General features: G+C 37.8%; 1 protein-coding gene and 1 long non-coding RNA gene across 5 annotated transcripts; one reads left to right on the top strand and one right to left on the bottom strand.

Moving 5' to 3' along the window:
* The first annotated feature begins 12922 nt into the window (after positions 1-12922).
* LOC149788813 (uncharacterized) lies at positions 12923-17208 on the top strand. Its single transcript, XR_016424434.1, has 3 exons — positions 12923-13110; positions 14904-14965; positions 16313-17208. It is a non-coding gene; the product is annotated as an uncharacterized LOC149788813 (long non-coding RNA).
* An 18860-nt stretch (positions 17209-36068) lies between these two features.
* LOC149788812 (uncharacterized) lies at positions 36069-140369 on the bottom strand. 4 transcript variants are annotated; one of them, XM_089974942.1, is made up of 15 exons: positions 139902-140369; positions 136823-136989; positions 100741-101490; positions 80201-80467; positions 73873-74433; positions 71204-71307; positions 67412-67660; positions 65536-65657; positions 64472-64632; positions 59951-60078; positions 51017-51577; positions 47947-48550; positions 44011-47435; positions 43186-43282; positions 36069-41719 (listed from the first exon to the last, which is right to left on the bottom strand). In XM_089974942.1, exons 2-13 carry the CDS (start codon positions 136890-136892, stop codon positions 47365-47367), a joined length of 3648 nt encoding a protein of 1215 aa, XP_089831068.1. In that variant the 5' UTR covers positions 136893-136989; positions 139902-140369; the 3' UTR covers positions 36069-41719; positions 43186-43282; positions 44011-47364. The 4 variants fall into 4 exon arrangements, with proteins under 4 accessions (XP_089831068.1, XP_089831069.1, XP_089831071.1 ...); XM_089974943.1 differs by having other exon boundaries at positions 44011-47429; XM_089974945.1 differs by lacking the exons at positions 136823-136989; positions 139902-140369 and having other exon boundaries at positions 99969-100854.
* Positions 140370-144179: the final 3810 nt, after the last annotated feature.

Genomic DNA, 144179 nt, shown 5'->3' with positions numbered 1-144179 from the left:
GTAATATGTTTGATTCAGTGCTGGAATTGATCATTGACGTCTTTCGATTTGATAACTACCGTATGGAATAGCGACAACAATCCTGTCTGGTGTTCCATCCTCTTTATGTTTGTTTGCAAATACAATTAAATTATTCGGCTGCAATCCACCAAATGAATTTGATCTGATATTTGGCCAACTGCAATATACAGGTAATTGTGCTAGTGCGATTTCTTTCACTGGAATTGCAGTTGGAAGTTAATACTAAATTCTGGATTAGTTGATCTCATTGATATCATTGTAGTTTTTGACGGAGTTGTATTAACGACAGTCTGCTGAAGTAGATAGTTCAGAGTTGGCATTTTTATTTAAATCCTGATTTTCTAAACCAGTCACTTGCTTCTTTGTAGATTTTTATCATCTCCGTGAACTCAAAATCTGATATTTTTCCATCACTAAGACTTGCTGATAACAACGAAGATAATTTAGAATATGATAACGTCGCTGTGTGTAATTTTATTTGATAATCATACAATTTTGCATTTGTGCATTTACATATTTGCTCTGTAATGATACTAAGAATACTGGCAATTGTTGTTGGAGCTGAAACGCAAATTATTACTACTGCTGGTGATGTCATTGTTATTGTTGATAATAATACATTTGTTCCAGTAATAACAGCATACACTGAATAAACAATTATGTCAGCGATAACTACACGTCTGCGATATTTCTTTACTTTTACTATATACCCGTCAACAATATTTTTTATTTATTTTTTGCCATTCGCGTGCTTAAGTGTATCTAAAACGTTTAACGTGAATCGGAATACTCACTATATTTTAATTAGGTGGGAATGTGACTACTAATTCAAGGCACCAATAATAAATCAAGCAGATTTTTTTTTTCTTCTTCGGGTTCCACATTGAATGTTTGAACTAACATCACTATTATATATCCAGGAGATGACCCTGACGGAGTCAGTGGATAACGCCGTGAAATCGTGGTAGATATTATAAATGTTACAACACCAAGTACTGGGAGCCTGTATATACCGGTAACCTCAGCGCGATGTTTAATGGTTTTATTGAGCGGTGACGATAATGTTTGGTCAGACGCTGCTGTATATACCAGTTTGATAATCTGCTTGTGGAGAATTTTAATGAGATTAATTTGTTTTAACGATATCAGGAATTCCACTTATAACATCTTCTTGTCTTTTTCTAATATCATCGATATTACTCTGCGCGATCGTGATTAACTTTGGAAATGATTTAGAATCTTTGATACCACCTAATCGTTTATTAATCGTTTTGATGTCTGGCATAGCTGCTTTAATATCGCCGAGTTTTGTGTTAATTTCAGATAGTTTTACGTAAACAGTCAGCAGACTTCCAAAGAAATCATCTGCCATTTCATCAAGTTTTCTAAAATTTCTATGAAGATTTGCAAACGTACTTACGTGAGCTTCATGCTCAACTCGCATGGTTAATTTAGTATCTACTGTGTCTACATATTTTGTTTGTTGCAGCATTATATCACTGGTACATCGCAAACGATTAGCAACGCTTTTTCCAATTTCATTTCTAATAGGTGCGATTGATATATTTGAGTCTCTGATTCTATCACTGTCAGTAAATACTGGATTGTTATCCTCAGTACCTTACTAATTATGTCGTTCCATTGGATATTGATCCTATTAAAACACCGTGTTTATCCTGAAATATAACAACTTCATCTCGGTCAACTCCAGAGAGGTTCATAATAACAGCGAGTTCGTCATTAGTCGTGTAATTTGAAAATCAATATCATCTTTTTGTATTGTTTTTGATAGAAGATTTTCCGTAAACATCAACAATTATAATTTAAGATCTGTTTAAAACGATTAACGGCTACATGCATAATCGTTCATGATTTTATGAGGTGATAATGTTGATGAAGATATAGCATTTAATACATAAATTACTTCACGACCACATATTGGCGGATAGGTTATTGTTTGTGTTGGTAATGTTGAATACTAAATTAAAGGTTTTATTGTGTTTACGTAATTTATAAATTCTTGTGATGGAACCAACCCATACGAATCGAAATAAACAATTCCACGTGGATCAATTACGTATGCCACACAATGAGTTCCTGGAGCAGAACTATTATCGAGATTATAATTTGGTTTGACTGGTAACTGATCATCCATAAAAACACTTCTAAACGTCTTGATATTTATTTTTTAGCAGCATTAAATAAATAAAAATTTGACATTGGAACAATTACCGAAGTCTTCCTGGAAGTCTCAGACCCTTTACGCACCAATAAGGGTTCCTGGTTATCTTAGACCTTACCCCCTTTTTAAATCCCTATCTTGAAACTTTCATTAATGCCATTCCAGCGGCGATTCCAACAGCACCAAGTGCTGCTGCTTTTGCTACAGCTGGAGCTGCAGCGGATATTAGCGCTGGTATAGCCGCAAAAATGGAAATAAACCAACTGCTTTAATTGAGTCATTAATGGAACTTGGAAAAAGATGAAGTTGAACTCCGATTTTTGATTTTAAAGCCCTTTTCAAATGTTTGAGTTGAGTCTTGGTTAATGATTTGTTTGGACCACCATTACAAATTTGATCATGTTTGCCGTTATGTTTATTCCGCACTTACTTGCATGTTTTGATTGCAATTTCTTCACCTGACCGGAAATCAGAGTGGCATTGACGTGACTATATGACATTATAAATATCATGAGCGATTTAATTACATGTTTTCTACTGAAGCGTCAATAACTCTCATTCGTCCACCAACACCTTCAAGTAACACTGATTTGTCGTTGAGTATAACAGCGATTGATCTATAGCCACCAGCGGATAGTCGAGCTACAGGAGCTCGAAAATATATATCAACGACAGATTGCCTGAATAAACCTAAATGTTCCAGCAAAAAGTAATAGATCGGATATAATGTTGTGAAATCCCGCTGAGATACTTGTAAACCAGTGTCAACATTTTGATCAGTCATCATAAATGTTATCAACCGATTATAAGCACGTGCAACATCATTTTGATCAAAATTTAACAAAACTTCTTCAGATGGTTCTTAATGTCCGTTTATCCTCAAAGCAACTTCAGAAACTCCAAGTGTGTCAAATACCATTGGATTTCTTTCCTGTGAATAAATTCTAGCATTTTCGTGAAATGCGATGAATATATTTCGTGGTGCAGAAACTCCTTGATGTGATGTTATTTGCCATGTGAATAACCTAGCCGCATTACTTTGAAGGCTATATGTAGTCATTGTGAACCATGGTAACAATGATGTATCACCTGGATTCATAAAAGCAAGTAGTTTTTCATCTTCAGCAAGCGATGGAGTCATTATTGGCATCCACAATGACAGTTTTGTTAATATTACTTCACCAGCATCAACTGCATTGTGTCGTCAGATTACATCATTGTCAGTGGCTTTTCTTACAAGTAGCACAGTGTGTTTAGCTCCAAAGATAACTTTTCAGATATTTCTACAAAATCCAAAGATATGTGATATTGGAATCAAACATGAACAATATTTTGTTTTTATTGATTGCCAATTTTGGAAGACTACATCATCGACTTTATGAGAATGTGAAATTACAAGGCACAGTTTCCATGGTGTGTGGACAATATTGGCTCTATTTTTTTCATCCACGCACTCTTGGATATTCTTTAGAACTTTTAGTGACTTATTTTGATCGTCAGTCTTCTCGACACGGTGACAAAGTAGATCGATGGTTTTGTGAGCATAATTGTTATCTTTTGTCTTTCGCTAAGAAACATAGTGTACATCAATGGTCTGATGACCTACCTCAGTGGAAGTCTGGCTTGGCTTCACAACTTTGTCAACCTTGTCAAAAAAGTTTATTTGAAAAATTGTTTCTTTGTTTTATTGTTAATTGTTGATTGTTAGTTTTTTAAATGTTGTGTTTTAAAAAACTTGTGTCAGTTGTATGTTTGCAATCTTAGTCGGGGCCCCGAGTGGCCGAGTGGTCTAAAGCGCTCTCCGTTACGGATCACTATCATCTCACCTCTGTCTGCCTGGGTTCGAGTCTAGGATACAGCCAATGTGGGTATGTGAGAAAGCTTGCCAGTAGCTTCTCGTGGGTCGGTGGTTCTTCCTGGGGATTTCCCGGGTTCTTCTCCACCATTAATACTGGCCGCCATGCATGGCATATCGTGTGCTGAAACATGGCGTTAAACCCCACAACCACAGCAATCTTAATCATGATACATTCTGTTTGACTTCTCTCTATCCCTCTTCCTAAAATTAACTATCATAGCGTTCCGACCGAACACAAAATAGTAGGGATGTTTTCTATCGCGTCCGCGCTTGAAACCTATAAAGCGAAGCAGTCTCCAGTCTGACTATCCATTGTTGACTCATCATTCTGTAAAGATGTGTTCAAGACTGGCCAAACTGGACGAAGCTTACGTCAATTGTTATCGTGTTAGGCAAAGCCTAATACCAAAGCCTGAATGGATAAAAAATGTCAGAATGTTGAAAGTGATTGAAGACCTGATAGGAGAGTTATTCAGAGAGGCAATCAAGAAAGAACAAGAAGAGTGGACGGAGAAGTACAGAATTCTTTAAAGTAGAGAGAGCGGAGAAATCAGCAGCAGGAACAGAAGGAACCAGACAGGTTTTGTTTACTGCCGTGTAGATACGAAAGAGTTCTCCACTTTCCGAAGAAGCAGACACAATCCTGTGGGAAAGCCTGTCGCCAGACGGGGACGCAATTTTAGACCATACACGATTGCCATATCTCCCCGTCCACAAAATCAGCCCTTTTCAGGGCTACCCCAATTCTCTAAAAAAAAGCATAGTAGTCCATTTGCCAGAATTTGTGTGTTTGTGTTTGTACGTTTAAAACAATGTGTGTCTATAAGCACTTCATTTCTTTGTTTTATATAAAAAAATATACACTTCGTTTTTCTGTCTTGTCAAATAGTGCGCTTATTGTGTTTGTAAATAAAAAGGTCAACGTGTTCCTTTTAGATCCGCGCGTTCCATGTGGTTTTTTTGGGGTTGTTTTTAGTGATGATATGGGTCTTGTGAGTTTTGGTATCAGGGTGATGTTTTTTTTCATGTTCGCACTTTACAGATATAAAGGGAAGTGTTCATCAGTTCGCCTACCCATCGTCGACGATACAACATGAGCAACAGAATAGCGAAACTTTTGGAACTCCAGATGCACTTGGAGTATACTAGACGCTTTTGTATGAGCTGGCTATGGAGGCCTTATCTGAACATACTATATTGTTATACCTTTCACCTTGAGACTTGTATATACCTAGACAGCTGAGTCTGCCTATTTCAAATGCCTCACTGCCTCACATCATGCTAAAACCTCTGTGTGAAGTCAAGCCTGAGGTGAGGACGCTTCCAAAGCCACTGTCAGCACCACAACCACAGCCTCTGTCACCAGTACAAAGACCAATGGTTCGCCAGACTGAAAACTGAGAAGAGGAAATAACGAGACCTAATCATCCCTGCGTGTGTCATAGGAGAAGACAGACATAAGCCTTTACTATTCCACGAAGTGAAAACTGTGATGATGAGGCCACTCATCCCCCTTCTGTGTTTCCAGCTAATCAAGTCAACTGGAACAACGATTGGAGCCACCGATGTGTCTGTGGTGCCCGGCCTGGGAGATGACATCATTAACTGGGTGCATCGGTAGCCCTAAAAATAGCTCTTATCAGGGTTAACTACATCTCTAGAAGAGAGACACTATTGAAATTGTCAATTTGTGCGAATGTGGTGTAGTGTGACTATAAACACTCACTCCTTTCCTGATGTGATAGTGTGTGTATGTGTGTGTGTGTTCCTTTGTATGCGTGCGCGTACGTTGTGTGGATAGTAGATTTGGGGTTTGTATGCATGCGCGTACCTTTGTGTAGATAGTAGATTTTGAGGTTTGTATGCGTACGCGTACGTTGTGTGTATAGTAGATTTTGGGTTTGTATGCGTACGCGTACGTTGTGTGGATAGTAGATTTTGGGTTTATATACATTTTCGTTGGTTTGTGTGGATAGTAGATATTGTAGTTTTTCCTCTTTCCTTCTCCGTGGATAGTAGATAATATGTGAAGTTACTGTAAGGGATGTTTTTGTGCACGTCCTTGCTTGACAAATATAAAGTCGAGCGTTAGTCATTCGCGCCATTCAACATTGAATGAACCAAAATGGAACTATCCACATTGAAAAGATGCAGAAGCTACAAAATGTTTAATACAATTTGAGGATAATAGAGGAAATGTTAACAAACCTGGACGATGATAATTATTACAGTCCCCATCGAGGTAAGATGAAGATCAACAACTTGAGGAAGTGTAAGGAAATTTTGAGGGAGACGATAGAAAAAGAAAAGGAGGAGAAATAGGATGAAAAGGATAAAAAGAGGATGAAGAAATGGAATAACAAAGTAGAAAAGGAAAATGAAAAAGAGGAAGAGGAGAAGGAAAAGCAGGAGGAGGAAAAAGCGAAAAAAGAAGACAACAGCAATAATAAAAACTAAGATAAATGTGGAGGAAAAGAAGAAACTCGAAGAAAAAGAAGAAAAAACGCAAAGACCCTTTTGAGGGCCACTCCATCGCCTCAAAAAGATATAGTTATTCTCCTTGCCATATACATGTACATCTTTCTTTGTCTACGTCGATGGCTATGTCTGTCCAGTTCTATGTCCCGTCCTGCTAAGCTTTTTAGTTTTTTTTCCTCCTCTGTTTGTTCCGATTGGGGTCAGCCCTTTGCAATATTTGTGCCAGTGGCCAGTTCTAGAACGTCAATTCCAATTGTCGCTCAACAGTCCCATGCCCTTGTCGCTATACTGTCCGACTATTTTTTGCTGCTCAACAGTCCCACCCATGTTAAATTCCCCAAAAATTTCCACGACCTTGCTGACTGGGAATTCTATTGTCCCTAAACTATCCCTTATCACTACTGTCGGATGCCGGGTGTCACAAACCTCTTACGTATTATTTCTAACACAGTAGAAGGTGGAAATTAAACCCTTTGACGGCTCCGTTCCCTCCAGTCAGTAATGCCAACTGTCTAGGTGTATAAAAGTCTGAAGGTGAAAGATATAACAATTTAATAAATATCGACGTATTCAACTATTTCATCGACAATTTTTCAGCCGTTATTTGTTCGATCAGTACAAACAAAGATCTTTTCACAGTTGCCAATTATTATCAGGTGAAATTAAAGTCTTAAGAGTGTGTGTTTCCCTTCAGTCTTGATTCTGTTACTCTTAGGTCAGCCTCTCATTTCTCAACATTGGTACTTCCGGTACCACTACTCCGTGCTCTCCTTGCACTTCCGGAACTCTCTTCCACGCTTCCTGCAGGTACAAGGCCTCCTCCAAACTGCTTACGTCAAAATAGACTTCCCACGTATCCTCAGTGCGTCCTCCTTCTCACCAATCCTAGGTTGTCGCCTCTCGCTCCAATGAATTAGAAGGAACGTATAATCAGGTCTCCTTGCTCTAATCTCAGGAGAACTAGCCACACTCTCATATACCTTTCATCAGAATAACGGCGGATAAATCATCAGGTCAAGTCAGGAAATCACATCTAAATATTCGATACATGCTTTGAAGTCACGAAATCACATCTAAATATTCGATACACGATTTGTTCTACAATAAGTGTGCTATAGCAATAACAGTATTATCAACGACATCTGATATATGCACACGCATCCCTTATTGTCATCTTATCGCTACAGTAAAGTATCATCGTCAATAGCAACCATACGCATGTCCTATCCTACGAATTACAAATGACACACAACATATATAAATACTTATATGTGCAACAATGACTAACTCTGCATAATTTATGTGTGTGTGTGTGAGTTTATATATATATATATATATATATATATATATATATATATATATATATATATATATATATGTGTGTGTGTGTGTGTGTGTGTGTGTGTGTAAAACAATCACATACAAGTTCTAACACAATTCACTGATACATTCAGTCATACATTACTATACACATAGTAAGTTATACGATCCAACGATCTAGATACGTCAATCTTGCATGTAATAATTCAGTCATACATTGAAGATTCCATTTCTAATAAATAAAGTGTACATAATAACGTATCAATCTTACAGCACTTAGCTATGAAAGTGAGACAAATTCGGGCAAAGATAGGGTACCTGAAAAAGCCTTCGTTCACCATCGAAGCTTAGAATTTCCCTTAGTTCGTTTTCCGCCGTTTTAACGAACGCACTACTCCGACATTCGGAGCGGAGTCTAGTATCTCCCAACTTCTCTCTATGATCTACTCTTGCCGACGTCCAAACATGCACTAATCAGAAAAATGGACTTAGTCCGAACAAAGTGCTTATTGAAATTTTGGAGAAATTCTTTGCCGTGTGTCAATGCGGCATCTTGCAAAACCGATTTCAGCGTATATCCTAAACCATGTCCTCGCTGTCGAGCGACGCCTCGGTACAATGGATACATGACTTTGAACTCGTTGGAGAATCGTTTTCGATAAATGGAGTTTCACCATGACTTTCTATTTGGAGAATTGAATATTTTGTCCCAGATCTCCATTTTTCTTATCAATGTTGACGGTGTCAAAATACGACTTACTGACGGGTAAAAAATGAGGTTGTACAAATTCGCGGTGAACGTGAGTGGTGTTTCCGCAAAGTAGACTGGTCCTTGGCCGAGCCTTCCAGCTCGGTGAGTTGGTTTCCGCAACATTTCAGGTTACACTTGAGATTGTTTTTGTATCTTTTCCTGGGGCGCCCTCGTTTCTGCTTTCCCTTCTTCATCTCACCAAAGAGGATTTTTCTCAGTATTCATGTCTCCTCCATCCGAATGACGTGGCCAAACCATCTGATGTAGAATTTCAGATCTCTCCATCCAAACGATGTGGCCAATCCATCTGAGCCTGGATTTCATGTCTTCTCTATCTGAATGACGTGACGAAACCATCTGAGCCAGGCTTTCTGATCTCGTCCATCCGAATGACGTGATCAAACCATCTGAGCTAGGTTTTCTGGTCTCCTCCATCCGAATGACGAGGCCAAACCATCTAAGCTAGGCTTTCTGGTCTCCTCCATCCGAATGACGTGACCAAATCATCTGAACTAGGCTTTCTGGTCTCCTCCATCCGAATGACGTGGTCAAACCCTCTGAGCTAGGTTTTCTGGTCTACTCCATCCGAATGACGAACCCAAACCATTAAAACTAGGCTTACTGGTCTCCTCCATCTGAAAGACGTGGCCAAATCATCTGAGCCAGGCTTTCTGGTCTCCTTCGTCTGAATGACGAGGCCAAACTATCTAAGCTAGGCTTTCTGGTCTGCTCCACCCGAATGACGTGGCCAAATCATCTGAGCCAGGCTTGCTGGTCTCCTTCGTTCGAATAAGGTGGCCAAACCATCTGAGCTAGGCTTTCAGCAGCAATGCCTCAATGCTAGGAACATCAGCCCTGAGGAGGACTTCCTAAGATGAATATTGTTGTTGCTGTTGTTGTTGTTGTTGCTGTAGGGTTTAATGCTATTTTTCAGCACAAGATAGGCTATACATTGCGGCCAGTATAAATGGTGAAGGAAGAACCCGGGAAACCCCAAGAAAGAACCACCGACCCAGGAGAAGCTACTGGCAAGCTTTATCACATAACCACGTTAGCCGAATCCGAGACTAGAACTCACTCAGACAGAGGTGAGATGGCAGTGATCACTCGGCCATTCGGGGCTCTCTAAGATGGACACCATGACTTCCCATCAATGAGTATATCAGATAAAAAGATACATTCTACGTATAAGATGAAATTATTAAACGAAAGCTTGCAGAAGATTCGCATGAAAAATAAGGCGATTATTTTCGTTCTTATAAGACTAATATTAAATAAATCCAAATACGATAAGAACGTTTAAGTCTGGATGAACTATAACTTCATTTGAAACAATATTATAAAACTGTGCGAAGTTTTCTCACTCTAGTAAATTTATTTTCGTTACTAATTACAAACGGGTTATATACCCTAGAACTATCCATGTTTTTCTGGGAGGAAGATTTGAACCTGGGTTTGGATTTACAGCAAAAAAAAGATATGTTCGGGTATATGGCTTACAATCTGAAATATCGAAAAGGTAGATTTCAACTTTACTTTGTCTTTATTTTATTCGCCCATCACCGTTAATATAGATCAACTGCGTTCAGGAATTTTGTTTTTTTAATCGTTTGATTTCAGAAAAGGTACATAACTCGAAACAAGTGAAAGTTAGAATGTATGGTCATTTGTTGTGTCACCACTTCTGATAAATGCAGTCCATTCATTTTTATATCTCATGTATGAACGTTCTTTTACTGAAAAGTCAATCTTTGCAAATATGTCTTCAATTTGGATTATCTGACACATACAACTATTTCATTCGTTCTGGGTGCGAACAACTCTTCAATGAGAGGATAAAAGAATAGTCCATCAATTTGAGGCATAGTTAACATCACTATGGCCTTGATAACATAGGACTAACGAGTTTGTTTCCTGTTACAACACTGAAAAATGGCAATGTATAAATTGGTTCATAATTGTCACATTATGGATATAACAAGATAACGTGACAAAAAATTACGGTAAGCAAGACGCTAAATTATAGATAGATAAAGCATCCAGATTTTTTAAAATTAATTATCCGCTGCGCAATTTATGTTTAGTGGGAATGCCAAATAACGTTATCATAAAACTGGTATTTATTATTAGAATAATAAACATGATATAGAAACAGATATTTTGCATAATGTTCATTCACGTTACCATTCGTCTATTAATATCACATTTATGTACTTCATATGGTCGCATAAACCCATCTTATAATGTGGCTGTTAGTCACAGCCTAGTGTTATTTACAGCTGAAAATTGATCTGTATATGGCTGTTAGTCACAGCCTGGTGTTTTTTTTACAGTTGAAAAGTGATCTTTATATGGCTGTTAGTCACAGCCTAGTGCTATTTACAGTTGAACATTGATCTTTATATGGCTGTTAGTCACAGCCTAGTGTTAATTACAGTTGAAAATTGATCTTTATAGTAATCGTGGCAGTAAAATTATGTCATTGAGAGACAGAAAAATGGTTGAATAGTAAGAAAGACGAATATATGCCAGGTGCATTTTTACCAGTGGATGGAATAGACATTATGTTATTCCCATTTGGATTCAGATTGACTTTACACCAATGGATGGAATGGGCATTGTGTTACTCCCGTTTGGATTCAGGTGGACGTTACAAAAGTGGGTATATTGGACATTATGCTATTCCCATTTGGATTCAGATTGACTTTACACCAATGGATGGAATGGACATTGTGTTACTCCCGTTTGGATTCAGGTGGACGTTACAAAAGTGGATATAATGGACATTATGCTATTCCTTTTTGGATTCAGATTGACTTTATACCAGTGGATTGAATGGATATCATGCTATTCCTCTTCTGGATTCAGATTGACTTTATAATGGATGCAATGGGCACAGGTTATTCCCGTTTGGATTCAAATTAACGTTTTACTGGATGGAATGGACGTTATGTTATTCCCATTTGGGTTAAGATGGTCTACACCAATGGATGGAATGGGCATTATGTTATTCCCATTTGGATTTAGATGGACTTTATACAAGTGAATGGAATGGAAATTGTTATTCCCATTTGGATTCAGATGGACTTTATACCAGTTAATAGAATGGGCATTGTTATTCCCATTTGGATTCAGATGGACTTTATACCAGTGAATGGAATGGAAATTGTTATTCCCATTTGTATTTAGATGGACTTTATACCAGTGGATGGAATGGGCATTGTTATTCCCATTTGGATTCAGATGGACTTTATACCAGTCGAGGGCATGGGCATTATGTTATTCCCATTTGGATTTTGAAGTTTGCTGAGTTTTCATTCCACGCATTGTTCCATGTATCATAAAACATTTAAGGTCAGCACGCGGAATATATCTTTTTGAAGAATTTTAATTTCAAAGAAAGGAAACGTACTCAAATATTTTCTCATAGCAACATTGAGTACATTGAAAAACCCTAGCCAAAATTTTACATTTTAAGATTTGGAAAACACCATGCAGAAAATTCATTGATTTTAAACCAATTAGTACATTCGTATAAGTGACATTTAAAGGCAGAACATACCCAATATGATTAAAAAACAAAAAGTATCATCACACCATTTTCGGTCATTAACACGGTTCCACTATACTTTTTTGTCCCCATCCCCCCCCCCCTCTTAAGGGCTCTGTGTTTAATACAACAAATCTGATGCACATTTATGTATGTCGTAAACGCAATGCATGGGGGCATTATAACAGGACTCAGATCACAATTATTTTCTATACAGTGTTATGTATATCCATATAACCTTTATTAGCTTCATGAATATAGCATAGGGTTAGTTAATAATATTTTAGATACTAATATTCTTTATTAACTTAGATTTACCTTTTTAAGAAAAGGTCATTCTTGTAATTGTAATGAATATAATTATGCTTAAAATTCAAATGTTGAGTTGCACTCTAATTCACGTAAACATCACGTGATGTGAATGGAGTTCATGGGTTTTTAAAGGCCAGGTTGACCTAATTTATGATCAGCTAGTGTAACCTACGTGACCTTGTTTGCCAGTCAAAATCATTTTGAAATGAATATACGTATATCAATTGTATTACGACTTAGTTATCTGTATGACAGAATTATTACGTGGAATTAATAATTCCTAGCATTATTACCAGTCATGGAAAAGTCATATTGAGGGGATTTATTTCTTTAATTTAATAATCATTCGTTGGAATTAGAGTGCAATGACTTTGAAAAACATTTTGATACATAATAGCTGTCACTGAATTACTTTTTATGGTGCCCTTGTTGGGCTGGTGCCCTAAGCATGTGCTTAGTGTGCTTAATGGGTAATCCGGTCCAGCGCCGAACTCGCAAATCTGCATTTATAGTATCGGCCATTAGCCGGAGTTTGTTGGGCTGTGTGCGTGCAGAATTGACTGTCAGGCTACTCGGGTAGATAATCGAGAAGAATACACGAGGTAGTTTAGGAATCTTAAGGGATTTATCGAGATTTTGTAAGTAGCAGACTTATGTATACGATATAAAACTAAGTAAACATTTGAATAACCTATATGCGTAATGGTTTGAATAATACTTAGGTAATATATTTCACAAGCATCAGCCTAACTTCGGAAATGCTAGACCAGGAAGTTGTTCACTGCCATTGTTTTATTGACACGGTGGTAAATGTCACTTGCTAGGCAAAATACGAGGTGGTGGTGGGTATAGATAAATATGTTTGTTTAGGGTCAGATCAAAATTGGCACTAATGATTAAACCGTTGAAATTTTAACTTTTTCATAGCGAAATATATATAGATATAAAATGGTATTAGCGTATTTGCATATTTTCTCGGCTCACGTTAATTGAAGATTCTATAATATTGAAATTAATTTCCACAGTCAAAAGATGTTTATTTCACGTAAAACCTTAAAACCACGAATAATGAATCATAAACTTTGGCATGTACACGTACTTTTATTGAATGCTTGAAATAACATGGGTTTTTTGGTGGTTCTTTTTAATGCCCATGAAATAAGGAATAAAGATGTATCTAAAAATGGTACAGTCATAATCAGATTTGTTGTATCCCATTGCTCCCTCAGTCAATATATCTGTCACCCCTTGTAAAGGAAGAATTGTGTAGTAGTTTTAGCTGCACAGAAATAGAGGGGCACTCTACCATTTACCCATAGTGTCTTTTTAGTACATAGTCTCTGACTCTTTCCACGTTTCTAAAACACGTCCTTCAAACTGTCATTTTCTAATGATTCTTTTTTTCTTCTAATATTTATCTAATGTAATTTAGAGATTTGAATACTTCAATATGGTCATATTTCCAGAATGATGAAATTCAAAACTGAATGCATCCAGTCCTTTTATTACAAAACATATACCATATATGCTCGCTTATGAATGGGCTTGACTATAAGTTGACCCCTGACCCTTTCTAGGTCTACAAGAAGCCATTTTCACTTTGACCTGCTTGTAAGTCGGAATGTATTTTGCAAGTCAGATGAATGGGTGACTTGCTGTCATTGAGTTGGAGTTGCATTTCGGGTAAAATAAGCATGCCCAACTGCATGGATATATAGATAGGAAATAAAGGACAAAACAATGTAAAATAGACTTGTAATATTGATTGGTTTATGTCACAAATAAATTGAAAATTTACAGTTTGTTCTAATTAAATCCACAATGCTTGACATTTAAAATCCATTTATATGCTAATCCAATAATTCAATTATAGGTCATGTAACAGTCTAAAAATAGTACTTCAGAATGATTCGATTCACAATGTCTTTTAATATGTTAATTTCATACATCATACAACTGAAGAATGAAAGTAAGTCCACATTCTTTGGATTCCAATACCAGATTTAATCATCAGGTACAAAGTCCTAGAATTCATTCTCATTTTCTGATAAAGTTCTGAAATCTGAAATCAGACATAAAGTTTATACCGGTAGACGTAGGCACACAATAATAATATTGATATTAAAAATTAGGTATAGAAATGGATGTTTGTTCAATGGTCTTGTACGTTCCTGGTTTGCTAAGACACAGGATGATTTTTTTATCTGACAACGTAACTACTAACAAAACCTGCCTAAATTATGCAAAGTAAATGAGTCCTAACTTATCTAAATGCAAAGACGTTAAGTAAGATGAATTAATCAAGTACCTGACAAGTATTTAACTTACCCTGTTTTGTTCGAGTCTAATATCTAATAACATTTAGTTATAAAACTTTTTTAATCAGAGACAAATTGTCTAATAGTTGGTTTCCTTTGGGTTGATCTTTCAGCATTTTTGAATGGTTGTCTCATCAGAAAATGAAGAAAAGAAAATACAGTTCTTGATGTTAAGGTAATCTCACATGTCTCTAGCGTGATTTTGATATCGCGATGAATTTCAGTTAAATATAAACTGAACCTAACACTGGATTTGGGGAAATGTCATTTTCATTACTGTACTATATTGGCCGCATGTTTGCTCTTCACAGCGTTGGCACTTGGTGACATTATTGTACTCTCTTGCTTTGCGGGATGGTAAATTGTTTTAATTTTCTACTCGTTATTAGCAACAGAACAATATTCCAAGCAAGTGTCATGATTTTCTGTGCAGTCCAAATTGAGCCATGGACTTCACGGTTAAATGCGGTTAAAATCATGTATAAACAGTAACATAACAATGTTAAATCTGTATAATTCAAAATAGCTGTATTTGTTTGGGGAATATACGTTGTCAAATTCAATGAGCAGTCTCGCTATTTCGCTCTCATAAAACGTTCTGTTTTTTGTTGAGTTTTTGGTCCTTAAAATTATATTTATATATTATATGATATATAAACTTCTTACCCTGGTGGACTTTCTACAATATTAAATTTACCTTTCAATACTTACTAGCAATATAATCATCTTTCTACAATATTAAATTTACCTTTCAATACTCACTAGCAATATAATCATCTTTCTACAATATTAAATTTACCTTTCAATACTTACTAGCAATATAATCATCTTTCTACAATATTAAATTTACCTTTCAATACTTACTAGCAATATAATCATCTTTCTACAATATTAAATTTACCTTTCAATACTCACTAGCAATATAATCATCTTTCTACAATATTAAATTTACCTTTCAATACTCACTAGCGATATAATCATCTTTCTACAATATTAAATTTACCTTTCAATACTCACTAGCGATATAATCATCTTTCTACAATATTACATTTACCTTTCAATACTCACTAGCAATATAATCATCTTTCTACAATATTAAATTTACCTTTTAATACTCACTAGCAATATAATCATCTTTCTACAATATTAAATTTACCTTTCAATACTCACTAGCAATATAATCATCTTTCTATCATATTGAATTTACCTTTCAACACTCACTGGCAATATAATCATCTTTCTACAATATTAAATTTACCTTTCAACACTCACTAGCAATATAATCATCTTTCTAAAATATTAAATTTACCTTTCAATACTCACTAACAATATAATCATCTTTTCACAATATTAAATTTACCTTTCAATACTCACTAGCAATATAATCATCTTTCTACAATATTAAATTTACCTTTCAATACTCACTAGCAATATACTCATCTTTCTACAATATTAAATTTACATTTTCATACTCACTAGCAATATAATCATCTTTCTGAAAAACTTTATTTCCAAATTGCAGGTAAAGACTACTGTCAACGAAATTTGACCTTGGTACACTAGCCATTTTTGAGAATTGCTCTCGTGAAGTGGCGGCTTATACTTGTATTATCTTCGGTGGCAGAGATACGTAAATGGACGTATGTTCAAGACTCACTTACCAGACTGGGCTATAAGATGACCCCTACTCATCAGGAATCAAATTTCCAATAAGAATGGCCTACTTATAAGCTAGTATATACATTACCTTCTTCCAAATAGTGCTCCTTCCTGCAATAAAAGTTGTTCTGTCTCTGAGGAATTCAGAGCCAAAACATGATTATTCATTTGGCAAACTCTGGGCAGTCATGCAGAAAGTTACATCAATGAAAAAATGAAAAATGAAATCAATTGCAAATCAAATATGTAGAGGATGCAGTCTAGCAAATGGTAACATATTGCACCCAACCACCCACTACTGCCATCATAGAATAAAAGAAGGTGGTTTCCTATTATCTCATGTAAATTCCGAAATAAAATATATCAATGAATCAAATGTAGATGGAATGTTTTGCATGATGCAGTCGGAATGTCAGCATATGACAAATTATCGTTAAATTCACTCCATCTTGGAAGAGGGTTGGCATTTGAATTATACCTTTTTGTCACTTACAACGATATGTCAAAGGATGCAACTCATGAAATCCAATAGATGTCACTAGGACAAAGAACTAAAAGATCTGCTTGACCAGCCAAAGTGTAAATAGGGTTAACAAATCGTGGCCTTTGCTAGCAAAAATGGCTAAGCATGGAAATGTGTATAACATGCTCAGAAATTCTGTTAAACGAATATATGCCTGTTTTTACCTGCAAAATTTGTCCCTGTACTGGAAAATATGTATGTCAGCATTCGTGTATCAATAAACTAAAATGTATTTATTTCTTGAAATTCAACTGTCACAACATCCAAGTCTGTCAGAAGCCGGGCTTTTCTTGTCATGCTACTGTTGTCCCATATAAGCCGGCCTATTCTTCTCATGCTACTGTTGTCCCATATAAAGGGGGATATTATTTTCATGCTACTGTTGTCCCTGTAACAAGATAACCGGGTGGGATATTTCGGATTAACAACAGAACACGTTTTGACGACACAGATATATGGTTTAATGTGGCGATTTATATGAGTAGTGGATTATGAAGATGTGTACGTATTTATAATCCAAATATTGGATCTATTTAACAAAAAAACGCACAGTTTCAAAGATGGACAAAATATACAAATATATTCAGTTCAGTAACCCTAAAATACAGGATAAATGATTTCACAAATGATTCAATAATGGAAAGATGAATATAGTTCACTCAAATAGTAAACAATGTAAGCGTTTACACATAGCAAAAAAAAATGTATTCGCTCAGGTAGCGAAATTATGTCACTAAACAAGAACGGATATACAATCTATCCTTCCAGTCCTGAATAATACACTGGGTCTTACTAACCCAAAATTAGCATACAGCTAAAAATACATGTGTGGAGATGCACTCCGTCACCCGTGCACCATATCCGCTCCACAGCTCCTCCGAATCAATTTCACAACCAATATAGACTCCGGACCCTCGGAATACTATGATCACTTGAAACATTAGACCCTCCGGACACTTGAAATACTAGACCCTCCGGACCCCCTGGTCCTTTGACGGCTCTACAGCTGGGTCACCTTAGTCACTCTTGACATTCCGGACGCTAGACATTAGACGCTCCGGCACCTTAAACGCTCCGGACACACGGACGTTTCTACCCTCTGACAACACGGGACACCCCGGATATTCCTACCATCAAAAACTCAGCTGAAAATATACCCGATACAGTGTACTAAACTTGATACAGACATAACGTAAGGACGTTATACATGGTAAGTTATAAAGATTATATTATTATGGCAATTACAACACAGAGGTTCAATAGTAAACCTAACCCTGCTTGATAAGACAATAGTAAACAATTCTTTTAAAAAATGTAGCTTTACATTACCAATATAAATCCTGCACTACGTCGCAACAAGAATAAAAAATGCACGCATTATGGTATGTAAAGAAAACTATAACAAACATGCAAAGGTAAATATGGTACTACACTAGTTATCACTTCAAACCCAAAAATTACCTACCCCTACAGCTGGAGTTGTGCGAATCCTTTAAGCAGGCCGCTTGCTGACAAAACCATTAGTATTGTAAAGTCCTTTACATGTAGTAACGTATTTATACCTTTAGAATTTTCGTTATTCTTTATCAAAGGCACCTTGCACGTGTGGCACAGGACGAATCGTACTCACGATTTCGAAATACATAGACCATATTATAATCACCCTCGGGCATCGTTGTACATAGAAAAGAAACGAAACCCGAGTACATGTATTTAATTAACAACATTTACACCATTCCGTGACAATACCTCCCCCCTAAAAAGAAGTGGTATCACTTTTAGAACAATCACGGAATGTGAACAATGAATCATTATTAACACTTCCAATTTTCAGACCGAACGAAATGATTTGCTAATTACACCCTACTTAAAAAATCAGCTCCCACATTTTCTGACCCTCGAATTGCCTCGATTCGAAAACTGTATGGTTGCAAAGACAACGCCCAACGCATCAATCTTGCATTGGTGACCTTTGCTTTATTCAAATATAAAAGCGGCTGATGGTCCGTTTGCAAGGTAAACTCCCTCCCAAAAGATATGTATGGAATTTTCCTATTCCCCATACTAAACCTAGGCACTCCTTTTCAATCACGGAGTACTTTTCCTCTCTAGGGAGCAATTTGCATAAGCAATGGGCAATTTCATCCCCCCCCCTTGCTCCTGTAGCAAAACAGCCCCAAGACCCGTATCGGACGCATCAGTCCTCAGTACAAAATGTTTATCTATTTCCGGCAACTTTAAAATTGGTGCACTTACCAGTTTGTGTTTTAGAGTGTTAAACGCTTTTTCCTGGCATACACCCCATGAAACTTTATTCGGTTGCCCCTTCCTAGTCAAATCCGTTAATGGGCTGGCAATAGCCGAAAAGTTGGGGACGAATTTCCTGTAGAACCCGATTAGACCTAGGAAAGACCTTACTTGTTTTTTTGTCTCTGGTCTAGGGGCATCCCTGATTGCTCCTATTTTATCTGGATGAGGTTGCAACTGGCCTAGTCCACTTACCAGATGTCCCAAACATTCCAGACTGGAATACCCTATGCTACACTTAGTAGGCCTAACTGAAAGGTTTGCAATGTGAAGTCTATCGAACAGATCCCGTAATACCTTAACATGTTCATCCCATGTATGCGTGTAAACAAAGATGTCGTCTACGAAGCTGTCGACGTTTTCCGTTCCGTTTAATAATTTGCGCATGAGACGAACGCACGACGCACCGGCGTTGACTAAACCGAAAGGCATGACTTTAAATTGAAACAGTCCTTTGGGAGTCGCGAATGCCGTCAACTCGCGGACATTATCGGCGATGGGTATCTGCCAATATCCCTTGCTTAGATCTAATTTGGAAATGTATTTATGACCTGCCAATTTTGAAAATACACTTTCCATATTTGGCATTGGTTCTGCATCAAATACGGTGATCTTGTTTAATTGCCGAAAGTCGATGCAAAACCGGTTGGTCCCGTCTTTCTTTCTGACTAACACCACGGGGGACGAGTACGGGGAGTTTGAAGGTTCGATCACTCCCTGGTCTAACATTTTCATCACTTCTTCGCTGATTGTCTCCCGTGCATTAAAGGGTATCGGATATCCTTTAATCCTGATAGGCTCAGTGGTATTCAATTTGATCTCATGTCGAATTAGACCCGTACAGCCTGGTATGTCCGTGAACACATCTGGGTATTTGGACAAAACCTCCATAATCTGTGTACGTTGACCCTCCGATAACTCAGGGCATACATTTATCTGGTCAATACTTTCTTTACCAACGTCCATGGGGTATTCAAGGGGTATTTCTGTGCTGGAGACGAATTCCGCTTCGTCACCAGACCTATCCTCTATCACCGCAACGCATACTACATTCAAAATCCCTTTATCAATCGTTTGTCCAGGTCTCGCTACGTAGAGTTTAAGCATATTGGCATGAAATGTCTTGGACTTCCCCTCCATATCAATGATATAATCCATTTCGCCTTTCACCTGTCTGACTTCATATGGCCCTTTCCATTGGACTAGCAGCTTGTTGTTATTCGTTGGGAGAAGCACCAACACTTGATCGCCTACGTCAGATTTTTTACTCCCGAGTTCCTCGGTTGTAGTACTTGGCGTACCTACGACTAGATTTCGCGAGTTCGTCTTGCGCCATTTGACAAGTACTTTCTAATCTTTCGCGCAAATCAACTACGTAATGGTATGTGGTCTTAACTTCTTCGTCCGCGACCTCGTCTGTCCACAGTTCACGAAGTATGCGCATAGGACCACGAACTGTCCTACCGTACAATAGTTCAAACGGGGAGAAACCCAAGCTTTCCTGAGGAACCTCACGATATGCGAACAGAAGGGCGTTCATATATCTATCCCAATTCTTCGGTCTTTCCGCACACATTCTCCGCAACATTTGCTTCAATGTGCCGTTGAATTTCTCGACCAATCCATTGCACATAGGATGGTAAGGTGTTGTGCGTAACTGTTTAAGGGACAACAACCTACTAATTTCTGCCATAAGATCTGAGGTGAATTGCGCTCCACAATCCGTAAGAACCTCTTCGGGCACTCCGACCCTGCTGAACATGTCTACGAGCGCTTCGGCTACACGTTCGGTTTCAATTGATGGCAAAGCTATGGCTTCTGGATATCTGGTAGCGTAATCTACCAGTGTCAAGATGTATCGGTTTTTCCGATCTGTATGCGGAAATATTGGTCCTACAATGTCGATGGCTACTCGTTTGAACGGAGTATCTATCAAGGGCATCTGACCTAACGGTACTCTAGTTACCCTGCCTTTAGAGATCGTCTTCTGGCAAACGTCTTCTGGCAAACGTCGCACGAGCGACAGAACCGCGCTATGTCGCTATTGACGCCAGGCCAATAAAATTCTCTTAATACCCTATCCGTTGTTTTCTTTACGCCTAAATGACCTGCCATACTCGACTCGTGCGCGACCTTTAATACATGTGCCCTAAATTTCTGGGGAACCACTAATTGCAAGAACTTCCTATCCGATGTAGAGTATTCCCTGTACATTAAACCCTTTCGAACAAGGAATTTAGAGGAACCCCCGTTCTTACACTTTCTCACGGTACCCGTTAATGCCTTCTCAGAGGTTGCACGTAAAGACGCGTCACGTTTTTGCTCATTTTGGAATTCTTCGCGGGATATATCAGTAATGGCTTCCGGTACTTTTAACTTACGCAAAGGTTTATTTTCCTCCTTTACCTGAGCCCTAGTTTGCACTGCCTGGATGATAGGGAATCGGAAATCTGCTATGGTTGGGAGTCTAGAACCCGGTACGTTGCCAATCGTCAGTTCATAGATCGGGTTGGCTACGCATAAAGCTTCCACAGTCCCGGTCAAAAAAGGTGTATCTATCATTATCCTTGCAAATGGAACGTGGTCGATTGTCTGGTCAAGCAACATGCAAGGTGATTTAAACCCAAGCAATTGATCATCGCGGACTAAGCTCCGTTTCACGACTACAGTAGTGCATCCAGTGTCTCGTAGAACGGTGACTTCTCGTCCGTTAACAGTGCCGTTTGCGGTCGGTACTCGTGCCTCTGGAAAAATACACGTGCCGATTGATTGGATCACATCGCGACTGGTCTCTGAACGCACCACCGGTTCACGCACCGCTTTCCGCTTAACTTGCTGGGAAACATTAAGTTTTCCATTTACCGATCTTCTGCCTCTAATGGCTACCGCTACTTTCTGGACTGGTCCCTTCCGCTTAGGACAATAGTGGGAGATATGACCCACTTCCTTGCAAATGAAACATTGCATGTCACTCCGCTTCCCCTGGTTACTCCTACCAGATTTTTCAGGTTCCCTGGGTTTTTTGTCGTTGACCTGATTCCCACCTTTGACATCTCGCGTGATGACATTCTGCGAACCTCCCCGAGCTTCGGCGAACAAATCCGCCTGTGTGGCCATTTCATGTACATTTGTGAAGGACCTTTCCTTCAAGAATAAATATAACTCCTTGCCACAAGTTGGTAACAATTGGTCACGAAGCAAGAAATCGACAAGACCCTCAAATGTCTTGACGACTTTACCACATTCCACCCATCGCTGCAAATAATTGCAAGTCCTACTGACGAACTGTGTGAATGTTTCGCCTCTATCTGGTTTACTATACTTAAACTTCTTGCGAAACCCTTGCTCGGTTAGTTCATATTTCTTGAGAAGTGCCTCTTTCAACACGGGGTAATTGAGCGAATCGGCCGTGGATAAACGCGAATACACGTCTAACGCTTTACCTTTCAATAACGCGCTAAGATGGAGCGGCCAATCGTCTTTCTTCCATTTTTGTACCGTAGCATACCTCTCAAACCTATTTAGATAACTATCCATATTATCTTTATCGTCTTCAAATGGGGGCAATTTTGGACCTCTCAGTTTAACATCATGTTCCCCCTCATTTTTAGCTTGCAATAGCTCAGAATTTCTTAGATATTCCTTCTGCCGATTTATATCTTCCCCTTCTAACTTCTCCCTCTCTGCTTCCCTTTCCCATTCTATCCTTTCCCTCTCAGCCTGTTTCTCTAGTTCAATCTTACCCTTCTCTAATTCTATCATTTCCTTCTGGGTTTCCCTTTTTCCCTTTCTATTTGTTGTTCCCTTTCAAATTTTTCCCTCTCTAATTCCCTCTCCTTTAATCTTTGGTCCCTCTCCCGGGCTTGTTCTTCACGAACGAAATTTCTAAGGGACTCCCCCTCATAACCAAACGGTTTCCCCAGTTCTACCAGTTCTTTCATAGAAGTCATTTCAAAAGTTTGGTGGTGACCAACCTTAAGGTGCAGTTTTATACAAACCACGTAATTACCACAAACCGTATTTTCTTTCACGAAACGCAACACAAATATTAAATACAAAAAATAAAGTAATATTAGGTATCTACCTAACCTTGGTGCTTTGTCAAACGCATCTGAAACACACAGAAAGCATACAAATATAATAAAACAATTTCAGTGCTCTGTTATATCCGAAATGATACCACTTCTGACACCATTTGTAACAAGATAACCGGGTGGGATATTTCGGATTAACAACAGAACACGTTTTGACGACACAGATATATGGTTTAATGTGGCGATTTATATGAGTAGTGGATTATGAAGATGTGTGCGTATTTATAATCCAAATATTGGATCTATTTAACAAAAAAACGCACAGTTTCAAAGATGGACAAAATATACAAATATATTTAGTTCAGTAACCCTAAAATACAGGATAAATGATTTCACAAATGATTCAATAATGGAAAGATGAATATAGTTCACTCAAATAGTAAACAATGTAAGCGTTTACACATAGTAAAAAAAAATTGTATTCGCTCAGGTAGCGAAATTATGTCACTAAACAAGAACGGATATACAATCTATCCTTCCAGTCCTGAATAATACACTGGGTCTTACTAACCCAAAATTAGCATACAGCTAAAAATACATGTGTGGAGATGCACTCCGTCACCCGTGCACCATATCCGCTCCACAGCTCCTCCGAATCAATTTCACAACCAATATAGACTCCGGACCCTCAGAATACTATGATCACTTGAAACATTAGACCCTCCGGACACTTGAAATACTAGACCCTCCGGACCCCCTGGTCCTTTGACGGCTCTACAGCTGGGTCACCTTAGTCACTCTTGACATTCCGGACGCTAGACATTAGACGCTCCGGCACCTTAAACGCTCCGGACACACGGACGTTTCTACCCTCTGACAACACGGGACACCCCGGATATTCCTACCATCAAAAACTCAGCTGAAAATATACCCGATACAGTGTACTAAACTTGATACAGACATAACGTAAGGACGTTATACATGGTAAGTTATAAAGATTATATTATTATGGCAATTACAACACAGAGGTTCAATAGTAAACCTAACCCTGCTTGATAAGACAATAGTAAACAATTCTTTTAAAAAATGTAGCTTTACATTACCAATATAAATCCTGCACTACGTCGCAACAAGAATAAAAAATGCACGCATTATGGTATGTAAAGAAAACTATAACAAACATGCAAAGGTAAATATGGTACTACACTAGTTATCACTTCAAACCCAAAAATTACCTACCCCTACAGCTGGAGTTGTGCGAATCCTTTAAGCAGGCCGCTTGCTGACAAAACCATTAGTATTGTAAAGGTCCTTTACATGTAGTAACGTATTTATACCTTTAGAATTTTCGTTATTCTTTATCAAAGGCACCTTGCACGTGTGGCACAGGACGAATCGTACTCACGATTTCGAAATACATAGACCATATTATAATCACCCTCGGGCATCGTTGTACATAGAAAAGAAACGAAACCCGAGTACATGTATTTAATTAACAACATTTACACCATTCCGTGACAATACCTCCCCCCTAAAAAGAAGTGGTATCACTTTTAGAACAATCACGGAATGTGAACAATGAATCATTATTAACACTTCCAATTTTCAGACCGAACGAAATGATTTGCTAATTACACCCTACTTAAAAAATCAGCTTCCACATTTTCTGACCCTCGAATTGCCTCGATTCGAAAACTGTATGGTTGCAAAGACAACGCCCAACGCATCAATCTTGCATTGGTGACCTTTGCTTTATTCAAATATAAAAGCGGCTGATGGTCCGTTTGCAAGGTAAACTCCCTCCCAAAAGATATGTATGGAATTTTCCTATTCCCCATACTAAACCTAGGCACTCCTTTTCAATCACGGAGTACTTTTCCTCTCTAGGGAGCAATTTCCTACTTGCATAAGCAATGGGCAATTTCATCCCCCCCCCCCTTGCTCCTGTAGCAAAACAGCCCCAAGACCCGTATCGGACGCATCAGTCCTCAGTACAAAAGGTTTATCTATTTCCGGCAACTTTAAAATTGGTGCACTTACCAGTTTGTGTTTTAGAGTGTTAAACGCTTTTTCCTGGCATACACCCCATGAAACTTTATTCGGTTGCCCCTTCCTAGTCAAATCCGTTAATGGGCTGGCAATAGCCGAAAAGTTGGGGACGAATTTCCTGTAGAACCCGATTAGACCTAGGAAAGACCTTACTTGTTTTTTTGTCTCTGGTCTAGGGGCATCCCTGATTGCTCCTATTTTATCTGGATGAGGTTGCAACTGGCCTAGTCCACTTACCAGATGTCCCAAACATTCCAGACTGGAATACCCTATGCTACACTTAGTAGGCCTAACTGAAAGGTTTGCAATGTGAAGTCTATCGAACAGATCCCGTAATACCTTAACATGTTCATCCTATGTATGCGTGTAAACAAAGATGTCGTCTACGAAGCTGTCGACGTTTTCCGTTCCGTTTAATAATTTGCGCATGAGACGAACGCACGACGCACCGGCGTTGACTAAACCGAAAGGCATGACTTTAAATTGAAACAGTCCTTTGGGAGTCGCGAATGCCGTCAACTCGCGGACATTATCGGCGATGGGTATCTGCCAATATCCCTTGCTTAGATCTAATTTGGAAATGTATTTATGACCTGCCAATTTTGAAAATACACTTTCCATATTTGGCATTGGTTCTGCATCAAATACGGTGATCTTGTTTAATTGCCGAAAGTCGATGCAAAACCGGTTGGTCCCGTCTTTCTTTCTGACTAACACCACGGGGGACGAGTACGGGGAGTTTGAAGGTTCGATCACTCCCTGGTCTAACATTTTCATCACTTCTTCGCTGATTGTCTCCCGTGCATTAAAGGGTATCGGATATCCTTTAATCCTGATAGGCTCAGTGGTATTCAATTTGATCTCATGTCGAATTAGACCCGTACAGCCTGGTATGTCCGTGAACACATCTGGGTATTTGGACAAAACCTCCATAATCTGTGTACGTTGACCCTCCGATAACTCAGGGCATACATTTATCTGGTCAATACTTTCTTTACCAACGTCCATGGGGTATTCAAGGGGTATTTCTGTGCTGGAGACGAATTCCGCTTCGTCACCAGACCTATCCTCTATCACCGCAACGCACACTACATTCAAAATCCCTTTATCAATCGTTTGTCCAGGTCTCGCTACGTAGAGTTTAAGCATATTGGCATGAAATGTCTTGGACTTCCCCTCCATATCAATGATATAATCCATTTCGCCTTTCACCTGTCTGACTTCATATGGCCCTTTCCATTGGACTAGCAGCTTGTTGTTATTCGTTGGGAGAAGCACCAACACTTGATCGCCTACGTCAGATTTTTTACTCCCGAGTTCCTCGGTTGTAGTACTTGGCGTACCTACGACTAGATTTCGCGAGTTCGTCTTGCGCCATTTGACAAGTACTTTCTAATCTTTCGCGCAAATCAACTACGTAATGGTATGTGGTCTTAACTTCTTCGTCCGCGACCTCGTCTGTCCACAGTTCACGAAGTATGCGCATAGGACCACGAACTGTCCTACCGTACAATAGTTCAAACGGGGAGAAACCCAAGCTTTCCTGAGGAACCTCACGATATGCGAACAGAAGGGCGTTCATATATCTATCCCAATTCTTCGGTCTTTCCGCACACATTCTCCGCAACATTTGCTTCAATGTGCCGTTGAATTTCTCGACCAATCCATTGCACATAGGATGGTAAGGTGTTGTGCGTAACTGTTTAAGGGACAACAACCTACTAATTTCTGCCATAAGATCTGAGGTGAATTGCGCTCCACAATCCGTAAGAACCTCTTCGGGCACTCCGACCCTGCTGAACATGTCTACGAGCGCTTCGGCTACACGTTCGGTTTCAATTGATGGCAAAGCTATGGCTTCTGGATATCTGGTAGCGTAATCTACCAGTGTCAAGATGTATCGGTTTTTCCGATCTGTATGCGGAAATATTGGTCCTACAATGTCGATGGCTACTCGTTTGAACGGAGTATCTATCAAGGGCATCTGACCTAACGGTACTCTAGTTACCCTGCCTTTAGAGATCGTCTTCTGGCAAACGTCTTCTGGCAAACGTCGCACGAGCGACAGAACCGCGCTATGTCGCTATTGACGCCAGGCCAATAAAATTCTCTTAATACCCTATCCGTTGTTTTCTTTACGCCTAAATGACCTGCCATACTCGACTCGTGCGCGACCTTTAATACATGTGCCCTAAATTTCTGGGGAACCACTAATTGCAAGAACTTCCTATCCGATGTAGAGTATTCCCTGTACATTAAACCCTTTCGAACAAGGAATTTAGAGGAACCCCCGTTCTTACACTTTCTCACGGTACCCGTTAATGCCTTCTCAGAGGTTGCACGTAAAGACGCGTCACGTTTTTGCTCATTTTGGAATTCTTCGCGGGATATATCAGTAATGGCTTCCGGTACTTTTAACTTACGCAAAGGTTTATTTTCCTCCTTTACCTGAGCCCTAGTTTGCACTGCCTGGATGATAGGGAATCGGAAATCTGCTATGGTTGGGAGTCTAGAACCCGGTACGTTGCCAATCGTCAGTTCATAGATCGGGTTGGCTACGCATAAAGCTTCCACAGTCCCGGTCAAAAAAAGGTGTATCTATCATTATCCTTGCAAATGGAACGTGGTCGATTGTCTGGTCAAGCAACATGCAAGGTGATTTAAACCCAAGCAATTGATCATCGCGGACTAAGCTCCGTTTCACGACTACAGTAGTGCATCCAGTGTCTCGTAGAACGGTGACTTCTCGTCCGTTAACAGTTCCCTTTTTGCGGTCGGTACTCGTGCCTCTGGAAAAATACACGTGCCGATTGATTGGATCACATCGCGACTGGTCTCTGAACGCACCACCGGTTCACGCACCGCTTTCCGCTTAACTTGCTGGGAAACATTAAGTTTTCCATTTACCGATCTTCTGCCTCTAATGGCTACCGCTACTTTCTGGACTGGTCCCTTCCGCTTAGGACAATAGTGGGAGATATGACCCACTTCCTTGCAAATGAAACATTGCATGTCACTCCGCTTCCCCTGGTTACTCCTACCAGATTTTTCAGGTTCCCTGGGTTTTTTGTCGTTGACCTGATTCCCACCTTTGACATCTCGCGTGATGACATTCTGCGAACCTCCCCGAGCTTCGGCGAACAAATCCGCCTGTGTGGCCATTTCATGTACATTTGTGAAGGACCTTTCCTTCAAGAATAAATATAACTCCTTGCCACAAGTTGGTAACAATTGGTCACGAAGCAAGAAATCGACAAGACCCTCAAATGTCTTGACGACTTTACCACATTCCACCCATCGCTGCAAATAATTGCAAGTCCTACTGACGAACTGTGTGAATGTTTCGCCTCTATCTGGTTTACTATACTTAAACTTCTTGCGAAACCCTTGCTCGGTTAGTTCATATTTCTTGAGAAGTGCCTCTTTCAACACGGGGTAATTGAGCGAATCGGCCGTGGATAAACGCGAATACACGTCTAACGCTTTACCTTTCAATAACGCGCTAAGATGGAGCGGCCAATCGTCTTTCTTCCATTTTTGTACCGTAGCATACCTCTCAAACCTATTTAGATAACTATCCATATTATCTTTATCGTCTTCAAATGGGGGCAATTTTGGACCTCTCAGTTTAACATCATGTTCCCCCTCATTTTTAGCTTGCAATAGCTCAGAATTTCTTAGATATTCCTTCTGCCGATTTATATCTTCCCCTTCTAACTTCTCCCTCTCTGCTTCCCTTTCCCATTCTATCCTTTCCCTCTCAGCCTGTTTCTCTAGTTCAATCTTACCCTTCTCTAATTCTATCATTTCCTTCTGGGTTTCCCTTTTTCCCTTTCTATTTGTTGTTCCCTTTCAAATTTTTCCCTCTCTAATTCCCTCTCCTTTAATCTTTGGTCCCTCTCCCGGGCTTGTTCTTCACGAACGAAATTTCTAAGGGACTCCCCCTCATAACCAAACGGTTTCCCCAGTTCTACCAGTTCTTTCATAGAAGTCATTTCAAAAGTTTGGTGGTGACCAACCTTAAGGTGCAGTTTTATACAAACCACGTAATTACCACAAACCGTATTTTCTTTCACGAAACGCAACACAAATATTAAATACAAAAAATAAAGTAATATTAGGTATCTACCTAACCTTGGTGCTTTGTCAAACGCATCTGAAACACACAGAAAGCATACAAATATAATAAAACAATTTCAGTGCTCTGTTATATCCGAAATGATACCACTTCTGACACCATTTGTAACAAGATAACCGGGTGGGATATTTCGGATTAACAACAGAACACGTTTTGACGACACAGATATATGGTTTAATGTGGCGATTTATATGAGTAGTGGATTATGAAGATGTGTGCGTATTTATAATCCAAATATTGGATCTATTTAACAAAAAAACGCACAGTTTCAAAGATGGACAAAATATACAAATATATTTAGTTCAGTAACCCTAAAATACAGGATAAATGATTTCACAAATGATTCAATAATGGAAAGATGAATATAGTTCACTCAAATAGTAAACAATGTAAGCGTTTACACATAGTAAAAAAAAATTGTATTCGCTCAGGTAGCGAAATTATGTCACTAAACAAGAACGGATATACAATCTATCCTTCCAGTCCTGAATAATACACTGGGTCTTACTAACCCAAAATTAGCATACAGCTAAAAATACATGTGTGGAGATGCACTCCGTCACCCGTGCACCATATCCGCTCCACAGCTCCTCCGAATCAATTTCACAACCAATATAGACTCCGGACCCTCAGAATACTATGATCACTTGAAACATTAGACCCTCCGGACACTTGAAATACTAGACCCTCCGGACCCCCTGGTCCTTTGACGGCTCTACAGCTGGGTCACCTTAGTCACTCTTGACATTCCGGACGCTAGACATTAGACGCTCCGGCACCTTAAACGCTCCGGACACACGGACGTTTCTACCCTCTGACAACACGGGACACCCCGGATATTCCTACCATCAAAAACTCAGCTGAAAATATACCCGATACAGTGTACTAAACTTGATACAGACATAACGTAAGGACGTTATACATGGTAAGTTATAAAGATTATATTATTATGGCAATTACAACACAGAGGTTCAATAGTAAACCTAACCCTGCTTGATAAGACAATAGTAAACAATTCTTTTAAAAAATGTAGCTTTACATTACCAATATAAATCCTGCACTACGTCGCAACAAGAATAAAAAATGCACGCATTATGGTATGTAAAGAAAACTATAACAAACATGCAAAGGTAAATATGGTACTACACTAGTTATCACTTCAAACCCAAAAATTACCTACCCCTACAGCTGGAGTTGTGCGAATCCTTTAAGCAGGCCGCTTGCTGACAAAACCATTAGTATTGTAAAGGTCCTTTACATGTAGTAACGTATTTATACCTTTAGAATTTTCGTTATTCTTTATCAAAGGCACCTTGCACGTGTGGCACAGGACGAATCGTACTCACGATTTCGAAATACATAGACCATATTATAATCACCCTCGGGCATCGTTGTACATAGAAAAGAAACGAAACCCGAGTACATGTATTTAATTAACAACATTTACACCATTCCGTGACAATACCTCCCCCCTAAAAAGAAGTGGTATCACTTTTAGAACAATCACGGAATGTGAACAATGAATCATTATTAACACTTCCAATTTTCAGACCGAACGAAATGATTTGCTAATTACACCCTACTTAAAAAATCAGCTCCCACATTTTCTGACCCTCGAATTGCCTCGATTCGAAAACTGTATGGTTGCAAAGACAACGCCCAACGCATCAATCTTGCATTGGTGACCTTTGCTTTATTCAAATATAAAAGCGGCTGATGGTCCGTTTGCAAGGTAAACTCCCTCCCAAAAGATATGTATGGAATTTTCCTATTCCCCATACTAAACCTAGGCACTCCTTTTCAATCACGGAGTACTTTTCCTCTCTAGGGAGCAATTTCCTACTTGCATAAGCAATGGGCAATTTCATCCCCCCCCCCTTGCTCCTGTAGCAAAACAGCCCCAAGACCCGTATCGGACGCATCAGTCCTCAGTACAAAAGGTTTATCTATTTCCGGCAACTTTAAAATTGGTGCACTTACCAGTTTGTGTTTTAGAGTGTTAAACGCTTTTTCCTGGCATACACCCCATGAAACTTTATTCGGTTGCCCCTTCCTAGTCAAATCCGTTAATGGGCTGGCAATAGCCGAAAAGTTGGGGACGAATTTCCTGTAGAACCCGATTAGACCTAGGAAAGACCTTACTTGTTTTTTTGTCTCTGGTCTAGGGGCATCCCTGATTGCTCCTATTTTATCTGGATGAGGTTGCAACTGGCCTAGTCCACTTACCAGATGTCCCAAACATTCCAGACTGGAATACCCTATGCTACACTTAGTAGGCCTAACTGAAAGGTTTGCAATGTGAAGTCTATCGAACAGATCCCGTAATACCTTAACATGTTCATCCCATGTATGCGTGTAAACAAAGATGTCGTCTACGAAGCTGTCGACGTTTTCCGTTCCGTTTAATAATTTGCGCATGAGACGAACGCACGACGCACCGGCGTTGACTAAACCGAAAGGCATGACTTTAAATTGAAACAGTCCTTTGGGAGTCGCGAATGCCGTCAACTCGCGGACATTATCGGCGATGGGTATCTGCCAATATCCCTTGCTTAGATCTAATTTGGAAATGTATTTATGACCTGCCAATTTTGAAAATACACTTTCCATATTTGGCATTGGTTCTGCATCAAATACGGTGATCTTGTTTAATTGCCGAAAGTCGATGCAAAACCGGTTGGTCCCGTCTTTCTTTCTGACTAACACCACGGGGGACGAGTACGGGGAGTTTGAAGGTTCGATCACTCCCTGGTCTAACATTTTCATCACTTCTTCGCTGATTGTCTCCCGTGCATTAAAGGGTATCGGATATCCTTTAATCCTGATAGGCTCAGTGGTATTCAATTTGATCTCATGTCGAATTAGACCCGTACAGCCTGGTCTGTCCGTGAACACATCTGGGTATTTGGACAAAACCTCCATAATCTGTGTACGTTGACCCTCCGATAACTCAGGGCATCCATTTATCTGGTCAATACTTTCTTTACCAACGTCCATGGGGTATTCAAGGGGTATTTCTGTGCTGGAGACGAATTCCGCTTCGTCACCAGACCTATCCTCTATCACCGCAACGCATACTACATTCAAAATCCCTTTATCAATCGTTTGTCCAGGTCTCGCTACGTAGAGTTTAAGCATATTGGCATGAAATGTCTTGGACTTCCCCTCCATATCAATGATATAATCCATTTCGCCTTTCACCTGTCTGACTTCATATGGCCCTTTCCATTGGACTAGCAGCTTGTTGTTATTCGTTGGGAGAAGCACCAACACTTGATCGCCTACGTCAGATTTTTTACTCCCGAGTTCCTCGGTTGTAGTACTTGGCGTACCTACGACTAGATTTCGCGAGTTCGTCTTGCGCCATTTGACAAGTACTTTCTAATCTTTCGCGCAAATCAACTACGTAATGGTATGTGGTCTTAACTTCTTCGTCCGCGACCTCGTCTGTCCACAGTTCACGAAGTATGCGCATAGGACCACGAACTGTCCTACCGTACAATAGTTCAAACGGGGAGAAACCCAAGCTTTCCTGAGGAACCTCACGATATGCGAACAGAAGGGCGTTCATATATCTATCCCAATCCTTCGGTCTTTCCGCACACATTCTCCGCAACATTTGCTTCAATGTGCCGTTGAATTTCTCGACCAATCCATTGCACATAGGATGGTAAGGTGTTGTGCGTAACTGTTTAAGGGACAACAACCTACTAATTTCTGCCATAAGATCTGAGGTGAATTGCGCTCCACAATCCGTAAGAACCTCTTCGGGCACTCCGACCCTGCTGAACATGTCTACGAGCGCTTCGGCTACACGTTCGGTTTCAATTGATGGCAAAGCTATGGCTTCTGGATATCTGGTAGCGTAATCTACCAGTGTCAAGATGTATCGGTTTTTCCGATCTGTATGCGGAAATATTGGTCCTACAATGTCGATGGCTACTCGTTTGAACGGAGTATCTATCAAGGGCATCTGACCTAACGGTACTCTAGTTACCCTGCCTTTAGAGATCGTCTTCTTGCAAACGTCGCACGAGCGACAGAACCGCGCTATGTCGCTATTGACGCCAGGCCAATAAAATTCTCTTAATACCCTATCCGTTGTTTTCTTTACGCCTAAATGACCTGCCATACTCGACTCGTGCGCGACCTTTAATACATGTGCCCTAAATTTCTGGGGAACCACTAATTGCAAGAACTTCCTATCCGATGTAGAGTATTCCCTGTACATTAAACCCTTTCGAACAAGGAATTTAGAGGAACCCCCGTTCTTACACTTTCTCACGGTACCCGTTAATGCCTTCTCAGAGGTTGCACGTAAAGACGCGTCACGTTTTTGCTCATTTTGGAATTCTTCGCGGGATATATCAGTAATGGCTTCCGGTACTTTTAACTTACGCAAAGGTTTATTTTCCTCCTTTACCTGAGCCCTAGTTTGCACTGCCTGGATGATAGGGAATCGGAAATCTGCTATGGTTGGGAGTCTAGAACCCGGTACGTTGCCAATCGTCAGTTCATAGATCGGGTTGGCTACGCATAAAGCTTCCACAGTCCCGGTCAAAAAAGGTGTATCTATCATTATCCTTGCAAATGGAACGTGGTCGATTGTCTGGTCAAGCAACATGCAAGGTGATTTAAACCCAAGCAATTGATCATCGCGGACTAAGCTCCGTTTCACGACTACAGTAGTGCATCCAGTGTCTCGTAGAACGGTGACTTCTCGTCCGATTGAGGTCAGCCCTTTGCAACATTGTTACCAATCTTCAGTACCGTGATGTCACCTCACCTGTTCCATTCCTATTGCTCCTATAGAACAACCCATTTTCCAGTGTCCGTATACAGTCCCAATATTCCACGTTAAATTCCCATTGTCCGTAAACGTTCCCAGGTGGGTCTGAAAACCCTGTCTGTAAATGTTCCCACGGCCTTTCTGACTGGGATTTCCATTGTCGGTAGGGTATCCCTTATTACCACTCAGGAATGCTGGCATTGGTCATTGTACTGAAAGCTGTGGTACGAATAAACTGGGGAGTATATCTTGCAGAAATATTGGCATATTTGTACGTCAGGCTTAAAATTTCTAAATTGTCTCAGTGCAACAAATTTAGTAGTGTTTCATATTTGACACAATAGAGGATTGGGCAAAGCAAATTGACAAAAGAGCATTTAAGCTTTTGGTGTAATACATGGGAGGTAGGATTATACAGACCTGACTGTGCAGTCTTGACAACAGTTGCATACATTCTCTGATCAGAGTTTACCTCCTTAGCATTTAAGTCCTTCTGCTGATGTTAATATGTTAGAAAGACATGTTGTTCTATGAGTGACACAGTGCATAGAGAGGTAGAACAAACCTCTGCATCTGGGTGTTATAGGATGATCTTGCATCAGCTACTGATGGGTTGCATACATATGGCGTTGAGGTATAATCAGTTTACATTGAGTGTTATTGGATGATCTTGCATCAGCTACTGATTGATTGCATGCATGTGACATTGATAAATAATCAGTTTATATCGAGTTGATCTTGATAAGCCAATCCTGATGTTAATTTCAATTTCCCATTTAACATTTTTTTTAAACTCAAGGTCTACAACAATATTGATTGAACAATCACATGCATCCTTAATGTAGCAATTAATAGCAGCCTTGGTAAGAATCTGAAGAATCACCTGACTTCAGATCAACCTTTATGTTCTTGTCGTTGCACCATACTGAAATTCATGTGGATTTCATCTTGGTAGTAACTGCTTTTTAATTTTTTTTAAACATTTTAAATATTTACATTTTTTGTGTGCAAATTCTTACCAAAGGATGTGTTAGTTACCTTTACCAACTAATGTCATCGCAATTATTCATCAACATTTACATTTCCACCAAATAAGTGAGGTTATATTTTAGTGATTGTGTTTGTTCCACCATTATGTTGGGAATTTGCAAGCTTTGCTCATTATGGTTTAAAATTTTGCTTCGAGTCTTTTGCACTTTGAATGTATGTTGAGTACTCTTTAATAAATTGGTTAATTTCAGCTTTTTCAATCTTTTCCTGCATTTCATTTTATATGTGAGAAACATTATCCAGTTGTGCAATCATGTGCAAACTGACTGGGATTTCTAATCAACCTCTCAACGTCTAATCTGTATAATCAGTTCCAAGTTTCTGCTCACATTTTGATCATTAATTTCTCTGGAGGGAAAAGCACCTTTCAGAGAATAATTACTTTTTTCATCCAGTTTGCTTCGACCATCAGTACCAAGTTAAAATGCAAATATGCAAAACTTAGCGAATTCAATTTAATACATCGCATTTCCTAAAATTTTGTTTTTTATTTTATTTTTCATGATCCCACTTCTGACACCATTTGTTATGACTGTTTATCAGGGTTCTTCTAGTTATAACACATTCTGGATTCATCTGGTACTGGGGCTTGAAGCGAAAAGAGTATACATATGCAAGTGGTGTTAGTGCGGATATTTTGTATATGATAATAACGTCTAGAAAGACAGAAGAGATTACAGATAAGAAAGAAGACGTGTGCTATTTACAATATTAAAATTAAAGACTACATTACGTTTAAGCTTTTATTAGGTTCTCTTTTTGTCTTATTTACATAATCAATTACAAGCTTCATAAAACATGAGAATTGCACGTGTGCTTAAAAACATTAACAGATATTTGTATTATAAATATTATGAAGCAATTACATTTAAAATAAATATGGTAAATGGATAATAATTGTTATATTGTCAGGGTGCAATCCACTAAGAGGAGATTTGTATTGCATACTGATATGAAAACACTTGATTTTCACAACGTCCAAAAACTGGGCAAATAAAAATATGAAAACTGCTTTACTTAGAAAATACTAAAATCCTGTAAAACCAGATATTAACATACTATTTAATAAATATAATAGACATTTCTGTGATTAATTATATTTATCAATCATTTCTTAGAATAATTATATACAGGTTAGAATTTATGTGTAATGCATACATGGGCAAAAGCAAAATCTAGAATTAAATTAATTATTATAAGTATGTAAAGAACAATGCCTGATTAAAATTTGACAAAGTAGTTAAATTTCCTAACAGTGTAAATCTAAATTTTGATATAATTCAGACTTTAGATTTTATGGCCGAATTTGTTTTTTTTAAAAAAGAAACAGACTACTGATGATGTAAATGTTGTCCAGTTGTAATCTGGAGTAACTGGACCCCATTTATACTCCAACACCTCGGATGTTTACACAAGTATACTCAACATGACAACCAAGGTTCTCCAATTCAAGTTTTAAAAATGGGAATGCTACCACCTAGCACTCAGTATCAAATAATGCTAGGGGACACCGTGCCATGACAAACATAGCAAAACACGTTCCAGGAGGCAGTAATAGATGAAAATACACATTAAACGAGCAACACATCATACAGTGTCGTCATTCATTCAGAAATAACTGCATAACTGCTGATTGCAACATGGATCACAAAATTCAGCGTCATACATGAAATGAATGCCGATTGATCTTGTCCAAAGTAGTTATAATGTGCTTTTAAAGAGGGACCATCTAAAGACAGTGTACTCAGTGTCAACAAGGTGCATTGCAAGCATTTTAAACATTCATAATGAAGTATATAAATTTAATAAAATTGTGAGACTGCCAAAGTAAGGACTACTCTGGTACACAGGACAACTCTAGTACACACAACTACTTTGGTACACATGAATATGTGTACACAGGACTATACTGATACATAACACTACTCTATACACAGGACTACTCTAGTTTTCACAGCTGATGCTTGATATACACCATATGTGTTCCCTGGGTTATATGGCATACAGTACTTTTGCCCATAGGAAATTTATAAATTAAGAAGCTCTAGGGCAACATTTTCTTCAAAGTTTTCAAGTAATGGTTATTTATGCAAAATATTCCAAACAATAATACATAACAGTTATGTTATTAGGTGCCCCAGCAGTGGCACAATTTCCAAAGGGGTGCTATGGTACTGAATTCCGAACATCACTGTTTGACTTAAAACATTCATACATTAAGTTGTTTTCCTTTTCCTAAGCCATTGGTGTACTAATGTACTGTTTTGAATGATCTGGGCATACCATAATATATATCGTTGGATCTATAAGCCTTGATAAGGGAAGAATTCGTTTCTTGGTGAAAAAGGGGATCGTGTTTATAAAAGGTGTCTTTTATTAGAACAACTACAGTATACTAAGTCCCTGTATCAGGGAACAATGAGATGTGTGCACTGCAAGAACATGATTTGCACACGACTTTTAGGTCCTTTCTTCAACAATAAAATTAATTGATGTTTTTGTTGTTATTGTTCTGGGTTTAATGCCATTTCTCAGTATAGGACAGATTATACATGATGGCCAGTATAAGTGGTGGGGGAAAAACCCAGTAAGAACCACGGACACAGGTAATGCTATTGGCATGATTTCTTAAATAAATTAACTGATAGCATATCTGTCAGGAAAACCAAACTAAAACAAAATATAGCAATATCCAGTTAAGTCATGAACTTATATACCTAAGAGACATAGACCTTTTAAAATTGAACAATCAAACATCGAGGTATTTCTATGGATTTCATAAACATGCAAACAGTTATCCCAAATGACAGTGGGTGACTGCAAAGTGAAAGATTCTAGATTATTGAGATAGCGCTAATCATAATACCCATGGGACACATATTTTGTTCTCATACAGACACACGGTTCCCACACTTTTCTAAATATAAATGTACAGGTCTTTTTCAGGAAGAAATTAATTTTTTCATGGTTAACATATGACCATTACTGAACAAAATTAAAGACATTTTGGATTATAAAACATGCATTTTCCGAATCTGACGATGATTTTCTTTCAAGACTCTCGAAAACATATGTCAGAAAAGATGATCATGTACAAAAACACAAAACGAGTCACATGAACCAAATCTGACTATATTTTTATAATTGGCATTTAAAGCCATTTCAATGTATAGAAATACAAATCCTAAGTTTACTTTGCTGACCTGCATTAAGTTGCTATGTGAAAACAACACAATGAGCATAAATTATTGTTTACTTTCAAACCTTTAATTCTAATGAATTCTAGATCAATATACGTGCATGTTATACAAAGTAAACATTTCCTCTCAAAATCAACCTGTCTTCTAGCAGTTCAATAAGCCAGTCCCAAAACCTGTATTGATACATGGGCTCTTGTCGTTTCTTAATATATAATAAAAGGGATGACAAGTTCCCATTTCTCCTGCATTCTATTTAATATCTGAAACCAATGCAGCTACGTGTCACTGTGTAATAGTTTCACACTAAAGTTCAGCTCATAGATTCAACATTTGTCGAATCAGGGTTTCCTCCGAATATTCCAACCCCATTTTTCACATTTGGACATATTAGATGGAGAGTGGGTCCAGTGCAATTACATATAACAACTTTGGAATCTGCCAACACAGTAAGAAAGCTTACCAGCGGGCCTAGCAAGTTTAAACTATGTTACATTGACTTATATCTGCAAAAACATCGATAGGAAAATTGTTTATTTTCTCAAAAATGGCACGTATTATATGCGTTATGCCTTTGATCCGCTGACAGACGTGACAAAACTCGGCAAAGATGAAACCTGATCTGGTGCTTGCCATTTGTGTTGATAGTTACATGACTTCACAACTCTCAAACAACAACATCGGAATTCCAATAGTCACGTGATATCAACAACAAACTCCTTTTTAATGTTGTTGAACAAAATTTTAATTGTATTAAACGAAAGTCTGATACATTTTGTAAAAACCAGAAAGAACATCTAATTCTCAATATATTTATTTCGAAAACAACTACACGAAACTTAGCCAGTCTGAATCATCACGCAGATTAGTCTGATTCCCTGCTTCGTATGTTCCCTGCGTGAGAGAGCACGTCAACATGGTAGTCATGTGATATAACAAAACTCCGGAAGTAGGTCTCAGAATAAATATAGAGAATTTTGTACCCTTTTGTTTTTGTATTTTTATTACCGGTCTACGACTTTCATTTAATGTTTTTGTTCTACAATATTTGAAATGATGATTGTGAGATTATGTGTTTTTGCGCGACTAGCAATCAAAATCGCTAGTATCAGCTCAAATTTCACCAACGCATTAGTTTTATGGTCGTGCAGCAGATTCAAGACATAACAATGTTAATACTTGTAATTTCTGAGAAATTATATAATTTTCATATCAATTTTATGCAGGTATAACTCGATTTAACAACGTTTAAGTTTGCTAGCCCATACGCTAAGCAGCTATGCTTTAACGCCACCATGTTCTCCTCTTGTGATGCTAGACTGGTCTTCAACCCTTCTATATAAAAAAGATACGGATATCGAACTGTCTATGAAACACAAGTCTACTAGACGAATCTAATCCAAAGAGTGTTTGGATTGTATTTGTAGTAGGAGCATAAACTTTACAATTTTATATATTCATGAGTTAATAAGGAAGAAGTAGATATTGTATTATTTCATATAGTTAATGTTTATTAATGAGTGAAATAAAATCAGGTGCAATTATTGTATTATTCTCATTTTACACATATTTAGCCACTTAGGTAACCTTGAACCATGATTACCTGTTAGAGTTTTGTTCATTCAGTAATGAAGCTACCCTGATTACTGTTCGTGCTGGGCTGTTATATTGTATGACAAGTGGTAAACAACTTTCTGATTGGTTAGTTTGCTACTTGCCTGTATAAACAACATAGCATGAACAGCATATTAGTGGTGGTCAGTCCATTGGAGCTTCTGAAGGGTGCTGGTCATGGCACTGCATTAAAGTGCCTGATGATTATTTTGCTTGCAAGAAAATGTGAATTGGCCTTTGTCCCACATGATACGGGTGGATGTAACAAAGCAGGAGAAATGTACGAGTCTCCACTAATCAACCTCAATGCACAATAAACCCAATAATAATAAATACTGGACTTGTATCGTCAATTCAGTGAGTAGAAGGAAAGTGCTGTAACATCTTAACAAATATATTTATGGCAAGCATCAAAATGACCCATAAGGCAACCTCCTACTATTCTGGTCAGAACTTGATAAATGTAACTCATGATCAATTCAGTTACGACTCAATTATGTAATTGTTTCTGGCATCAAGTTGTGGAGGACAATTCCCGGGCTTTTCCAGACTTTCGTCAATATTTGCAAAAATCAAAGACTTTTCATGGTTGGAAAAATATATAATTTCTCCCAATTTTTCGGTAGCGTGAGACCCTTGTAGCATTTTCCCTATGAGCAAATCTAGAACATATTACATACAAACAACATGTCCAGCCTTCTGTTTGGATGCAGAAAGTGAATAATATTATAGAAGAAGGCTGACTGAAATGTCAAGTGTAAATGATGCCAAACCTGGCGTCAAGTTCTGGAGGAAAATTCCCGACTTTCGTCAATCTTTGTAAAATTTAAGGACTTTTCATGGTTGGGAAAAAAATATCATTTCTCCCGACTTTTTCCCAATTTCCCTGTAGCGTGTGAACCCTGCAGCATTTTTACTATGTGCAAATCCAGAAAATGTTTAATACAAACATGTCCAGCCTTCTGTTTGGATGTAGAAAGTGAATAATATTATAGAAGAAGGCTGACTGAAATCTCAAGTGTAAAAGATGCCAAAATGTTCAGTAATACTACAGAGGAAGTCCGACTAAAGTCTGAAGTGTATGTGATGTCAGACTTGTAAATACAACTAAAGACGATCTAAGCTGCATGTGTATGTGATGCCAGACTTGTCAATAAAACTATAGATGATCTAAGCTGCACGTGTATGTAATGCCAAACTTGTGAATAATAATAGTCTCGATATCATTGCAGTCTCAAATGACTGTGATGCCATAACTGCCAATAATACTATAGAAGGCTGACTGAAGTCTCAAGTGTATGTGATGACATACTTGTGAATAATAGTCTATTTATGATTGGTTCACTAGTTCTTATTTAGCAGAGTATAGATGATCCTTCTGTCATTGGTGAATGGTCTCGAATGCATTTCAGAATGATTATTGATGAATGGTCTCGAATACATTTCAGAATGATTCTTGATGAAAGAGATCCGTGTTAGGATGTCTGCCCGCTATCAATTTACAAACTTGCTCTTTCTGATGAAGAAATTCATCACCACAATGAGAGAACATCTTGCACTTGACAAAATCTGAAAAGGAGTTAATCATCATTATCTCTTTCTTTCCAAAGCTCATTTTTTTATATAAATACAGGCATGCATGGATAAACGTTATTTCTTGTTGGATATAGAATAAACAATGATGTATCTGGAACGACTACATTGATATTTTTAATCAATAAATATTATTCAAAGTCTATTCCAATTCTACTCTTTTTTATGAAATGTTGCTCACGTTGCTTAAATTGTAAGGTTGTGTAAGTAAACAAATATAATCAGGATGCAAAACAAATTTGTTTTAGTCTTTTTACTTATCTGACCTTCATTTCTACACAGTCCTTCCAAAATGTCGTTGAATTTGTGATGATCTTGAACTGTTCCACTGGATAGCTAAACATACGATACAACGAAGTGATACAGTGATGTGACCTATTGCTTTCTTCTAATGGAAATATTAAATCTGATGTATTCTCTTTTGCCAGAAAAGATATGACTGAAATCGTTTCTACACTCCAACATCTTTTAACAAAATCCATTAAAGATTTAAGTGTTCATGGTAGGTTTTTCAAGTCATTTACAAACATAAAAATGAAGCCATGCCATGTACGATGGTAAAAATGAACTATTAAGTCATGCCGTGTACAATGGTAAAAATGAACTATGAAATCAGGTAATGTTCAGTGGGAAAAATTCACTCTAAAGTCATGTCAAGTACAATGGCAAAATAAACATTTAAGCCATGCCGTGTACAATGGTAAAAATGAACACTTGAGCCATGTCATGTACAATGGCAGAAAACAACTCTTGCATCAGGTCATTTACAATGGTAAAAATGAAGTAAAGAGTCATGTCATGTACAATGGTAAAAATGAAGTAAAGAGTCATGTCATGTGTAATGGTAAAAACGAACTATCAAGTCATGCCATGTCAAATGGTAAAAATGAACTCTTAAGCCATGTCATGTACATGGTAGAAAACAATTCTTGCATCATGTCATTTACAATGGTAAAAATGAACTAAAGAGTCATGTCACATACAATGGTAAAAATGAACTAACAAGTCATGCCATGTCCAGTGGTGTAAATGAACTACTGAGCCATGTCATGTACAATGATAGAAAACAACTCTTGCATCATGTCACGTACAATGGTAAAAATGAACTCTTGAGTCATGTCATGTACAAGGGTAGAAAACAACTCTTGCGTCATGTCATTTACAATGGTAAAAATGAACTATTGTGTCATGCCATGGTAATGAAACCTCTCTTCTCATCTAAAATGTACTAAATAAATGTCTTATGCAACCACTCAAATAATCGACAGAGCAATTGTAACTAAACTAGCTGAAGAGTTCTGCCACTTACAATAATTCGGTTATGAACTCAAGAAACTTAACACATGATGAACTTAATTATAAAGTTAAATACAACTGAATGGCAGCTGAAAATTAATATTTGCCACAATTCATATAATACTTGCAACATTAATGTGTTTTACCTGGTTGGAACAAAACCCATTTTTTCCAACTACTTGTACCCGGCTTCTTGGTAGCATGGCTTTCCTCTTAATGGTCTGATATCTAATTTGAAGTCATCTGAAAACAATTAACACATTTTTTAAATCTTAGATCATGTCATGTGTGATTTCTCAGATAAAATGTAATTATTTCCCACAACAAAATATATCTCTGTATTTTGGAATACAGCCAAAAGTGTAACAAAGACTAGAAAAAGGGAAGTATAGACAAAAACAGGATAACATAGGAAAATGTATAACATAGACAAAAGTGTTCTTTGCAAAGATCTATAGAAAGTGAAGACAGAACTATTTTACACATTTTATCATGCATTTAAACAAATAGATATAGACAAAAATGGCAGTGCCTGCATGTAGAACACATGATCAAAATAATCCTGGTATGTGACCTTCACCTCCAAGATCAAAGGCTGCACGAGCATGTTGTGTGATTATGTTGCAGAATGAACTGTCTTAGGTTTATAACGATTCATCCAAATATGAAAAAAATATAAAACGATCAAGAGGTTTATGAAATAGATGCACATAAATGTTCTAATTTACCTTGATCCAAGAATGAATGTGTTATGACTATGACTTGGATCATACATCACACTGCATGGCATAAAATGAACTGCCCTTGCTTCATAATGGTTCGTGCAAAGTACAAACAAAATCCATAATGGGCTTTAGTAAAATAAAGAAAAGAATTCAGTCAAAAGCACAATACAACAAATAATATGACACCCCTTAAAATTTTAAGTAGAATAAAAAAGTTTACGACTATGGACACGCCTTCTAGGTTACCATTATCACTCTGACAGTGTGGGTACTTTGTAGGTTACCATCATCTCTCTAACAGCATGGGTCCTTTGTAGGTTACCATCATCTCTCTGACAGCATGGGTACTTTGTAGGATACCATCATCTCTCTGAAAGCAAGGGTACTTTGTAGCTTACCATCCTTTCTCTGACAGCATGGGTAGTTCGCAGGATACCATCATCTCTCTTACAGCTTGCGTACTTTGTAGCATACCATCATCTCTCTGACAACATGGGTACTTTGTATGCTACCATCATGTCTCTGAAAGCATGGGTACTTGGCAGGTAATGATAATCACTCAGGCTGCATATGTACTTTGTAGAACAGCATAGGTCCATTGTAGGATACAGACATCTCTCAGACAGTATGTGTACTATGTTGGATACAATAGTCTGACAACATGGTACTTTGTAGGATAGCAAAGGTACTTTGCAGGTTACCATCATCTCTCTGACAGCATAGGTACTTTGTAGGACACCATCATCTCTGTATGGCATCATGAGTACTTTGTAGAATACTATCATCTCACTGACAGCTTGGGTACTTTAAAGGACACCATATGTACTTTGTAGGTTACCTCTCTATGACAGCATTGGTACCTTGTAGGTTACCATCAAATCTCTGACAACATGGATACTTTTTATGTTACTACAATCTGACAGCATGGGTACTTTGTAGGATTCCATCATCTCTCTGACAGCATAATGCTTTGTAGAATACCATAAAAGGACAGCATAGGTACACTCTATGTTACCATCATCCCTCTGACAGCATGGGTACCTTGTAGGTTACTATGATCCCTCTGACAGCATAAGTACTTTATAGGGTACCATCATTTGACGGCATGGGTCACTGTAGGTCACCATAATCCCTGACAGCATGGGTACTTTGTGGGGTACCATCATCTCTCTGACAGCATAGGTAATTTGTAGAATACCATAATAGGACAGCATAAGTACATTGTAGATTACTTTCATCCCTCTAACAGCATGGGAACTTTGCAGGAAAGCATTATCTCTCTGACAGCATGAGTACTTTGTAGGTTACCACCATCCCTCTGACAGCATAGGTACTTTGTAGAATACCATAATAGGACAGCATAGGTACTTTGTCGGATAGCATCATCTCTCTGAGAGCATGGGTACTTTGCACATTACCATCATCCCTCCAAGAGCATGGGTTCTTTATATGATACCATCATCTCTCTGACAGCACTGGTACTTTGTAGGGTACATCATATATCTGACAGAATATGCGCTTTCTAGAATACCATAATAGGACAGCATAGGTACTTGGTAGGTTACCATCATCCCTCTGAGAGCATGGGTAGTTTGTAGGTTACCATCATCCCTCTGGCAGCATGGGAACTTGGTAGGTTACTATCATCCCTCTGGGAGCATGGGTAGTTTGTAGGATACCATGACCTCTCTGACAGCATGGGAGCCTTGTAGGTTACCATCATCCCTCTGACAGCATGGGTACTTTGTAGGATAGCATCATCTCTCTGACAGGATGTGTACTTTGTAGGTTACCATCATCTGTCTGATACCATGGGTACCTTGTAGGATACCATCATCCCTCAGACAGCAATGGCACTTTGTTGGATACCATCATCTCTCTGACAGCATGGATAGCTTGTAGGTTACCATCATCCCTCTGACAGCATGGGTACTTTGTAGGATACCATCATATCAGTGACAGCATTGGTACTTTGTAGAATACCATAATAGGACAGTATTAGGTACTTGGTAAGTTACCATTATCCCTCTGACAGCATGAATACTTTGTAGGTTACCATCATCCCTCTTTCAGCATGGGTACTTTGAGGATACCATCATCTCTCTGACAGGATGAGTACATTGTAGGTTACCATCATCACTCTGAGAGCATGGGTGGTTTGTAGGTTACCATCATCCCTCTGACAGCATGGGTACTTTGTAGGTTACCATCATCCCTCTGACAGCATGGGTACCGTGTAGGATATCATCATCCCTCAGACAGCAATGGCACTTTGTAGGTTACCGTCAGCTCTCTGACAGCATGGATACTTTGTAGGTTACCATCATCCCTCTGACAGCATGGATACATTGTAGGTTACCATCATCCCTCTGACAGCATGGGTACTTTGTAGGATACCATCATATCGGTGACAGCATTGATACTTTGTAGAATACCATAATAGGACAGTATTAGGTACTTGGTAGGTTACCATTATCCCTCTGACGGCATGGGTACTTTGTAGGATGCCATCATGTCTCTGACAGGATGTGTTTTGTAGGTTACCATCATCATTCTGACAGCATAGGTACTTTGTAGGGTACCATCATCTCTCTGACAGCATGGGTACTTTGTAGAATACATTAATAGGACAGCATAGGTACTTTGTAGGATACCATCATCCCTCTGACAGCATGGGTACTTTGTAGGATACCATCAGCCCTCTGGCAGCATGGGCAGCTTGTAAGTTACCATTATCCCGCTGACAGCGTGGGAACTTTGTAGGATACCATCATCACTCTGACAGCATGTTTACTTTGTAGAATACCATAATAGGACAGTATTAGGTACTTGGTAGGTTACCAGTATCCCTCTGACGGCATGGGTACTTTGTAGGATGCCATCATGTCTCTGACAGGATGTGTTTTGTAGGTTACCATCATCATTCTGACAGCATAGGTACTTTGTAGGGTACCATCATCTCTCTGACAGCATGGGTACTTTGTAGAATACATTAATAGGACAGCATAGGTACTTTGTAGGATACCATCATCCCTCTGACAGCATGGGTACTTTGTAGGATACCATCAGCCCTCTGGCAGCATGGGCAGCTTGTAAGTTACCATTATCCCGCTGACAGCGTGGGAACTTTGTAGGATACCATCATCACTCTGACAGCATGTTTACTTTGTAGAATACCATCATCTCTCTGACAGGATGTGTTCTTTGCAGGTTACCATCATCACTCTGAAAGCCTGGGTACTTTGTGGGGTACCATCATCTCTCTGACAGCATGGGTACTTTGTAGAATACCATAATAGGACAGCATAGGTACCTTGTAGGATACCATCATCCCTCTGACAGCATGGGTTCTTTGTAGGATACCATCATTTCTCTGACAGCATGGGTACCATGTAGAGTCTTTTTTCAATGGTAGTTGTATCCATGAATCTGACTGAATAATGCATCAAGTGCACATATTGTCCTTATATTCAATATTAGCTAAATCCATTTATTTGACAGAATAATACATCAGATACAAATTAAGTCTAAGGTCCATTTTCAAATCCATCTGCCGGTGTCCCTCCTTCATAAGAACACCTCGAACACTTGACTCAGTTTTTATTTCCCTTGGAGTTTCTTTACTTCTGATAGAGCTGTCTCTAAGGCTGACCTAATGCCAGTGGCTGCAGCTGAAAGAAGAATACAGTATACATGAAGTCTGAACAAATGAAAAATTGTTAAGGATATATTCATGCATTGGATGGATACAAAAATGGTGCATAATTCTTGATATGGCTGGAAAGGTTGACTGACACCTTTTATAGTCAATCAATGTTAGCATCAGAATGAATTTGCATCCATAAAATGTGTTTCATTAACTAATTTGTTTAACACAATAAAGAAACATTAACTGTCTACATCTCTAAATTTACTTTTTTCTTCAAGATATTTGAAGAAAGTGTATTTGTTCAGTTCAAAACAAAGATGTTTCTACATAATGTTGTTACACTCTTTACAAAAATAAGATCTTATCACTTATGAAATAAGTACATTACGATAAATGGTGCATGCTGCAGAACTCTTTATTCGTTATGCTTATAAATTATTAATGCTTGACAGATAAAAAGCGGTGAAACATTATTGTTATCCACATGTTTGAATAGTATGGCTCTAGAAAGAGGGAGATAATTATTTACTTACCTTCTGTTTGTTTTTTGTATTCACGGCCTTCATGTGGAGTGATGGCCTGATTCTTGCGTTTCTCTAAATCTTCCAAGTAGCCATGGTTACCAATGAGTATTTCAATGTCATGAAGGACATCATGTATCATGGACCAGTAATCCTCAAACTCTTGCTGTCCAATCTCTCCACCCACAGAATGACCACTGATGCTATTCCGGTACGAGCGAATCCTCTCCACGCTTGCACCAAGAGTTGTATCCCTTGGATTATTGTCTGGAGGGTTTCCCCAGCCGTTTGATGGAGCAGGAACTGAACTGACATTTCTTATGATTGTATATAATAAAGAGATGTCAAATTCTTCTACCAGTCCAGTGGAAAGACCCTGTGGATCTGGGAAGACAAGCTGATATTGATCTTTGTTCAGTCTCTTTAAGTTAGTTTTGTTGGCCAGGATTGCCTGGTAGATGTCTGCGTGTGGTGTCGGGACATTGGTGAGGAGGATGTTTCTCAGAGCATTAGCACAAACAGTTGTCAGTGCATTACACAGACGTGCATGGTTGATCTGCTCCTGGGTAATTGGTGCATAATCATCATCCTGACCTTGACCTTCTTGGTCCCTGACCTGTAGGAAAGAGGCAGACTTTAAAATATTATAAACTGGACAACAATCCAAGCAATAGTATTAATTATATGAGATAAATCACAGCAAAAACACTTATATTTTGTTAGTAAATGCTAGGATCCAATAGATGACTTAATAGCCCCTAGATAATGAGTTTGCAGAGAGAGATACAATACATAAAATATCTGACAGTACCTTGTCTTCTGTATCATATATTTCATCCAACGTGTCAAGTTTCTATAAATTCTTACACAAGCAGAGATTCATACATATTGGTTATTTTACTATCATTCCTATAGTCTGCAAATTTATAAAGCCTGCAAAATTACTCTGCAATATGTTATAAAAACCTATTTAGTTTAAATAAAGGAATTTGCACACTAAGGACAGCAATACTACAGTCTTTAGGATATGGTTATCAAAAGAAGTTTCACTAAGAGGTTCATAGGGGCATTTAGTTAAATACATCAATATACAACAGATTCCAGCCAGGCTTTAGCAATTGAGATACTGGTCTTTGTAGCTCAAAATGCCTGAAGAGGACAGCTATGTTAGAATCTACACCAATGGCCAGGTCTTTAAAACAATTTGAGCATGTTCAATAGGGGTGCCCTATAGCCCCATATAATTGTCTCAGATGAGCCTGCTCATTAGGGTTGATCTATAACCCTTATCATAGAAACCGATCATTGTCTCTCTAGAGTGTGTTCATTAGGGGTTTTCTATAGCCCTTTATATCATATAAACCAATCACTGTCTGTCTAGAGTGTGTACATTATTGTTGCACATTAAGAATTATATCATAGAAACCAATCACTGTCTCTCTAGAGTGTGTTCATTAGGGGTTTTCTATAGCCCTTTATATCATACAAACCAATCATTGTCTGTCTAGAGTGTGTTCATTAGGGCTGCACTATAAGAATTATATCATAGAAACCGATCATTGTCTCTCTAGATTGTGTACATTGGGGGTGATCTATAGCCCTTTATATCATAGAAACCAATCATTGTCTCTCTAGAGACTGTTTGATAGGGTTGCACTATAAGAAGTATATCATAGAAACCAATCACTTCTCTTTCTGAAAAGGAGCAATTCAATCACTGTGCTCAGAGATGGATATCTAGGATTAATACATAATCTTCATGTACTAGAGAGGTTCGAAACAATGTATATAAAATATTTACCTTGGCTTGATATGGAAGTTTGAATACTACTATCTAAATACTTGTCTTAGCATTTAATTAAGGATACTTTACTTTTCCATTAATATATTCAATAAAAACAAGAAATGTTTGTTTCGTCATAAAAATAGACTTGTAATGCTTAAATAAAATTGTTTTGGCACTCAAATAGTCATGCAAATGTTTAAACATTGTTTTGAAAACTTGACAGCCTTATTTGAAAATTACATTAACACAAATATATAAATTATATAGCAGAAGAAAAGTTAGAACCATGTAGCTGCTAAATTATTTATTAATGTTGGTGTCACATTTATTTTCTTGCCTGGGTCACATGAATACTTTCTTGGCATGAAAAGGACAATCACTTACACAACTGGCATTGCCCTTGTATCTATATCCACCCTAATGGGGACAAGGCCCTAAATCATTTCAGTGTTGTACACTGAATTTATATCTACCCTAATGGGGACAAGGACCTAATTCATTTACGTGTTGTACATTGTATATATATCCACCGTAATGGGGAGAAGGCCCTAAATCATGTCAGTGTTGTACATTGTATCTATATCCACCCTAATGGGGACAAGGCCCTAATTCATTTCAGTGTTGTAAACTGAATCTATATCCACCCTATTGGGGACAAGAAACTAATTAATTTCAGTGTTGTACACTGGACCTATATCCACCCTACTGGGGACAAGGCCTTAATTCATTTCAGTTTTGTACACTGCATCTATATCCACCCTAACGGGGACAAAGCCCTAATTCATGTAAATGTTGATAGTATATGAAAAGTATCCTCTTATGTGGCACCATAAAGAAAATTGGTTTCTTCACTTAGCATGGATTCATAATTAAGATCTATACCAAATAATGCTGTGAGGTTTATGGTTTAGGAGTTTGACATTGACCAGAAGGATACTGGTTTAATTACCATCATCTTGCCGGCCTGGCACAAGTACCAAATTACCAAGCTTTTCATGTATTTTCTGTCTATAGTACTGGAATTCTTTGTTCTTAGTGCTTAGGTCCAAGCATTTGAATTGGAAGGAATGCAGATCATAAAGGTAGGTTGACGAGTAAGGTTTTTACCACAGTATGAAGTACTTCTGGTTTATACAGATCCATAAAGGTATGTTGAAGGGTAAGTCATTTACCACAATCTGAAGTACTTCTGTTTTATACAGATCCGTAAAGGTATGTTGAAGAGTAAGGCATTTACCACAATCTGAATTACTTCTGGTTTATGCAGATCAATAAAAGACCACTGCTTGTACTCACCACATCCTCAAACCAGAAGCTCAGCAATTGGTGTGACTCAACGATGTGATTGAAATCGCATTCTACTTCTGAGTTCTCTTTGAGCTGGGATACTGGAATGAGGCCACTACCAGTGTCACCATTACATTCAGGACACTGTATACAGTACTCAAACTTCAGGTTTTGGCCCAGGTGTCCAATGATGTTGATGAGCATGGTAGTTATAAGCTCCCTCACCTCGATGCACAGTTTTGGAGATGGAGTCTTGTCTTTGATTCCCTTTTTTGCAACTCTCACAAATACAACATGCTCCTTAAAGTAAAGGGTTACTTTGTGATTCTGAACCAGCTGAAAAACACAGCATCCACAGAAGATCAGATTTTCTTTGTTCTGTGTGGCTATTGGCCAGCATGCAATGCAGGCTGCAAGAAGTCTATGGAAAATTGGAGCTGGGAGAAATTTCTCCACGAAGACATAACACAGGACCGATGAGTTGTCCATTTGAGGATTTGGTTTTGGGCAGATGATCTCTTGTGGTGTTTTCTCGCGAAGCATGCACGGCACAATGAAGTAATTCTCCTCCTAAATAACAAATGGGTTCATTTTTTAAAAGAAATGATTAATAGAGATATAATTTGTTAATTTTCCATATTCAAACATATATTAGAAAATATACAAAGATAACAAAGTAACTTTTGTTTAAATGAATTAAAAAAGTAATGTTGTTATTATATGGTCAGTGTCAGAACAGTTATAACTAGATTTGTGAGACAAACAACACTCTTAACTGCACAATGATTCTTGTCAGACATTAGTAATATGTAATTAGTGTATGAAAAGCAGGTCTGTAATATATATTCCTAAGAAAGGAGATCAACGACAGAAAAGATTAGTTGGGCTAAGAAAAGATGTCACTGAGACCTATATTTCCCAAATGCTTCAGAATGATGAAAGAAATAACATGATTGAAACCAGCATCCACAAATAACATGATTTAAACTGATGAACATAAGATACATTGCTGCTGGCGCATTGCTGGGAAAAGTCATTTTGTGTATTAAAAAAGTTATTGTGACATAATTCTATGTTTGTGGATCAAAATGATACAAGAAATACTTTGACTACTGTCAATGACCCAAATATACTGGCAGGAATAAAAATTAATTTTCTGTGATTGTGGATAAATCATGTATAAACGAAACTTTTAATTCTCCCTGAATACTGTGTCTGAAAATTAATATCTCTATCAGAATTAAAATTTGTAAAACAACTTTCATCACAGCCATGCTGGTTTTACAACTGGTAACAATATTTTCATGATATGTCTTTCATCACAGCCATACTGGTTGTACAACTGGTAACAATATTTTCATGATATGTCTTTCATCACAGCCATACTAGTTGTACAAGTGGTAACAATATTTTCATGATATGTCTTTCATCACAGCCATACTAGTTGTACAAGTGGTAACAATATTTTCATGATATGTATTTCATCACAGCCATACTGGTTGTACAACTGGTAATAATATTTTCATGATATGTCTTTCATCACAGCCATACTGGTTGTACAAGTGGTAACAATATTTGCATGATATGTCTTTCATCACAACCATACTGGTTGTACAACTGGTAATAATATGTTCATGATATGTCCTTCATCACAGCCATACTGGTTGTACAAGTGGTAACAATATTTTCATATGTCTTTCATCACAGCCATACTAGTTGTACAAGTGGTAATACTATTTTCATGATATGTCTTTCATCACAGCCATACTGGTTGTACAACTGGTAATAATATTTTCATGATATGTCTTTCATCACAGCCATACTGGTTGTACAAGTGATAACAATATTTGCATGATATGTCTTTCATCACAACCATACTGGTTGTACAACTGGTAATACTATGTTCATGATATGTCTTTCATCACAGCCATACTGGTTGTACAAGTGGTAACAATATTTTCATATGTCTTTCATCACAGCCATACTAGTTGTACAAGTGGTAATAATATTTTCATGATATGTCTTTCATCACAGCCATACTGGTTGTACAAGTGGTAACAATATTTTCATATGTCTTTCATCACAGCCATACTGGTTGTACAACTGGTAACAATATTTTCATGATATGTCTTTCATCACAGCCATACTAGTTGTACAAGTGGTAACAATATTTTCATGATATGTCTTTCATCACAGCCATACTGGTTGTACAACTGGTAACAATATTTTCATATGTCTTTCATCACAGCCATACTGGTTGTACAACTGGTAATAATATTTTCATGATATGTCTTTCATCACAGCCATACTGGTTGTACAAGTGGTAACAATATTTTCATATGTCTTTCATCACAGCCATACTAGTTGTACAAGTGGTAATAATATTTTCATGATATGCCTTTCATCACAGCCATACTGGTTGTACAAGTGGTAACAATATTTTCATACGTCTTTCATCACAGCCATACTGGTTGTACAACTGGTAATAATATTTTCATGATATGTCTTTCATCACAGCCATACTGGTTGTACAAGTGGTAACAATATTTTCATATGTCTTTCATCACAGCCATACTAGTTGTACAAGTGGTAATAATATTTTCATGATATGTCTTTCATCACAGCCATACTGGTTGTACAAGTGGTAATAATATTTTCATGATACGTCTTTCATCACAGCCATACTGGTTGTACAACTGGTAATAATATTTTCATGATATGTCTTTCATCACAGCCATACTGGTTGTACAACTGGTAATAATATTTTCATGATATGTCTTTCATCACATCCATACTAGTTGTACAAGTGGTAATAATATTTTCATGATATGTCTTTCATCACAGCCATACTGGTTGTACAACTGGTAACAATATTTTCATGATATGTCTTTCCATTTAGGAGTAGCAATAACAAGATTTGTTAAGATGGCAGCTGTGACAGTTGCAAATGTAATGGACATCAGACTGGCATCATTTTCATTTCTACTTAAATGGACATAAGATGTCTTCTGATGAAAACCCCACAGCAATAAGATTTTCTGTTCAGGCAGGAGTTTCAAGATGGCTGTTTCACATATGGATGGGTCTTGGACCAAATATATATATGTAGATATATTATAAAGTCATTTAGTGAAAACTCCATACTGATAATACATTGCATTCAAAAGGAGTAGCAAAGAAAGGATTTTGAAATTCTTGAAAATATAACACCATTATCAGGGCTGAGCAATTTTTTTTAACCACTAGTCCAAGACAAGTGGTTTCAGAAAATTCACTAGTCCCACCTTTCTCTTCACTAGTCCCACCTTACTCTTCACTAGTCCCACTTTACTTTTCACTGGTCCCAAAATGGTAATCACTTGCCGAGATTTGATGACATGTATGTACTTAATCCAAAGAAAGAAAAAAAAAATATACAACATAATTATTTCTTAAAATAATTTAATTTTTAAAAACATTGGTTGTTATACATTTGGCTTCTTTAGGTACATGTATATATGTTTTAGCTCATGGATTTGAAAATATATCCATGTATATGTCTGCCACCTTCCGAGTCATATATTCAAGACAGGGATAGCAATCAAACTCAGTATCCATCTTATACCTCCATTTTCAAACAAATTTACCTTCTCCAAATCGCCGTTATTACCTTCCTTGCGATTTTTTTTTAGCAAACTCATTTTATCTGCAGAGTAACTATCAGCTTGCTTGACAGCTACTGCTAAAGTTTATCATAACATCAATTTTCTCTTTTAAATACAAACTGAAACAGCTCATTAATTAGCGTAATTGTTTAGCTTCAAACATAATATCGCACATGGAAGTTAATCATCTGTATAATCAATTATAAATTAAAGAATCATTACTGTCATTTAATCAGTTCGTAAAGGAAACCAAAACTGATGTCGGTAAAGTACCTTTCATTAATTTAATTACACTGACTCGCTGGATTAACATCATAGTGAGCCGGTCATTATGATCTAGATTGAGTAAACTCATTGCAACAAAACCGCTTACAACACTGCTAATTGATCATACTGGCTTTCTTTTGTTTGACATGTTTTAATTTGCCGATAATTTGGTCACTTAGCGCAATATGCAGTCAAGCAGTAACAGGATGTACATGTATACACGAAGAGGGGTAGAACCAAGTATTCAGTATGCCCGGAGGGCATGACTGGCCAAATAAAGGCAGATATAGCGATTAAAGCACGAAAATAAGGACTAGCCCGACTTTTTTAAAAAGCACTTGTCCCGGACTAGGAAAATTGTACTTGCCCGACTTCAAGAATTACTAGTCCGGCACTTCGGGCTATGGGATTTGCTCAGCCCTGTGCATTTAAGTGGTTTCAAACTCTAATCAAAACTTAAGTTGCTAGAGTGTTGAAAAGCTCAGCCACTTAGATGCAAGCTTGAGGTCATTAATATGATGTATTTGTCAACTGTAATTCTAGGCCAAGGAATGGCAGGATGGATACTGATGTATTTGTCAACTGTAACTCTAGGCCAAGGAATGGCAGGATGGATACTGATGTATTTGTCAACTGTAACTCTAGGCCAAGGAATGGCAGGATGGATACTGATGTATTTGTCAACTGTAACTCTAGGCCAAGGAATGGCAGGATGGATACTGATGTATTTGTCAACTGTAGCTCTAGGCCAAGGAATGGCAAGATGGATACTGATGTATTTGTCAACTGTAGCTCTAGGCCAAGGAATGGCAGAATGGATATTCATGTATGTTTTAACTGTAGCTCTTGGCCATGGAATGGCAGAATGGATACTGATGTATTTTATCAATTGTAGCTCTAGGCCAAGGAATGGCAGGAAGGATACTAATGTATTTGTCAATTGTAGCTCTAGGCCACGGAATGGCAGGATGGATACTGATGTATTTGTCAATTGTAACTCTAGGCCTAGGAATGGCAGGAGTGATATTCATTTATGTTTTAAATAATAATAAAAACACAAATCAAAATGCCCACTATATAATCAGTATGGATTGAATTACGTTACTTCTATGATCAGTATGTTCTGTTTCTCAAAACAACTAATTGTAACTCATATCATGGTCAAATTTCTTAAATCCGGGATAAACATTACCTGAGGAATGAACCACAGATATAAAAAATGTAGCCAGAATCTCCTTACTCCAGAGAAACCATCTCCGGTCCCCTATGGTATGCAAGACATCTTCTGGATAACAATACTGGAGAGGAATCCTTCAGTTGGGGCACAACATCAAGTAGGGAACCCACCCCGAAATCCAGTCAAGTCATAAAGCCATGTTTTATGGAACTGTCTATTCACCTGGAAGGGCGACCTGTTGAGCTGCGGTTATAGGTCCTAGCAGATCGACTTGGGCCCTTCTGGATGACAGATCTCGGTGATAAAAACAAGAGAATGTTGGCTCTGATATTCATCCCACTGCCTGATTGATGCTGGATAGCAAATAGTTCCGGATGAATGCTAGGCTAGCAGCAACTTCTCTAACATTGTGAGTTAAAATGCATAGTAAATTTGTTTGAGTTGTGGTTATTTCTCTCTATGCAGAGCAAATAATCAACTTAATCCAGGACAAGATAATCTGATTTGATTTATCTTCCTGTCATTTTAGAAAATGTAGAAAGAGGTGTCATCTTCCTCCTTGCATCAGTACTGACTATAATCTTGGACGGTTGTACTTGTAGATGCATACCTGCCATGAGCTAAGTTAGCTTGCCCCAGTTGCTCTGATGGTGCTTCAATTGTGTGCAGATGGTGAAAAGATATTCCAGTGGTCAAACTTTAGGCCTCCATTCCGGCAGTAGAATCATTTACAATGGACATATATGAAGGCAACATAGGACCATGATGTCTGCTGCCCTGATCAGCAAGCCTAGTAGGCAAAGGAATTCCTGTGTGGACAAAAATGGTCTGGACATGCGCCATATCTCGATTGATCAGATGTGTAAAGAACCATGAGCTGATGCTGAGCCCAATGGGAGTGCCTTGAAATTGTACATGATGTTGGAGAATAGCAGGAATGTCCAGGAAGCCTTGTGAATAGGGACACAAATGTATGTGTCACTTAAATCCAAACTCATGGTGAAGTTTCCCTCAAGGATGGCATTCAAAATGTTCAGTGGTGTTTCCGTCGATGATCAGTCACATAGTGCCATTTGCCTTTGGGACTAAGAACAGTCTCGAATGAACTATAGGGAAATTGGTCTCCTAGGTGGCTTGTTTGCGGACATCTTCAACCTGGCATTAAACAGAAGGTTAGAAGATAAAGTCTGTGCTCTTAGCTTGACTGTATGGTGGTTCTTCAGGAATGTGTAGGCAGAGAGCTCTGAGTTGCGTTATACCAATTGCAAATTGTAGCTGCAGTTATGGCATTGGCTAAAATGTGTTGAGTGGCTCTGTTCAGTATTCGGTCCATTCTTGAGACAGACTCCCATGCATGTCCAGATGTATTCGGAGTGGGAGGAGATAAGCTATGTTCCACCTGTTGGAAGATAGCTATAGAGACAAAAATCTAACATCACAGCCACAGCAATTATATTGCATACTAACTGCTGTGCGTCATCAACAGCCATCTGAGCTCTATGTATGGAGTGTGGCATTGTCATGGCCAAAACAGTGATATCACTGTCAAGGGCTGGAGTTCCCAAATTAAAAACTGGTGTGTGGCAAAGGTAGAACCAGCAGCGAAATGATCATGAGAGCACGATCAGAATGTCTATAACTCTCCCAAATGGTAGAAGTAATTGAAGTTGAACTCTTCTTTTCCGTTGTAAGTTCAAATGATGATGGAGCTCTGGTCCAGGTTGCTGATGGAGGGGGAGGAGGAGAACAAAACTCCAGGGGTCAAAAGTAGAAAATGTCCTCAGTGGAGGCTCGGAGGGCTGAATCTTCATGTACCATTGGTGATTGTAGCAAGATGACATCATTGGAGTACAAGCAACATAATGGTTGCATGAAGTGAGGCTAAGGTCCCCTACAATGCTTCTGACCTAGTAGGCAAAGAGTGACAATGTCTGTCACCAACTACATTCGTAGAACGCCCTGAATTAGAAACCATGACCTCAAGACTGTTGCTGAGTGAAGAGTTTATTCTCGTGGCAGAGTGTAGAGAAATTGCAAAGTGACATCCTCAATATCGGTCCTGCACAAATATGCAAAAGTCGGGGTCGACATGCTGGAAGCCAGGTTGTTAGTGACTGAGCATGTAATATTGACATTTTGGCCCTTCATGATCACTAGTACATGGCCAGGGCTGGTCACAACAGAAATAGGCTATCCAATAGGAAGGATATCATTAGGATCATCAGTTAGGACAGTTGGGATGTTTAATCCATGTAACCTGTCCAAATGTCTGTTGAGTGAGAGAAAACTTGGATGTTTGTTAACTCTGTCCCTTGCTGTTATGCAATATGAATCAATTTGAAGTCATGAGGGAGCAAGGTAGAGGGAGTCCTGTTGTGGCAACTTCAGTGGTGAAGCTGTTTCAGAGCGTGCCAATGTCTGGATCATCGTGACTGAAGGGTAAGTTTTTTTATATACCTTGTCAGCTAGGAATTTTTACACTGAGGATAGGTCAGCATACAGAGCGAAATTAATAAAATTGTAATCAAACACCTGTCTTTCATAATACTATGTCCGTACATAGCTAAATTTTAAACAGTTGACCCAGAAATTTATAACAGTCTAATAAAGCAATGGATCATACAGGTAAAATATAATGACAATACCACCTGTAAGGAGAAGTCTACACCAGTGGGCCTGTACATGTGATGTATGAACAGAATGTGGATGTATAGTTATACCAGTTCAGAATTACCTGGAATAAAGTGACAGCAGCCAATCTCAATTACAGGGCTACCTGCAAGGAAGGTCAAATATGGCATATACAGGTAGAATTATTAAAGCATGGTCTTCCAATGCTAAGGATGCCGTGGTAAAGGAAGGCTCACAAACCATCTGTACAAGTAAAAACATTGAAGTTGGCTCCCGGATGTTACAAATTTCTGGAATAGAAACTCACCAATATGTTCCTGTTCGTAATGGCATTACACATACGAGTTTTCAAATTATAGCCCAAACCTAATGTGAAGTCACTTCGGCTCCCTGTGTAAGTACCTAAATGCGTGGCAATGACAAAGTGTTAGCAAATTGTAAAGGCAGAACTTTGACTGGACAAGAAGAGAAAAAGTTGGAAATATACATGAAGTATACTTTCCTTAGAATTGATATAATTTCCATGTAGATTCTGGAGTTTTGCAAGGTCTCTTGTGATGAGAGCATGCTTCTTGGCAGAGCAGAAGTAGTAACTGACGTGTTTTTAGGCTTTGCTGCCAAGCCTTATACTTAAGGGGAGATTCCTCTGCCTGACCAATACATAGATCGGCAGACAACCTTTAGCTCTCTTTAGCTTAAAGCAGTATCTGGGAGGACTGGATTTGCGAGGTAGTAGTAGTTCTTAATATGTATTTTGATTGGGTAATTAATTTAAAAAAGAAAAGCTTCAAATTAGCCAGAATGACATGAAATACGTGTCAAAGGGAACTGTTCTTATTGTAAGGCACTGGTATTAATACAGATGCATACAGGTATAAAGTATCATGGCTCTGGCATTAATAGTAAATGAGAAACACTGACCTCATTATTGAAGGTGCATATATAGGTCAGTGTTCTACTTTTGCAAATAAGAGATTGCACTTGCCAAGATGCAGATATGTTTGCATGTTGGGTGCAAACAACAGCATGGTAATAAGCAAATACAAAATCTTAACCAAGAATGTATCACATATATAATGTAAATGCCATGCTAGCCTCCTTCATCCAAATGCTTCCAAAAAGGAATTTCCATCCCTTTACCATCATCATTATTTACCTATTTCCAGATGAATTTAACACTGAAGGCAAACTTACTAAAACAAATCATGCTGTACATAAACTTACCATGGATTCTTTTCCTTCTTCAACATATATCTTTGGCCTGGTAATAATGTTCAGCTGCTCCATCAGATGTAAAATGTGATCCTTGTTGTCATGGAGTTCTGGGTTGTTCTCTTTAGTCCAGATGACATCTAGAAAGTAACAGTTATGCCTAATCAAAACAGATCAATCGAATTACTGTTGCTATTGTCATGTAACAGTGTATGCTGGACTTAACTTTCTCAAAACTAAAGTTTATTTTCTACCTGCCCTGAGTTATTGATTATTTTATCTTTCATTTTATTCTGTACATAGGTATCTAAAATGTTCTTTGTGTGTAAAAGTTATTTGATAAGTTATTTCTGAAAATTTAAAACTTTTTAGAAGGTTATATTTCTTTAGATATTTTTCTTAATAGAAAATATTAATTGTGAGGTCAAGCACAGGACTATATAATCTTGTTACTGGAAAGATTACTTGTTTGTCCTTAAGAACAAGCAGAATCAATTTGTATTTTTTGTTGTATTCAGGTGGAATTTATTTCTTTAAAATATTTAATTCAATGATCATTTTCTCTGGAAATACAGAGTACTCATAAAAAAAAATATTCTTGGACAGACATTCAATGGGCTTTATAGTGAATTTAAACCTGGAATGATCTTACTGTGTTTCAAACAAAAGACTTTAGCACATCAGCATTATGTAGGTCATCACAGGCACATCAACACTTCAGTATTGGACTTAATTCGACTTTCTATTAAAGTTTATTGAGAATTTTAAATTATTAGGATTTGTGTCTGTAATTCTAGGATAATTTTGGGATTTAATTCTCAATGCTGTATGTTCTTTTGTTTTTCATTTTCATTTTGTATTCAATGGAAATATATTATCCCTTGAATTTAACAAAGCTTGTTGTTTCCCAGTCTTTTCTATTACTTATTTTAAGAACATATATTTGAAACACAAAAACCATAATGTTGTCAAGATGGCATTATCCAGAATTCCTTCTTTATAACAGTTCCAGAATATTACAGTCCAAATAATGAGCACTTTCTATTTCCACTGAACAGTCCAAAAAATGTTTCTCCTCTCGAACAGTATCTAGGTAGAACACAAAACGTGCCTGCAGACGTACAATAGGAACACAATAAAAGTAAATGACTCCAAATATCAGAATGAAACTGATTGCTTAATTCTCTATTTATATACACCATATATAGTGACCGTATTTTGCAATAGACCCCTCCCTATACAATATACACCCTCCAGCCCCAGAAGATATATATATATATATATATATATATATATATATATATATATATATATAGATATTACATACCATAATTAATAATTATAGAACATCATACGAAGACTATATCTAGTTTAGCTACTAACCTGGATCTGCAGTCATATAACATGTATGAGTCTCATCGATAAAGTCCATTTCACCTAATATTTGGTGCCATATTGTTTTCTGTGCAATATAGACTGGTCTGCTACTTACGTGTCTATACAACTATAATGAATTTGCGACACATGGTTTCAAATTCAACAAACTGGTCTGTTTTCTTGGAAGCATGTCATGTACAGTTGTTATATGATGTGATGTGATTTGGATTTTTAACGTAGCTTTAACAATTTTTCAGTCATATCGCTACGATGTCTGCAATGTGGCAGTTTATAGTGATGTCTAGCACTGGGGCATCATGCCATAGACATGTAGCATGATGTCCCACCCAGTCACATTATCCTGACACCGGGCCGACCAGTCCTAACACTAACCTCTTATAGCTGAGCACCAAGCGAGGCAGCTGTTAGTACCGTTTTTTTAAGTCTTTGGTATGACTCGGCCGGGGATCAAACCCACGACCTCCCACATCCGGCAGTTATTATAAATAGAAAATAAGGAAACTGTTTGTCAAGCATAGCCAAATGGTCGCAAACGTTGAAAATACAAGATCAGGAGACGAAATTCAGCTATGGATCAAATTCTGCCACACCACACGAGTCTTGAGCTGTACTCGTTATTCTGTGTGTCACTCACTCCTAACATCATCACATATATTCTTTGATCTGAACTTGGGAACATGTTTTAGGGCATTTTTTACATGAGCTAAACGGGTACCCAAAAACTAATTTTATTACGCAGGTCTATTATACGCAGATAAGCATCATTTAAGTCTTATTATTAAGTCTATTATATGCAGACTTATGAATGTGTCAGTGCATTATACCAACCAAAATGTTTATTTGGGTATTTTTCCAGATTTTTTCTCTTTCCTTCCCAATTTATATTGCATCTCCTATTGCTCTAAAATATTTTAGATTTTGTGGGGTTACCATGGAAATGTGTGATGTAATGTGGGATTCCTTACTGACAGCATATGTGGTCAGTTCCAAGTTGAGTGGGAAAGCAAATAGTTTTGCCTGGACCAGAAAAATGGGAAGCATATACTTTGCCTGGACCAGACAAATGTTGTTGTTGTTGTTGTTATTCTAGGGTTTAACGCCATTTTTCAGCACAAGATAGGCTATACACGGTGGCCAGTATAACTGCTGGAGGAAAAACCCTGGAAAACCCAGAGAAGAACCACCGACCCATGAGAAGCTACTGGCAGGCTTTCCACCTACCCACGCTAGCCGAGCCTTGGACTCGAACCCACACAGACAGAGGTGAGATGGCTGTGATCCGGAAAGGTGAGTGCTTTAGACCACTCGGCCACTCGGCCCCCCCCCACAAATGAATTTCTAACATGATTACCATAAACATTTCCTTACACAATGGCCCCAATGTAAAGTCCTATATGCAGATGACTGAAACTTTCTTCTTTTGTGACAGTGATCTTGACCCTTAACCCATAAATCAGTAGGATTCTACCAATAAATCAATAGGATTCTACCCATAAATCAATAGGCTTCTACCCATAAATCAATAGGATTCTACCCATAAATCAATAGTATTGTACCCATAAATCAATAGGCTTCTACCTATATATCAATAGGATTCTACCCATAAATCAATAGTATTGTACCCATAAATCAATAGGCTTCTGCCTATATATCAATAGGCTTCCACCCATAAATCAATAGGATTCTACCCATAAATCAATAGGCTTCTGCCTATATATCAATAGGATTCTACCCATAAATCAATAGTATTGTACCCATAAATCAATAGGATTCAACCAATAAATCAATAGGATTCTACCCATCAATAAACAGGATTCAACCCATAAATCAATAGGATTCTATCAATAAATCAACAGGATTTTACCCATGAATCAATAGGAATCTACCCATAAATCAGTAGGATTCCACCCATAAATCAGTAGGATTCTACTGATAAATCAATAGGATTCTACCCATAAATCAATAGGATTCTACCCATAAATCAATAGGATTTTACCCATAAATCAATAGGATTCTACCCATAAATCAATAGGATTCTACCCATAAATCAACACAATAGGATCCTACCAATAAATCAATAGGCTTCTACCCATAAATCAATAGGATTCTACCCATAAATCAATAGGATTCTTCCTGACACAAAGTTTTGTTGTAATGCAGATGTAATGTTAATCTGCAAACACCATTTATCTAGTATCAATCACTGACCTTGACCTTTGATCATTTGAAATAAAAATCAATAACCTTCTTTCATTCCCCATACAAAAGCTGTCAGTGTAGTATGGTATATAGCATCAGTGTAGTCTGGAATGTAGTACCAATGTTATGGCACTGAAACCATTTGTTTCTTTAAGTAACAGTGATCTTGACCAAAGAAAATTTGACCCTGAAATTGATACGGTTAATTACTTACTCTAAGTCCAAGGTGTCCACACAGTTTGGAAACTGTCAGTCATGATAAACTGACATTATTGTACACAGGCAAATTTCTGTCTTTCAGTCTTAGTGACCTTGAAATTTGGATTTTTGTTCCTGAAATTTGGTTTCTTTCTTACAGAAGTGCAAGCCATAGTTTTAATCATTCTAAAGGCAGCAGAATTTAATCTTCAATTAGAGTAAGCAGAGTGCAATTAAGAATATCCGCATATCCTTTCCGTTTGCCATGAAATGTTGGTAGTGCCTCTTTAAGTATACACCTACCCACCTGTGTTAGTAGAGAGAATTTACTTGCTGACTGCTATAGGAAAAGTCAAGCTTTTTGCAACAAATATGAGGAATCAATTAATAATCTATATTTTGTAAACCAATTTAAGACTCGTGGCATGTGGAATGATTATTTATCTTCATGTCAGGTAAGTGCAATAATCAGTTTGACATCAGTGATCCAAATAAAATGAAAAACAAAGGCAAAATGAGTAAGATGGCAAAAATTGTTGTATTTGTTAGTGGCAAAATAGAAATGTTTCCATAGGTAAATAAGTCGAACATCTCTAGTGAAGAGATGCAATATCACCAGAACAGTGACTTGGAGACTTGGACTATAACTGAAGAAATGCACCAACATTTCCTTATATGTTGATGCAGGAATGTTACAAGCAGACCATGACTATTATTTTAAAGCAAATAATTACAAACCTAAAAGTTCACGGGTGAGTTTTCCTGTCTTTATGAATTCATACAAGTTGGTAGTGATGGCAGGGTTTTTCTTGATGAAAGACTCGGCTGTGATGAGGGACTTTAGAGCATCAATCATCCATTGGGGGTCCAGGACAACTTTCTCCTTCAATCCTTCAACACTGAAAACCATGTAAAAGGAGATGTTCATCAAACACTTAACATTATTTCTCTTGTTCCATGTAAGACACCAAGTAGTGATATGTATTTTTATTGCAAAAGCCCAAGGAATATCAGGGTTGATTGCCTTTGATTAATCTGAAACACTGAGAAAATGGAGAGATAATTATTTTAAATGCCAATCAATGTATGTCCAAAGATTTAAATGAGGTTTTTGAATGGTTCTGCAATGTGCATGCCAACAGTACCCCACTGCCAACAGTATCAGACTGCCAACAGTACCCCACTGCCAACAGTATCCCACTGCCAACAGTACCCCACTGCCAACAGTACCCCACTTGCATTACATGTTTAAGAATAAGAACTATTAATTTATGACAACTTGAAAGAGGTTTTTTCTTAAGATAAGAAAAACCTTTAATAATTAATGCTACTTTAAATAAAGATATTAAATATATACACACACACACAGACATATACATATACACACACACATATACACATGTACACACACACAGACATATACATAAACACACATAGACATATAAACACACACATATATATACACACACAGACATATATACACACACAGGCATATACACACATCTCACAAATATAGTCCCCCCCCCTCTTTGGAAAGACCATCCTTTATCACGATGCCGAAGGGATGGCTGTATGAGATGGTGATTTGACTTCATATTTCATCCATGTTGTGTTAAAACATCTATATTTTCCTCAGCATCTCATGATACAGGTTTCATCATCAATATACTCTGACAAGGTATAGATCACTGCATAATAAATGTCATTTGCTCAAAACAAAATGGGATGATTTAAATTCACAGTTTATTTCATTCTTTGCACACCTGAGAGTGGATTAATATACACTGCTGCACTTGTCTTACCTGAAGTAGAGGATTGTGCCCACCTCATGATGAAATCTAAGGAACAGCTCCAATTCCTTTCTGTCCTCAATTCTAACGGATCCAGACATATTTATCTCTTCAATGAGACTGAGTGGTACAACCTGATGGAAAGAAATGTACAAAACTATTATAATCCAACAATTAATGTATCGGGTGGAACATGTGATGACCATGTTCAAGTTTTGTACACATCCCATTAATATGACAATAGTCAGAACATATGACAAGCAAATTCAAGTTTAGCAAGCCCTAATTAATAGTCTGCACTCGTACATTTCTCACAGTAAATATCAACTGAAGTGTAAGTGTTGAAAAATGAGACATTTTCAAACTTGTTACTTTTCACCTTTAAGAATAAAATATCAAATATAAAGAATAAAAAGAAAATACTACTAACAAAACTAGGAGTTGCCTTTTTAATACCCATAGGCAAGTTCTACTTTGATTTCATAAAATAACTGTCGTTTTGCACTATGGATGAAATTCCTTGATCAATAAATGTGGATGGCTTGCACTTAGTTTATGAAACAAAGTTAGATTTTGGAGCATATGGTTGATAGTAAATCTAATAAGAACATGAAAGTATCTGCACAGAATGTGTAGTTTAAGTCTGTATGAATAAACAGGAGGATGTGTTTATCGAGACACGTTGGTCAATAGCCACTCTGACTTTTCCTACATGGAGTACTAGTTAACACAGGGTGGGTGATATGAAGGCTTGCCTTTTCATCCCGACAGCAAGTCCTATACAAAATACCCACTCTGGCTCTAGGTGATTGCCCCATCCCAAACCTGATGTCAGAAACTGGCTAGGATCTAGCCAATCAGGTGGTGGTATAAACCAGATCCTAGGACTAATTATGTGTTCTCCCGTTAATTAGAAGCTAGAACTGGAGAAGGTGCAAGTGAAGTTTCCCCAAAAATATATACTCCAAAGCTGCATTCAGAGTTTCCTAGACAGAAGTGTGAAAACAAAAAAGCAAAGGCCAAGACTTTGGTGATAAGATCTGTTATGTATGATACATTTTTGCCATCCTGTGGAACTCAAACCCTCAACAGACTGGTGAGGAAATTCATACCCATATAAGCAGTTTCTGTGGAGTGCAAACATGGGATGTGAAGGCATACAGCATGAAGATCTATTGAGAATGTCCAGTCATAAGGCATTGTGGCATTCTTGACCAAGGCTATGGTTTCCAGCTTTGAGTGCTCTTCCTTAACACATTTGTTTAAGAGGGAACAATTAACAGAAGCACCACTTGTGGAACAAGGTACAAACAACCCTTTTAAAATTAGCAAGGAATGTGGAGAGAATGACCCAATTAATACAAGAAAGACATGACTGTACAAAATAAATTTTAAGTACAACAAAGGCACCTTTTGTGTTGTGACTTGACAAACATGTACTCTTGCAGGAATCCAAGTAAAGGGAGAAAAAAATTATTCTGCTGGCTATGAAAAATGAATTAAACTTGATCATGTTCCTTTCAATTTTGAGAGGGACTACTTAGATTTGACTGGGAACATATATTATCGAACTAAAAAGCAATGAAATATTAACATATAATGTATTTTTGCTATTAACCTTAAGTTTAAGTACAAAATTAATTTTTAAATATTCAGTTGCAGAGACCTTGACTTTAGACCTTTTGACTCTAAATTCAGTAGACTTACCCCAAATGCTAGTCATTCACAAAGTTTGGTAAGGATATATCATGTTAAATTGAAATCACAGTACATCAATGAAAGAGGCAACTGATATCTGTATAAGTGGATGGGTAAAAACATTGCACACTCTATGCTTCAACATTTAACATGTGTATACATTTGTCAGAATATTTTCTGATAACCGCACCTTGGTACCAGAAGCTTTTAGCGTCATGATAGCTTGTTCTAGGGGAAGCCATCGGGCAGGTTTCTCCTCCCCCCAATGAGGCTGCTGCGATGAAAGTTCAAAAATTCTTCTTTTCAACTCTTCCAGCATGGGGTCAGGCTGGGTGTTGTCGATGGCAATATCATCCATTAGGTGGCGTATGGTTGGCTTTTCTCTCAACATGTACCGGAGTTCAATAAAGTACTTGTCAATGGCTTCTTTTCGAGATTTCTGTAAATAAAATAAACTGAATGTAAAGGTTTCAGATACAGTAAGACAGCAAGCGAGCTTAATTCAAAGCATTCTATAAGAACCGAAACCATTTTTTTGAAATAGGGTCTAATACACGATTCTTTTTTGGTATGCCATATTTCTGGAGGCAATACATAAATGCATAATGTTGAGTGTCATTTTATGGAGATATTTATCCTCTGAAATGATCTTTATAACTGCCATGGATAATTGGTCTTTTGAAGGGTGGTTAGCTCTAAAATGATCTTCACAAATGCACTGCCAAACTTAGAGATCTCTTATACTATTATGCATTTAATATTTAACTCTGGGAAGCCTGTTTTTCTTCTTTCACACGCAAGTCCATCATACTTCACACCTTGAGAATGATCAAGTCCAGTTGCAGTTGTAAGTTTAAAACTCCATGAGACAACATGTTCCACAGCTACATAGAAGGTTTTCTTCTAAGTTTAAATGTGCCAATTGAATAATTATCAGTCTTTGCTGATGAGACCTAATGAGCAACATTCATAAAATACAAGTCGAAACAAACAATAACTTTTTAAACAAATTTATTTTGACTACTTCTGCTGGCCTGACTTCTCTAATCATGCAATACTTACCCATAGCTCCATCCATATCATGTGCAGTATGAGAACAATTCCTCATGCAACTTGGTATGTTATGTACAAAGCAAGCACAGATATTTCATCTTTTTCATAGATAGCTATTACATGAGGACATCAGAGCAGGATGGGAAAAAGGAATTTGACAATGATTTACCCATAGCTACTGTTTAGCTTAATTTGTCAGTAAGGAGGGTTGGCTGATGCTCCATTAAATTTATCAAAACTCAGAGAAAATCGAAAGTACTCACCACTGGTGGTGGGGTCTATGTTATGGAATGTTGATATTTCTCAGGTCCACATGCTGTGCTGTTAACAATGGGACTCGGAGAAAAAATGTATGTGCTTTGTTGTGATAATGAGTGGGGTTAACAGGAGGGAATTGTAGTATGGTAACACCAAATTGCTGCCTTCATGATGTCTTCTAAGGAAGATTGATTAAGGTAGTCCCAAAAGGTAGCAATGGTCTGAACCTCATGATGTCCTCTAAGGAAGATTGATTAAGGTAGTCCCAAGAGGTAGCAACAGTCTGAACCTCGTGGGTTCAAAGTTTCAATCATTAAGAGACTGGTACGGTTTAATGATCGTGGTGAAAATCTATTGTGAACTAGTGGCAGTTGAAATATCCATGGAACCTCTGAGAGGGAGGAAAATATGCTTTCCTACCCTTTCTTTTTCATTTGGATGCCTTAAGACAGAAACAGAGTGACCTTACGTAACACAAAAGCCTATCTGTTTCATCGGCAGAAATGATTCGACTGAGACTGGGGATTTCTGTTGTTAGTGGAGCTATGGAAGGTAACTCATTATGGTTAAAAATCCCACTTGATAAAGGATGGAAACTGAATCATAATTACCATCAAACTGGAGACAAACAGTGTCAATAGATAAGGCATGATTCTCACTTCATCATCAGGCTGAGGCAATGACAAGTAGAAACACAGTCTTTAGAGTGAAGGCCTGAAAAGAAGCCTCACTCAGTGGTTCATACGCAGTTTTGGTTAAGGACCATACAACACTAGAAATATTACATCCAGGCATAAGAGAGCATACAAGTCAGATTCCTACAGCTCTAAATACTTGGTAAGACTGATAAAATGCAGATCAAAATCAACTTCTCTACCTTGATAAATTTTAAGTGTGTATGAGAAGGCAGATCTCTATCCTTTGATACAGATCATTTTTTGTTCTCAAAGAGAAACAAAGCAATCAGCAACAGAAGTTATGGGGGGGGGGAGCTATAATCAACATGTTTCCTACTGCACCAATCAGAGAAGATTCTTCACCTGGCATCATAGACCCTGGATATAGAACCTCTCCTGGCCTGAATGATGCAACTGGCAACATGGCCTGAAAAAAAAAAATTATTCTGGCAGAGAGATCGCTTGGATGGATGGGCCAAGCGAGAAGTGGAGATGTGTTTGCTGTTGTGGATGATAGATTCCCGTTGTTGTGATAGAAGATCCCTCCCGAGAGAGACCTAGGTAGAGTGACCATGAGGTCTTGGAGATCACTAAATCATGAGCACTCAGGCCATAGCGGGTCTAAAACAATGATCTGAGCAGTGGAAGCTGTGACTTTGCAGAACATGAGAAATTAGTCAGAAGGGTAGAAAGGCGTAAGGGAATAACCAATCCCACTGGATACTGAACACATCCAATGCTATTGCACCTTGGTCAATTATGCCCTCTGGTTCTAAATGAGTTCCCCAACTGGAATCAGGTGCATCGGTGAACAGATAGGAGTGAGGTTCAGGTGCATGTACTGCAAATGATGATGAAATGCTGGTGTTGATAGAGAATTTCCAACTAGCGAGAAGGAAAAACTAGAGAGATCACAAATGAAGATGTTATAATAGAACCAAGTCTGCAGTGGCGATCAAGGTTCCAGAAGGGACAAGTATAGTAAATCAAACAAGTTTTTTTCTCGCAGCATCTCTAAAAGAGCCAGGATTCGATCTATCCAATCCAGTGGAGCTCTTAAGTTCTAGTTTGTGAAGAAATTCATCCCCATGTAAACAAAGTCTTGTTATGGAGTGAGTTCCTATTTCTTCAAGTTGGGCAAAAGGTCCCAAATCAATTACCACTGACCAATAGTGGTACAGATCCTGATGATGGGACCGGATTGGAACATTGCAGACTGGCCAAACATCAAAATACTGGAAAATTGGTATTTTCAGCAACTGGAGAGGCGATATGCTTCCTTTATTGCCATGTGAAAATATCATATCTCCTCTTCAACATCTAAGATAGATGAAGGAGCAAGCATAAGAGCAAGCATCACTAGTGTACCCTCCATGTCAAACTCATTAGAGTCTACCAAAATGGAGATTGCATCATGGAGGACACTCTGAGCTGGAGAGTATGCAGGTATCATTAAATCACTAGGAGGTGAAGAGGGTATAGGAATACACTGTAGGTATCACTAAGTCACTAGGAGGTGAAGAGGGCATATGAAGACACTGTAGGTATCATTAAGTCACTAGGAGGTGAAGAGGGCATATGAAGACACTGTATGTATCATTATGTCACTAGGAGGTGAAGAGGGCATAGGAACACACTGCAACACAGTGAGTATGAGCTGAAGGAGTAGAATGAGTTAGCAATAGATGAGAACACCTGTCAGTCATGGAAGAATGCCTCTAGCCTTCCAAATGGTTTCCACCTGGTGATGAGGAGATGGTGGGGCACAAGCCACAGTAATGCCAATGTTATGAGGGCAAGATCCAAAACCCCAATGAGGCATATATGACCAAGGCCTCTGAGGTGCACGGACCCACGTCCCATAGGAATTCCTTGGCATAATATGAAAATGTATTGGATACTGATCTGATCCCCTAGCCTGGTCAGAGGAAATAAACTGAATTGAATACAATCAATAAAATGAACCTTAACAATTAAATTCCGGCTTAGTATACCTCTGGAAGCTGATCAACATGTGTGCCAACCAGAATCATGGGAATGCTGGCTTCAGGTGATGGTATAATGGAATGTACGGAGTTCATCCAAATCTCAATCAGGTCTGTAAAGAAAAGAAATTACATTGTGTATAATTGTATCGGGTAAATAATAATAATAATAATAATTTATCTGGATGACAAAACAATCAAATATGAAACAGTTCTGATTCTGTTGCTGTATCAGTGTATATATTTTACATTTCAACAAATTCAAAATATTATACTAAGTCTTCAAAGCTACAATTAAAAATTCATTTGCTGGTAAGTATCCACAGATATGTTAACCACTTTTGGCAAGTATCCACAAATCTGTTAACCACTTTTGGCAAGTATATGTTAACCACTTTTGGCAAGTATCCACAGATCAGTTAACCACTTCTGGTAAGTATCCACAGATCTGTTAACCTCTTTTGGTAAGTATCCACAGATCTGTTAACCACTTTTGGGTGTTTTATCATCATTGTTGCAAGCAAACAGTTTTGAAAATTCAGCACATATCATGTATTGTAAAAAAAAAATTAATACATATTATGTATTATTAAAAATCCAGCATATAATAAAAAATGTAATATTGTACCAAAGTCCCATTCACCAAAACCTCAGAGTATAACACATATTTTGGTCAAAGATATAATAATGTTTTGAACTATTTAGAAACATTGCAGAAGCAAAAATATGCTGAATAGGCAGGCAGACAGACAGACAAATACAGGACATATACTATTACAGATAACTGCTTAAGAAAAAAATGTAAATGGGATTTCATTCTAAACTTCCTGTTATGCAAAAATGAATAGAGGACTTCAAATGGGTAATGATTTAATATTAAATGAATGATACAAGTTCAATAATGTCCAGCTTTTGCGAGCCTTCGACCGTATTGCTATACATGACGAAACAATCAACTTTTGGGGTAAAATAGCCTTATTCTGACAGACATGACCATTTGTCGACAGTTTCAGGAATCAAATTGAAAAATTGCTGCCAAAATGTTCCTAATAATAGTAAAAACAAAAAAGTTCCAGAAGGTAGTGTAATGAAAAATGTCACATGGTCTTGGCCAATCTATGAAAGAGAATACTGTGAATTTGGACCAATCATAATCATAGAAATGGCTATTTGTACCAATCATAATCATAGACATACATTTTTTAACATGTAGTCATATACAAAATATGAACCGCACATACTATAGGAAAATTTTACCTACTATGTGATAATTTTCACATATCAAATTTTAACCCTGAACAATAATGTACCATATTTACCATATATATGGGGACACAATACAATAATAATACTCTTTTCCTGTCACAGAACTTATGGTGAAACTTTTTTCACCTGGGTCATATATCCTAGGCTTAATAAATGAAATAAATTTGTATTGAATTTGCACCTGTTCCCATCAATGCATGCAGCAATAAAACAGATAAAGAAAATGATTAATTGATATTTATTCCTAGTTTTCATTGTGAGGGCCAGAAGAGACGAAGATGATTTTGCTAACAATATGATAATTAAACATGGATGAAACTAAAGTGTACTGTGATCTCGTTCTTGGATGGAATGTTAATACGATGGGGGTTAAAAGTGTGAGAATTCGCATGACTGCTGCAGATAAACAAAATCTTAATTATTCCTTGCAGTTTCTGCAGCAGATTTGTTGCCTCCAATAATAATTGTTAGCCGTTTGAGGATGCTAACATATTCATGCACTGAAGGATGAATTATATGTGCGCAAGAGAAGGGTTGGGAAGATGAGGTGATGCTGCAGTTGATTAAAGAGTTTTATCTCATGTACAGAGATTAATCTTTATCTTCTGATCAAATTTAAGTTTGAGTGTATTTTCTAACATGTATTTTTCGAATGACTTAAAAGGTCTCCCACAACTTTCAACTCGAAATAAAAGATGTGCCCCAGAATATACAGTGCACACAAAATTACTTTAATATTAAGTTATGGTGTCCTAACAAATATGATGTCCCAATATATATGACACATATAGAGTTACATATAGACCTCAGAAGAAACATCAAATGTTTCTTTGGAGGAGCTTGCAACTGTTTGGCTGATTGGGGTCTTGCTGTATTTGTCATCTATGTTTAGCTTCTTGTTGTAATGTTGATTATCATTAAAGCTTGGTAATTGTTTGAATTATTTATTTACTTCTTATCTCAGCATCTTACCATATGAATGCTGAATGTCACATTTATTGCAACACATTTTACTGATGTCAACCATACTTACAATTGTACTCTATCAAGATAGACTGTTTTGGAGGAGTTTTGTTGTAATTATCCTCTGTGGTTTGTTTCACGATTTTCTCTGCTTATTCCCTCTGAGTTATGAATATGATTCTGTGTCTGTAATCTACTCCAATTTAACTTTTTGTTAGTTTTCAGAAGTATTGTTAAAGATAATCTTGATCGATTTGAACTTGAGAACTTTCTTATTCCATTTTAAAACTAATACCAATATCTAATTTCCGAGGTTGGCATACTGGCTCCTTACGACAACAGCCATATGTATCTTTGTGTACAGATTTTTAAGAACACTTTCTTATGTTAACTCTGTTGCCATATACTTCCAATCTCTTCTCTCTCCTGTCTAAAAATACTGTACTTACCGTGAACTTGACACCGTTTGATCCCATGTGCATCAAGGAAACACTGGTCATCTTTTATGAGATCTGTGATTTGTTGACTGAGATCGATGACCAAGAGATAAACTGCTCGACACGTGAGAAACATTTGATGAGTAGTATAGAAAGTGTATTGACCTGCAAAGTCCCATATTGACAATGCTGCATATTTCTCTATATCCTTCAATAGTTTGTCAGCATTTTTGTTGACCAAATGAAGGATTTCCATCATTGCGTCCGTCTTCTTCTCACTCTCACTGGACTTTGCGTCACTCGGTGGAACAGCAACAATGCCTGTCTCTAAAGGCTCCACATCATGTATCCCATCCCCCTTGGTAATAGATAATTGAGTGGAGGGTTGAACTTCTTGGTCTGACGCTGATGTGGTTGATGTACCACTGCTTTTAGTGGCATCTATTTCAGAAGTTATCTGTCTCTGATAGATAACCTCCATGCTACCATCTTGTTCCTGGCTGGCATCTGGTTTCTGATCTGGTCCAGATAAAAGCTTATTCAGACGATGAAGTGTGGACAATTGATCAGAATCTGACAAGTAGAAAGCAAACTGCACTGACACAGGTGCCCTCTGAAAGGACATTCTACTATCAAACAATACAATTATCATAGACTAAACACTTATTATTATTACTATTATACTATTATTATCAATATTAAATTTATATTCTTCAAATCCACAGAGCTTAACTCGTATCTTTTGAGGCAAGGGAACTTTTCAGGCAACTGTCATAATTTGCATTGAAAAAAATTAGACTTTTACATTTATCATTCTAAATCAAAACAGTTGCATTCACAAATTTACTCAAGCTTTCCTTCATCAAGTTGTCTTAGAGTTCTTTCTTGCTTATATATACAGATTTATATCTTCTTGAATAATACAGTTGGAGTCATTAGAAATAACAGACATCGGCCAACTATTTTCAAAGGTAAATCTAAAGGTCACCTATGTGTAAAGACTTGTGATGCCTTCTTAGTTAAAACTTGTTTCAATCATAGTTGTACTATCAAATATGCATACATTTTCAACCTCAGCTCTCTGTCCTTTTACACAGTAACTCATAATTGACATATTTTTCATGCATAACCTGTTGCCCACTATCTGGTACATGATTGGTGCACACTACTTGATCAACTGTCTATGGCCATTATCAATGAGATAATCAGAGATGATAACCTAATGAGGGAATCTCTGTTTATGGAACCTGAGTCGGACAAAGGAGATTTGCTCCATCTGTAATTGTCCAACTAAGCAAGAGGATTACACTACATCAGGAGGACTTGCTACTGGCAACTTCACTGCTGGGAAGTGCCAAGGATCCCTCACTTATAAAATATTGCATCTTCCTTCCCCCAGAAATTGTCAGTGATCCTGCCTTGCTGGAATAAAATGTCCATGCCCCATACATAGACATGGACTCCATCCATTACAGAAGCTGGCAACTTCCCTACATCTAGATGAGCCCTAGAGCCCTTCCTGGAATGGAGGCAGCTCTACCAATGAGGAAGATAAAGTTCCCTACATCTAGATGAGCCCTAGAACCCTTCCTGGAATGGAGGCAGCTCTACCAATGAGGAAGATAAAGGTTCCTACATCTAGATGAGCCCTAGAACCCTTCCTGGAATGGAGGCAGCTCTACCAATGAGGAAGATAAAGGCCCCTACATCTAGATGAGCCCTAGAACCCTTCCTGGAATGGAGGCAGCTCTACCAATGAGGTGGCGCTCTACAGTTTTGTATTTTGCATAGGGTTAGGATTTTAAAGAAAAAGAATTTCCCCGGCTTTCCTCACTGGTTATACTGGCTATTTAAAAAAGGCCTTGTATATCTTAGATATAATTAAAACAACCTTTAATTCCCTTTATTTTGGTGTATGATTAATGGGTGTACTATGTGTTATAGAATATACAGCTTGGCCTTACTTCAAATGTGCACCTTTCAAAAAAGTGCTAGCTCTACTTGGTCATTTTCACTTCCTGAACTTCAGAGGTAAATTGTATAAAAAAGAGCCGATAACTTTTTTCATTTTATATATTTGGTAATTCATTCATTGCACTTTCATAAGCTGGTATTGTCTAGTCTTGCAAAATTCATTTTCCCTATTTTAATAGCTGCTATGTATTGTGTACTTTAGACTAATTCAGGCTGATTTTTTAACACAAGGGAGCAGTCATTTTAGTTAGCAGTGTGCTTAAATCATGTAAAATTTCCAAAAATACAATATCCAAAGAAATATCATCCACATTACATTACTGTAGCATATAGGTATGCCAATATTCTCTCCAATGTGTATGTTTTAAATGTGAACTACTTCACCTTACATACGTCACTCTCTCTAAAGTACATATTAATTGGTGAGCGCCCCCTGAGGAAGAGAGAGTGCTTTAGACCACTTGGCCACTCTGCCCCCCCCCCCTCGAGCATGTACATAATAAAAACATCTGGTACACATATAAAAATTGTCATTCACATGCAGCATATTTTAGCTAAATTATTTTTTAAGAACACTGTAGAAGGTAGATATTGTAATAAATTTGATAGGAGTAACTAGATTGCATTAGTGTAATGCAAGTTAGTGAAAATGCTTATCAACTACCCTTAAACAGGACTTTTTTTTTACTTTATGAAGTTCACTATGAAATGGGAGTTGAAACAAATTTGTAAATTTGTTGGAAACAACATCTGTAGCAATGCACATGAGAGCCAAAGGACACGTCTTCATACCACTTTGGTCATCTCAATTTCCTTTTGCCGATAAAACACTATCGTATCTATTCATAGATAACACAACGAAGCATTAAAGTCAGTATATGACTGAACTTAAACCTTCTTTCCAACTGAATTCAAACAGCCAATATATATGTGCATTATTTTTCAAAGAGGGGTTTTCTTAATGTAACCACTCACAATTTAGTTTTGTTACAACAGTCCATTGAAAAAAATGCAAATTGATGGTTTTATTATTTGTCTACATGTAGTAACCTCTGGCAATAGTTAAAAATATCTGCTTCGCTGCTGCTTCTGTACTTTCACAAAAGTGAGTGAAAACAACTTTGTCCTTACAGTGCTTTTCGAATTCCACAATATAGCCTTGTCCTATACATCAGGACCTACACAGTTGCATTCTTTATGTCAAATCTTGAATAACATACTATTTAATCCTTGCTTTCTACAAGTCAAATATTTTCCTTAATATATTTGCTAATTGTTTACAAAAAACAAACAATCTACAGGGATAACAGACCAGATTAAAAATTTCATCGCATGTTCATAAATATGGTCTTTTTGTGAAGGTCAGAGGATCAGAAATCATGCTTTATTTATGTGAAATTGAAAACAAAAAAGATTGGTAACATAGAACCCTTCAAATAAATCTACACGGACAATGTAACAAGGCAATCCAGATACTTGTAGAGTATAAATGCCCTCCTGTATGATTTTTTATTTTAGACTGTCACATTTGCTAAGCACCAGCTATAGTCATGCATTAACTATAATCTAACTGTCTTGTGAATATTACTGCGGCCTAATGCCTACATGACAATAGTTACGTTTAAGATCAAAGGGAGCCTGCGGCGTGAGCAAGGTGTGTTCTCATTCGTCCCCACATTAACAGACAGTGAGAGGGACATTGTCTGCTAAGCTCAAATGGATATGTTCACAGTGATATCTGATCTTAATTAAGATAGAGGGTGCGATAACAATTTAGATCCGAATGATACAAAATTTAGCATTCACTTTTACAGATTGTTAATCAACATGGTTACTACGAGAATGAAGCCACTTGTAATTTGGTGGTCAAACATAGGAGATTCTAAGGAAAGACAAAGCTTCGAAAAAGTCAGTAACTTTTATGCTCAATTTGTGCAGAATATTATGGCATAGTAATTGTAATTATTTGTTGTATGTATGCTTAATTAATAGGATCGTTTAGTATGCAGAATTACCTTTGTAGTGTTTTAATTGCCTGTTTATTTGATAAATAGGCTTGAGTATTATGTAGAGAATTATGTAGATTGATAGCTTGTGGTAAGAATTGATGTTGTAATTCACCATTAGGTTACTCCGTAGTAAACTAGTGCATTTGTTAATGTTATGTTAGAATTTACACATGCTTTAATTGTGAATTTGGAAAATGGTTAGTATAACGGCATTAGTAATGTGTACTGATGTGACAGAATTTACGGATGTTTGTGTAAGTAATTGATACAGTGCTGTATTATGACGTTTGTTTTACCATACAAGAACATATGGGCATCTCAATGTGAATGAATGCATGACCGAAACAATTGAATAGCTATTATCTGATGAAAGGCGGTGTGCAGTGTGAGATTAGAGGGCTAAAGAAAAATATTGTACCACCCTTGTGTTTTCACAGGAAGCATTTTTGGGACAGAATTTCTGGTTCAGTTGGGTCCCGAGTCTCTCAGAGACGGAAGTGAGACTAGCAGAGCAGTCAGAGTCAACACAGTCTAGTCAGTGGAGAGAAGGTGGAGGAGGAGGAAAAGTAGTCTGGAGGAGAAAGTGGTGGAGGGGGAAAAGGAGTAGGGAGGAGTCGAAGACGGAAAGGAGTATAGAGAAGTCGAAGAGGAGAAGGAATTTGGAGAAAGTCGGGAGGAAGAGAAGGAATTGGAAGAAATAGGAGAGAAGAATACACAGATTTTTAGAGTACTAGGACAGGTGGAAATCTTACTCACACTACTAATCAAGTGACGCAATAGGCTATCACACGGTCGAGGGGAAGGAAAGTAATTGGGAAATTTGATGCACTTGATTATTGAATTGTTATTAAACTGTTATTTGTTGAATTTTTCATATTTTTTGATCATTCAATCATTTAGCAGTCGGCATTTCTGACTGGGTGCTCAGAGCTTTACATCTGTCTTTCACTAATTTAACTTCCAACCGAAATCCAGCCTGGGTGGGACTTCTATAATAATTTTTTTAAAATATTGGAAGCACCACACCCTAACCATGCCACCCCCACCACAGTAGAGGCATCGTCTGGGATCTGAATTAGACATAAATATTATCTTTACAACCTAAAGTATTATTTGTTAGGAAGTATTAGTGGACAGTTGTGAGATATTTTCCATCCTGTGTATTTTGAATTTTTATGATTTCAACTTGTGTATTTTATATTTTGATATTTGCATGCTTGGTAGATTTCAGTTAATTGAAGTAATTATGAAGCAAATATCTGGCAAAATATTTTACATGAGCGAACTTAGCTATTGTCAACAGTAAGTTGTTGTTGTTGTTGTAGGGTTTAATGACATTTTTCAGCACATGATAGGCTATACATGGCGGCCAGTATTAATGGTGGATGATGAAGAAACTGGGAAAACCCAGGAAAGAACCACTGTCCCACAAGAAGCTACTGACAAGCTTTTTCACATACCAATTTTGTTTTTGTTTTTTGGGTCCCATTAAAATAAAATGAAAATAGAACTCCAACTTTTACCCTTCTGCAAATGCGAGATACAAAATCCAATGAAAAATGATGTTTCTACTAGGCAGTATGTTATTGGAAGATCACCTGGAAGTTGGTGTTTTAGGATTTATTCAGAAATAGCTTTCAAAATGTGTTTCCTACTCAAATTTAAGATGAAAACAACAAAAACCTCCAGGGGTTAATGCATTAATAATTTTTTATTTATTTAATTTTTATTTATTTCTGAAAGTACTGCCTCCACTAGAAGTGAGATTTTCATTGATCAAAATTTCATTGAATATCATTATTTACAGTGTACTAGGAACATCGTTTTGAAAGAAACTGTAACAGAAATATATTATTACAAGTTCATAATTTCATAACGTTGATTAAAATATCAAGGTCCAATCTACCATTTGCCACAAATATATCAGAACCTCTGTTACCAATATGTATTGCAATTTTCTTCAAGTTCAACAAATAGAATTGATTTGCTGTTATTGTGTGGTAACAAAAATGGGATGCATGCTTGACCCCATGTTACAAGCGAGTTAGCAAATTATCCGGCACGTGTTTAGGGGGGTTGTCTTTCAAAGATCTGACCATGAATATGAAAATCATTTAAGAATATTAAATGTTGTATATTTTTTCCCTGAGATTATACAGGCAAATTAATACTTGACTGGTGGATTGGTCAAAATTTAAAAGCTGGCATATATCTCAAAATGACGACAAAATATCCCAAGGTTACAATTGTCATTTTAATACTTGATAAGTAATACACAACATTACCCGTGCACTTTTGGACAGGCAAAATCATGTATTTATTTTTCTTTTTAAAATGTGTGGATAGTGATGGCTTACCTTCAAGCTGCTGTGTCCATTCCCCTTTGTCCAGAGAGATTTTGCAACAGTGTTTATGCACGTCGATTCCTTCTGTGCTTTTCCTCTCAGTTATATCAACCTGCTGACCAAGGAGGCGCTTTATCAAGGTTGTTTTTCCAACCCCATACTGCCCTACCACCATCACCCTGATATTGTAAACCTTCTCCTTTCCATCCTGCAGGGCCTTTTTGTACAGCTGAATGGAATTAGTGTCCATACGAAGGATCTCCACAGGAAGGACTGGGTCTGAAATTAAAATATTTTGACATTTCTAAATTTCAATAAAGAAAAGGAAAAAGCAAACTGCTAAAAATGTATACTTTAATGCATTCAGTCATTCTTTTTGCAATGCAGGAAAGTAATTTCTTGTTTCAGGCAGATCATAATAGTATGCACTAAGTTAAATGTAAACAGGATCACAGAGTGACACTGCGAATAACATATACATCTAGTTTGTTTTCAGACAATATTTAGGCAAATTTAATGAGGATAGAACTTGTTAAAACATTCTCACAATGACAATGTCCTAAGCAATGTTACTACTGCATGTATATACAAGTGAGTTGCCTCCCTTTGTCAATGTTGGGAGCTCTACACTTATGAAGTCCACTGTTGTCCTGCTAAGGCTGACCTCCAGGTTTCAATTATTTTTTCTTGATATATCTTCAGAATATTAAATCAGCTACAAAATTTAAACTCAACTTCAAGCATTTAATATATAAATGAACACATATTTTGTATTTAAACCCTGTGATATTCCTAGTGTGCTAGATACATACAGATCTGTTACATATTAAAATAAATAATACAACTGATTCCTTCCAATGTAAGAATTTCTCAGATGTGCTACTCTAAATAACACATGATTTCAGTGTTGCAATGTCAGGATTCACTTTTTATTTGGAAATTCACTTCTGTGCGCAATAAAAATGATGGACTGGAAGTCTAAAAGACATGTAAGGTTTCACTCAGGTTTGACAATTATATATTTTTCTACCATTCAATTCCAGTTATTCCTCAAAGATGTTTAACATTTTGTTAGACTCTGACAATAATTTTTCTTTCTATAAAACAAATTTTCACCTAGACAATTCGACGCTTTTGTCCATATCATCAAGGACGTGAATGTTCATGTTACATAATATACGATTCTTCAGCTATGCCCGCCTAAGCATGACTTCAGTAATGGGAGGATTCTCCCTGGTTCAACCCATCACCAGCACATAGAGTCAGTTTGTAACAGTGTAAACTCAATGGGAAATTATACCAGAGGCCAAATGAAGGTAATAAAGACTCATGTTCCTGCCAAAATAAACATGCATCATACAAATGCACTTGCTGCAATTCCACCCATCAGAAATGGGTACTATTATAATTTCATGTTGAAACCTGTGAGCATGTGTCTAATGAGAACCCTGGTGACCAAACTGTAGACACATCAAGAACTTATTTTCTTAATGACCGAAAACAATTGAGTTCATATCAACAGCAATTACACCACATGGAGAAAACCTGCTAGGGGAATAACACAAGGAACAGTGCTGGACCCCATACTATCTGTAATCTTTATTAAGGATTTGCCTGATTGTGTAGCTTCTGGAGTATTCTTATTGACTGAAAACACCGGCATCTAGACAGACACTCAATCTGTATTAAGGATTTGCCTGATTGTGTAGCTTCTGGAGTATTCTTATTGACTGACAATGACAGCATCTAGACTGACACTCAATCTTTATTAAGGATTTGACTGATTGTGTAGCTTCTGGAGTATTCTTATTGACTGACAATGACAGCATCTAGACAGACACTCAATCTTTATTAAAGATTTGCCTCATTGTGAAGCTTCTGGAGTATTCTTATTGACTGGCATCTAGACAGACACTCTGTCTTTATTAAGGATTTGCCTGATTGTGTAGCTTCTGGAGTATTCTTATTGCCTGACAATGACAGCATCAAGACAGACACTCTGTCTTTATTAAGGATTTGCCTGATTGTGTAGCTTCTGGAGTATTCTTATTGACTGACAATGACAGCATGTAGACAGACACTCAATCTTTATTAAAGATTTGCCTGATTGTGAAGCTTCTGGTGTATTCTTATTGACTGACAACAACAGCATCTAGACAGACACTCAATCTTTATTAATGGTTTGCCTGACTGTGAAGCTTCTGGAGTATTCTTATTGACTGACAATGATAGCATCAAGACAGCCACTCAATCTTTATTAAAGATTTGTCTGATTGTGAAGCTTCTGGAGTATTCTTATTGACTGACAACACCGGCATTTAGACAGACACTCAATCTTTATTAAAGATTTGCCTGACTGTAAAGCTTCTGGAGTATTCTTATTGACTGACAATGACAGCATCTAGACAGACACTCAATCTTTACTAAGGATTTGCCTGATTGTGAAGCTTCTGGAGTATTCTTATCGACTGGCAACACCAGCATCTAGACAGACACTCAATCTTTATTAATGGTATGCCTGACTGTGAAGCTTCTGGAGTATTCTTATTGACTGACAATGACAGCATCTAGACAGACACTCTATCTTTATTAAGGATTTGCCTGATTGTGAAGCTTCTGGAGTATTCTTATTGACTGACAATGACAGCATCAAGACAGCCACTCAATCTTTATTAAGGTTTTGCCTGATTGTGAAGCTTCTGGAGTATTCTTATTGACTGACAATGACAGCATCAAGACAGCCACTCAATCTTTATTAAAGATTTGCCTGATTGTGAAGCTTCTGGAGTATTCTTATTGACTGACAATGACAGCATCTAGACAGACACTCTGTCTTTATTAAGGATTTGCCTGATTGTGTAGCTTCTAGAGTATTCTTATCGACTGGCAACACCAGCATCTAGACAGACACTCAATTTTTATTAATGGTTTGCCTGACTGTGAAGCTTCTGGAGTATTCTTATTGACTGACAATGACAGCATCTAGACAGAAACTCAATCTTTATTAAGGATTTGCCTGATTGTGTAGCTTCTGGAGTATTCTTATTGACTGACAATGACAGCATCTAGACAGACACTCTATCTTTATTAAGGATTTGCCTGATTGTGAAGCTTCTGGAGTATTCTTATTGACTGACAATGACAGCATCTAGACAGACACTCTGTCTTTATTAAGGATTTGCCTGATTGTGTAGCTTCTAGAGTATTCTTATCGACTGGCAACACCAGCATCTAGACAGACACTCAATTTTTATTAATGGTTTGCCTGACTGTGAAGCTTCTGGAGTATTCTTATTGACTGACAATGACAGCATCTAGACAGAAACTCAATCTTTATTAAGGATTTGCCTGATTGTGTAGCTTCTGGAGTATTCTTATTGACTGACAATGACAGCATGTAGACAGACACTCAATCTTTATTAAGGATTTGCCTGATTGTGAAGCTTCTGGAGTATTCTTATTGACTGACAATGACAGCATCAAGACAGCCACTCAATCTTTATTAAAGATTTGCCTGATTGTGAAGCTTCTGGAGTATTCTTACTGACTGACAATGACAGCATCTAGACAGACACTCTATCTTTATTAAGGATTTGCCTGATTGTGAAGCTTCTGGAGTATTCTTATTGACTGACAATGACAGCATCTAGACAGACACTGTCTTTATTAAGGATTTGCCTGATTGTGTAGCTTCTAGAGTATTCTTATTGACTGACAATGACAGCATCTAGACAGACACTCAATCTTTATTAAAGATTTGCCTGATTGTGTAGCTTCTGGAGTATTCTTACTGACTGACAATGCCAGCATCTAGACAGACACTCTGTCTTTATTAAGGATTTGCCTGATTGTGTAGCTTCTAGAGTATTCTTATTGACTGAATACATTTTCATTCATTTATATCTTGAATTGGCAAACCATAACTTTTAACAGTGTTAGTTTTAAAGTTTTTCGAGTTGTATGTTTGTGTGATCATTGTTTTCTATCAACAGCAATGTACTTCTTATCCGGTTTGTTTGTTTTGGTATAGAAGTTCAAATACACTTGCCGCATAAACAACCTTGTTTTAAATCACACGGCAAAATACACGCTTGCATTACACTAATAGGTTTATGTTTCTGAACCAGTCATTGCTATAAAACAAAAAGTAATGAAATTTAAATCTGTCTCATAATTGGTATCAGCAATTTTAATAATTGGCTATACACGGTATCGGCATAAAGTGACATTGGTAAAGCATAATTATAGTGGTTAGTAATTATTTTGTACTAAATTCAACTAACGTTAATACACCGGTAAAATAAAATAGCTTGTGATCAAACCCAAAACCTCCTGCACCTGAGGCGGATGCTCTAACCCCTAGGCTACCGGAGCATTAACAACAATATTGTTATTAATATTAATAATTATTATTTTTATTATTATTATTATTTCTCTTATATCTCTTGAAGGTAAAGCAATGCATAAAGGCAAGAACAGTCAGTCCAATTTCCACTACAATGGTATTTCACAACCATTGTTTAAAAGTCCCTCTTGGACAACATGCAAAGGATGTCACTTAGATAAAGATTAAAACATGGTTTACTGAATGCCCTAGGGGGCGCTCACCAATTAATATGTACTTTAGACAGCGTGACGTATGTAAGGTGAAGTAGTTTGCATTTAAAACATGCACAATGGAGAGAATGTTGGCATACCTATATGCTACAGTAATGTAATGTGGATGATATTTCTTTGGATATTGTACTTTTGGAAATTTTACATGATTTAAACACACTGCTAACTAAAATGAATGCTCCGTTGTGTTAAAAAATCAGCCTAAATTAGTCTAAAGTACACTATACATAGCAGCTATTAAAATAGGGAAAATTAATTTTGCCAGACTAGACAATACCAGCTTCTGGATGTGCAATGAATGAATTACCAGATATGTAAATTGTAAAAAAAGTTATCGGCTCTTTTTTATACAATTTACCTCTTAAGTTCAGGAAGTGAAAATGACCAAGTAGAGCTAGCACTTTTTTGAAAGGTTCACATCTGAAGTAAGACAAAGCTGTATACTCTATTTACCCATAGTACACCCATTAATCATACATCAAAATAAAGGGAGTTAAAGGTTCTTTTAATTATACCTAAGATATACAAGATCTTTTTTAAATAGCCAATATAACCAGTGAGGAAAGCCGGGGAAATTATTTTTCTTTAAAATCTTAACCCAAGGGAAAATGTGAAACTGTATAGCGCCACCCTATCATGTATTTATCACAAAACAATATGGCCAAAGGTGCAATGATTAGTGGGTAAAAGACATATAACATTTGTAACTTACTAAGCAACAATATAGACCTTAAATCACACTGTGTACCATCCCCCACCCACATATACTGAATGATGGATTACCAATAGACCTAATATCACTCAGTGTACCATCCCCCACCCACATATACTGAATGATGCATTACCAATAGACCTAATATCACTCAGTGTACCATCCCCCACCCACAAATACTGAATGATGCATTACCAGCAGACCTTAAATCAAACTTAGAGTACAGTCCACCACCCACCTGTACTGAATGATACATTACCAATAGACCTAATATCATTCAGTGTACCATCCCCCACCCACATATACTAAATGATGCATTACCAATAGACCTAATATCACTCAGTGTACCATCCCCCACCCACATATACTAAATGATGCATTACCAATAGACCTAATATCACTCAGTGTACCATCCCCCACCCACATAAGCTGAATGATGCATTACCAGCAGACCTTAAATCAAACTTAGAGTACTGTCCACCGCCCACCTGTACTGAATGATGCATTATCAATAGACCATAAATCTCACTCAGTGTACCATCCCCCACCACCTGTACTGAATGATGCATTACCAACAGACCTTAAATCACACTTAGGGTACTGTCCCCCACCCACCTGTAATGAATGATGCATTACCAACAGACCATAAATCACACTTACAGTACCATCCCCCGCCCACACATACTGAATGATGCAATACCAGTTGACCTTAAATCACACTTAGAGTACTGTCCCCCACCCACCTGTACTGAATGATGCAATACCAATAAACCTTAAATCACACTATGAGTACCATCTCCCCCATGCACCTGTACTGAATTATGCATTATGAACAGACCTTAAATCACACTTAGAGTAACATACCCCACCCATCTGCACTGAGATGTACAATACCAATAAACCTTAAATCACACTTAGAGTACCATCTCCCCATGCACTTGTAGTGAATTATGCATTACCAACAGACTTTAAATCACACTTAGAGTAACATACCTCATCCACCTGTACTGAAATGTACAATACCAATAAACCTTAAATCACACTATGAGTACCATCTCCCCATGCACTTGTACTGAATTATGCATTATGAACAGACCTTAAATCACACTTAGAGTAACATACCCCATCTACCTGTACTGAAATGTACAATACCAATAAGCCTTTAATCACACTAAGAGTACCATCCCCACACCCACCTGTACTGAATTGTGAATTACCACAAGAGTCTGACGTTTTATCAATAAAGTATGATGAAATCTCTGACAACAACAAATCCCCTGATGGGTACAATAAATTAGGGTGATTTCGTGTTGTCAAAGATTTAATCGTACTTTATTATTAAAATGTCAGACTCCTGTGGAATTGCCAACAGCCCTTGAATCATGTTCCAACTAAGGAGATAAATGTCGCCACAATTTCTTCATGTCCTCGAACAGCAAAAAAAAAAACAAAAGAAATGGCAAATAAATAAATAATGAATTTCATTCTTTGCGTTATCAAATATTAAAATACTACATTCGGTTACCGAAAGCAAACGAACAACGAGTTACATGTACGATTTAAATTATCGAATATTGGGAGAACATTATTTACCACGCATTTGGCTGATGTAACGAATGGCATGTATATAAAACCATGTTACCCACCTGTAAACACAAAACACTCTATCAAAAAAGCAGAAGATTGCCCCACCCTATGCTACAGGAGATAGCCGTTAAAATGAATATCGTCATCTCAGAAGTCTTGTTTTACACTTCCATTGTGGATAAAATTAAAACTCGCACCCGGTCATGCACTGATTCTAGTTTGTGCATTCTGGTACCGAAATGTTTATAAGATTGATAGCAACCAAAATTTTATCTGAATACTTCATATTCTTCATTATAGATGTTTAAAAAAAAAATATTTTAAAAAATCTAGCAAAGTTTTGTTTCTATTTTTGCTACGCTGGACTCCAACTTGGAATCATGCAACAATTCGGAATCCCGAGTTGTTGCCCTCTTTCTCAAGAAATTGTGCGATCGTATCTAGCACTATAAATAGGCCTAGTGGCTGGGGGTTTTTTTACGGGGGGGGGAGTGGCTGCAATTCGACATACATGGCCGTATTATGCACACGTCAGAAATTGAAGATAAGTAAGGATTTCTATTTATTTTTTTATATTTTTTTATCAGTTCCATTAGTGATGTTGCCATGAAGGACGTTAATAGAGACATTTATTATTAAAAACATTGCACTTAAAAATACGTGAATAATAAGACCACATAAATTTGTGACAAGGAAGTTTGACAATGATGTATTTTATATAATATGTGGGAGACCTAAGATATGTCAGGTTTCTGCAACTATTTATTGCGAAGTTAGCAAAATTTAAAAGACAAGTTCACACTTTCATCACAGTTTCAAGTGAACTTTAAGATATATAATGAAGTTAAATCTTGCAAAATGTTTTCAAAGTACATTTCACATATTGTATAAATTGTATATATGACTGTTAATATGAGTGTCTCTTTTTCTCTAATTATTACAACAATTATTAAAAACTTTGAAACTTTTTTTATTGGTTAAATTTGGAAACAATGTATTATTAAATTCAGTTTAGTATACACAAATAAACAAACTTGGTTTAGATGACGCCCATAAATTTACCTAACAAATGAATGATGCTTTGGGGGCCAACGAGTGGTCGATTGGTCTAAAGCGCTCTTAGTTACCGATCACTGCCACCTCACCTCTCTCTGCGGCTGTTCGAGTCTCTTATTCAGCCAATGTGGGTATGTGAGAAAAGTTCAGTAGCTTCTCATGGGTTGGTGGTTCTTTCCGGGGTTTTCCCATGTTCTTCCTCCACCATTAAGACTGGCCGCCATGTATAGCCTATCGTGTGCTGAAAATGGCTTTAAACCCCACAACAACAACAACAATGATGATGTGTTTGATATGAACGCACTGAATGAATAATGCTGTGTTTGATATGAACACACTGAATGATGATGATATGATGATGTGTTTCATATGAACACATTGAATGAATGATCATGTGTTTGATTTGAACACACTGAATGAATAATGATGTGTTTGATATGAACACACTGAATGAATGATGCTTTGTTTGATATGAACACACCGAATGAATAATGCAGTGTATGAAATTAACACAATGAATGATGCTGTGTTTGATATGAACACACTGAATGAATTATGCTGTGTTTGATATGAACACACTGAATGAATGATGCTTTGTTTGATATGAACACACTGAATGAATGGTGCTGTGTTTGATATGAACACACTGAATGAATGATGCTGTGGTTGATATGAACACACTGAATGAATGATGCTATGTTTGATATGATCACACTCAATGAATGATGCTGTGTTTGATATGAACACACTGAATGAATGATGATGTGTTTGATATGAACACACTTAATGAATGATGCTTTGTTTGATATGAACACAATGAATGATGCTATGTTTGATATGATCACACTCAATGAAAGATGCTGTGTTTGATATGAACATACTGAATGAATGCTGTGTTTGATATGAACACACTGAATGAATGATGCTTTGTTTGATATGAACAGACTGAATGAATGCTACTGTATTTGATATGAACACACTGAATGAATAATGCTGTGTTTGATATGAACACATTCAATGAATGATGCTATGTTTGATATGATCACACTGAATGAATGATGCTGTGTTTGATATGAACACACACAATAAATGATGCTGTGTTTGATATGAACACTGAATGAATAATGCTGTGTTTGATATGAACACACTGAATGGATGCTGTGTTTGATATGAACACACTGAATGGACGCAGTGTTTGATATGAACACACAAAATGAATGATGCTGTTTTTTTATGTGAAAACACTGAATGACTGATGATTAAAGAACATTTTAAAGATAGAAATCAAGAGCTGTGGAATGTTAGGTAAGACCTATGTTTGTGACAATGTTGAAGAGAATAATACTGAACTAAAAAATATATGAAAACACTTGAATTTTAATATTGTACTGACTGATGATGATAGAAGTAGATATATTAATTTCACTGGGATTCACTGCAACAAAATCTACATTGACAGTCCTCATACCACAAAGACCACAATTACACAAACACACATGCACAAACTTGACTAAAATAAGGGTAAAATTCTGAAGCAATAGTGACTTGTGTGGCAAAATTACTCATTGTAATACAATTGTGAAAGTGTAGGCATACAATTTTTGAAATTGTATAGAAAATGGAATTTACTTCTTGGTTGATGAAAATAGTATGATGTACAATTTCGATTGTCTTTTTTTCTGGACAATGTAGATTCTTTGCTTACCTCCCTTATGTCAGTTCGTTTACTTTGTAAATCAATACAAATGTGTCAGTCAGCCTATGATGACACCTTACAGGATTTAACTCTGTGAAGCCTGAATAGGTCCCAAAACCAAATGACCTTAACGTATATATTATGTTGAAGGTTTACTTTTTGGTAAATGCATCAGAGACAGCATCAAGTGATTCATTCAGGAAATCTGCATTCCATTCATCAAGAGGAATAATATTTATTGTTTCAATTAATGATCCACTAGACTTCATTCAAATCCGGATGGTCTGTGTGATATATAATTAATACTAGTATTTTTAAACTTTGTAATACAACTTGAAAGCAAATTATTTCAGCATTATGTAATTCAATGTCTGATGATAATGATTCCATGCAATAAACCAGAATTCCCCCAACCTTCATAATTTGATCTTTCAATCAGTCTGACAGGGCTAGAATGCACTCGCCATAATTTGATCGATCCATCTGACAGGGCTGGAATGCCCCACCATAATTAGATCTATCAGTCTTACAGGGCTAGAATGCCCCCACAGTTCTAGTACAATAAATACTGCCTGCTTTTCTGCAATTTTTCATCATTTTTGCAGTTGAATTTTTCAATGCAGGATGACATTTTATATTGTATATATGGTTATATGTTCACAGATGCCTGTACATGTGTTCCAGGCTTGAGACTTTGATTTTAAAATCAATCAGTTATTTGGTGTCAGGCCAGATTCTTCACATCATGTTGTATATACTGTATATATTGTACATAAGAGATGGATAGCCTCAGATAGAACAGACAGAAGGCCTCAAGGTAGATTAGTTCTGTAACTAATTGAATTACCTTCTCTAAATAAAGTCTTTATTGTTTATTATTATTATCATTATTATTATTATTTCATCTATCAATCTGACAGGGCTAGAATCCCCACACAGTAATCGGATTTATCATTAAGTCAGGGTTGGAATGCCCACAACATAATTTGATCTATTAATCAGTCAGGGCTGGAATGCCCCACCATAATCCAATCTATGTCCCACCATAATTTGATCTATCAACCTGACAGGGCTAGAATGCCCCACAATAATTTCATTTATCAGTCTGACAGGGCTAGAATACTCCCGCCATAATTTGATATATCAATCTGACAGGGATAGAATGCCCCCACAGTAATTTGATCTATTATTTTGACAGGGCTGGAATGCCCCACAATAATTCAATCTATCATTCTGACAGGGCTGGTATGCACCACAATAATGTGATCTATCATTCTGACAGGGCTGGAATGTCCCACCATAATTTGATCTATCAATCTGACAGAGCTAGAATATCCACACAATAATTTCATATATCACTCTGAAAGGGCTAAAATGCCCCACCATAATTTGATCTATGGATCCGACAGAGCTGTCACTATGCATATTGTTACTATTGCCCCAAGGTATCAAATCTATCACTCCATTTAGGTCTATTTGATATTCTTTCTATTAACTCCCAATCTGGTATATCTCTGTTTATTTTTTCCAGCTACCTGTATATATCTTTTCTCTGCTGTCCTTTCACTTTCTGCTCTTCACTATTCTCTTGTATCTATCTATATATCAAATTCCCACATCCTTTCCCCGCAGCATACAGAATATAACTGGCTAACCATTACTTATGAATCACAGCTCCCTTCCCCCCCCCCCTCCAAAAAAAATACCACAACTAAATGGTGTTGAAACAGCTGGAATATGCCCCAGTTACCCAGATTTAAGAAGATGCTGGCCCATGTTAACCTAGATTTGTCAAAGCCTTCCTGAAGCCCCCAGACTTGACCAGATATTATTACCTTTTCCAACTTTCACACTCAATTTATATTAGAAACCTGATATTGGCACTGTTATTTACTGCCCATTCAAACTTGTATATTTAAACTTGTCCCCACACTACAAATCTGTTATTTACTGACCATTCAAACTTGTATATTGTAACTTTTTCCCAAACTGAAATTCCCTTTGGTCAATAGCTACATGTTATTTTTCAGGGAAACTTCCTAAAGTTTATACAGTAGCTCCACAGCAGGGATTTACATTGTATTAGCATATGATTTAAAAGGTACCAATGAAAGTTAAGAAAACAAATGTTAAAATAAATACATCTCACTTTCCTTAAAAATATTCCATATTTTATTTTTATTTCATTTTTTTTAATTATGCTGGTATGCCATATTTGGGGCTAGTTAATTTCCCAATGTCGTGTTCTATTTTCCAGTCAGCATTCCCAGGACAAGCTGACTTTAGAGTGTGTAAATCCCAGACTGGAACTAGCAAAGGAGAATTATCTATGGAGAAAAATGGAATGTCATGATGCAATTCATGATTAACAAATGGATCAAGAGAAAATAATGTGAAACATTGGATCTGTTTAGCACGGATCATTCTGACTTCAGGTGGAACAAAAGTGAGACATTGGATTTGTTTAACACGGATCATTCTGACTACAGGTGGAACAAAAGTGAAACATTGGATTTGTTTAACATGGATCATTCTGACATCAGGTGGAACAAAAGTGAAACATTGGATTTGTTTAAAACAGATCATTCTGACTTCAGGTGGAACAAAAGTGTAACACTGAATCTGTTTAACACAGATCATTCTGACTTAAGGTGGAACAAAAGTGAAACATTGGATTTGTTTAACACAGATCATTCTGACTTCAGGTGGAACAAAAGTGAAACATCGGATTTGCTTAACATGGATCATTCTGCCTTCAGCTGCAAGCAGTGCATATTGTATTCTGTTTTGGTCACTCAAGCGGTAATGTTTCAAATAACTTGGAACAAACTTATTCTGAACTTGTTTAACAGACTTGATATCATTTTGTTTGATATAATGATGGAATAAAATGTGTGTTGTATTCTATAATTTCTCTGGATAGGTATTTTAACAAACACTTGGAACTTTGTTTTGTGGTTACAACTAGAACAAGACTGGTACTTTAAAAACTACCAAGAGAGGATGCACAAAGGATGGCATGTAACAAAGTTGTAATTGAGGTTAATATGCATGATATGTGTGAATAGGAAGGAGTTTAGTTGACTGCATGGCTTGTTTGAAGGGTGATTTTGAACACATTATGCTGTACATCAAGTGATGGTGCTGTTTGGTATAGGTCATAAAAGTCATGCAGTTGGCTGCACATATTATATCATTTTATAATTGCATAAAGAAGACTGTGACAGAAGCAAAAATGAAAGAAAGATGCAGTTATAGAAGGGACATGTAACTATTGTCTGTGTTGCCTTAGAACTGTGGGGATAGGCAACTATTGTCTGTGTTGGAAGTGTAGGGATAGGTAGCTATTACAAATGTTGTCTTGGAAATGTGGGGATAGGTATCTACTACTCATTTTGCCTTGGAAATATAGGGATAGGTAACTATGCTATGTTGGAAATGTAAGGATAGGTAACAATTACCAATGTTGTCTTGGAAGTGTGGATATAAGTATTACCCATATTGTCTTGGAAGTGTAGGGATAGGTAGCTATTACAAATGTTGTCTTGGAAATGTGAGGATAGGTATTTCCTGCCCACTTCCAAAATAGTGTTGTTTTGGAAGTGTGGGGATAAGTGTCTATTACACATTTTGCCTTGGAAATCTAGGGATAGGTAACTATGCTATGTTGGAAATGTAAGGATAGGTAACTATTACCAATGTTGTCTTGGAAGTGTGGATATAAGTATTACCCATATTGTCTTGGAAGTGTAGGGCAATGCTGTGTTGGAAGTGTAAGGATAGGTAACTATGCTGTGTTGGAAGTGTAGGGATAGGTAACTATACTGTGTTGGAAATGTAGGAATGGGTAACTATGCTGTGTTGGAAGTGTAGGGACAGGTAACTATACTGTGTTGGAAATATAGGGATAGGTACAGTAACTATACTGTGCTGGAAATGTAGGAACAGGTAACTATGCTGTGTTGGATGTATAGGGATAGGTAACTATGCTGTGTTGGAAGTGTAAGGATAGGTAACAATTACCCATGTTGTCTTGGAACTGTAGGGATAGGTAACTATACTGTGTTGGAAATGTAGGGATAGCTGTGTTGATGTGTAGGGATAAGTAACTATTAACCAGTGTTGTGTTGGAAGTGTAGGGATAGGTAACTATACTGTGTTGGAAGTGTAGGGATAGGTAACTATGCTGTGTTGAAGTGTAGGGATAGGTAACTATGCTGTTTTGGAAGTGTGGGGATAGGTAACTATTACCTGTGTTGTCTTCAAAGTGTATATATATATTCCATAAGGAACATATTGATGAAATAAATCTGAATGAAAGAACTTAACAAGCACATAAGCATAACTAATGACAACATGAGGCAAAGATGAAATGAGTATGTATATTAATTATGATGATTTGCATAATTATGCATGTTTAAGAGTTTGGTTAGAATACAGTAACTTTATATTCCTTCTTCTAATCTGAACTCCCAGATCCTTTCTGTACTAAGGTTTTCTGGCTAATGGCTTAGATGGATAAGTACAGATACCACTCACCATGTAGCTATGTTACAAAGCAGGTTAGCATGCTGCAGAGGATGATTAAAAGCCAAAGAGTGCATAAAGAAGGGGAAAAGCAAAATTTGGAAATTGCATATTGTTAGTACAAGTAAAATGATTAATCACTATATAGATGTATTATTATTTTTTTTTCTAAATCTATACGAGAAGTAAACAATTGATAAAAAACAACTACTTCATACATCTTTGGTACCCCAGTGGCCAAGTTGTCAAAAGAACTTTTCCGGTCCTCTTCATTGCACCTGTCAGTGTGGGTTCATGTGATTTGCATGGTCAATGTTGGTATGGGAGATAGATGACAGTTGCTTCCCATGGGTTGGTAGTTCCTACTGGGGCTTTTCTGTGTCCTTCCATGAATTATACTGACTGCTATATATAGCCTAACTTGTGCGAAGAAATGGTGTTAAACCCAAAACAACACCAACATACAGTTTTCTATAATCTTCAGCACTTGTGAATAACTATTCTTCAGCACTTGTGAATAACTATTAATAATTTACGTTTTCACCTTTTAAATCGCCTTCATTCATCAAAAACATCTCACTGTCTTCATGGGTTGGAGTGTGTTTGTTTTGGATTTTTAATGTAGCTTTAACAATTTTTCAGTCATATTGCTACGATGTACGATGTGTGCAGTGTGGCAGTTTATAGTGATGTCTAGCACTGTGGCATCATGCCACAGACATGTAGCATGATGTCCCACCAAGTCACATTATCCTGACATCAGGCCAACCAGTCCTAAGACTAACCTCTTAATGCTGAGTACCAAGTGAAGCAGCTGTTAGTACCATTTTTATAAGTCTTTGGTAGGATTCAGCTGGGAATTTAACCCATGACCTCCCGCATCTGAGGCAGACACTCTAACCACTAGGCCACAAGAGCAGTCATTTATGGGTTGCAGAAACAGGCAAGAAAGGAAAACAAAAATGAGAACTAAAGAAAGTAATTGAGAAAACAAGGAATGAAGAAGAGAAAAAACGAGGTGAAGAAATGATTAAATGAAATTTTACCAGAAGAAAAATAAGGGTGGGAGAGTTTTCTAAACTTGAAAAAGCAGGAGGGTAATATAAAATGGAAGAACTCAGAAGAGAGGGAGAGAAAAACTTGAAATAGTTACAGAAGGAAACAAGACTTACACTGAGGAGAAAGCGATACTAAATAGCATGAGGAATTTATACAAAGATTTGTACATATCCCAAAGAATTGAAATGGTGGAAATAACAAATTATTTACAGGAAGTGGACTGCGTGAGAATAACAGCAGATCAAAGAAAAAAGTATGAGGATTTTACAACAAGGAAAGAAATAGGGAAAAAAAATAACTAGTCTAGCAAAGGAGAAATCATCAGGAACAGAGGGTTTAGCATCTGAACTTTATCACAAAAGTATTAATGAAATATCACCTGTTCTTCAATCGCTATACAGCAAGATCTTTTTAGGGGAAGGTAACAGGTCTATAATGATGAGGGAAGGGCTGATAACAATTTTGTATAAAGCAAAAGGACATGGTGACAAGCTTAAGAGCTGGAGACCTATTTCTCTCCTAAATGTGGATTGTGGACTATAATATCCTTAGTAGGATTTTATCAAACAATAAAAAATAGCATTAATTGAATAAATGTCAATCAATGTTGTGGAGGTAAAGGGAGAGATATACAAAACACTAATAGATTACAGTGGTACCTCGGGTTATGAACTTAATTCGTTCCAGAATTCGGTTCATAACCCGAAACATTCGTAACCCGAAACATTGAAATCAATGAAATATTGACAATCCGTTTCAAGATGAAAGAATCGTTCTTTTCTTATTAGCATCCGGTCGTTTACCTGACAAAACGCAAAGAATATGTGTACTTCACGTATTAAATAAAGAGAAAGAAAACAACCAAATAAATCAAATGTAAAATAAAAAAAGATTTAGTCCATTTTTCTTACCAAGAAAACGATCATGGTTAATTTGTCACTTTGTTTGCTATTCTGAATCATTAGTTTCAGGAGTTTCTTGTTGCTGTTTCTTGGCAGCTAGGCTACTAGGCTAGCGCTAAGCAATGTTAGTACTGCGTGGCCTTCGTTTGTACTGTACGCGATCGTTTGTCTCCAACATTAAACCTTGCTCTCTCTCTCTCTCTCGCCTTCGTTCGTAACCCGAGGCACTGTTCGTTACCCGAGACAAAATTTTTTCGAAATTGTTGTTCGTAACCCGAATTGCTCGTGACCTGAGGCGTTCGTAACCCGAGGTACCACTGTATTTGAATCTAACTGACCAAAAAGGAGCCATGGTATTTTTTGACCAGAACAAAGCCTTGGTAGATTGGAACATATTTGTATTGAAATCTTAAGTTGTAAGATAAGAAATAACCATGAAATTGTAGGAATCCATATCCCAAATTGACAAAGTGACTTCAAAATGGTCCAACATGCTGGTCATTGTACAAGCTTTATTTCAAATGCAAACTCCTTCAGACACCAACAAAAGGAATACAAGTATTTGATAAGGCCTCAGGCTCAAGAATTGATCATGAGAAAACAGAAATTTTACAAATAGGCAACTGAAGGGGTACTCACCCAGAACTCCTTCCTCCATATAATTAAAAACAAGGTTAAAGCCCTAGGAATTGCCTTTTGGCATAAATTAAGTACAGCAAACCACAAAATCGTACAGGACAAGACTAAAGAGAATATCAACATATGGGCAATTTATGCCGCTCAGCTTAATGGAGCGTGCACACTTAACCAAAACATAAGTATATAGTTTCATGAATTGAAGAATAAAATCAGTAGTCTTTGAAAACCAACAACTATAAGCCTACCATTGATTACCTATGGGATGGGAAACTACATTACTTGCCAAGGGAATCTCCTCTGTACAGAAGAAACAACAAGGTGGATAAATATCCCCAACAAACGTTCAATGAAAATGACAAATTAATTTAATGATAATCCCATATTTGTATGGGAAGCCATGTATAATTCTGGATTTACATCGAGACACAAGACAGTTGCTGTCGTGGGGGTTTTAGTGCCATTTTTCATCACAGGATAGGCTATACATGGCGGCCAGTATTAATGGTGGAGGAAAATCTTGGGAAAAATCTAAAAGAACCACCAACCCACGAGAAGCTACTAGCAAGCTTTCGCACATACCCACATGGGCTGAACCCAAGACTAAAAAAAGAACAGGCAGACAGAGGTGAGATGGCAGTGATCCATAACAGTGAGCGTTTTAGACAACTTGGCCACTTGGAGCCCCGAGACACAAGCCAGAAATTTATAGGAGTGTTTCAAGGAAAACAACTAGAAATACCAAAAAAAAAAACCACAGGTATATAAAATAGATACATTAAACACTTGTAGAGAATTATAGGGAAAGAGCTTATGGGAACTTGATGAGAAAAATACATATGAATAGATCAGGGAAGAAACATTAAGAACAAACAAAATATAAGAAATATGAGAATCCAATGGCAAGAGGTGCGGACAATATGTGCAGGTGGGAACACTTTGAAAAGGCAGATTATGCTCATAAAATATTTAAATAATCTATAGCTTATATGGAAAGGTGGTATTATACCGCCACATGACAAAAACAATTCCAAAATGTCCACAATGTAAAGGAGCAGATTTATGGAAAGGCATGTTATTGTAGAGTGTGAAGCAAATAAAAAGGAATGGGACATTTTAATACTGCTAATTAAACAAAATGGATGATTCCAGGATGGTAATCTTTTACAGTTTGATGGGATAACACAAAACAATAATTCAAAATATTATTAAGCACAAAATTCAAACTATGCTTAAGTGCAGACAAATACTTACTATAAAGAAATAGAGCTATAAATTAAATTTAGAAAAATTGAACTCCTAATGGGAGACCACTGTGGGAGATGGGACAATGTTCACCAACCAACCTAGGGAGTAGTACCAGTTAGTGTGTGGTATATGTGCCCCCTCACTCACATGTTGTCGACCTCAAGGTTTTTTTGGAGGCAACAAGAATTATGTCATTTATATTTGGCTATAGATAAATATAAAAACAACACAAAATCACAGACTGTAAAATCAAAACATATTGAAGCACGGTTTAAGGATCAAGATATGGAAATGCGACAGAACTTAAAATCCGTCCTCTCAAACCCATGAATGAATGACCACCATGAGGGATAGGCCCTAGTTCATTGCTTTAGGGTGTTACCAGCCAATGCATGGGCAGGGTGCTCCTCACTCACATGTCATGGGCCTCAGGGTTTTCATGCACAATACATTTCTTCACAAATAAAAGTATCTTCCTTTACAAATACTATTCATTAACTTCACTATACAGACAAGGGAAACCCACCAGGTTAGGTACTAAACAGTAGCACAGACAAGGGACCTGTGTTCATAGGAAGTATCAGGTGTTGATACCACAGGGCTGTCACATGGCATTCCGTGAAGTTGACAGGTTTTGGATAGTTAGTGATTGGAATCGGTTCAAAGTTCATAATCGATCATCAGTTCCACACATCTTACTGATAACTGATTATAATCGGTTACTACAGGCAAATTTTAATTTTTGCTATGGAGTTATATCTTTATTCAAGCATTCAAAATGTTAATAAATATACAGGAGGATTCTTATATATATATATATATATATATATATATATATGTTTAAAAAACAAAAAACACCAATTTAAAAAAAAATCAAATTTATTAACTGAACAAATTATCCACAAACTCATGTCATTATGTAAAAATAGAACATCTAAAGCTAAAATTCTTAAAACTTGACCAAAATGTTATCCACATTAGACAAAATCAAAGGTTTGACTAGTACAGATAATGTCATTTGTCAGAATACTGATTACTGCACTAACAATGAACCAATAACTCACATTTTACATTTAAACTGAAAAAAAACGCAAATAATGTTTGCATGTATTAACTTGACAGTTTAACAGTAAAGTCATATAATGATTTAAAAAATCTAAGACCAGAATTCTTAAGACTAGATCAAAATGTTATCCATATTACAAGTTAAACAGAATGTACAATAAACACGTGAATCATTTGTCTGCTTATTTTTGTTTTTGTTACACCCACGCTACCAATAGTCACAGTTTTTGATTAAAAATATTATCAGGTCCACTTTGTCACAGCTTAAACGAGTTGTCTTCTCTTGTGTTATATTGTTACATGTTAGAACTCCCATCCCTGGATTCAATGACTGATGCCCCTTTGCAAATAGTCATGGAGCTTCTTTTTGACTATCAATACTTTCTTGTAAATGATTGTTTTAATCATAAGTTAATTTTAAAATATACATACCTACCTACCCTAATTTTAAAACTATTGCAAAGTGGTGAAAACATGTTTTGTTTTCTTTGGTCTAATGGCACCCAACCATGGCTGTCATACAATCTGTATTTGTCATCTTTTAAAAATCTTTTGACACGACCCCCAGCTGCATGTAAAGTACATATAATCCACGTAGCTTATTATCGACTATATCATACCTTTCTTGCACCTAATAATAGATGCATGATTTGGTATGAATTAAATTCCACATACCTTTAAATGGCGAATATTCCTTTTATTTTCTAGTCACTAAATATTCCTTGCAAGATCATTATCGAAGCCCGTCAAGAGATACACATTGCAACACCAATGTAAACGTACGCCGCCATTTTCAGGTAAGGCTAAGCCGTCTGTGTCAACCAGTCAAAACCGGTTTTTAAGTCGCGTGCTAAAACTCTCAATGAAAGCGACACCTGGTAGCAAATATTTTTTTTACTACATCTAACAAGCGTGACTTTTTTGTCTATTGATATTTGTGTGTATTTATATTCGTGGGTTTACATTTTTAGATCATAGCCAAGATATGCAATTATTAAAAATAAATAATTAACATTCCTATTTAAATGTAGAATAGTATTAAACTGTATACCAATAACGAATATTTTATTTATAATTTACTTAAATAAATAAATAGGCCTTCATACATGGCTGTGTTTACACCTGCATACATGACAGTGTTTGATGCAGACTTTGATCATAAAAATCAATTTCTTCTGATTTAATATAAATAAAATTTTATTTAAATATTTTAAAATGTTAGTGTTGATATTAAAGTTATAAATGCAATTGTGTTTATAAATTACTTAATTAAACAGGCCTACACCTACACACATCACTGTTTTATGCATACTTCAATCATAACGATGTTATTTCAGATTTAATATAAATTAAATTTTATTTAAATATTTTAAAATGTTAGTGTTGATAATAAAGTTATCAATGTGTTGTTGATGTGAATGAAGTAAAAATAAAATATGTTACTTGCCTTGATGAGGTGTTTGGTACATGGTGATAACATTGTTATCAGCTGCCACGTACAGAATCCCACTGTCCCAGAAAATGGCATAGGGTTGACGTGGTATCCCCTCCGTATAAATGGCCACTAACTGACATGTCTCTGTCAGATGATGAATGGATGAATTCCAGTAACACACAAATAAATGTCCATCATCATCTACAGTTATTCCACGTGGCCCTGACCGTCCCTCAGGTTTGTACCTGTATGACGGTTGACTTGGATTCTGTAAATTAAATCCATAAACACTTCTGTCGTCAGGGAAGTAAGCATGACACGAAATATACACCATGTTTCCTTTTGTCGTCAACCAACTCAACCCCCCTCCACTACAGACTTTGTATAAATTGTCATGTCGTCCATCTTGTAAAGACACAACGGTCCAACATATCGTCTTGTCTTTCCAACCACAGACAACAACTTTGTCCCTGAATCCAGCTACACCATGACAGACATCAAATGATGGACGTAAACGAAATGTTTTACCCCTAGAAATGAGACCGGAGTCCTGTACCGACATCAGTGTTATACCGTGCCACATAACCACACACAAGTCCGTGTCATTTACACGCCACACGCCACGGGGACCTGACTCCAGTCTGTCAGATGAAGACATCAACATGCCGTCATGGCGTCTGTACACACGGACTTTATAAGACTTCACGTCTGTGATGACCAGCTTGTCTCCGACCACAACGACGCAAGTAGGGTGAAGGTCGTCTGTAAATAAAAATGATATAAACATCAATAGTGACATGAATAATTATATTAAAATAAAATATAACTTATGGACATAAACATAGATTGAATTTATGACTTTAAATAATAGTCAACTGTCATAATTAATCACCACCACCAAAACCATCTGTAAAAATGAGATATTCCACGCATTGTCGTCTGTCGCCATCAGCATATTAGCAGGCACAGCAATTCATCTGTGACAATGACGGATTTGGGGTGGGGGTGATTATATAATAAAATTGATTTAAAATAAATCAATAGGTATAATACCATCTTAGTCGTTTTGTTGTTGTTATTATTATTACAAGTAATTAATATGGATAAAAGTAATTATTATTGTTGTTATTATTATTACAAGTAATTAATATGGATAAAAGTAATTATTATTATTACAAGTAATTAATATGGATAAAAATACTATATGATGGTCGTAGTTGTATTATTGCATTATTATTATTATAGAGGTATTAAACAGCAGACATCACATGGAACCAGTAAGCACACTATTATAGTTCTGTACAGTATTTTAATACCTTATGTTCATTTTGATAGTAGTACAAATTAAAACAATACTGTACAGAGTCATGAGTCATTATAGTGTGATAACTAGTTCCATGTGGAAACTGTTGTTTTTCCTGTCATTTTCAATTCATAAACACAATTAAAACTTGGGTCATCAATACTCCTATAGATAGGTGTAGATTGTGTTAACTCTATCATTATTATTATTAGTATTATTATTATATTATTTCAAGAGGGATTTTGTACCAGACGTCACATGGAACCAGTAAGCACACTATTCTACTTCTGTACAGTATTTTAGTAACCTTAAAATGTCAGATCTACCGTACATTTATTTACACATACATGTATGTAATGTATTCATTTAAAAAAATACTGTACAGTTTCGTGTGATAACGGGTTCTATGTGGAAACGGTTGTTGTTGTCCCCCATCAATTCTAACTATTAGTACACTAAAACAACTATACAAATAAACCTTGAGTCATTGATATTCCTAGCGATAAGCGTAGATTGCTAACAAAATTAAAGTTCTTAACCGTAATATTGGGGTGGGGTTAGAGCGTAAAGGTGATTTTTAAATAAAAATTTTAAGAAAGTTCAAAATAAGTCAAATTCTATATAGATATACACATTTGGTACGTACGAAATACATTTATATATGACTGAAAATGACTACGGGGTTTTCGATTTCTGGCCATAAATTGGAACCAGATGAGATGATAAATTAATATTCCTATGCTACATAGGATAATTATTATTGTTTATAATTTTATAATTTTTCTCAAGTAGACCTAATATCATGGATACAATATTCATAGTTGTTTTTGGGGGTAGGGGTATCTCAAACCAGGCAATATTATTTTAAGCTCTTTGAGTGTCAGTTTTTTTTGCCCCCTCCCCAAAAAAAAAAATAATAAATACGAATGGTGCTTTATTACCCTTCAAATAAAATTACCATTGACTACTTTTAAATTAAACATCACACTACTGTAGAGAAGGAGCAATTTTTATACTGCACAGTTTATTACATTAAAAAATAAGAAAAATGTAAAATTAGCTGACTGCTGCAAAAGTTCTTTAGAAATAAAACCGCTGGGCATAAAAAATAAACGAGGGTTCTATAAAACAAGAATAATATATATATAAAAAAGAAGTAAAATATACACTACTTGATTATTCATCTAATACGTCCCTGTCATACTCAACAGTTTAACGCACCCTAAATATACTGTTACACGAATATTTCAGTGAAAATCCAAGTTGGTAGATTCTGTGAATTTCTTCCCTCTCCACTGTGTCGTCTGCTGCTCTCAGTGTCTTACCTCCCTTGCGTTATGACGTTGACACTGGCAGAACGCTGGTGATCAAATTCCACCAGAGAAAATTATACAATCTGATAACGACATCACACTCAGTATGACGTCACACAGCGTGTTTGAGTCTGTTGATTAATATTTCTACACGATTGATTTTCATGTATCATGAGCGGGATTACATCAACTTGTCTCTATGCAAATACGTCGAGCTGATGTACTGAGGTTTAGATGACCCAGGAATAAAAACAACCTTACAGTAGCGACACATTATAAAATGAATTTAAAGCGTGTGGAAATTGCATGATTTCTTGTATCAAACAAACTCTGCCTGATACATCAATATAAAAAAATAAATATGTAAAAGCGAAGACATTAAACATTATAGGAAAATGAGTATGTGTGTTCCAAAGTTCTTATTTAATGCAAATCAGGTTTGTTTACAGTATGGGGAAAAAATCGTCAGCTTATAACTGAATTGTTTTAGGTATGCTATTACAATACTAAAATTTCCTGTTTTCACATTATATTTAAGTGTGTTTATGGTTTTTTTTTTTTTTTTTAAATCTTACAAAAGCAATATTTCCTGATTTCTAATTCAATTAAAATTCAACCAATTTCATTTAAATCGATTCTGCTACGATCGAGCCTCCCAAGCCGTAACGCTAAATCATACGTGAAAATAAGTGGAGTGAGAGAAAACATACTGACCTGGATTACGTCCTTGAATCTGAACATACACCAAGTAACCTACAAGAACTTCGGTCCTTATAACCGTATGTGTGGAAATTTTCTAGTGCGATAAACGGTAACAAAGATGCAGTGTTGCAATAACCTACTGAGACCAGATGGCTGTACCGTAAATTCCTTGGCTAGGTGACACACGTATACGCTAATTTAGTTGATGCTTTTTTTTAAAGTTTGCCTCTTAAACCTTATATGGTTCTAATGCAAATCATTTTATGTTAAAATTTCCGAAGTCATCTCCGTCTACTGTATCGCTCCCTGCTTGTTTATTGATCAGCCTTACGGCATTTTTACCCACCCACCCGCTAATTCGACTCTCTCTCTCTCTCGTCGTAGATCTATGGTGGTTAAGCTAAGAGACTAATCGACCAACAGAGACATTCACAATAAAGCCAATCGTATCATCAGTAGTTCCCCAACCCCCTCCCAATGTCCAGAGCCCGATTTGGGGGCAAGCGACACGGGCAAATAATGTGGCGTCACAATTTCCAATGATAAATAAGGGATTTAAGTAACTAAATTCGTGAATACGCATCACAGCTGATTTTCTATCTGCAGATGTTTGCTTCTGGCATATGTCGATGTATCTGGACCTATGACGGTACAACTGACTCTCTCGACCGCTCCGGTGGCCTAGTGGTTAGAGCGTCCGCCTCGGATGCGGGAGGTCGTGGGTTCGATCCCCGGCCGAGTCATACCAGAGACTTAAAGAATAGTACTAACAGCTGCCTCGCTTGGCGTTCAGCATTAAGAGGTTAGTGTTAGGACTGGTCGGCCTGGTGTCAGGATAATGTGACTGGGTGGGACATCATGCTACATGTCTGCGGCATGATGCCCCAGTGCTAGACATCACTATAAACTGCCACATTGCTGACATCGTAGCGATATGACTGAACAATTGTTAAAGCTACGTTAAAAATAAAAATCACATCACATCACTGACTCTCTCTCTCTCTCTCTCTCTCTCTCTCTCAAACACACACACACACGCACACACATAAACACACACACGTCAAGAAAATGTAATGTTGGTAGCGACGGTAAAAAGAGCAAGCCTCGTTTCCTTCAGGTGATAAATTTATGCACATCGTGTATATACTGCAGGGATAAAATTCTAATTCGGTTTATTTGTGGCGGATGAAAGATTTCAGCAGTAGTGTACCTGTTATACACGTACAAGACAAGCAGATTTTTGTTTTGTGGGGCATGAGACAACAATAACAGCAACTATAAAGGAAAACTAAAATAAACTGAAAGGAAAAAAAACAAAACAAGAGAGAACTGAATTCGGTATAGTGTTCCATGGATCGCTTTGCCAACAAAGTAAAACCAAACCGATACATTCTGAGCGTGTACGGTAAATTTTGAGTTCTTAGCAAAATATTGCTACTTCCCGACTTCATTACATTGATATTTTAACATTTCCTCTTAAAGATGCAATCTTTTGACGAAAAGTGTATTTAAAAAAAATGGTTCAATTCATCCTAATAAAATTTACATTTCTTTCACGAATAACCTACGCACGTGTATGCAAGTTTGTCACATAAATAATCTGAAAAAGACATGTTATTCTTTTAAAATTTTTCTTTATAAAATTACTGAAATGTTTTAAGGTGGTATTCCTCGTTTTCAGATTAGATTTAAATCGTACATAACATTCCCTGATTTCTAATTTAATTAAAAATGTTAACCAATTACACTGAAATCGATTCTGCTGGCCCTCCTACTCTTACGCCATAAAGCTAAATCATATGTGAAAAAATGAGGAGAGAGAGAAGAGAGATGACGATGACGATGATATTCTTTTATTCCTTAATTTTCTGAAGATTTTAAGACAAAGTATAGAAATGCAATGAAATACATAGAATCACAAAAATAGTGGATTCGTTACTTGTGAAGTCCTCTGAACTATTTCCCATAGCAAACGAATAAATAAATTAATATCATTACTAAACTATATAATATTTGAAAATGTATCAACACAACAAAAATAGTTTCCTAATCGCTTTGCAATCCAGTACAAGTATTTCTTTCCTTATATTCTGTGTGAGTTCTCTATTGAATCGAATATATAATATCCTTTATCTTAATGAAATACTTGGTAGATAGTCTGATCATATTTATCCATGCCTCAACAAAGATACAATGTTGTAATAACCTACCGGGACGTACCGTAATGTTTTTTGCTTCTTAAACGTTATAAAGTACTAATGCAGATCACTGTGTACATTAAAATGTCTGTAGGTCTGTCCGTCTCTTTGTATCGCTAACTTCTCTTTTGTCGATCAGTCTGTACGCCAGTTTTACCCCAGCTAATGCCTCTCTCTCTTTCTCTCTTTATGCATGGCTGTTAAACATACGTGAAAACATGTGGAGAGAGAGAGAGAGAGAACACGCTGATATGGATTACAACCTTGAATTTGAACTTGTACCAATTAACCTACAAGAACCTCTGTCGTCATAACGTACGGGATTTTACTACTGCGTTCAACGATAACAAAGATACAACGTTGCAATAATCTACAGAGACCAGATGGCTGTACCGTAATGTTTTTTGCTTCTTAAACGTTATAAAGTACTAATGCAGATCTCTGTGTATATTAAAATGTCTGTAGGTCTATCCGTCTCTTTGTATCGCTAACTTCTGCACAACGCCTGGCTAACAGGCGAAGAAGCAATCAAACGTCGTATGATCAGGATAGTGCCTAAATGCCCTTTATGTAAAACAGCAAACTCCACCAAACTACATACGATTGCCCAATGTGATAAAACTAAACACAATAGGATAAAGTTAATAATGGAAATATGCAAAACATATAAGCAAAACAAAAATAGCATTTTATTCATAGATGTAGACTACGAAAATAAAATCGTTCGAAAAATTATAGACTATATAGTAACTAAGATGATATCCTGTGGAAAGGTGATAAATATTTTTAATTAAGATACGTGGTACAAATAAGAATATTAACCACAATACGAACTCAATACGTCTTAGGACGAACAGATATTTACCATCAGGCTGATATAACGCAATTTATGTTGGAATTGGGGAAGAGAGGAGGAGGGAGGAATCGGTATTACAGACCGAAGGGTCAAGTAATTCAATTGCGAGCCATTGCCAAACCCATACCGGCATTTCTCACCCCAGAACAGCCATATTTCAAAGAAAATTTCAAATTATATTTCAAATAATTCAAAAAACCCATATTTTATTTTTTTAAAAGGGAAAGGGAAGAAAAGAAAAAAAGAATTTTTTGTTACAATTTTAAAAAAAAATTCTCTGAAAGAAAATTCTAAAGACATAGTAAGGGATATAGGAAAACTATATGGGGGAAGTAAAAGGCGGTGACATCATGGGGCTAAATCACATGGCACTACGCGAAGTGGACAGGCACGTCCGGTACGTCCATCTGTCCATACATTCGCACTGAATATTTCTAGATTGATCCTATCCGTCCTGTACCTCGATCTGTCCAAACATTCGTACTGAATATATATTGATTGATCATATTCGTCCTGTACGTCGATCTGTCCATACATTAGTACTGAATATATCTAGATTGATCATATCCGTCCTTACTTCGATCTGTCCATACATTCGTACTAAATATATCTTGATTGATCATACCCTTCCTGTACGTCGATCTGTCCATGCATTCGTACTAAATATATCTAGATTGATCCTATTCGTCCTTACTTCGATCTGTCCATACATTCGCATTGAATATATCTTGATTGATGATACCCCTCCTGTACGTCGATCTGTCCATACGTTCGAACTAAATATATCTTGATTGATCATACCCTTTATGTACGTCCATATATCCATACATTCGTACTGAATATATCTCGATTGATCATATCCGTCCTGTAGGTCGATCTGTGCGTACATTCGTACTGAGTATATCTTGATTGATCCTAGCCTTCATGTATGTCGATCTGTCCATACATTCGTACTAAATATATATTGATTGATCATACCCTTCCTGTACGTCCATTTGCCCATGCATTCGTATTGAATATATATAGATTGATCCTATTCGTCCTTACTTCGATCTGTCCATACATTCGTACTGAATGTATCTCGATTCATCATACCCGTCCTGTTCGTCGATCTGTCCATACATTCGTATTGAATATATCTAGATTGATCTTATTCGTCCTGTACGTCGATTTGTCCATACATTCGTACTGAAATTATCTAGATTGATCATAACCGTCCTGTACGTCGGTCTGTCAATACATTCGTACCGAATATATCTTGATTGATCCTAGCCTTCATGTACGTCGATCTGTACATACATTCTTATTGAATATATCTCGATTGATCATATTCGTCCTGTACGTCGATCTGTCCATACATTCGTATTGAATATATCTTGATTGATTATACCCGTCATGTACGTCGATCTGTCCATACATTCGTACTGAATATATCTAGATTGATCCTATTCGTCCTTACTTCGATCTGTCCATACATTCGCATTGATATATCTTGATTGATGATACCCCTCCTGTACGTCGATCTGTCCATACATTCGTACTAAATATATCTTGATTGATCATACCCTTTATGTACGTCCATATATCCATACATTCGTACTGAATATATCTCGATTGATCATATCCGTCCTGTACGTCGATCTGTCCATACATTCGTACTGAATATATCTAGATTGATCATATCCGTCCTTACTTCGATCTGTCCATACATTCGTATTGAATATATCTTGATTGATCATGCCCGTCCTGTACGTCGATCTGTCCATACATTCGTATTGAATATATCTTGATTGATCATACCCGTCCTGTACGTCGATCTGTCCATACATTCGTAGGGCCAATCCGGGCTTGTCTGCAACATTGAGAAAACGGGGGGAGTGTCACTGAACACAGATACATTCAAGTTGGTAAGCTTGTACCTGAACACAGATAGATTCAAGCTGATATGCTTGTACCTGAACACAGATGCATTAAGTTGGTAAGCTTGTACCTGTTCACATATACATTAAGTTGGGTAGTCTTGTACCTGTTAGTAGTGAAGGGGGGCACCCTACGTACAATGGGAATTAGCATTACAGGGACCCCTGGGTCAATCTACGTACAATGGAAATTTAACATGGCGAAAAATCGTGGGTCAATCTACGTACAAGGGGAATTTAACATGGGAATAAATCGTGGGTCACTCTACGTACAAGGGGAATTTAACATGGGATTTTTTTTTAAATTTTTTAAAAAAATTTTTTTAAAAAAAGGGGTAGGCAATGGAAAGGCTATCTCTTTTCGAGAAATATGGCTGGCCCTGAAAAGGGCCTTTGGGTTTTATGTTAATGTATTCATTAACATAAATGGCACCGCATTGGTCTTCTTCTTGTCCTTAGGCTGCGTCTTACTGTTGGTCCGTACATCAGCACTCTTTTCAGGCATCCTTGTCTTTCGACGTAGATCCTACGTATCCACAGGCTGGTGTTTGTCCTGTGGACAACGGTCCACTTCGATCGGACATACATGAGCAAGTCTGTCCGAAACATCATGGAAGACACAAGGGTGGATGACTCAACTGTAGTCCACATCTTGAAGCGACGAGAACAGGTGAATCAATGCATTGAACGGCGCTTATTTATAGGCGGAGGAAGGATTGAAACGGATTGAGTTCATTTACCAATCCGAACACGCGTTACAGAATTCAGTCAGCTCGCATCCAATCCGAAGAGAGCAGTCTGTGACGTCACGTAGTCAATATAGATTCGCTAGCGCTTGTGTGCAGTCAATCTATGCGACAGTGATTCAACATGACGGAAACTCAGAAAACGATCCAGTGGGGTGCACCAGCAGGGGAGACTGCCCAAGGGAACCCGGACTTACTTTCAGAAGAGGTGAATTGGGATTTTGTGGATTTTCTCTCCTCGCAAGAATTTGTTCCGGAACCTTCGTTACTTTCTTCATTACCGCAAGTGGAGAATTTTAGACAGAGACAGAAAGAAGAATTGGAGAAATTTATACAACGACAAAAGGAAGCGGAACAGACTTTTCTCCTACAGCAACAGCAACAAGAAGAAGAGGTAAGAAAAAAACAACAGCAAGAAGAAGTAGCAGCAAAGAAACAAGAGGGTGAAAATCCAACGGTCACGGTACTGTTGGACATTTTAGCGGAGTTAAGAAGTCTGAAACAAATGTATCAGACTTCTTTATCACGACCGAAGAGAATACGACCTTCCCGAGCCAAACATGTCAACCCTGTGACTAAGCCTACCGTACCACCCTTAGTGATTTCAACCCAATCATTATCATCAACATTACGCAGTCCAGAAGTAGGCCTTGGCCGTGGCAAAGGCTTAAGGCAGTTAAAATTGATTGCTTAAACTCACCCCTACACCATGAAGAAAAAAGGCCCTTTTCAGGGCCACCCACATTTCTCGAAAAGAAATACAATTTCAATTTGCCAATAACTCAAAAAAAAAACTCACCCATGTTACCCTTTTAATACGTGTCTGTGTATGAGTGCGTGAGTGTAGCTTCTTATTTTAAAATCACAACTCAAAGACACTTACCTTATATCATTCATTTATTCTTTTCTCCATTTTTTACAATCCAATTCACAATTTATAACTCAACACTTTAATAAAAAGTTCATTAATTTCTTCTGTCTCCTTGTTTAGTCTCTCTGTTTTTTGAATTTCTTCACCGTCACACTCTTTTCCTCTTCTTCTTCCTCCTCGCTTTCTTCCCTTCTTCTTTTTTTCTCTTGTTTCTTTTTCTTCACCTGTCTTCTTTCTTCCTCAGAAGAATCCCTCTCTTCCTCTGAAGAATCCCTCTCTTCTTCTGAAGAATTCCTCTTTTCTTCTGACTCCTCTTGTTTCTTTTTTGGGCAATCTGGAGACCAATGTCCTTTTTCTTTACAATAATAACAGGTATCTTGACTTTTGTCTTTTTTATCCCCTGTTTTTTTTCTTTTTTGACGGTCTGGACACTCTGAAGACCAATGCCCTTTCTTCTGACAGATATAGCAAGTATCTTGACTTTTATCTCTAAAGGAAGGAGAGTAGTCCGTAGGCTGGTCTGAAGAGAATTTTCTAATGACCCCTCGCAAAGCTCTGACGAAACGTTCCATCTGGTCAGTCTCTTCCATCGTTGTGTTCGGCTTGAGAGTGAAATGAATAGTGAAAGGACAAGACACACACCCTTTTATATACGCTGGTCTGCTATGACTATAAAGTAGTTTATGGTGTTTGAACTTGAGTCATTTGACTTTTTGCTTTCAAGATGAAACGATCCCATTCATTCGAGAAGAAAGAAGAAGAAAGTAAGAGGCAGAAACGTGATCTATCGCCTCGTACCAGGGCTGAAATCTTGGCACAAATTCATGCCAGTGATTTTGAAGAGGACATGAGTGAACCAGAATCCGAACCCTCTAAACCAAGTTCACCACCCTTTGTCAACCCTGAAAAGTACTATTCCATTCGAGAGACGGAAAAGCGCTCCTCTAGAAAATTTAGAACCACGGCTTACAAATACACGGTGAAGTTTAAAGATTTCAAGGCTGAAGTGCCGTTAGAGAAAGCAGAAGTGTTCATCACCGAGGTGTGGGATTCTTTGCTCACTGCACTCAAGCAGCAATGTCAACCCAAAGAAGACGATCGCTTGAGACTTTCCATACAACACGACGGTTTGAAATCCCCTGTTTGGATCGAGTTTAGCACCCCTGCAGAATTAACTGCTTCCAAAGTCATGGACAAGATTCAACACGTACAACAATCTAATGATCAGTTTGACATCACCGATGGTAAAGCCACACTGGATATGACCCACGTCTCTCCTCCTCAAGGGACTGGACGCAAAAAGATGTTATTGGTGGACGACCTTCGCAACACCAAAACGAGTCTCGTCCGAATTAACAACCCTCATGACCAGATGTGTTTAGCCCGTGCCATCGTGGTGGGACGAACCTATGCCAACAAGAACGACACGGTAGAATGGAAAAGAACCTGGAACACTATTCAACGTTCCGACCGAGCCAAACAACGAAACGAAGCAGAACTCCTGTTACAACAAGCCGGACTGCCCAAAGACACACCCTGTGGCATTCCTGAGATGCAAAAATTGCAAGATGCCCTAGCTCCACGCTACACCTTGAAAGTGCACCCTCAAGAAGTGCGCGGACCTCTGTTGTTTCGAGGCCAAGACTTTAAGGACGGAAAATACATTCACCTTTATCATCATGATGACCATTTCGATACCATTACCAGTATCACTGGATTCCTGGGATATGTTTATTATTGTGAGAAATGTGACCATGGTTATAACAATCGAGAGCAACACAAACATTGTGGATCGAAATGCACAGGATGTTTGGCCTCTTCACCCTGTCTGAGCGAAGAACCAGTGCCTTGTTCCACTTGTCTGCGCACGTTTGTCAGCCCTACCTGTTACCAACAACATTTGAAGACGCAAGGTTCACAGAAGAAATGCGCTTGTCAACTGCTGAGATTGTGCCCTACGTGTGAACAAGTCATACGTACCAATAATACCAAGGCACACGTATGTTCAGGAAAGAAAAAATGTCACATTTGTCACCACATCGTGGACTTGGAACACCAATGTTACGTGCAAAAATACCAACCCTCACCAGAGAAAGAGGACGGTCACAAGAAGAAAGGCAATTTCATCTTTTTCGATTTCGAATGCATGCAAGAGACCGGCATTCACATTCCTAATTTTTGCGTGGCTCATCGAGCGTGCGAGAAGTGCATTCAAGAACCTATCTTCAGTCATTGCCCTCACTGCAGCAAGATACCCGGAGGACGTGAAAAAATCTTTCGGGGACCGAACACGTTAGCCGATTTTGCCCAATGGGTCTTAGACCCCGTCGACAAGACGTGGAGCCAAGAGGACATCGAACGTTACGGAGATTGTCATCGTCATGCCACGGTGATGGCTCACAATTTTTCCGGATACGATGGACAGTTTCTTTTGAGGTACTATACGGAACAAGGCACCGAGCGTCCTAAAGTGACTTTGAACGGAGCCAAAATCATTTTCATGCAAGTGGGACAAGTGCAGTTTAAAGATTCGATGAGCTATTTGGCCATGCCTTTGAGTCGAATGCCTAAAACGTTTGGAATGACAGAAATGGCTAAAGGGTACTTTCCACACTTTTTCAATACGGAAGCCAATCAACACGCCGTTCTACCCCATTTACCTGAGGCTCACTATTACGACCCCGACAACATGCGTACCGAACAACGAGAAGCTTTCTACGCTTGGTACCAGGCTCACGCTTCGGACCCTTTCGACTTTCAGGAAGAAATGCTAAAGTATTGTCGTTCCGACGTGGACATTTTACGGCGTTGCTGTGGAAAATTTCGAGAACTGTTCATGGAACACGGAGGGGTGGATCCTTTGAAAGAAGCTTGCACCATTGCCAAAGCGTGTTCCCTAGTGTATCGACAACGATTCATGCCTGAAAACACCGTGGCTGTCATCAGCCCTCAAACGACCCACTTTGTCAAACGTCAATACTCGGTCAAAGCCCTACGTTGGTTACATTACTTGTGCGACAAGGAAGACAAGTGGATTCAGCATGCCCGCAACGGAGGGGGCGAAAAGACCATCGGAACGTATTCGGTCGATGGCTGGGACTTAGAAAACCCCAAGATCGTGTACGAGTTTAACGGTTGCTTATTTCACGGATGTCCTGTTTGTTACCCTGACCGTGGCACTAAAAATCAGTTTTTGCAACGAACCATGGAAGACTTGTACCAGGACACTTGTCAGCGACGCCTAAAGTTAGAACAGGAAGGATACCAAGTGGTGGAAATGTGGGAACACGAGTACGATCACCGTATGAAAACCGATCCCGAGTTTAAACGCCTCGTGGAAAGTTACCAGTTCATGGACCCGCTGAACCCAAGGGATAGTTTGTACGGAGGAAGGACCAATGCCGCCTGTTTGCTGTACCAAGCCGACGAAGAGAAAGGAGAAGAAATCAAATACTTGGACGTGTGTTCGCTGTATCCCTACGTGTGCAAATATTGTCGCTTTCCTGTAGGGCACCCGCAATTGCTGACGGAACACATCGACCTGGTCAACATTCGACAATACGAAGGCTTGATCAAGTGCAAAGTTTTGCCTCCCACGAACCTATACCACCCCGTCTTACCTCACCATTGTCAAGGCAAACTGATGTTTCCCTTGTGCCGTACTTGTGCCGAAACGTGCAACCAAGACCAACCTTGTCAGCACAGTCAGGAAGAACGGGCCTTGACGGGAACTTGGGTCAGCGTAGAATTGTTCAAAGCTCTGGACATAGGATACCAACTGTTAGAAGTGTACGAAATTTGCCACTTTCCCAAGACACAACAGTACTGCAAAGGTGACCCTACTCAGAAAGGCATTTTCGCCGACTACGTGGATGCCTTTTTGAAACTGAAGCAAGAAGCCAGCGGCTATCCTTCCTGGTGTCACACTCCCGAAGACCAAATAAAATTCAAAGAGAAATACCGGGAACAAGAAGGCATCACTTTAGACCACATCGAGAAAAACGAAGGCAGGCGATCGTTTGCCAAAGTGATGTTAAATTGCTTGTGGGGTAAAATGGCACAACGACCGTGTTTACCCAAGACGGAATATTTGACAGAACCTTCCCGCTACTTCCAGATGATTCACGACAAAACCAAATACATGAAACACGTGGACGTCGTTCGAGAGAATTTAATCTTGGTCAATTACGAAGAAGATCTGGACTTTGTACAAGACGACCCTTTTGGAAATGTCATCATTGCGGCTTACGTGACAGCTCATGCTCGCTTAAAATTGTACGAAGCTTTAGAACTGTTAGAAGAACGCGTCCTGTACTTTGACACGGACAGTTGCATTTACATCCATCACCCGATTCAACATCACCCTAACATCGAAGGAGACCGTTTAGGAGCCTGGACAGACGAGCATCCCGACGACAAGATTCTAAGTTTCGTCAGTGGCGGTCCCAAAAATTACGGCTACGAATACCGGGACAAACAAGGAGAAGTGCACACGACGTGCAAAGTGAAAGGACTGACTCTGAATTATCGTACCAGTCGAGTGGTCAACTTTGGGGTATTGAAAGAAGCCTTGCAATCGGGAGAGGATGGAAACTTTAAAGTGACCACCTACCAGCCGAACAAGATTGTACGTTTACCCACTCACCACATCGTCAGTCGACCCCTGGAAAAAGTCTATCAAATCGTGTACCAGAAGCGAGTTCGACTTCCCAATCATTTCACCTTACCGTATGGACACGTTGGTATAAAACATTGGTTGTAAGAGGATAGCCACCCACCAGAAAGATGACTTCGCCACAGCAAGAATCAAGTGAGAAACCCGATGAGAACTCCAAGTTCAAACCCTACCATTTTCCAGTCTTCTTACCTGACTATTGTGATTGTGCCCGTCGATTGGACACGTTTCAGAAATGGCCTACGGATAGGGAAGGATTACCTTCTTCGCATGTTTTAGCTAGAACAGGATTTGTCTACTTGGGACCTGAGTCAGGATTGGGATACGAGGTACAGTGTTTGCTTGCGGACTGAAGTTACGAATGGATCTATGTATCTATAAAGATTCAGCTATTCTGGAACATACTCGATGGTCTCCGCACTGCCCTTACCTTTCTATGGCCTTTCCACTCATTACACTACGGTACAATGTTGACGGTACCTTAGAGACGGTACCTTCCGAAACAAGACATAAAAAACGTAAAAAAGGAAAGATGTACAAGCTGGAGACTGCATTGAGACTAGTATAAAAAGGGGGCTATGGTCAAGATCGATAGTTCATTGTGACTACCAAGACCGAGCGAACAAGATGAATACTTTGAAAAAGACATCGTTCCAGTTTGGGGATTGTAAAAAAGCTGTATCTTTCTCTAGTGCGACTAATACTGGATGGATAAGACCCATGCATTGCGACGGAAAATGTCCGGAAGGAAACTGTGATTGTCCATGTGGTTACCATTGTAATTGCGTAACGGAGTTTGCAGACGAGTGCGATTGTGAGCCTTGCGATGGGACCGATGCTGTACGTTGTGACCTGAGCGATGCCGTAAAGCATTATGGGAACTTTAGTGCCCCTACCCCTATCATGGAAAGTGATGCTGTGCGTGTCAAACCTGTGGGGTGCGAAAGCGATGCTGCTCGTCCTCTTGGACATTTTACTGGGTTTCGTTTTAAAGGGGAATGTTCACCTTCACGTCTACCCCCCTACGGATGTCATCCAGCCCTGAGCAAACTCCTGTTCATGTCACCCAACCCTCATCGAAACGAACCTGTGAAAGACGAATATTCGTTTCCTGTGCGTTTGTCGGAATACTGCGACTTTGAAAATCGTCTTCAATCGTTCAAAGGAAAATGGCCAAAGTATCTGGGAGGACCGACCCCCGAAGAATTAGCCAGAGCCGGATTTTTCTACTTGGGCGAAGGAGATAAAGTCAAGTGCTTCAGTTGCGGTGTGTCACTTCACCACTGGGAACCGCAAGATTCGGCCTACGTTGAACATGCTCGATGGTCACCGAATTGTCATTACTTACCCTTAGTGGGACCGAGACATTGAAGTAACTTCTTACCATAATAATTTGTTCATGGATACTTTACAAGAGAACATTCGTGCTTTGCCTGTGGAGTTGAGAGAACACATTTACCGAGAGCTGGTCAAAATACAAGTGAAACGTAAAGAACAATTGCATCCGTTACGTCACCGGTGTTTGAACCACTGGTACCTGAAGGCTATACAAGGATTGATTCAATTGAAAGTGTTCCATCGGACAGACATTGATCAACGATCCTCTAGTTTTAAAAAGGATTGGTTTGGTATGGACGATTGTAGTTACATCATTGTAAACGTACTGCATCGAATTCCAGAGGAAGAGTTAACGAATTACCAACATCTTGAACACAATGTCAACTTGGTGAAAGAGGAAACTTCTGAACGAATTGTAATGTGTAGATTAGTGACTCAACGATTTAAATTCGACACTGAAGTGAAACCATGTTTGTGCAAAGAGTACATTTCTTGTGTCAGACCAAAGAGGATTTAGTATGACCTATTCATGGATACTTTGCTAGAGAACATTCGTGCTTTGCCTGTGGAGTTGAGAGAACGCATTTACCGAGAACTGATCAAAATACAAGTGAAACGCAAACTCAAAGTGATTCATCCGTTTTTAAATTATGCTCTGTTCCAAAGTACAAGAAGACTGATTATGAGTGGATATTACATTAGGCACAAAGTTAAACGAGGCTATTGGCTACCACCCAGCGATTCCAAAAACAGTGTATATACTTATGGATACTTTACAAGAGTACATTTTGGGCTTGCCTGAGGAGTTGAGAGAAAGGATTTATCGAGAGTTGGTGAAAATACAAGTGAAACGTAAAGAACAATTGCATCCGTTACGTCACCAGATCTTTAACCACTGGTACCTGAATGGTATAAGAGGACTGATTCGTCAGAAATTTTTTCACTGGTCAGACCTTGTTGAATACTTTCAGTATATGAATGATGATGATGGGCTAGACGTTCGTAATTTTGGTTACTTGGAGATTCACTTACTGCAACGTATTGAGGAAGACGAGTTAAAGGATTACCAACATTTGTTACATGGAATCTGCTTAGAAAAAGACGAAACATCTAGACAAACTCTGGCGTTTCAGTTACAGTATGTAACATTTAAATTCCCTACTGGAGAACGAACGTGTTTGGTTAGAAATTACCTTTATTGCTTCCGAAACAAAGACACTATAAAATCAAGTTGCCATGCCACGGATTATGTCACATATCATTCAACAGATTCCGTGGAAGGAACTCAATGACCATATTCAAACCGTGGATCATTACCATCAATTATTACAAGAACTATATCCATTCAATTTGGGACGACAAGTGGTGTGTGTCTTAGTGACTTGTTTTCTGGGATTTCGTTTACCAGCCGATTCCTTGTGGACTCTTTACGATCAGTACTTACCACCTCCATGGCCTTAAATGGTCACGAAAAACTCCTTTTGCTCAAAGCCTTGCGTTTTCATCTGGATACTTCTCGACCTCAACAGGAAAAAAAGATTCGTCAACTTTTAGCTACCCAAGACGTGTATGACGATGTGTGTGTAGCTTGTGACTTACATCCCCATTGGACAGATGTTCGTGATTGGAAAAAGGGAGGTTTTGAGGCTTGGACCCAAGAAGTGGCCCAGTATGCACAAGAGTTGTTCAAGGAAAAAAGTTACTTTTCAACCCGTGTTAGTGACGGTGCCAGAAGAACCCGTCACCGAGAACAACCACTCGCTTCAGGACAGGACTGTCATGGACATGCCTGAAAGGTCATTCCGGGAGGACACTTGTGTGACAATACCTCATGTAGAGACTGTAAGAACATTACACACTGTCCCTAGGACATCTTGGTTAACCAAAACATGTTGTACAGACACTTGTTTATATTCCACTTTGATCGCTTTGCTGTGTTTTATATTCCTGTACATCACTATTTGGGTTGTATGTATTTTTGTCTTTCGTGTTCATATTTGAAACATTCAATAAACGTGTTCTGAAAAAGTATATAAACTCTTGTCTTGTTTGTTTTTTCGTGTCACAAGTGACATTTCTCATACCATGGCTACCTCTGCTGTCTCTGCTCCCTCTTCCTCTACTGTCAAAGTCATCGACGAACACTTAGATCGTGCCAGTTGGGAGGCTTTGTATCTTCGCCATCCCTTTAACATGCTCATTGCTGGACCTAGCGGTTCAGGCAAAACCGAATTCGTCAAACGTTTGATCGAACATAAACATCATTTGATTGATCGGCCCCCTCAACGGATCGTGTGGTGTTACAAAGAGTGGCAATCGGCGTACAACCTTTTGCGAGAAAGTCAAGGTGATTCCATCGTGTTTGTGGAAGGCATTCCTAAAGAAGACGATGGCATCGTCTCTGACTCCCGTCTAACCCATTTGGTCATTTTCGACGACATGTTAGGAGAAGACGAAGAAGAAATTAAATTGTGGTTCACGCGCAAAGGGCATCACCGTAATGCCAGTGTCGTTTACATCACCCAAAATTTGTTTCAACAAAGTAAAGCCCATCGCACCATCAGTCTCAATGCGCATTACGTGGTCTTGTTTAAAAGCCCTCGAGATAAATCGCAAGTGCAAGTCTTAGCCAAACAGTTAGGAACGCCTTGGCTGACTCAGGCGTACGACGATGCCACTCAAACTCCACACGCCTATTTACTCGTCGATTTGAAACCTACGACCCCCGAGGATTTGCGATTTCGTACCCACTTGTTTCACCACTGGTGCCAAGACGGAGGGCCTGTCCTGTACACGTCTCCGTCCTCGACTTCATTTCACTCCACCCATGAAAAAAATCTATAAAAACCTCAGACCCTTTTTCGTCTGTCTCACACAGTGTGAACATGACGTCCCTTCAGTCGCATCTTCCCGTCAAATTGATTCGTGCCTTGTATGGCATCAGCCGAGAAAAAGATCCACAAACACGAGCCCGTGTCTTAGAAGCTAGTCTCAAAGAAGTCTTACGATGGTTCACGGTGACGGCACGTCAATTACTCCAAGGAATCATTCAGATTCCTCATCAAACCCAACGCTTTTTCGATCGAAACAAAGTCGCTTTGGTCCAACTGGCCGATCCCCGCATCGACACTCAAACCAAAAAACAAATCATTTTGAAACCTGGAGGGAGCGGTACTCTAGGAGGGGTCATCATTCGCTCACTCTTAAGATGGGATCCTAATGCCCCCAAAGTTATCCCCAAGACAAAAGTCCAACGAAGCCCCAAGAAGAAAAAGAAAAAGACCAGGTCCCCAAGAAGAATAACTTCTCCAGTGGCAGGACCCTCCTCTTACCAGACACCACCACCATCACCCCGGAAAAAGAAAAGAAGCCCCCAGAAAAAGAAACAGAGAAAAAGTCCCCAGAAAAAGAAAAGTCCACAGAAGAAGAAAACTAGTCGCAAGAGAGGCACTTCGGCCAGGACGCAACCTTACACTCGCAAGCCACGACCTGCCACAGCGGTGACTGCGTCTCCGGCAGCCTCACGTTTGTCCACTTCTCCGTTGATGTCACCAGGAACTGAAGAGTACTTGGAGACGTTGATCACACCAAGAACTTCTCCGTTGATGACCCCCAAAAGAACTTCCCCAGTGGCAGGACCTTCCAATTTAGCGGCAGTGGCTGCTGCTCACAAAGTACCTTCTCCCAAAATCAAAGTCCATGAAAGATCGGGCATGTTACAAAGTTTACTGGATTTGTCCAAGCAAGAACTGGCTCGATTTAGTCCGTTACGTACCCCTGCACGACGTGTCATACCTGTCCTCAAACTGATAAAACGTAAAGACAATCAGTGGCGACGAGTTCCAGTATAAAAAGACCTGTGACCAAGTCGGGGGTATCAGTGAACTTGTAAAAGATGTCACCTCCAAGAAGCCACAAAAGAAAGAGACAAAGGCAGACGCGTCATCCGACAAAGCGCTTAGCCAAGCATCGACGTTACCCTAAAAAAAGACACAGTCGTTCCAAGAAAAAGAGGCGTCAACAAAGGGGAGGATTCCTTGGCGATTTTCGGAAAAACATTGTCACCTTTATGACAAAGCGATAGTCCCAGAAAAAAAAGATAAAAGGGTGTGCGTTAAGTCATCGACGTTAGTGTCTGTTCGGTGAATGTCCCGGAACCCACAAGCAAAAAATGTCACCCTCCAGAAAACCCCAAGGAAAAAAAAGGAAAGGACTGCCACCACGTTTAGCCAAACATGGGGACCTGTTATCTGTCCTGTCCAAAGCTTCTCCACCCCTACGAAAAAAACTCATTCAAACGGCCTCCAAAGAGGTCATCGATACCGTGTGCGAATGTTGTTTGAACGTTTTGAAAGGCACGATCCCTTTGTCCAAACACCAGAAACAATGCTTAGGCAAACATCGTCACGTTCTTCGGAAAATGGTTCAAAAGAAAATTCCCATTCGTCAAAAAAAGAAGATGTTGGTCCAACGTGGAGGCATTTTACCTCTCTTGTTAGGCCCCATACTAAAAGGAGTCTTGGGAACCATGTTGGGAGGACTGATGGGAGCAAGATAAAAAGGCCTTCGGAAGTCCCAAGATCTCAGAATTCATCCCTGACAACCCCATGGAAGGACGAAAACTAGCTTTAGTGCCTTACAAACGATGGATGGAATACCATCGGTGGCAAGAACAACGCACCCCGCATTTACCTCCCAATCCCAATTTGAGCGAAATGTCCCAGTTACAACACGAATTGCAGTCCTTGATGGATCGCCAAGATTTGTCCGAAACAGAAAAATCGCAAAAGTACGGTCAACTCTTGCAACGATTGCAACTCTTTCACCAGAAAGCTTTAGACGAAACAGCTCTACCCACTCTGAAAGATTTTAAGACCTTGATGAAAAGTCCAGCACCATCACCAGTACCAGTACCAGTACCAGTGGTCAAGACAGAAAAAGGAGAAGAAGAAGAGGAAGGGTTTCTAACTCCACCAGAAAAAGTACGCAAGTTAACAACACCACCTACCTCCAGAATTGGATGGATTAAAAAGATGATGGCCACCCCTTCTTCCTCACAAGAGAAAAAGAAAGTGAAGACAGAAGTGAAGACAGAAGTGAAACAAGAACCGATATCCCCTGCTCAGACATCCTCCTCTTCGACACCTATTGCTGGCCGCACACGCAAAGCCTTGCAATCCAAGAAAATACCCCAAGAGAAAAAGAGTAGCCTCTTCCAAGAGTGGGTGCCTTATTAAGACACCAATCCACACAAAAAAATGGAAAAAGTCTTAGCTAGCATTTACTACGATCCCTCGCATCCTGCAGGTTACGCAGGAGTTCAAAAATTGTATCGTGCTGCCAAAACTCGACTGAAAAGTCTCCGTTTACCTCAAGTGCAACGATGGTTACAAGAACAAGCTACCTACACTTTACACAAACCCATTCGACGCAAGTTTGCCAGAAGTCGCACCCGAGTGGAAGGCATCGATCATCAATGGCAAGCCGATTTAGCCGATGTCTCTCATTTGGCCAGCTACAATCGCGGCTACAAATATTTGTTTTGTGTCATCGACGTCTTTTCCAAATTTGCCTGGGTCGTGCCCTTGACTTCCAAATCGAGCAGCGAGTTAGTGCGAGCCCTGCAACGGGTGTTGAAACAAAGCGGTCGTCGCCCTCTTCGATGGCAAACGGACAAAGGCACCGAATTTCTGAACCAAGCTTTCCAAAAAGAATTAAAGAAACGTGACATTCATTTTTTTACCACCGAGAATCCCGAAACCAAAGCCAGTATCGTGGAACGTTTTCAACGTACTTTGAAAGAACGCATGTGGAAATATTTTACGCATCACCACACTCTGAAGTACATCGACATCTTACCGCACCTGGTGCAAGCGTACAACCAATCTTACCATCGAAGCATCGGACGTGCCCCGCAAGACGTGACTCCCGACAACGAAGTGCTGGTGTTCGAGCGCCTGTTCGGTACGTCCCCGACGAGGGCTGTCCCCAAGAAAAGTGGAGAGTTGACCGTGGGAGATTGGGTGCGCATTGGCAAAACCAAACGCACTTTCGACAAAGGTTACTTACCTAACTGGACGACCGAACTGTTTCGCGTCACTGGACGAGTACATGGCCGTCATCCTGCCGTCTATAAATTGGAAGACATGAACGGAGAAGTACTCAAAGGAACGTTTTATTTGCCCGAGTTACAACGTGTCACCAAAAAAGAAGACGACGTGTACGACATCGAAAGCATTCTCGAACGCAGAACCCGTAAAGTGGGCAAACGACGTGTCAAAGAAGTCAAAGTACGTTGGAAAGGATATCCACCCAGTTTCGATTCTTGGATCGACGCTTCGCAAGTCATCGACTATAAAAAGAAGAAGTGACCATCATGCCCTTTCACACAGCAGCAGACGCAGCTACGTCGACCAGTCCTTCTTCCCCTAGTTCTTCTGTGCAAGATTTACAAAAACAACCCTTGTGGGTGTGGTGTGGAGAACGTGTGCCTAAAACGCAAATCGTCTTTTTCTGCCAAATCTTCGTGGTGTATTGTGTCATCGGGGCAGCCATCGCCAATTTGAGTTTGCAACAAGGAGACAAACAATTGTGGACCATTTTATTGAGCAGTTGCATCGGTTACCTGCTTCCCAATCCCTCCCTGAAATTCTCCTCAAACGGGAACGTTGTGTCCAGTGCCAGTGCCAGTCACCACTCCAACAACCACAACCAGAACCCCATTTTGGGCGGAGACACACCTCTGACATCCACTAATATTCCCTCGGACAGCCACAGAACTCTGGAATTATGAGTCACCAAAACCAATTTTACTTAACCTTACCCAGTGACAGTTCCATGGAGGTGTTTCCCCACAACACGTTGTGCTGTTACACGGCCAAATTACCTCAGGCCATCCCCTTAGATCACGAAGCCCATTGGGAAGTGGCTTTAGTGGAAATCATTCACCCGACCCAAGTCCTCAATGTCCTTCCCAATCAAAATTTTTTTCATGTGGAAGTTCATGACGAGTCATTGCAACAGGAGTTGAATAAGAAAGTCATATATGACAATAAAACCTATAATGAGAAAACTCAAAAGTGGACCTACCACTTTTTCATTCCTCCAGGTTATTATTTCAGTGGTCAACATTTGGTCAACATCATAGCTGCCAAGTTTAATGGCGTGTTTGGGAAAGCTTTGGAGCATGTCAACAAAAGTGTCACCATGGAGTACCACAAAGTAGCTCGTCGCTTCTCGATGAGATTTGAGCGGAGTAAAATCATGTCCATTTTATTTTGTCCTGAATTGTTTGACATGTTGGGCGGAGACATGAACCTGAGAATGAGCATACTCAAGAACAGCGAATCACCCATCGTTTACGACAACGAGTCTTTTAGCAAGTTATTTCGTACCCCAGTAGAACTGAACCAAGGACTGAATTTGATGTTCGTGTACTCCGATGTGGTGGAATACAACGTGGTGGGACACACCTCCGTGCCGTTACTGCGTGTCATTCCTTTCAAAGTGGATTCTGCCGCAAACGCTGACGAGGAAGGTGGAAACACTTACCACGTTCACCGCGAATTTGTCCATCCTCATTATTTGCCGGTCAGCAAGTCGTATTTGGACACGGTCAACATTACTATAAAAGGAGATTTGGGACAAAATATTCCATTCACCAAAGGAAAAGTCACGGTGAAACTCCATTTTCGAAAACGGTTCTCTCACGATTCGTAAGCAAGTCATGTATCCAGTGTACCAAGGGGTTGCACGACAGCGAGGACACGGTTTAGGAGATATGTTAAAATCGGCCTTTCGTTCGGTGGCCCCGGTGTTGAAACCGATGGTGACACGCGGATTGCACGCCTTGAAAGATGCGGCACTGACGCAAGGCAAAGAATTTCTCCAAAATGTCATCATCGACAAACAAAACCCTAAAGAAGCCTTCATGAGGGCAGGCAAAAATGTCCTGTTGCAAACGGGTAAAGACATTTTAGGCCGACGAGACACACCTATAAATGCCCTGCACGCTACCGAGTCAGGCATTCAGCAAGGACAAGGCAGAAAGAGACGACGAAGAAAACACCCTTTCACCAGACTTCAAGCTAGAAAAGCCAAGAAAAGAAGAACCGTTCGAGACTTAGACGTTTTCGATTATTGAGACACAGAAAAAAATGATGCACCGAGAGTCATGTGCTTGTTCCAAGACGGAACTGGATATGTTTGCCATGCCCCCCACTATGATGACGATGCAAGAATCCCAGTGGGTGGAATTTCATCCCGTCTCCTCTTTGACGGATTCCGCTCCCATCGAGTTCGAAATCAAAGGACAACCCGAAGATTACATCGATCTGAATAGCAGTTACCTGTATTTGAAAGTCAAAGTGATCAAAACTGACAACACCAATCCTGGAGCCAATGATAGGGTAGCGCCCGTCAACAATTTCATGCATTCCTTGTTCAGCGAAGTGGACTTGTACTTGAATAACAAACTGGTCAGCAGCAGCATGGATACTTACCCATATCGTGCCTACTTGGAAAATCTCTTGACGTACGGAAAAGAAGCCAAGAATACTCATCTGGATGCTTGCGTGGTATGGAAACCTGACACGGCAGGTGCAGGCACGTTTAGCGACACAGCCCTGACAGAAGATGACAATCCTCACAATGTGGGGTTTAACACACGTAGAACTAAAATTTTGCAAGGACGTAGTTTAGAACTGATGGATCGTTTGCATTTGGACATGTGGTTACAAGAAAAGTATTTACTGAACGGAGTTGATATTCGCCTGAGACTGAATCGTAGCACTGCCGCTTTCCATTTGATGGCCCATGCCAACGAATACAAAACTGTTATCCAAGAAGCCAGACTTTACGTACGCCGTGTGGAAGTGTTACCTAAAGTGGGAAACGACATCAGTCAGACGTTGAGCAGAACGACCGCCAAGTATCCCATACGAAGAGTGGAAGTGAAAACGTTCACCATTCCTGTTGGACAGCGATCCATGATCGAAGATCATCTGTTCCAAGGACAGTTACCCAAGCGTTTGATCGTTGGTATCGTCAGGAATTCAGCTTTCAATGGACTTCACAACGAAAATCCTTTTGAGTTTAGACACTCTAGCGTGTCCAAAATCGAAGTCAGTCGTGACGGCAAGACCTTGTGTACACGACCCTTTGAGCCTAACTTTGCCCAGAACAATTACTTGAGATCGTACTTGTCCCTGTACGAAGCCACCGGACAGTTAGGAACCAATACCAGTCACGGTATTACGTACGAAGATTATGCAGGAGGCTATGCTTTGTGGGCCTTTGATTTCACTCCAGACCAAGGCAGCGACGAGGGACATTTCCACCCTATAAAATCTGGCCAGATTCGTGTGGAAATTCAGTTTGCAAATCGAGACCCTGCTGATCCAACGTTGAACGTGATCCTGTATGCAGAATTTGACAATACGATAGAAATCAACAGTTTGAGAGAAGTCATTCTAGATTACTAGAAGCCATGGAAGACTGTTATCCCTCTTTACCTAGTGAAGAAACTTTGGACATGAAATGTGAGGAGACCGTGGAAGGAGAATCCCAAGACAAAGACGAAGAAATTGTCATGATGAAGTCGAGATGGCCAGAACAAGAAGCCCATTTAGTCTCCTGTTTTGCCAAACACTTGGTCGACAAAATGACGGAATTGATCAAGAAAAATTGTTATGGATGTCAAAACGATCATCCCAGTCAAATTCAACACGATAAATGCCTGATGTTGAGTCAAGAAGAAAAATTGGACGAGTATCTGGACGAAGCTTGGAGTCTCATCTCAAACAAAGACGTGTTGCACCAGTGGTATAAAGACTTGCGTGAACATTCTTGTCCACCATTAACCACTCAAGAGATCCATCGTATCGAAGCTCTCCTGAATCAGAGTGAGGAAACAGAACGAATAACCGTTTATTCGTCAGACATTTTCAAGCAAAAAGTCAGGATCGAATTGATGACTTATTATTACCTGTGAAGAAGAAAAAAACACAAATCAATGGATACCTGGGAACTTTATTACCTTTTGAACCATAGTTCGTATACGGCTTCTTGGAATCCTGTCGTCTGTGCTAAAGATGAACTCCCTCATCGCAAACCTAAAGACCATCAAGCTTACGTGATCAACACGGACGAAAGTCATCTCCCAGGAACCCACTGGGTAGCCGTCTACTTTCCTCAAGAAGGATGTGTGGAATATTTCGATTCGTACGGATTGCCCCCTTTGGAAGACGATATCATCGACTTTATGAGAAGAAATGCTCAAACCACCCGATTCAATAACGTGAAATTACAAGGCACAGATTCCTTGGTGTGTGGACAGTACTGTGTGTATTTTCTGCATCATCGCAGCCTGGGCTATTCCTTAGAACATTTAGTGACTCATTTCGATCCTCGTTCTTCTGCTAGAAATGATGTGAAAGTAGATCGATGGTTTTGTGACCATTATGCTTATCTTTTGTCTCAAGCTAGGAAACGTAGTGTCCATCAATGGCCTAATGATTTCCAACAGTGGAAATCACAATTTCATTCACAACGTTGTCAGCCCTGTTCAAAGTAGTTAGTATTTGAAGAAAAAAATGTTTCTGATTTGAAAAAAAATTGTTAGATGTTATAGTGTTGGATTATTGTTAAAAATGTTAGAAATGTTGTTGTTTAGTGTTAAGTGATTTTTGAATAAAAAATGTTGTGTTTTGAAAAAAATGCCTTTGTGGTTTGTTTAGCTATAAGAATATTGGATTGATGCTCTTTCATTTCTTACTATCCCTCTCATGAACGTTGCGGCTCGAAAACCGTGTGGGGGATGTTTTCCTTCACGTCCGCGCTTTCACTTTAAGAACCGGGTTGTTCCCAGTCTAGCCATCCATTGTCGACTCATCCTCCTAAGAAGATGTGCTCCAAACTAGCTAAGCTCAACGAAGCCTACGTGAATCTGCATAGGGTCAGACACAGTTTGATACCGAAGCCAGAAGAAATAGAGAATGTGAGAATGTTAAAAATCACTGAAGACCTGATAGAAGAGCTCTTCAGAGAAGAAATGAACAAGGAGAAAGAAGAATGGACAGAGAAGTACAGACTTCAGAGACAGCAGCAACAGCAACAACAACAACAGCAGCAGCAACAGCAGCAACCTGAAGCTGACAGAGGCTTTGTCGATTGTCGTATCGACACCAAAGAATTCTTCTTCTCTTTCCGAAGAAGCAGACCTATTGCCAGAAAGTCTATCCTCAGAGGACATCGCATTCTTAGAAACTAAAAAAGAATGCCATAGCAAAACAAAAAACAGCCCTTTTCAGGGCTAGCCAATACTCTAGAAAAGAAATAACGATCGATTTGCCAATGTATGTAGGTAGAGTAGTGTGAAAATAAACACTAACTCTAGCTTTTAAAAATGTGAGCGTATGAGTTTGTGTGATTGTGATTGTAAGTGATAAAGTAGGTTGGTGTGGATAGTAGATTAAAATGATGTTAGTTTGTTTTCTTGGGCTGCTTGACGTGTATATTTGGGGTTAGATTGGATTGCTTTGAGTATGTGGATAGTCTATTGAAGTGATGGGTAGCATAAAAAAGTGAGCGAGTGTTTCTTTTAGGTCCGCGCGTTGTTGTTGTTTTTGGTCATGATCTAGGTAAGATGAATTTTATGTTTTTAGGGGGATGTTTTCCTTCACGTACGCGCTTTCACTATAAATTGAAACTCGTTCGGCAGTCGAGCTACCCTTGTTGATTGATCAACGCCAAAAATGAACACGAGACTTGAGAAACTGTTGGAGCTTCATGTGCATCTGGAATATGCCAGGCGCATATTAAATGAACTGGCCGCGGAAGCCATTGTCGAGGAGGGAAGGATAAGAGAGGAGGAAAGAAGAAACAAAGAAGAAGAAGAAAGAAGATATAAAGAGGAAAGAAGAAACAAAGAAGAGGAGGAGGAAAAGGAGAGAAGAAATTTCAAAATCCCAGAGAGTGAAAATTGGGATTCTGAAGCAACATATCCTGCCTCTGCTCTCTCCCCTCAAAAGGTAAAAAGTAACTGGGGGATAAGATGTGTATGTGGCGCCAGGCCTGGAAGGTGCCACCATTAACCAGGTGCCCATGAAGTTCCAAACAAAACAGCCCTTTTCAGGGCTACCCAATACTCTAGAAAAGAAATAACTATTAATTTGCCAATGTATGTAGGTAGAGTAGTGTGAAAATAAACACTAACTCTTTATTAATAGTGGAAGTGTATGTGTTTGTGTGTTTGTAAGAGCTCAGGTATATTGGTGTGAATAGTAGATTATGGGTTTCTTAGCAAATGTGGAGAGTATAGTTAGGGTTATATTATATGAAATGAGAAAAGTGGGATGTTTTCCTTCACGTACGCGCGATGTTCGGTCATCATCTAGGTAAGATCCATTTTATGTTTTAGGGGATGTTTTCCTTCACGTTCGCGCTTTTCGTATAAGAACCCACAGTATTCGTCGTTCAAACCATTCTGCAAAGAATACAAAGAAGATGGCGTCAAACCAAATGGACAAATTACAAACCTTGCAAGACGTTTTAGACAACTTAGGAATAATGGAACAGATGCTATTAAGACTGGTTGAAGACCATTATTCCTATAGTCCCCATCGTGTAAAGATGGAAATTAACAATTTAAGGAAAGCAAAGGACAAGATTAGTGGTGTAATGAAAGAGATCAAGGAGGAGAAGGAGGATGAAGAGGAAAAGATAAGAATAAGAACATGGAACGAAAAAATTGAAAAAGAAGAGGAAAATGAGAAGAGGAAGAAAGAAGAAGAGGAAGAAGAGAAGAAAGAAGAGAAGGAGAAAAAAAAGAAGAGAAAGAGTGTTGGAGATAAAATAAGAAGTTGGTGGAGGAAAAGAAGAAATTAGAAGCAGAAGAAGAAGAAGAAAACCCAAAGGCCCTTTTCAGGGCCAGCCATATTTCTCGAAAAGAGATAGCCTTTCCATTGCCTACCCCTTTTTTTAAAAAAAATTTTTTTTAAAATTTAAAAAAAATCCCATGTTAAATTCCCCTTGTACGTAGAGTGACCCACGATTTATTCCCATGTTAAATTCCCCTTGTACGTAGATTGACCCACGATTTTTCGCCATGTTAAATTTCCATTGTACGTAGATTGACCCAGGGGTCCCTGTAATGCTAATTCCCATTGTACGTAGGGTGCCCCCCTTCACTACTCCTGTTCACAGATACATTAAGTAGGTAAGCTTGTACCTGTTCACATATACATTAAGTTGGGTAGTCTTGTACCTGTTCACAGATACATTCAAGTTGGTAAGCTTGTACCTGAACACAGATACATTAAGTTGGTAGTCTTGTACCTGAACACAGATACATTAAACTGGGTAGTATTGTACCTGAACACACATACATTAAGTTGGGTAGTCTTGTACAGCACAGATACATTAAATTTGGTAGTCTTATACCTGCGCATAAATATGATTCATACTAAATATTTCACACTGTCAAACAAATTTAATTTTCTTAAAATCATTTGTAAATTATTTCAAGGAAATTGAAAATTAAATTCATAACCTTTACTAAATTTAGATTTTTTTTGGATGATTTAAACGTTTTCCTGAAGTTTAAAGAAAGGAAAATCCAAAGGAAATGTTGCTTCAGCACACAATAGGTAATACATGACGGCCCAGTAAAAACTTTCGTATCAAGGGAGCTACAGGCAAGCTTTCTCGCGTACCTACAAAGTGACATTGGACAAGACTCGAACCCATACAATAAGACTTTTGATGACAGAGATTGATAAAGGTGAGCACTTCTGATCACTCCCCACCTGAGGCACCAAAAGAAAGGTAGATTTGTGTTTGTTAATGTTGTTATGTTGTTATGGGGTTTAACGCCATTTTGCAGCACAAGATAGGCTATACATGGCGGCCAGTATTAATAGTGGAGGAAGAACCGGGGAAAACCCCGGAAAGAACCACCGACCCACGAGAAGCTACCGGCAAGCTTTCTTACATATCAACATTGGCCGAGCCCGAGACTCGAACCCACGCAGACAGAGGTGAGATGACAGTGATTCGTGACGGAGAGCGCTTTAGACCACTCGCCCACTGTCTGTATACCTAAATGGTTGTCCTTGATCTTTCTTTAAAAAGGTACATGATCTGATGATAATGATCCGTATGCGCATGTCTCAGAGAGAGAGAGAGAGAGAGAGAGAGAGAGAGAGAGAGACACGTTGAAGACGATCCCCAAACTGCAGAAATGTATCCAGATCACTTCCACAATATACAATGTAACATTTTCCCAAGGTTGGCAAGTGATAAGTGGATGTCAAGCTCGTGAATACCCATACACCCTCCTCTCACCCCACAACAGCCATATTTCAAAGAAAATTTCAAATTATATTTCAAATATTTTTAATTTTATATATAGGCGATGACATCATGGGGCTAAGTCACATAGCGCTACGCAAAGTGGACAGGCCCATGAAAGAGTCTTTAAAAGCACCCCGTGTAGATGATAGACAAAACAGATAGAAATACATACTGTATAACACTTAGTTTAAAACCCTACTAACTTCTTATATATCTTAAAAGCCATACAGATGCCGCACTGTATGGTTGACCACTACACAATAATGTAGCCTAATAAACAATTTTGGATCTTTCAATAAAGAATAATTAGATAAACTAAATAAAGGAGGCCTAACTCGACCCAGGAGAAACACATAGAGAATAAAGAAGTGTGGACCTTGGATAGAGCGTGACCTACCTATCAACATCTTTAAAAACTATTACCAGGAATGACACATACTATCACTCGAATAATACAATAGGAATTTTTTTTTAAAACAAAATCTAAATCGTACACCGTTCCATAGCCAAAATTCGAAAACCCTGAAACAAATTAAAAGATAAAATATATCATAACGGATCTTAAACCCAAATTAGGAAGAAATACAACTGGGAAAGATATTTGATCTATACTTGCTGTCTCAAACATACAGAAAATATAGCATACACACAACATAGCACCACTACATGTAGCAAACACTGAGACCTAGGCGTCCTATAGCAAAGGTCACAAAAATTTCAAGGAAAGGAACTTCGAGCAAGGTAAGGGAAATCAGGCTCGGATGAACAACCCTTCAGATAACACTAAGGAAACATAAATACCCCATCAAAAATTCTAAAAACTAAATTTTTGATATAAAATTTTGTATTAAGTAAAACATACAACACATTTGATGGGGAAATACACAAAGATATAATACTTTTATTTTTTGGAAATGGGGGCATTTGTCTGGTCCACCCCCCCCCCCCCAAAGTGAATGGATGAGGGTTTGCGGGCAAAGAATAATGACAGGGAGATAATTATGAAATAACTTGTCAATAAATTGGAATCCTGAGGAGAGGAGGAGCAAAACGGGGATGGGAGGGACAGCTTCGGTGGCAACCCACTATGGGTGTGTTACTGTCAGTGCGCAGGCCAGAGCCTCCAACTCATCCCCCGACCCAGACATGAGTCCCACCAAACCTTAGGATCCAATTCCAAATTTTAAAATTTCAACTGGTTTTAAATCCTAAATTTAATATAAATTAAATAGGAACCCCGAAACCAAATATAAATTACATAAAATTTCATTGGCAAAATTTGTTCATAATCCGGAAAAATTTGAAAATTTCAAAAATTGTGTATAAAGTTTAACCGAGTTCAAAGTTTTTGAAACTTTAAATTTTCTTTATTACATTTTTTCTCAAATATTAAACCTATAAAGATAACTTTAAAAATTTACTAAATTATAACAAGGTTTATATAGGAATCCTAACTTACTGTAGCTTTGAAATACCATTTGAACTTTCTAAAGGATCCTAAGACGCTACACATTGGAAAATTCCAAAATATTATTACCTGAAATAGGAAACTACAGGGAATCCACAGGGAATCTATATGGGGAAAGTACAAAGCAATGACATCATGGGCCTATGTCACAGGGCGCTACGCGAAGTGGACAGGCCTTTGAAAGAGTCTTGGAAAAACACAAATACAAATACAACAGTACAACCCCACTGCTTCTCCAAACATGCAGCTCCCGCACTCTATGGTTGACCAACCTACAATTTTGTAGTGATTAAACAATTTTCGGAATTTTCTAAAGAAATAGTTTAAATAATCAAAGGAAGCCTAACTATTCGGGAGAAATACAAGGAACAAAGAAGTGTGGACCTTGAATCGAGCACAGCCTACATGTTTCCTTCTTTAGCACGTATTGACTGGAACGGCACATATTACCACTCGAATAAAAGAATATATTTTTTTTTCATAACCTAATATATCACACCGTTCCGATCGCCAAAATTATAAATTGAAAATAAATTAAATGAAAATAACAAAAAATAGATTGTAATGGATTTTAAATCCAAATAATTGAAATATGACAACTGGGAGAAAAAAACAACTTTATTTATACTTGCTGTCTCAACCATACAGAAAATATGGCATCCACACAATATAGCACCAATACACACAGCAAACAGTGAGACTTAGGAGACCTCTATGAAAGGTCACAAAAATTTCAAGGGAAGGGACTTCGAGCAAGGTGAATAAAACCAGGCTAGGACGAACAATCCTTTATATAACACAAGGGAAAAATAAATACCCCATCAAAAACTAAATTTAAAAATTTTTGATACAAAATTCTTTCTAAATAGAACGTACAAAACATCTGAGGGAAAACATACAAACTTAAAATACTTTTCATATTTTATTTTTTTAACGGGGGGGGGGGGGGCATCTGTCTGGTGCCCCTCCCCCCCCCCCAAAGAAAAATCATAAAAATAAATAAATAATCGAAACCACTTGTGATATCGTCGGCAATGGCATTTTCAAAGCAAACTGTGATTTCATATATGGATACGTGTAGCCAAGGAAAAGACTAACAACTCAACATTGGAGTATGTAGAACGGTAAACACTACTTTAAAACAAAACATTGGAAATATAAAACTACAAAGAAATCTTACAAAGTGAACTCAACACGAGATCAAATTGAGGCAGCTAGGAGAGAACTGAAGAACTTAGGAAATTTTTCCAAATCAAGAGAATTGAAACTAGTGAGGGAAGTTTTATTGAATGCACTTACAAGGATGGAACACAAGAGATAGAATACGGGAACAGCAGCGGTGATGGTTGCATTGAAAGTACAGAACCCATATTATACTAAAAACTTGTACTCAGTTAACCCTAATGTGTATAAAGGATATATAATCAGACCCAGAGGAAAACAACCAATTCTACCTTATGGAGAGACGAGCATAGGGAAAGAGAAAGTTGTAGTCATAAAAAGACACCCATATTAAGGAAAGTCAAGAAACAAACTGGAGAACTATACCTGTCAGACATTTCACTAGAAATCAAACTGGAGGATGTAGCAGCACAATTTGAAGAAAAAAATTCAACATCAAGTGATTTCATCCAGACTGGCAACTATCCCCTTAACAACAATGTACAATGGGATGCTATCCCCATGACAACAATTTACAATTGAATGCTCTCCCCCTAACAACAATTTATAATGGGATGCAAATACTAGAAATCAAGAAAAACAAATTGAACGACATAAAGAGAGCATTTTTTATATTTGGATTTTTAGCTACATCATGGTACAGAGGGTGTATCTACGACAGAAAATGTAACAGGTGTGGAAATACAACACATACACCCTTCAAATGTCCAACACGTCAGGCAATACAATCAGAGACTGGAGACCCCCAAATCATGAAGCGGTAACAGCAACAACAAAACAACAACAACAAAGTCAGAAAAACCAGCAACTAGAAGTTAATCAAAGCACTAACCAAAAGCAAAAGAAGTGAGACAACAACAACAACAACAACAACAAACAAGACCAAATCAACTACCACAGCACCAAGCAATGCAGGAGCAGGAAGTTAAATTAACAAATTCGAAAAGTTCCACAACAGTACAATCAATTATAACGGGAAAACAAAACGCTGATCTACAACAAAAAATGTGAGACACCAACAACAGGGAAAGAAGCAAGAAATGCAAGAACAGGAAAAACAATGCCCAAAAGCACAACCAAGAGTACACAAACAGCAAGAAAAAGAGAAGCAAGGGACAAAAAGCAAGAACAAAAACAAGAGAAGGCAACATTAATAAAATTGAAAACCCCGACAACAGCACAATCACCAATGACGGATAAAGATAGAGATAGAAGTAGAAGAAAGGAAGAAAAAGAATAAAAAAAACTAAGAGGAAGAAGAATCCCGAATGGCAGACGAATACTTATTTATTGAAGATGACGAATGCCTAGGAGACAAAATTGATTCCGATTATATATACAAAAATCAAAATTTTTATTAAAAAAATATATATAAAATTTGTTTTATACACAAAACAAAATTACAACCAAATTTTAAAATAAACCAATATTTAAAAAAAAATTAAATTACAAAAGAAAGATTTTTTTATGCAAATAAAATACAAATCTATCTTTAAAACTATAGCACACACAAACAGTTTATAATATTACGGGAGGAGGGTTTCTTAAAATGGTCTGGAAAGATCAAACGGAGAGTTCCCCTCCATAAAAATAAAACTATAAACGGCTCATTATATAAAATTGAAATGTCTGAAAGTCTCTTCGTCTCTCATTATTACGAACACCTTGTTTGTTAGTCAACCAGTATACCAGTTGTACCCAAGTTAATTCTCTCTCTCTCTCTCGCGCGCGCAGAGAATGATCGACCAATAGAGATATGTTATGATCAATAGTCCCCCTTCCCCCCTCCCTATTTTTTTATTTTTGGCCCAATTTAAGGGCAAGCGACTTAAGAGACTCCTGAGGCGTCGAACTTGCAATAACTAATGAGCGCAGCTAACTGTTTTTCAGTGTCATGTGACGATGCATCTGGACCTATGATGGTTAAACTGACCGATAAATCACACGCACACGCACATACAAACACACACACACGCAGACACACACACACACACACACACACACACAGAGACACGTGCACACTGTTCATATTTTAAGTGTTAGGCAAAGATGCGCAATATTTACGCTAAAAAATGATCATATTTTATTACGATTTTGACAATATTAGCTGCAAACATATTCATGAGAAAAGACAACCTGTTCACATAAGGTGACTTTCGTGAAGAATATACTTTTTCGTGAAAATATCTACATTTTCATGCAAGTCTCTTGTTGACGAAAATTCACAGTTTCATTGACATGAATGATCATTGATAAGAATATACTCCTTTATAAGTCACATCGTACATACAAATTAATAGAATGAAAAATGGGGCTAAGAAAAAGAATTGATTTTGTCCTTTTACTTTTAGTCTTAAATAGTCGTGGTACTTAAACATCGGAAGTCAACAAAATTCCACGATGGTCACGTGTCTTTTAAAATATGCAATAGTCTTCGGCTGAGTTCAAACCAAAATCTCCTAACAAAATGTTTCAAAAAAGACAAATTAAGTTTTAAATATAAATTTTGCATTTAAGTATTTTCTTGCAGATAAAATCTGGACACACAAAAAAATGATTTTGCCGAAATGAGATCGCACTGGCTTGTGGAAGAGACATCTATGAAACTGGGACTGCACGACTCAAGATTATGCGTGGCCAGTCCGAAGTGGCAAATCCAAACCCTGGTTGACGTTGAGGTGGGGTGGGGGTGGGATAATTATTAGTTCTCTTGCTTCTACCCATGTCAAAATAATAGCATGTACATAATATGTACAAATGAAGCTAAAGGTAAAATACTGAAGTTATCCAACTACGTAAGCCCTCGTTATATAAAGTACCATTTACCATGTTCATAATATGTACAAATAAAGCTAAAGGGAAAATACTGAAGTTATCAAACTACGTAAGCCCTCGTTATATAAAGTACCATTTACTATGTTCATAATATGTACAAATAAAACTAAAGGGAAAATACTGAAGTTATCAAACTACGTCAGCCCTCGTTATATGAAGCACCATTTAGCATGTACGGAATATCCGCATGTAAAGCCAATCCAGAAATTATAAATTCGACTAATAAAATAATTGTATATCACAATACAAGTACAATACCATAAATGAAAGGAATGGGTAAAATGGCGCTTTATATAACGAGGTGATATTGATAATATAATTAGTATTATCACTTACCGGGTTTTAGTGTCAGAGTCCCGATGTTAAGCAGATTGGAGCCAATTTCTTTCTTCCCTCTGGTGGCCATGTTATCACTTTAAGAGCCTGTATTACAACGTTACTGACTTCAGATGAAGCGAGTTGTCAACCTAACACAATGCTGACGTCAAGACGTCAGGACTGGGCTGTAAGACAAGGATGAAATCTTTAATTTGGTCCACGTTGCTTAGGGGGCGCTCACTAGTTATTATGAACTTTTGAGAGAGTGATGTATGTAAGGTGAAGTTGTTTGCGTTTAAAACATGCACAGTGGAGATAATGTTGTCATACCTTTATTCTACCTTTATGTAATGTGGCTGACATTTCTTTGGATATTGTACTTTTGGAAATTGTACATGACCTAAGGACACTGCTAACTAGACTGACTGCTCCCTTGTGCTAAAAAAGTCAGCCTGAATTAGTATGAAGTACACTATCCTTGGCAGCTATTAAAATAGGGAAAATTAATTTTGCCAGACTAGACAATACCAACTTCTGAAAGAGCAATGGATGAGTTACCAAATATATAAAATGTAAAAAACGTATCGACTCTTTTTGTAAGCAATATACCTCTGAAGTTAAGTGAAAATGACCAAGTTGAATTAGCACTTTTTGTAAAGGTGCACATCTGGAGTAATGCCAAGCTGTATAATCTATAACCTATAATATACACATCAATCATACACTAAAATAAAGGGAATTAAAGGTTCTTTGAACTGTACCTTAGATATGCGAGGTACTTTTTTAAATATAAAGTATAACCAGTGAGGAAAGCCGGGGAAATCCTTGTTTCAAAAAATTCTAACCCCTATGCAAAATAAGAAACTGTAATAATTGTATTACTCCTGTATATAATTATTGTAATAATTATACTACTGTCTTATATAATTAGTGTAATAATTATATTACTGTCTTATATAATTAGTGTAATAATGGTATTACTTTCCTATATAATTAGTGTAATAATGATATTACTGTCTTATATAATTAGTGTAATAATTATATTACTTTCTTAAATAAATAGACATTTATAATATGTCTGCGGCATGATGCCCCAGTGCTAGATATCACTATAAACTGCCACATTGCAGACATCGTAGCGATATTACTGAAAAATTGTTAAAGCTACGTTAAAAATCCAAATCACATCACATGTATAATTAGTGTAATAATGATATTACTTTGTTATATAATTAGTGTAATAATGATATTACTGTCTTATATAATTAGTGTGATAATGATATTACTGTCTTATATAATTAGTGTAATAATGATATTACTGTCCTATATAATAGTATAATAATTATATTACTTTCTTATATAATTAGTGTAATAATGATATTACTGTCTTATATAATTAGTGTAATAATTATATTAATGTCTTATATAATTAGTGTAATAATTATATTACTTTCTTATATAATTAGTATAATAATTGTAATACTGTCCTATATAATCAATCCAGCACAGCAACAACTCTTGAAATACAAAATGAAGACTGAAACTGACCTTTACACAGACGTGTTACGTGTAGACATCACGTGCACCCTTTTGTAATTTCTCTGCGAGGGGGAGGGGTACAAGTAGAAGAAGAATGTCATGTTAATCACCTGTATAATTCAATCAGTGCAACAACTAATGAGAAGAAGGTTAGTGGCTTGTATATATACTCTACATATGTATGTTGGTGGTGGATTTAAATGGTGTCGATGGGCAGGTTAGAAATTGGTGTAAATACTGGTTGAAAAGGTTAGTGGTGGGTGTAAAACTTTAGATGGGGAGTTATTTGTGGGCGTAAATACTGTACATGAGGAGTTCGTGGTGGGTGTAAATACTATAGATAGGGAGGTTAGTGGTGGGTGTAAATGCCTTATATGACGAGTAAGTGATGGCTGTAAATGCCTTACATGAGGAGTTGGTGGTGGGTGTAAATAATGTACATGAGGAGTTGGTGATGGGTGTAAATAATGTACATGACGAGCTGGTGATGTGTGTAAATAATGTGCATGACGAGTTGGTGATGGGTGTAAATGCCTTACATGACGAGTTGGTGATGGGTGTAAATAATGTAGATAGGAAGGTTAGTGGTGGATGTAACCACTGTGGACAAAAAGTTAGAGTTGCCTGTAGATATTGTGTATGGGATGGTGGTGGGTGTAAATACTGTTAATGAGGAACTCGTAATTTCCAACAGCATTTAACGTTTAGACTCCACAATGGTTATTTCCAGTCAGTAATAGCATTTCATTTACTGACTCATTAGGAGTTATTTCCAATACCATTTAATGTATTCATTCAATGTGTGTGTGTGTGTGTGTGTGTGTGTGTGTGTGTGTGATTTGAATTTTAAACGTAGATTTAAAAAGAATTTCAGTCATATCGTTACTATGTTTGTGTGACAGTTTATAGTGATATCTATCACTGGGGCATCATGCCACAGAGATGTAGCCTTATGTCCTACCCAGACATGTTATCCGGACACCAGGCCACGTAATACTGAGCGCCAAAACAGGCAGCTGCTAGTACCATTTTTATAAGTCTTTGATATGACTCGGTCGGGGTTTCGAACCCGCGACCTCCCCCATCCGAGGCGGATGCTTTAACCCAGTGCCAGATTTAAACCTCGTGGAGGCCCTTAGGCAGTTGAAATCCCCCCCCCCCGCATACTATCTCCTAATACGTTTTATCAATATTATTTTGATCCGTTGTCGCGGGGCCCCTAGGCACTCTGCCTATTTGGTAATCCGGCGCTGTTTTAACCACTAGGCCATATGTTTTTCATGTGCTGAGTTATTTCCAATAGCATTGCATGTGTTGCTTCAATAAGAGTTAGTTCCAAAAGCATTACATGTAATGACTCAATATGAGTTATTTCCAATAGCATTTCATATAATGACTCAATGATGTCGAATAGCATTTCATGTACTGATTCAATATGAGTTAGTTCCAATAGCATTTCATGTAATGACACGATATGAGTTAATACAATTGTAACCACGGTAGGTGCTATATCAAACACAGGTAGTTTTAGAATCGTACATAGTACATTTATACTTACAGAATGGGTATAAATCCCTTGAATGAGCATACAGCCCTTGAATCGAATATAAATCCTTTGAATGACTATAAATCCATTAAATGACTACAAATCCACTGAATTGACTTTAAATCACTTGAATGACTATAAATTCAGTGACTGACTTTAATCCCCTTGAATGACTATAAATCCATTAAATGACTACAAATCCACTGAATTGACTTTAGATCACTTGAATGACTATAAATTCAGTGACTGACTTTAATTCCCTTGAATGACTAAAATCCATTAAATGACTATAAATGACTATAAATGACTATAACTTCAGTGAATGACTATAAAGCCCTTGAATGACTTTAACTGACTATAAATATGTTGAAATGTCAGTCTCCAAAGCTAAGCAGTCTATTCTCTCGTGATACCAGATACTTGTGTCTTGTGTCTCAACAAAGTCTTGTTGGTATAAACAAAACCAGCCGATAACTACAGTGAATTTCTGACCTACTTAGCAACAAGGTAATGGATAAATAGATGGCCTTATATATACGACGCTACTAACTGTATAACCCTGGGTGGGCGGAGCTTAATGTGTGGTGAAACGTTATATTCAGATAGAAACAACATAACTTGATGTGATTGGTGCAATATGGAAGAGTCGTAGTTTTAGTCAGGCTTGGAAATATGCTGACTCTCTTGACGACATGTGGTTTTATGTTAATTCATATCTAGATCAAATTTTGTATTTTTTATGATTTATTTTAAATGTGATACACATCGTTGAAAATCCATCTTGTGTGACTGGATAACTCTGACCCTACGCTTAGTTCCAACAGTGTTATCTCTCTTAAATGTAACTGGTATAACCTTATCAAACTGACAAATAGGAAAAGGAGAAGTCGTGCTGGGGTCCACAAACGTCAACTGAGCCCTTCTGAAATGCCACAGATGTACTAAGGTTCAAATTCTGACCATTGTTAACTCATTTGGGCGATTACTTAAAAACCAATAGTATGTTAGCCTCATTGTTAATAAAAACAAAACTCCAAGATGCAGATATCATTAATTACTAACATTCAACTTTGAGTTTTGTGTAAGTAGTGTACATCAATTTCACAAAGCATATAACTCAATCCGCGAGTAAAAGTTACTCGTTTTAATTTAGTATCACACACTAAAGTTCGTCAATGTATGGATGAATTTTAGAGCGTGGTTCCAAAACGGCCGATATTGTGATTTGAAAGAGCACTGTCAAAGGCGTGTGTGGGTGAAAAAGTCGACATGAAAACACGTAACAGTCGGACAAATTTGATCTGTCAGCCTCTGAAAAAGTCTGAATCAGTATCATCATCGGACAAGTGGTCGGGCAGACTCACCGAATTTGAATTATCCTGTGTGCTTTAATGCATGGAAATCAGTATCATCTTCGGACAAGTCCTCGGGCAGACTGACCCAATTTGAATTATCCTGTGTGCTTTAATCCCTGGAAATCAGTATCAGCTTCGGACAAGTCCTCGGGCAGACTGATCCAATTTTAGTTATCCTGTGTGCTTTATTCCCTGGAAATCAGTATCATCTTCGGACAAGTCCTCGGACAGACTGATCCAATTTGAATTATCCTGTGTGCTTTAATCCCTGGAAATCAGTATCATCTTCGGACACGTCCTCGGGCAGACTGATTCAATTTCATTTATCCTATGTGCTTCAATCCCTGGAAATCAGTATCATCTTCGTTCACGTCCTCGGGTAGACAGATCCAATTTCAGTTATCTTGTGTGCTTTAATCCCTGGAAATCAGTATCATCTTCGGACACGTCCTCGGTCAGACTGATCCAATTTCAGTTATCCTGTGTGCTTTAATCCCTGGAAAAGTTTGTTCCCCTTTACATCGATATTCTCTCCAGGCCTGTTGCACGCCATTGGTCTGTTATTTGCAAATCCAGGAAACCTCTTTTGACCTTTTCTGTTCTGCTTTTCTGCCTTGCTACACTCTTAGATTGGCGCCCTCTGCGTCGGTGTAGTTTCTGGTGGTTACCCCAGTGTACGCTTATACAGTCGTTGGTATTGCTCTACAACTTGGTGTAGTGTGACCATCTTTTATGACGAACTGCCACATATTTGCAGCTACACCCCTGCTCTCCTTGTGTCCAAACCATAGGCTGGTCATTAGCTGCACGATCTTGATGTTTGGACAGCTGGGATACATTTTACGACGCAACCTAAGGTTTACGCATAGTCATTGTAAGTTTCAAACGTAAGAAAATCTTATGCTATTTCGTAAGTATGCTTCACATATATTCCGTAGTAACATTACACATGATAAAATCTTGCTCTTTTTATGCGAGGTGGATAATAAAGTCGGTAAAATATAATAAGGCACTTGCAAATGAAGGCGACGAAGGCAATGACAAGAACAACAATAACAATACAATGTCCCCCTAAAACACACACACACACACAACTATTTATATATATATATATATATATATATATATATATATATATATATATATATATATATATATATATATATATATATACATATATATGTATATATATGTAGATGTATCTATATATACATATATATGTATATATATGTATATGTATCTATATATACATATATATGTATATATATATATGTATATCTATCTATATCTATATATACATATATATGTATATATATATATGTATATGTATCTATATCTATATATACATATCTAAGTATATATATATATATATGTATATATATATATATCTATATATATATATATATATATATATATATATATATATATATATATATATATATATATATATATATGAATATATATATACATATATCCATGTATATATGTACATATATATATATATATATATATATATATATATATATATATATATATATATATATATATATATATATATATATTTGTATATACGTGTACATATATACATGGATATATGTATATATATATATAAGTATATGTATATATGTGTACATATATCCATGGATATATGTATATATATATATATATGTTTATGTATATATGTGTACATATATACATGGATACATATATATATATGTTTATATGTGTACATATATACATGGATATATGTATATATATATATATATATATATATATATATATATATATATATATATATATATATATATATATATATATAGATAGATAGATATATATATATATATATATATATATATATATATATATATATATATATATATATATATATATATATATATATATATATATATATATATATATATATATGTATATATGTGTACATATATACATGGATGTATGTGTATATATATGTGTATACATGTGTACACACATATACATGGATGTATGTGTATATATATATGTATCTATGTTTATATATGTGTACACACATCTACATGGATGTATGTGTATATATATGTATGTATATGTACATATGTGTACACATATACATGGATGTATGTATATATATATGTATGTATATGCACGCGTGTGTGCACATATACATGGATATATGTATATATATATATATATGTATATGCACACATGTGTGCACATATACATGGATATATGTGTATCTATATGTATGTATATGCATACATGTGTGCAGATATCCATAGATATATGTGTATCTACATGTATGTATATGCACACATGTGTGCAGATATCCATGGATATATGTATATTTACATGTATGTATATGCACACATGTGTGCAGATATCCATGGATATATGTATATCTACATGTATGTATATGCACACATGTGTGCAGATATCCATGGATATATGTATATCTTCATGTATGTATATGCACACATGTGTGCAGATATTAATGGATATATGTATATCTTCATGTATGTATATGCACACATGTGTGCAGATATCCATGGATATATGTATATCTACATGTATGTATATGCACACATGTGTGCAGATATCCACGGATATATGTATATCTACATGTATGTATATGCACACATGTGTGCAGATATCCACGGATATATGTATATCTATAGATGTATGTATATGCACACATGTGTGCAGATATCCACGGATATATGTATATCTATATATGTATGTATATGCACACATGTGTGCAGATATCCACGGATATATGTATATCTATATATGTATGTATATGCACACATGTGTGCAGATATCCATGGATATATGTATATCTATGTATGTAAGTATATGCACACATGTGTGCAGATATCCATGGATATATGTATATCTATGTTTGTATGTATATGCACACATGTGTACAGATATCCATGGA

This window comes from Sinohyriopsis cumingii, chromosome 11 (assembly GCF_028554795.1).
Source record: "Sinohyriopsis cumingii isolate HCF-2022 chromosome 11, ASM2855479v2, whole genome shotgun sequence".
Taxonomy (NCBI): Eukaryota; Metazoa; Mollusca; class Bivalvia; order Unionida; family Unionidae; genus Sinohyriopsis; species Sinohyriopsis cumingii.
Note: the sequence above shows the minus strand (reverse complement) of the source record. Positions and strands in the feature narration are given on the sequence as shown.

Excerpts from the sequence above, each read along its gene's own strand:
- LOC149788812 (XM_089974942.1), bottom strand. The coding sequence starts at position 136,892 with ATGGCCACCAGAGGGAAGAAAGAAATTGGCTCCAATCTGCTTAACATC. Across the intron at positions 67,661-71,203 it reads ATGTTGATCAGCTTCCAGAG|AAATCTCGAAAAGAAGCCAT; the intron begins GTATACTAAGCC and ends TTTTATTTACAG. Across the intron at positions 65,658-67,411 it reads TAAAAGCTTCTGGTACCAAG|GTTGTACCACTCAGTCTCAT; the intron begins GTGCGGTTATCA and ends TCTTTCCATCAG.